At 37.4% G+C, this 113,595-nt stretch overlaps 7 protein-coding genes and 1 pseudogene across 12 annotated transcripts in view; 3 read left to right on the top strand and 5 right to left on the bottom strand.

The window, feature by feature from the left end:
- Positions 1-3,577, bottom strand: part of LOC107562375 (transcription elongation regulator 1-like) — a 32,756-nt gene extending 29,179 nt beyond the window's left edge. For 4 of the 5 annotated variants that reach the window (XM_016247001.1, XM_016247002.1, XM_016247003.1 and 1 more), the window contains exons 1-3: positions 1,904-2,111; positions 1,273-1,474; positions 997-1,146 (exon numbers count right to left, since the gene is read on the bottom strand). In XM_016247001.1, the coding sequence (XP_016102487.1) occupies positions 997-1,146; positions 1,273-1,474; positions 1,904-1,983 (432 nt within the window). In that variant the 5' untranslated portion in view covers positions 1,984-2,111. Of the gene's footprint in view, positions 1-996; positions 1,147-1,272; positions 1,475-1,635; positions 1,646-1,903; positions 2,112-2,735; positions 2,940-3,368 lie in introns of those variants that run through there. The other variant, XM_016247005.1, reaches the window with a different exon arrangement.
- Positions 3,578-3,866: 289 nt separating this feature from the next.
- Positions 3,867-6,358, top strand: LOC107562363 (exosome complex component RRP40-like; annotated as a pseudogene).
- A 4,596-nt stretch (positions 6,359-10,954) lies between these two features.
- LOC107562374 (beta-1,4-galactosyltransferase 1-like) lies at positions 10,955-43,946 on the bottom strand. Of its 2 annotated transcripts, none has more exons than XM_016246999.1 (7): positions 43,935-43,946; positions 27,903-28,199; positions 24,664-24,899; positions 18,641-18,828; positions 15,279-15,401; positions 13,194-13,298; positions 10,955-12,920 (listed from the first exon to the last, which is right to left on the bottom strand). In XM_016246999.1, the coding sequence occupies exons 2-7, from the start codon at positions 28,174-28,176 to the stop codon at positions 12,791-12,793; spliced, it is 1,056 nt and encodes a 351-aa protein (XP_016102485.1). In that variant the 5' UTR covers positions 28,177-28,199; positions 43,935-43,946; the 3' UTR covers positions 10,955-12,790. The 2 variants fall into 2 exon arrangements, with proteins under 2 accessions (XP_016102485.1, XP_016102486.1); XM_016247000.1 differs by lacking the exon at positions 43,935-43,946 and adding an exon at positions 28,403-28,829 and having other exon boundaries at positions 27,903-28,186.
- On the top strand, positions 32,005-39,620 carry LOC107562372 (RE1-silencing transcription factor). The gene is made up of 4 exons (XM_016246996.1): positions 32,005-32,134; positions 34,188-35,125; positions 35,256-35,339; positions 36,835-39,620. Exons 2-4 carry the CDS (start codon positions 34,198-34,200, stop codon positions 38,838-38,840), a joined length of 3,018 nt encoding a protein of 1,005 aa, XP_016102482.1. The 5' UTR covers positions 32,005-32,134; positions 34,188-34,197; the 3' UTR covers positions 38,841-39,620.
- On the bottom strand, positions 40,621-46,867 carry LOC107562373 (nitric oxide-associated protein 1-like). The gene is made up of 7 exons (XM_016246997.1): positions 45,522-46,867; positions 44,386-44,550; positions 42,652-42,863; positions 42,374-42,505; positions 42,167-42,283; positions 41,880-41,997; positions 40,621-41,048 (listed from the first exon to the last, which is right to left on the bottom strand). The coding sequence occupies exons 1-7, from the start codon at positions 46,762-46,764 to the stop codon at positions 40,816-40,818; spliced, it is 2,220 nt and encodes a 739-aa protein (XP_016102483.1). The 5' UTR covers positions 46,765-46,867; the 3' UTR covers positions 40,621-40,815.
- Positions 46,868-47,530: 663 nt separating this feature from the next.
- On the top strand, positions 47,531-59,641 carry LOC107562371 (DNA-directed RNA polymerase II subunit RPB2-like). Its single transcript, XM_016246995.1, is given in 27 exon segments — positions 47,531-47,685; positions 48,029-48,101; positions 48,277-48,427; positions 48,521-48,606; positions 48,608-48,628; positions 50,452-50,671; positions 50,810-50,968; positions 51,072-51,236; positions 51,366-51,562; positions 52,103-52,222; positions 52,633-52,819; positions 52,929-53,072; positions 53,154-53,293; positions 53,483-53,594; positions 53,682-53,836; positions 53,914-54,112; positions 54,892-55,060; positions 55,648-55,744; positions 55,854-55,948; positions 56,269-56,519; positions 56,610-56,699; positions 57,423-57,530; positions 57,692-57,805; positions 58,225-58,251; positions 58,253-58,392; positions 58,484-58,679; positions 58,909-59,641. Coding segments are annotated over 27 exon segments (3,525 nt in total). The 5' UTR covers positions 47,531-47,666; the 3' UTR covers positions 58,999-59,641.
- A 28-nt stretch (positions 59,642-59,669) lies between these two features.
- Positions 59,670-71,058, bottom strand: LOC107562369 (insulin-like growth factor-binding protein 7). The gene is made up of 5 exons (XM_016246994.1): positions 70,593-71,058; positions 64,566-64,675; positions 62,701-62,808; positions 62,323-62,449; positions 59,670-60,692 (listed from the first exon to the last, which is right to left on the bottom strand). Exons 1-5 carry the CDS (start codon positions 71,005-71,007, stop codon positions 60,673-60,675), a joined length of 780 nt encoding a protein of 259 aa, XP_016102480.1. The 5' UTR covers positions 71,008-71,058; the 3' UTR covers positions 59,670-60,672.
- A 575-nt stretch (positions 71,059-71,633) lies between these two features.
- LOC107562362 (uncharacterized) lies at positions 71,634-83,099 on the bottom strand. Its single transcript, XM_016246986.1, has 14 exons — positions 83,060-83,099; positions 81,901-82,041; positions 81,327-81,490; positions 80,892-81,168; positions 79,877-80,016; positions 79,679-79,781; positions 79,481-79,544; positions 77,430-77,463; positions 76,224-76,625; positions 74,535-74,635; positions 73,743-73,909; positions 73,499-73,614; positions 72,551-72,658; positions 71,634-71,993 (listed from the first exon to the last, which is right to left on the bottom strand). Exons 1-14 carry the CDS (start codon positions 83,097-83,099, stop codon positions 71,826-71,828), a joined length of 2,025 nt encoding a protein of 674 aa, XP_016102472.1. The 3' UTR covers positions 71,634-71,825.
- Between the last annotated feature and the right edge of the window lie 30,496 nt (positions 83,100-113,595).

Genomic DNA, 113,595 nt, shown 5'->3' with positions numbered 1-113,595 from the left:
TTAAGTTCCGTATCAGTTACAAAATATTATTACTTGCCTATAAGACCCTTAAAGGGTTAGTTCACCCAAAAATGAAAATTAGCCCATAAATTACTCACCCTCAAGTCATCCTAGGTGTATATGACTTTCTTCTTTCAGACGAATCCAGTCGGAGTTATATTAAAAATTGTCTTTGATCTTTCAAGCTGTTTCATGGCACTCAACGGTCCATAAAATGCATTGCTGTTCTGTTGTAAGTAATCTTAAAGATTCCTAAATGCATCTACTTTCGGAAGGCCAAATAAAGTGCTTTTGCTTTCGCCTAGAAACACACAGTGTCTCCCTGACATGGCTGCTTCAACACTAACTGCAGTTACTGAAACCACACCTTCTTTCTTTGCGTGCACATTTGGGCGGCATTATGCAAATATTTCCACATAGTGAGGTAGATATGTGGGGGCGTGTTATAACGAGGCGTTTTAGGGGGGCGTGGCAGAGTCTTAACTTTGATAAAGAATATCTCTTTGGTTTTGAGACTTTAGTCTTTGCAACTTCAGGGATCTTATCTATGCACAATCAGCTTGTAACACACACACAAAAAAAAGCTTGAAATCGCATCATATGACCCCTTTAAGAAAGATCCAATGAGTTATGCATTTATTTCTTAAAGTATACATTTTTATATGTTCTTAAGTGCGTGTATTTAGGATATTTATAAATACATAATATTATTTAATATGCACTAGCGTTCAAAAGGTAGTTTTTCTAAAGAAAATAGTACTTTTATTCAGCGGGGATTAATTAAATTGAAGGTAAGTGACAGTAAATACATGTGTAATGTTACAAAAGTTTTCCATTTAAAATAAAAAAGTGATTCATTTTAACGTTCTATTCATCAAAGAATTCTGAAAAACAAGAATACAACTCCCCATGTGAAGTGACTCGAATACAAGCCATAACGCCTTGCCATATGGAACCAACAATGTCTCGCACTCCATGAAGGATTAGAAGTCATACCTTTCCCTCAGGACTCTTATTCTCCACCCAGATTTCTTCTGTAGAAGGAGGAGCAGGAGCAGGAGAGGCTGTAGGTGGTATTCCTGGAGGGAAAATCATGCCAGGTGGAGGCGGCATGGATCCTCCAGGTGGAGGCATAAACGGGGGTCTCTTAAATTGAAAAATAAGTCATAGGTGTCAATGAAACCTTCCCAATTCCCAACCGTTTCTTTCCATTCCAATTAAAACAAATTTGGGGAATTACATAATAAATGGCCGCTGATATAATATTCACACCTGTAAAGGAGGAGCACCCATGGGAGGGGGCACACTGGGGTCAAAGGGAATCCGTCCGAAGGGCGGCCGGGCAGGAGGTGGAGGACCCCTCATCATAGGAAAGGGAGGCACAGGGGTGCTCAGTAAAGGCTGCCTGCGGGTGGAGAGGTTGGCAGGAGGAGGGGCAGTGGCAGGGAAACGGATTGCTGGCTGCTGAGCCATGCTGATGAGAGAAAACAAACTTATTAACAAACAGTATCTGTACAGTACACAACGACTGCTGCAGACTGACACTAAACAGCAAAACAACACATTATAACGCATTCTTACGAACCATAACGCCCATTAAATCTTCCTGAGGTGCCATAATAGACCTTATATGACGCAATTATGTCTAAATGCACGATCTATAACTTCTAAATGCACGATCTATAAAAAAAAAAAGTCAAGACATAACGATGTAAAAACACTGCCGTCTGCCGTTATGAAGCTTTCATTGTCCCCGGACCAACAGGCCAAACGAGGCTTAAAAGAGATTCGCTTTAGCCAACTGCGAAATGCTACACATTGTACTTTTAAGGAAAAAACTGAAGCTAACTATAACTGGTCGTTTGTTTTAGCAGGTGTATGAAATATAATGCAAAATCCGCACCTGTTAGCGGCCAGGCTAATGCCTTCTGCCTCTGTGTGCTCCGCCATAACGGAAATACAACAAAAGTCCCCTTGACGCATTTCCGCTGGAGTCTCAAGCACGGCTACCGAAAGGATTTCAAAAAGCTAATACATTTTCTTTTCACAACATTTTAAATTATCGTTATATCTGAATTGTTGGAAATTTCCACCTAAGCAGGTTTCATCAGGGCAATGTTTTATTTTAGATTTGTTAAGTCACGAGGGAACTGTACTCATAAGATTTTGTAGGAAAAAAATGTAAAGTAAAACAGGTTATAGGACTCCTTAACAATTATAAAACGCATCCTATCCGATTTACTTCTGTTAGTAAAATCATGGTTGTTATTTTTAGAGATATGTTAAATGACTTTCCCGTTTTGTTTTTGAAAGTATTTATTTATTTATACTTTTTTAAATGGTTGGGTGGATTAACTAATCAGTAAGTGATTTAAAATAACATTCTTTTTCATTTTATTTCTAAACTTTTATTTTGAAAATAATAAGAGCCTTTCTCGGTTCCGGAGGCACACAAACACAGGGCACGCGCGTTGCTTTTTTTTTTGCAATGGACACCGTACATGCTTGTTTCGAAGAGAAAATCGGTGAAGTGCTTTTACCCGGAGATGTGTTCTCATTCAGACTGTGGAGGCGGCATGGATCCTCCAGGTGGAGGCATAAACGGGGGTCTCTTAAATTGAAAAATAAGTCATAGGTGTCAATGAAACCTTCCCAATTCCCAACCGTTTCTTTCCATTCCAATTAAAACAAATTTGGGGAATTACATAATAAATGGCCGCTGATATAATATTCACACCTGTAAAGGAGGAGCACCCATGGGAGGGGGCACACTGGGGTCAAAGGGAATCCGTCCGAAGGGCGGCCGGGCAGGAGGTGGAGGACCCCTCATCATAGGAAAGGGAGGCACAGGGGTGCTCAGTAAAGGCTGCCTGCGGGTGGAGAGGTTGGCAGGAGGAGGGGCAGTGGCAGGGAAACGGATTGCTGGCTGCTGAGCCATGCTGATGAGAGAAAACAAACTTATTAACAAACAGTATCTGTACAGTACACAACGACTGCTGCAGACTGACACTAAACAGCAAAACAACACATTATAACGCATTCTTACGAACCATAACGCCCATTAAATCTTCCTGAGGTGCCATAATAGACCTTATATGACGCAATTATGTCTAAATGCACGATCTATAACTTCTAAATGCACGATCTATAAAAAAAAAAAGTCAAGACATAACGATGTAAAAACACTGCCGTCTGCCGTTATGAAGCTTTCATTGTCCCCGGACCAACAGGCCAAACGAGGCTTAAAAGAGATTCGCTTTAGCCAACTGCGAAATGCTACACATTGTACTTTTAAGGAAAAAACTGAAGCTAACTATAACTGGTCGTTTGTTTTAGCAGGTGTATGAAATATAATGCAAAATCCGCACCTGTTAGCGGCCAGGCTAATGCCTTCTGCCTCTGTGTGCTCCGCCATAACGGAAATACAACAAAAGTCCCCTTGACGCATTTCCGCTGGAGTCTCAAGCACGGCTACCGAAAGGATTTCAAAAAGCTAATACATTTTCTTTTCACAACATTTTAAATTATCGTTATATCTGAATTGTTGGAAATTTCCACCTAAGCAGGTTTCATCAGGGCAATGTTTTATTTTAGATTTGTTAAGTCACGAGGGAACTGTACTCATAAGATTTTGTAGGAAAAAAATGTAAAGTAAAACAGGTTATAGGACTCCTTAACAATTATAAAACGCATCCTATCCGATTTACTTCTGTTAGTAAAATCATGGTTGTTATTTTTAGAGATATGTTAAATGACTTTCCCGTTTTGTTTTTGAAAGTATTTATTTATTTATACTTTTTTAAATGGTTGGGTGGATTAACTAATCAGTAAGTGATTTAAAATAACATTCTTTTTCATTTTATTTCTAAACTTTTATTTTGAAAATAATAAGAGCCTTTCTCGGTTCCGGAGGCACACAAACACAGGGCACGCGCGTTGCTTTTTTTTTGCAATGGACACCGTACATGCTTGTTTCGAAGAGAAAATCGGTGAAGTGCTTTTACCAGGAGATGTGTTCTCATTCAGACTGCCTGAATCTGGAGATGGTAGTATCAAAACCGGTCCAGGGCTCCGGAGAAACGGGGAGGAAGTTCAAGTGTATAAAAGTGGAATTTTGCGCCATAAACAGCCAAACATGTACTGGATCGACTCTCAGCAGAGACGGGTGAGGGTACTGGACTCACACCAGTAGACCCAAAGTTTATGTGCACTTATTATTTTAGCTTGTTCTGTTGGAAATTAGGGCATTTTGTAGTTTAAGTATATCTATCTATCTATCTCTCTCTCTCTATAAAATTATTATTTTTTTTAAATAAATGGTTAATGCTCATTATCATTCTTTTTTTCTTCTTCAATAATACAGAATATTAAATGTTCTTAATATTCGTTTATACTTATTTTTGGTACTTTTCTAAATACTGTTTAATCAAAAAAAAAAAAGTAAACATTTTATAAAATAGAAAAAAATTAATACATTTGCCCCAAACAAGCTTATCACTCAGTAGGGGCTAAATCGTTCTGCTAATCGTTATTTCTTCCAGTATGTATGTTACCAGCCAAAGGTGAAAGTGTAATTGGCATTGTGACTGCAAAGTCTGGAGATATCTTCAAAGTGGACGTGGGAGGAAGTGAACAGGCATCTCTTTCTTATCTTGCATTTGAGGGAGCAACCAAGAGGAACAGACCTAATGTGCAGGTACTTTGCTCATATAAACACTCTCAGATCCTACATGTGTCATTTCTTTACGAGCACTGTTTGTGTTGTATTGTGAATGTACACAATGCTATTGTGTGGTTTTGTTCTGCAGGTTGGAGATCTGGTGTACGGCCAGTTCACAATTGCAAACAAAGATATGGAGCCCAAGCTGGTGTGTATAGACAGCTGTGGCAGGGCCAACGGGATGGGGGTGTTTGGAGCGGACGGGCTGCTCTTTAAACTATCACTGGGACTCATGCGCAGGTTTGTGATTTGTTATACAGCTTAGAAATCTATATACGTCCAAGCCTAACTCGGAAGGCAAGACACCCCAGGTGAATAGGGTAAAATAAAAATGTATTACCATACTTCCCTTGTTGATGTATTACAAGTTTTCTGATATTTGTTTAAATATACAAATAATGCAATATCTAATTAAATATGCACTGGTTTGCATATATTCCCAGAACAGACATTTGAATATTGGATAAAGCCAGGTTAAAATGTCATTTAAAGGGGTCATATGAGGCTATTTTAAAGGTCATTATTTGGTGTAACAGAATATGTTGACATGCTTTAATGTTCAAAAAACACATTATTTTTCAAATACTGTACATTATTGTAGGTCCTCTATGCCCCGCCTCTCTCAAACACTTCGTTTTCAACAAAGCCCCCTCCTTTGACAAGCTCAGTCTGCTCTGATTGGCCAGCTGACCCAGTGCATTGTGATTGGCCGAACACCACAAGCACGCGTCGGAAATGTAAGGCCCCTTACCATAATCGCGAGCGTCAGCTTTTAAAGTAAATCTCACGACAGTTAATAATGTCTTTAGTTTTACCATCAGTTCAAGCATCAACACTACTGCTGTTCCTGAAACCACGCCTTCTTTCTTTGCGTGCACATTTGGGCAGCATTATGCTAATATTTCCACATAGTGACGTAGATATGTGGGGACATGTTAGCACGAGCCGTTTTAGGTAGGCGTGGTTGACTCTTGACTTTTATAAAGAATATCTCTTTGGATTTGAGACTTTAGTCTTTGCAACTTTACAGATCTTCTTTATGCACCAAGAGCTTGTAACACTCCAAAGAGAAAGGAAAACTTGTAATCGCATCATATGACCCCTTTTAATCTCTTTTTATAACTACACAAATCAGAAAATACTGGCAACAATCAGATAAAATACATTTCACCATGTTTTCAGGAAGAAAAAATGTAATTGATAGTGATAAACTGTGAAAGTTTTTGTTAGTGCTACTGAAGTAGAGATTTGTGAGAGAGAAAAAAAACAGCCTTTAAAGATCTGTATTATAATCGAAATCTACATATGTAAATGGATAAAGTGCAATAATTTTGCATGTTTTCTTTCCAACACTTTATGAAAAGCCAAATAGCCCAATAATTGTATTTTTGCCTGTAGAACTTAAAAGCTAAAGTAAAGAATGTGGTGGTGTTCTTTCCATCAGACTTCTGGCTCCTCAGAGTGAGATAGCGAAGGACCTGGAGAAGATATTCCCCTTTGAGCTGGTTGTTGGGATGAATGGCAGAGTGTGGGTGAAATCAAAGACTGATCGTGACCAATCTTCTGGAGTCATGTGAGAACATGACTTCACAACAGAGACAGACACTATTTAAGAGAGTGGCAGAAGGCTCCCTCTAGAGGACATCTGAAAAACCACTTTCCCCACAATACAACTGGTGGTGGACATGCCAAAAGTGGCCATCATCAGTTTTCAGATGTTGAAAACACTCAAACGTATCTAATGCTTCATTTGTTAGGCTACAACTGAAATGTCACGTGTGGCATGCATGTGGGCATTCCTGTCTTTTAAATACAATAGGAGAAAGTGGCATGCAATGACAGTCAAACATACAAGACTGCTAACAGAAAGGTGAAATATTACCCTGAGATTTGCATAATAGGAAGAAATGTGCCACAGAAATTATGGAAACTCACTCTCAGTAGACTCCATAATACCTAATCTGATTTCAATATCCTTATTGTGGCCAATTTAAAGGGATGGATCACCAAAAATGAAAATTCTGTCTCTTCTTCATCATTCAAACCTGTGTAATTTTTCCTTTCCTCTATTAGTATTTCTGCTAATTATATGTCAAATGCTAATATTAAAACATACATTTTAATGTTTTTGTACTTGAAACTCATGGAAGAAACAATTAATATAATGACAGTCAACTTTAGTGTAACTCTAAAAGCTCTTATAGTCCCCAGAGTCGTCATGAATATACAGTATTGTGAATACTTTGAATAGAAAATGTGTTATGTATCTTTAGGTTTTGATATTCTTCTAAATAACTTTCATGGTCCATGAAAAATAAACTGTATTCAAGTTTCAAGTGATATGAGGGTAAGTACATGCAGAAAAAGAATATACAGTAAAAAACTAATACAAGTAAAAAAGAAATAAAGAAAAAAAGTATGAGATCATCATATGAATAGCGTAAAAGCTTCACACAGAAACCTAGTGCATTTTGCTCTACTATTTTTCAACCCAAGTAGGCACGAATGTTTCATATCTATCCTTTAGGTTTTCCTTTAGCCCATTTCTGTTTATGTATATGGAATTTCCCCATAATCAAACAAAGATTAACAACAGTCAACAACGTCACCTGACACTACGTTTACTTCTGTGATGTCATTCAGGCTTGCTAAACTTGTCAAGGTCTCTAAGTTAAAGGTTCTTCTATGGCATCGTGAAGCACCTTTATTTTTAAGAGTGTAAAATTACAGAAGGCTTAAAGTTGTATGAACCACAACCACTTTTATGTATCATTTGTGGTTCTTTTGCAAAACAGCTCCATTCATTGACATTGCACATAAAAGAGAACAGCAGACTCTGCAGATTTCTCATGTGACTTTCTACAGAACAAAGTCACAAAGGTTTGGAGCGACGCGACACGGCAGAGAGGAAATGACACAGAAATTTCAGTTTTAATGATTCCTTTAAAATCAGCAAACTTTCTTTCATTCTGCTATTCATGTCAATTATCCTGCACCCTGCTATTTTACTGTGTTTCTGTTGGATTTGACTGTGTTTAAAGGGGTCATATGATGCAATTTCAATTTTTCCTTTCTCTTTGGAGTGTTACAGGCTCTTGGTGCATAAAGAAGATCTGTAAAGTTGCAAAGACTAAAGTCTCAAATCCAAAGAGATATTCTTTATAAAAGTTAAGAGTCAGCCACACCTACCTAAAATGGCTCGTTCTAACACGGCCCCACATGTCTACATCACAATGTGGGAAGATTTGTATAACGGCGCCCAAATGTTCACGCAAAGAAAGAAGGCGTAACTTTTATTCTCGCTGTAGTATTGTTGCTGCCATGTGTTTCGTTGTGAAAGCGAAACTACTTTGTTTGGCCTTCCAAAAGAGGACGATATCCGCTTCGTCATGCCTGGAGCTGATGCATGCTCGTCAATGAGGAAATACATCAATTTCGCGCTGTAGATCGCCGGATCGGCTTTCATCGTAGACAAATCGGGAGTCCAGCCCGGGGTCGTCACATGTGCTTTAACAATGTGATTATGTTGATGCTTAAAAGTGTCCCTCGGGGTTGGGAAGGGTCTTATGTACATAAAACAGTATTACTGGTCTGGTTTGTCGGTTTCAGTGTTGACAGAGGTATGTTGACTTTCTCTTCCTGGTTCTCTCCAACTCGGGTCTTCGTGGCTAAAACTTCCCTGTTGAATTTTTGTTCCCTGAATCAAGACTCAGCCTGCCTGGAATTCAGACAGGGCATGTGGGTCTCAGAGGCCTCCGTATTTTAGGACATGACAACCAGGTGGGTCTTTGTTTCCAGCAGCAGATGCTCAAGGTCACCTCACTTCCACACAGGATAAAGAAATGCCTACTCATAGTCTGTTTATACCAGCATTAATATAGCTGACTTCATTATAAACACATTGTCAGATAACTTGATCATATTTGATCCTCTGTCATGCAACCATATACTTAATTTTCAGGTCGGCCGTTTGGAAGAAATAAGATGGAATCAATCATTAGACATTAAAAAAAAAAAAAGACTGGTGTCTGATGCCAGAGTAATAGTCTTTCATCTGACCCAACATAATTTTCATAGTCTGGACAAATTAAACTCACACATATTTAATAAAGACAATTATGTAAAGTATCACAGAACGTTTATGTTAGCGAGGCATCTGTGTTTTACCGGACACTGAGGAGAAGTGACTGCATCAAAACAGCTCTTGTGGCGGAAGAGGAAATGATTCCCTTTGGACCTGACCAATATACAAATTTAGTTGAAAGGCCCTGGCTTATTTAAAATTACTTATTTAAAGTACATGTGTTTATCACTTATTACAAAAAGAAAAGAAAACTTTGACTAAATATTTGGGGTTTCAAGTATGATATCACATTCTTTTAAATTATATACAAGTTACTTCATATCAGTCAAAATAAGGGTAAACTTATGTTTCCTGTGAATGTAAAACCCCACATTTTGTCTGTGTATGACTAAAAAAATTAAAAAAAATAATAAATAATTGCAGCAATCTGAGTGTGACATCTATTTGATATTGTAGCTGAATTTCCCAGGGATTATTCTGAAAAAAAAAAAAAAACATGCTAAATCAAATTTATATCCATCTAATTACAACTAAACACTGATGCAAAATAAGATGTTTAGATAAAATAAGAAGTTTGGATTTTATTTGGCAAATCTTCACAGCAAAAACATCAGGCGTTTACTGTAACAAGCAACAAACACCATAAATTATATTTTCTCTTCACACCAACACAGCTGCGTATAAAATACACAAGACCAGTCTGATTGGTGCAGAGGGAAAGACGTGTGTGTGAAGGTGAATCCTAAGTAAACTGGTTTCTGTCAGGCATTTAAGACACCTTAACAGGATAATGATCTAAAACAAATTTGAGTAAACTTAGAGATAAAAACACAAATAATAAGTCATTACTTTGCATGTACAAAGCTGTTTGCACTGCGCTCTTTTGTCACTTAATATCTGGTTGCGTCAATCTATTAAATTATTTGTATAAAACCATTATTCGCACTGAAAGCCGCGGATGAAAGCCTTCTTCAGTGTGTTAAACAGTTCAATCTCTTTTTTTTAAATCATGATTTGTCCTACTGGTGATTAATGTAAAATAAAACACAGAAAGACTTTTTTTTTGTTGTTGAGTGCGGATCATGGTTTTATAACTTTGCATGTAGAAAGGTGTCAACAGTATCATCCACACACACACACCTATATTTGAACTCTTGATGTATAATCATTATAAAACGGCCTATTTGATAATGTTACAAAAGAAAACCTAAATTAAAAGCAGAACAACAAACACCATCACGTAAAAATACTTAAATTTAAATATCTTTTTTTTTTTTTGCATAATAGTAATAAGACTTCATAATAGGAATTTGGGGAAATGTGCTTAATTGTCTTTTTGCAAAAAGTTATTTAAATTCGTTAGATTTTAGGGTGAAATATGAGTTGCATGTGTTCTCAACAGGTCAGCAGCAGCAGGCCATGCTGAGGTTGTTAAAAACATGGATCATTAATCTAGTCTTGCTGGTTTCTGTGCACTGAGGTGACCTGAGAGTCTCTGGCCAGTTTGTCCACCAGGAAACAGGTTTGTCTCTCCAGGGCGAGCCAGACTTTGTGCAAACAGTGTTCTAATTCCCACTTCATTCTCTTAAGCTTAAGAATCCCCCAGTTATTTCGCCTTGACTAGTTAGCCACATCAGTTGGGGATTTCATGAGGAATTGCACAGAAGTGTTCTACACCTGTGATCATCGTTTAGATGGAACAACCTGGAATTAAACACCCTAATGACAAGGGGTGACTTTTAACTTCAAATTCCCTGTTATAAAATACTATTATTGTAACAAACACCTAAAAGTTGCTACATGCAAAAAAACGTGTGTATAGTGCCTAGTGTTGCACATCATGCAAACAGCAGCGGAATCCCATGATACGCTCCACCCTGAACATTTACTACAGTGGCAGCTAATGACATTCTCATTTGTAATGGCTCATGTTCACATAAAGCCACCATGAGAAAACCAAAGCATGGCCTATTGTTTATGAGAACTTCCTGATAATGCTTTTTTTTGGCACTGCTTCATTGGCAGAAATAAACAGTATGTCTATACACGGCAATTTGCGTTATCTGATTCAGAGGAAAATTATAAATGTGTTTATTTTAAAGATAAGACAAAGTCTATCTATCCTTCCATTCATCCTTTTTATGTTATACATATAACTATAACTAGAGAAATAAACCATTAGCTCCGAGGTAAGATCGCATCGGTGGCAAGGCAAGATTTAATGGTTTGTGTGCGTGGAAAGTTACAATGTTTTCTGCTGAAAAGGCCATGATGGCTGCCTCTGGCCAAACGCATCACATGACTGCCTTTTATTACAATTCACAACACACACAGAGTAAAGTTAAATCAAACCCAATTTAATTATTTACTTTCCATAATTCCAAATTACGTTCATTGTTCACTGCATTACACTAAAGTAAGAGGAACATTAAAAATAGAAAACAAAAAAGTTGTTGGAAAGAAAGAAAGAAAGAAAGAATACAATTAATTATGTGCTGGCTCTCAAACAAAGACCATTGTCTAAACAGATTTAGACCTCGCTTTAACTGAGCTAAGAGGAAAAAAAGCCCAAGATTATTTGCCAAAGCATTTGGTTTGAGAGACAGCATTAGCTGCTAATCCCTTCTGCTTGCGAGTGGCGTGCCGTGTGGAGAGGTAGTTTTCTTTCCTGCTGCAAAGGACTTATTATAAGGCATTGGAGAGTTTTTTAGCTGGAAAGAAAATCTATGGGTCTTTTGGGGTGCTCGGCACAGAGGAAAAAATTTGGCTGCGCAACTTAAACATTCTGTACATTGTGTACGGGCTGTTAGTCGCCATCTTGAAAAGCACTTGAGCAAACAGCTGACATACATTCATTTGCTTCGTCTGCATTTCGTCCCCTGACAGAGTTGAAAGGCATTTTTGGTTTCCACAATGACAGGTTTTAACATAAAACACTGTTTTCTGCAGACCAGCACATGTGAGAGAAAAAAAAGATACAAGTATCAACAGGTCAATTCAGCAAAGTTCTCAATGGCTTCATGTTTTCATTACAGTAGAGAGCTTGAATATTCTTGTGCCCTTAATAACCAGCATGGATCTGAGAAATTCACAATGCAATAAAGGACCGAAAAGCATGAAAAGGAACAGAGCAAATCTGAAAGCTTGGCCTGATAATGCTGCATTTGATTGGATAGATTTGCAATCAAAAAGATAATGCACCAAACAGAAGGGAGGAAATTAATGTCTTTTAAGATGCAAGGCTGCCACTTTGGTGTTCCAGCAAACATAATAATGGTCAAATACGCATCAAAAACCATGCAGGCCAATACATTCAGACATCTCACTCCTAACAAAGAGAGATATCATTTAAAAGGCTCTGTAAAGTACAAATAACCTGGTACAGCAACGAGATAATGAGATGCAATTCGTAATAAAAGTAAACAAAAATGTGACAGCCCATAAATGCCAGTTTGCCAGTATCAACAACCCTTGATTGGTACATCTTCAATTTTTTTTTGTTGCATTGCTTAGGTTGCTGATTAACTAAATCGATCCTTTAAATATTCGCTTTCAAACACACAACTAAATAATCCCATACACAGCAACTCACATACTTTGTCCCACCACAAGGATATTTTCATCAGCAATTCAGTTCACTTTAATTTGCTGCTTTTATTGAATGGCTCAAAATATAGTCTTTTTCCTCAGCAGAAGTGTCTGAGACAGAACAAGTTTGGCCCGTCACCTCGAGGACAACCTGAAACCCTTGTGTGTCTCCTTTAGCAGCCGAACAGTTCTGATACACTGGGCAAAAGGAGTCCAGACCCCTGTGTTCACCATCACATGTGCAAAGATGGCAAAACAAAAATTTCTAAGTACTTGCGTGTCTTTTTAAAAATATAGAATCCACTTTGAAAATGATCCATTTGACTATCAAGGCACATCTGGTTTCGACAGCCAGCGCTGCGGTTTCTCTCAGTTTTATGTTGGTCTCTACGCAGGAATCATGGTTTTCCCACATCCACTGTGATTTTGGTGAATAGCTGGTCTTTCTCAATTGTAACAACCTTATATGTTAATGAATTGATCCCATCCCTTGCCATTGTTTGCCTTGTGTGAGCTATTCGGTCAAACCTGTGACAGGAAATGACAATTAACATTACCCAAAGCAGGGCTATTTATAACATTGTACATACATATATATATATATATATATATTTTTTTTTTTTTAAATCGCTAAACAAATCTGGCATCCAACTGATACGAGGGGTTATCACTTTCAATTAAGTGTATATAACAAAGTACTGTTTCACTCCCACACAATTTCATCTTTTAAATGTGGCAATGTATTTAACCAGTGAGATTATCAGAGTACGTAAGATTTACAGCTGTAATATGTTTAAGTACCTCTGTGGATTGGGGTCATTTTGTTTGTCCCGATCATGGCGGATCATTCTACATTTTCCAATGATCCCATCAGGCCTTGATATAGACATCCCTTTGGAGGCAACCCTGTGAAAACATGCAGCTCGTATCAGCCTCTTTCCAGTCCATAATTAATACATCTGATTTAAAGCGCATTGGTCTAGACACATTATAAGTGGAGGAGAACAACACTGGACCCCAATGAAAAAAAAAATTTCATTTTAGGTGAACGGTCTCTTTAAAAGAGTCAAAGAACATGATAGATACTGATCTTTCCTAATTCATGTAGATACAAGATGAACTTGTTTGATTGGAAATGGTCTTGCTTGACTTGTTAAGGTCTTCTGAGTTTTACAGAGTGCGTCAGTCAGGTTCTGGAAATGAAAACGTCATTAATTTTCTTTGAGACAGAGCTACTGCGAGTTCTGAGGTTGTTAATCGATGGTAAACGCTTTTGCTGAAGCCATCAGTTCACATTATTTCAATGAATGTTTTAAATAATCATATTTAACAGTACTGTAGAATCCCTGGTAAAACTACATTACCTATATGATGCTGTATAGAAAATTCCACCAATCAGAGAGTCGCAGCAAGCAAATCGTCCCAAGCGAGGCATAAACGAGTCAGTGTCACCATGCTCTCAAAGAACTTAAATATATATAAGTTTGTAATTCTCCTCATTACTGGTTGGCCTGGTTCATGGCTTATAGCGCTTTAACACTTAAACGAAGACTTTTTTTTATTCCTATTGGAAAAATGAATCAGAGTAACTGAAAAAGGGGGGCAGGCACCCTATTCACATTGTTCTGGAGTTGCCATGGTGCGCTGGGTGGTTACTAATGCTTTCCTTCACCGGTTGTTTTAACTGCCAGGCAGAAGACTTAAAGCAGTAGTGAGACTGCACTATCACCCAGTATTCTCAGGCTTTTCAAATATTAAAAGCAGTTTCCTGCTCTGCAAGTATTTTCCTTTTCCTGAATGCTCCACAGCAAAAACAAGGCTGTAGCTGAGCAGCTGACAAATGCAGGTGTTCATGCAGATGATGCAAGTTCACAATATTTCCCAGTCCAGTGTAACTCTCCACTACCCTTTAAACAGTGGTGAAACTCACAAAAAAAACACACACACACACACACACACACACACACACACACGAGAAACAAGACAGCTGTGGAAAATGACTCTGCGACATGCAAATAAGACGTTAAACAGCTATCGTCTTCCGTCTGCACCCTGACAAACTGATGATAAGAGTTTTTATCTGCCATGTCCTGCTGTTGGTAGAATGCTCTTTATCTCCCAAACTGTTATGAACATAGAACCAGGACATTTCAGTAATACTATGCTATTCATTTCAACTACATTACAGTTCAAATGTTTGAGGTCGTTAAGATTTTTGAAATGTATTTATTTATTTTTAAAGTCTTCTGCTCGTCAAGGCTGTATTTATTTAAGAATACATTAAAAACTGTAATATTTTGAAATTGATATATTTTAAAAGATATTTTAAAATGTAATTTAGTCCTTTGATGTTAAAGCTGAATTTTCAGCACCATTACTCCAGTCTTCAGAGTCACATGATCCTTCAGAAATCTAATAATTCTAATAATGGTGCTCAAGAAACATTGCTTATTTGTATGTGCTTTGTGATTTTGCAGTGCCATGCTGACAGTACAGCAACAGGATGTGTGAGGCTTAAAATGGAACCCTCAGCTGAATTTACGTTTCCGGTTTTTGCTGGATCAGGTTTCCTCTGTTAACTGCACTAAAAGAGGCGTTCACACTATACTTGCATCTCCATTCACAGACAGTATTTTAATGTGGGTGTGCACAAATGTAAATACAAGGGAGGACATTTCACAATGTGATTTTCTGCCATTGTTTTCTCACCCTCATGATGTTCCAAACTTGTTTACCATTATTTTCAGTAAGAGATTTTTTTTGTGCCACAGAAAGAAGAAGAAAAAAAAAACACTCAGTAGATGGGTCTGGAACGAGATGAGGGTGAGTAAATAAGTATAGAATTTTCATTTTTGGGTGGAGTATTTTTTTAAAGAGTTCTCTGACCTGTTAAATATGTCATCATCTTCTCCTCCCCAGCCCCAGTAGTTGTTTGGGAAGCCGTTGATCTTCAGATACTGTTCCTTGCTCAGGGATGACACGCCACCAAAGTACTGTACGTATGGCAACCTGTTGGAAACGGACCGAGAGAGATAGAAACACTGAGGAACAGTTGCGTGTTGGGTGGCAGTTGCTATATCAGGTGCAGAAGAAGTGCAGCATATAGCTTGATTTTTCTCTGCACGGAAATTAGTGTTTCAATGACGGTGCACTAATGAGAACTGGCAGGGGGCTGAATATGAGCCCTTAAACATCTGCTGCCTCTGTGTTTTGCTGTAAGCCAGTTGGTCTTGTAAATGATCAGGTGGTGCCACTCCTACTAACCCAAACGTGTGATGGTTGACAGTGATAACCATAGCAATAGTTGGCCATCAGGGAGCACGCAGTTTAACCAGTTTGGTGTGAGATACCTTTGACCAAACTAAGAGCACCAGAAATTGTTATCTATTATTATGTCTCTAGAAATTAAAAAATCAATTAATTTCTTAAATCAATTAAGAATTGATTCATTTATTAATAATAAAAATATTAATTAATAATACATTACAGTGTCTTGTGTTACATAATAAAATAAAATAAAAAAATACCAAAATGTATCTAATATTTGTACTTCTAAAAAAATATTTGTTAAACAGCAGGACCATTTCAAACGAAATAGGAAAAAAAATAGTAGTTAGCTAACTAATGGTTTAAATATATCTTAGACAATATTTTCTATTTATTTTGTATTATTTTATAGAGATCACACTCACAAAGAGTTGCTTCTAGTCAAATAACTGGAAACCTTGCCATCTGAGCACGGATTTAAAAAATGTTAGTAATCCTGAATGTCAGCATAATCACAAGATCACCACTTGAACCTTCTACTCAGAGTTGCTATTATTTGTTTCTCTAGCCCTCTAATAACACTAAAATGGATACACACCTTTGCTGTTAATACCTACTATAAATCACTACATCATTTCACTGAAAGAGCTGCAGAGGGTTTATGAATTGATGAAAATATCATATTTAATTAAATCATAAAAATGTCAAATTAAGATGAATACATTAAATAAAATGTCTACATTTGAAATAGTTAATTTGTTGACCTGCATGTGACCATTAACTGACATCAGAGAACTGTGAACATGCCAATGTGTTGTTAAATTATTTTAAATTAACATGGTATAACTGACTGAGAGGTGCTTTTGTCCCCAAATGGATTGCAAATTAATTTACATGAAAATGTACATAGCCATTCTATATTGTAAATATTCAAAGCTAAACACATTAGAATTTTTTAGAAAGGAAAATATAAAAAGAGGAATTAGGGAGAATCAGCAAATGATGAATAACTTACTACCATTGTGTGAATAATTAGTAATCACGTAATTTATAAAAAGTAACTATATGTATCTGATATGAGCATTTAAAATGTAATATAATCTAATTACAAGTACTACATTTTTTTTAATCTGATTACGTAATCCAGATTACATGTAATCATTAGTAACCCAGCACTGGTAAATTATAATATAACTTCATTTTTGGGTGGACTGTCCCTTTAGAAACTGCAAAATCACGGCCAGGTAAAGTGAACATGCATTCAAAATAACATTCAAAGTAACACAAAATGCATAGAGAGGGAAACAAGTACATTTAAATACATTAAAATTCAAACACAGGACAATTATAGAGTAAAGCATGCCAAAGCACACTTGTTTTTTTTTTTTAAGCCAAATGTCTGTCCAATCTTCACGGCATTCGTTATCATTTGACAGCTATTTTGCTTAGTTTCTACATGATTGTCTCTACACAAATGGGTCTCTGTTTGAAATTAATGAGCAAACACTATCCTACATCAGGTTCTGGCTCTCTCTCGTCTGACGTTCTTCCGCACGGTAACTCTTGAAAATTACAAATGATATCCAGATGCTTTTGAAGTTCTGTGGGGGGAAAAAAAAGCCGCCCAGCTCCTGCGGCCCATGCTAGCAGTGGTGAACGCTGTAAAGACCTTATAAAAGATTGCCGACATAGGTTACAAAAGAGCAACACAACTGATTCAGTGTGTGGGTGTTTAAAACCTAACCTTTATCATTTCCTCATTACACACTGTAAATACCAAAGGACACACGTGAGCACACACACGCCTTCACATACATCATACTCATGTTACACGGAACTTGTGCTGGAGGTCACTGGTACAAGCCGCTCCAACAAGCTACAGTTTCATTTCAGACAGACAGTTGAGCTCTCAATGGGCCCTAATGGGAATCATGTGTGACGTCGCTAGAATATTCCCATCCAAACACCACTACTTTATCATTTATCTGACGTTTTTATCTAAAGTGACTTACTTATTACAGGACAAAGTCCTGCTGGCGTAACCTAAGGTTAAAGGATATTCTGGATTAAATATGACCTGGTTAAATCAGCAGCATCTGTGGCCTGTTATGGATTACCAATGAAAATAAAGTCGACTCATCCCTCATAAAAATTTAATGAAAAACACATTTACAGCAAATTTAACCCAGAATATTCTTTTAAGAACACAAAGGTCATAGACCAACCATAGAGAGTCTGATCCTACAACATTTGTATTAGTATTGTATTAGATCAAAAGGGTGTTTCTACTAAATACTGAGCAAAGGGTCTGAATACTTAGGACTATGTGATATTTCAGTTTTTCTTTTTTAATAAATCTGCAAAAATGTCAACAATTCTGTGTTTTTCTGTCAATATGGGGTGCTGTGTGTACATTAATGAGGAAAACAAATTAACTTAAATGATTTTAGCAAATGGCTGCAATATAACAAAGAGTGAAAAATTTAAGGGGGTCTGAATACTTTCCATACCCACTGTAGGTGTAATTTGGTATATACCATGGAAATGAACGATTACCATATTTATATACAGTGGTATTTAGAAGAGAGAGTTGTTTTATATCTCTATGACTGTATATCCACTAAAAAACTTAAACTTTAAAAGTTTGAAGTCAGTAAGACATTTTCATGTTTTTGAATGAAATCTCTTATGCTCGAACTTTTAAACCATAGTGTAAGACAATAAAGTATTTTTTCCAGAAAAAGAAAATGATTATATATTAAAGTCTATGGCAATAAAAAAATACTGTAATGCAGTACTGTCTGCATATATTCATGTAAATATGTACACCGCAGTATATAAATTTGCACATACATATAGCCAACATGATACTCCAAAGTATTTCAGAGAATAACTTGTCCAAATACCATGTGCAAACAAACCATGTTTGTTCCATATTACCTGTGTATTGAAAATACACCATCAACAAAGACCAGAAATACCTGAATCCAAACTTGTCCATAGATACAGACAGATGCCTGGGCTGATTGAAGCACTTGTAGAAGTTGCGGTCATCCATTGGGATGAGGTCTACATCACTGAAGACAAAACAATCGTAGTCATACTCCTTCAAAGCCTCAGCGTAACCAACGTTGAGCAGTTTGGCGCGGTTGAACGTTTCCTCGCCGTCCTGTCATTAAAAGAGAGAGAGAGGGGTCAGAGGATGATACAAAGCTGAAAAATACACATTAAATACAAATGAAATCACATATGAGAGGGTGGTGGAAGAAATGTGTTACAATGTCTATAAAGCAGTGTGATTTATAGCTGACCTTTCGTGCCATAAAAATGAAATGAGTGTTTGCTAAAGCGGGTGTCTATGTTTAAACTAATAAAATCAGAACACTTGTGCTTGCTGTATGGGAGCACGTCACTGCTATCAGTTTAATCTTTCACAACATGGTTGGCAGGTGGCAAAAACAGAACACCCGTAATGCACACTATTCCAAAAAGCCTACATTTCCTTTTCTAAGTGAGCTTTTCAGTATAGGGCAAGATAAATGACCTGTAACAATCTGAATGGGCAGATACTGAAGCGAATAATCTCAGACAAAATTATTTATTTATTTATTACAATACACACTTCCTTATGCAGGTTTTGAAAGTTATCCATTATTTAAAAGTAGTAAAACAAGAAGTCATCCTTTCTACTGTAAATCAAATACAATCAAATTGGAATTTTCATGTGAATGATGATTAAAATAAAAATGACAACAATACAGTTTTAAAATTGGATTATTAAACAACATAATTGCCCATTATTAGTTATTGGCCAGAAAGTATTATATTGGTCTATTTTAATGGCATATAACAAAATTCCTACTAGTTCTACAAGGGTAAAAACGTTTTACTGGATAGAAACTACTTTTTTTAGCTTTTGTGTGGAAGTTGACATGAATTTCACACAATTCCTTGCAAAACAGAAAAGATTGCCATGTCTGACAACAGTAACTAATGAATTTTAGCTGTTTTTAACAAAAAAGGGACCATGGTAATCAGTGTCTGGCAAAATATGCTAGTTGCTGTTACTATGATAAAGCTAATATGGTATTATGTGGTATTTGCCACCACTGCTATTATAAAAAGAAAGAAAGAAAGAAAGAAAGAAAGAACGAACGATTTTGAAGGCTTCTTCCACTGTGGTTGTAGAAGATCTTATACCAATTAATTAAATATATAAATTTTACAGCCTGGCTTCCCAAAACTGGGGTTTGCAAATTTAATTAAATTGTAAAATTAAAAGAATTCAATATTTTATTAGTTTACCTGCATGTCATGTGACCATTACCCAACATTAGAGCTTTGGGAAGCCCCATTTTACAGTAATAAAATACGTTTCAATGTTTCTTTGTGTTTTCAATGGTGGAATCTATGGTTACCATGGTACATTTTTGTAAAGAAGATCTTGGAAAGCCAAAATATGACATTCCAAGGCGACTCATTTCCAACTGTCATTCAAATCTTTCTGCTGGCTTTGGGCCTTCGGCTCATGCACTTCCTTATGCAGGTTTTGAAAGTTATCCATTATTTAAAAGTAGTAAAACAAGAAGTCATCCTTTCTACTGTAAATCAAATACAATCAAATTGGAATTTTCATGTGAATGATGATTAAAATAAAAATGACAACAATACAGCTTTAAAATTGGATTATTAAACAACATAATTGCCCATTATTAGTTATTGGCCAGAAAGTATTATATTGGTCTATTTTAATGGCATATAACAAAATTCCTACTAGTTCTACAAGGGTAAAAACGTTTTACTGGATAGAAACTACTTTTTTTAGCTTTTGTGTGGAAGTTGACATGAATTTCACACAATTCCTTGCAAAACAGAAAAGATTGCCATGTCTGACAACAGTAACTAATGAATTTTAGCTGTTTTTAACAAAAAAGGGACCATGGTAATCAGTGTCTGGCAAAATATGCTAGTTGCTGTTACTATGATAAAGCTAATATGGTATTATGTGGTATTTGCCACCACTGCTATTATAAAAAGAAAGAAAGAAAGAAAGAAAGAAAGAAAGAAAGAAAGAACGAACGATTTTGAAGGCTTCTTCCACTGTGGTTGTAGAAGATCTTATACCAATTAATTAAATATATAAATTTTACAGCCGGGCTTCCCAAAACTGGGGTTTGCAAATTTAATTAAATTGTAAAATTAAAAGAATTCAATATTTTATTAGTTTACCTGCATGTCATGTGACCATTACCCAACATTAGAGCTTTGGGAAGCCCCATTTTACAGTAATAAAATACGTTTCAATGTTTCTTTGTGTTTTCAATGGTGGAATCTATGGTTACCATGGTACATTTTTGTAAAGAAGATCTTGGAAAGCCAAAATATGACATTCCAAGGTGACTCATTTCCAACTGTCATTCAAATCTTTCTGCTGGCTTTGGGCCTTCGGCTCATGATTTATAGATGCACTCTCTGTCTGGAGCCCACCTTTTCTTCCTCTGAAGAGCATCACGGCGGCACTTGAGCTTGTGTAATGAAATTTAATGACGGCGGAGCCTCAGGAGCCCAGAGCTATCTGTTAACCTCCTTGCACCCGACAGAGAGTAGCAATCCTCTCTTTTATAACACACAGCAAACTCAAACAAGCTGCCCTAAATGAACTGAGATACGCTTGTTCTAGTGGAGCAGACGACATCCACGATTGATTCAGAAGATGTGGCCTGTGCATTCAAAGCGAGACTTGGCTTTGAAGAACCAGATCGTCCTGTTCTATGGCCATCTTTTGAGTCGACATAATGTAGTGTTCTCACATGTCAACAACCAGATCTGATCGTCAACCTGCAATGTGTCACTGGAGGATTCATTTACATTTTAGGGAGTTAAAAAAAAAAAGCAGACAAAAGGATTAAAACCCTTGAGGAATCAAAACACAAAGAACTGAAAGTGAAGAAGAGCTTCATTGTTCATATAGCACAGATGTAAGTAGCACAAATAGATGCACACTTCAGAAAATAGGACAGCAGAGAAAATAAATACAGGCTAATCAATTAAAAAAAAGACAACTCTGTCATTATTTTCTCACCCTCATTACATTTAATTTAATTCAATTCATTTAACAGTGTTTAACAGAAAAAATAGCAACATATGGGATTGCGATGTCATAAGGATGAGTAAATAATTATAAAGCATGTTTGGATTAATATAACTTTTCACCAGTAAATAAATAGATAACCTTTAAAAAGTCACCAGTCTTTCAAAAAGATTAGATAAAGTGATTAAATTATGCTTTGGCAACACAAAACAGCTATTTTTGGCACAGAACTGCCATCCCTGGTAAAATGAGGAACTTAAGAGAGTGAGAGACAGAGGCCAGAGAAAATAAGGAAGGAAAAAGAAACCAACAAAGAGAAAACAGATAATCAAGAAGCCAACATTACCATTCGTTAGACGCAGCCAGGGAAGCGTAGTGTGATTGGCCAGATAAAGAGCAAGCAGACATCTCACCTTTTCCTGAGCGCAAGGGCCTCTGATGTGCATAAAAGGGGTTCGGTTTGAACAGGAAAAAGGGAAGGAATGTAGGATGAAAGGGTGAAAAAAAATAAATGCAAGGTGCAGAGAAAAGAAGGGGGTGGCAAAGAGAGCAAGAGAATAATTAGAAAGAACAATCAAGTAACACTTCAGAGAAGACACAATCAGAGAAGACCACAGACAAGTCCAAAACCTTCTTGGCGAGCACATTAGGATGTTTTTAGTGCTTTTAAAGCCGCACAGAATGATACACATTAGTCATTTTGTTTACTTGGAAAATTCCCAAACCACTGATAACTGATTGTTTGAAATGGATTCGATGAAGACATCTGTTCTCTGAGAGTCCCAAATAAAAGAGAGACAAGAACCGCAGCACTGTGTCTCACCTCGTTCCAGTCTGTAATGTCATGGGTATTTACTGAAAAACGACAACAGACCGCTCAACGTTGTTTTGAAAGGACGCCCAGCCCCAAACAGCAGCTGTCTCTATCACAGTCTGGGGAAACTACTGTGTAATGTACCTCGTTTTAGCACTGATTAGCTGTACTTTTTTATGATGGCGAGAAATAGCTGAAGAATTCCCTGGTGATTAAATGTAAATATTTGGGTCCATTGAAAAAAATGCTATTCACTAAATAATCCCCAATCTGAATATTGAGACTCCATCATCTTTTGTTCTTCTCTTACACATGAAGCTTGGCACTAGGGCTGTGACGGTATGGGATTTTTTTCTTACCGTGGTGAAGAAGCGCTTTTTCAAAGCGAATACGAAACGAAATAGCCTATTGCATCATCCCGTAAATAATTGGGCAAAACTTATGGATAATCAATCAATGCTCTGAATCACTGCTGTCCATTTACATGATCAAGATAAGATAGCCTAATATAAGACTTTATTGATCCCGAGCTGGAGAAATTTGCTTGTTACCGCAGTGCTGTGGTGATGACGGTGATGACCTCAACACCGCGGTCGGCATCTCATTACTGCGGTAATGCGGTTATCATCACAGCCCTACATGGCACTGTGTACTGCATAATGGCCTGCCATGTTGTTCCTCATTTGGAAGTTGCTTTGGATAAAAGCATCTGCTACAATACTAATTGTAAGCGTACGTAGCATGACCTCCTCAAAGTAGGGATGTCAAAAGTACTGGTACTTTTGCACAATATCAGTTAACCAATTTCGCATGCTTGTAATTGTCAAACTTACATAGCATCAAATCAGTATTCATGCATTCTATCAATTGTAACACTTTACTATGAGGTTCCATTTGTTAACATTAACGTAATGCGGTTATCATCACAGCCCTACATGGCACTGTGTACTGCATAATGGCCTGCCATGTTGTTCCTCATTTGGAAGTTGCTTTGGATAAAAGCATCTGCTACAATACTAATTGTAAACGTACGTAGCATGACCTCCTCAAAGTAGGGATGTCAAAAGTACTGGTACTTTTGCACAATATCAGTTAACCAATTTCGCATGCTTGTAATTGTCAAACTTACATAGCATCAAATCAGTATTCATGCATTCTATCAATTGTAACACTTTACTATGAGGTTCCATTTGTTAACATTAACAATGAACAATATATTTGCTACAGTATTTATTCATCTTTGTTAATGTTAACGAATAAAAAATACAGCTGTTCATTGTTAGTGCATGTTAGCTCAGGTCCATTAAATAACATTAATAGATAAAATGTTTAGTTTTAATTATGTATAAGTTCATGCTGGAATCAACATTAAGTAAGATTAAGAAATGCTTTAGAAGGATTATTCATTGTTAGTCCATGTAGTTAACTAATTTTAACAAATGGAACCTTATTGTAAAGTGTTACCATTTAAAATATATGAGTGACTTATTTTACACAATTAATTTTTTGTCAAAATAATGGAAGCTTACATGTAAATAAAATGTATTTGCTCAATTAAAAATGGCAAATATTTTCATCAAATAATGGAGGAAATAAGTGTTCAATAAGATATTAGTTTTTGCTGTAGGAGTTAAAATTAATCATCTGTGCAAATATCAGTTAAGCAGTATCAATTTTCATTACAAGCATGTATGTAATTGTGAACAGCCATGTTTGTGAGCTACATTACTCAAAATGGCCAATGAGAGAGAAATGTGGATTTTGAGAGAAGAGTTCACTTAGCAAAACACATGCCAAACTTCATGCCCCTGCACGCCCACGTAACAGAGAGTTTACATTCCAGATTACACAACAGAGTAGACCATGCAGATTAAAGAAGTAAAAGATATTACAAAACACAGCTTTAAGAGGAAGGAACTCATCATTAATGATAACAACCAGATTAAAACATTTGTCTATTTCAACAAACTAGCACAGAAATTTAACCTCTTGACTCCACTACCACAGGCCTTTGAACCCTTCTGCAATTGAAGATTATGCACTCGTGACTCGCAGGTCAAAGACTGCATAAGTTTTACTGCACTGGTTGAAAGACAAACCTGGTTGATGACGTAGACACCGTAGTCCAGTTGCTGGCGCTGGAGGATGGGGTGTAGATAATACAGCCAGTACTTCAGGTGTTCGTCGCGGTTCCTGAAGGGGATGATGATTGCCACCTTCTGCTGGGCAATGCAGTCTGTGGGTTTAAACCGTCCACCGGGCTTCAACGTTGGGTTCTCTGACATCACCAGGTCTAGGGAGACCGGGCCAGAAAACTCTACCCGCATTGGACCCACTAGAAGAACCAAGACACAAATTACATGCTTTATTATGGAGACATAAAACTTATTTTTTAAAAAGCATTACTGATATTGGATAATTCCGACCATTAAAAAAAACAACCAAGCGCTACCTTGTGTCTTAAAGTAAACCCAGTCTCTCCTCAGAGAACTCATTATTATTCATCGCACTATGGTGTATCCAATTACATTATCATGCTACTGTTGCTACAAGCAACAGTGTCAATGTTGTCTGACAAAAGAGAAAGATAGCTGAAACAAAATAACCGTGTAACAAAGCTTCTCGGCCAATTTTTCCATTACGACACAGGGCTTCAGTGAAGCCAATTAATCAGCATCAGTAGATAATGTAAAAACTACCATATAACACTCATGCAAGAAACATGAATTTGCTGTATTGTCAACAAAGCATTACACAAAGGGGTAAATATAACAACCAGAGTCACAGCAGCTGTAAAAACGTGCTTTTGTGTTTGGAATCTGGACAGAGGGAACACAAAGTGACAGGTCACATCATTTATTACGACCACAGATTTCTCAGAAATACTGCATTGTGCCGAATCATTATATACTGGCAAAATGTAAACTCGTATGTGGATTCGTTATACAAAGACTTTTTATTTAAAAACAACCAATCTAAAACAGCCTAGATGCACAAAAATGGGTGAATTTAAAACTGCCCAGAACATATCTACACTGTAAAAAAAAAAAATGTCTGTAGTTTTTACTAAATAATTTTGGCAGCTGTGGTTGCCAGAATAATTTTGTAAAAAATACAGAAAAACTGTAAACACATTTACGGCCAAAAACTGTAAATTTTACAGTACAAATACTGACAACCACCATAATAATGCAGGTGGTAAAAGAGAAAGCCACATGAAGAATCAAAGTGCATCACGAGTAGCTTCGCCACAAGCAGAAGTATATACTAATATATAGAAGGTGCACAGAGTCATTCATGCAAACACAAAACACCATCATGGTAACACACATGATACTTAAATAATGCATTAAACTTTCATTAAACAACAGAAGATGTAACAAAGTCCAAATATACATAACTAAATCACAAAAACTATTAAAAAACATGATTATTTAAACAAAATACTTTCAAATGTGGAGTGTCATGCAGGGAATTCTGGGAATATCAGTTTACAGTTTTTGACTGTAAATTATACATTGATTTGTTATTTTTACTTCTGAAAACTGTCAAATTAACAGCATTTTACTGTAAAATTACATGAAATGTCTGGTTAGATATTTTACAGTTTTTCCCTGTATATAGTACGGGAACTTACGGTTAACCTATTAACTGTTTTTTTCCGTAGCGTTTTTACTAAATGTTTCAGTTAAAATTACACTTATTTTTTACAGTGTAGGCATATTTAACCCCAAATTCAATTGGAAAAATATGTATATTTTGAATAAAGAAAGTAAAGCCTATTTTTCAGTTGTAGTTGTCATCTCAGTAAATTTAGATATGGCATGAAAATTTGTGCATGCCGGACAAAAGTTTGGGATCATTGAGATTTCTAAATGCATTTAAAAAGGGTATCTTATGCTTTATGCTATTTTCAGTGTTCTTTGATGAATCCAAAGCTCAAAAGAACAGCATTAATTTGAAAGGAAATGTATGGAACATTATAAAATATCTTTACCGTCACTTTTGATCAATTTAATGCACCCTTGTTGATTAAAAGTATTTTTAAATATTAAAAGGATTAAAAGTATTTCTACATTGATAATAATTTAAAAAAAAACTGTAATTTTGAAGTGTAAAAATATTTCAAAATATTACTGCGTATACTGTATTTTTGATCAAATAAATGCAGCCTTGGTTTAAAAAAAAAAAAAAAAACTTAATTATTCTAAACTTCTGACCAGTATATATTTTAGTTTTCTTACTGAGTATATATATTTTAAATAGAAAACAGCATATAACTGAAAATATATAATATAAATTCATATTGCATGTTATTATAAAGTTAAACAATGATTAAATTATATTTATTTTAGTGCTGTCAAACGATTAATTGTGATTAATCGCATCCAAAATAAAAGTTTTTGTTTACATAATATATGCGTGTATTATGGAAGCCCGTTTCCGCCACTGAATAAAAAATAAGAGGTAATTGCAACTTTTTTCTCGCAATTCTGACTTTTTTTTTTCTCAGAATTGCGTGGTATAAACTCGCAATTGCGAGTTAAAAGTCATAATTGTGAGATATAAACTCGCAATTCTGAGAAATAAAGTCATAACTGAGAGATAAAAACTCACAATTCGGACTTTTTTTTCTCGCAATAGCAAGTTTATATCTCGTAATTCTGATTTTTTTTCTCAGAATTGTGAGATATAAACTCGCAATTCTGAGAAAATATTTTTTATTCAGTGGCGGAAACAGGCTTCCATAGTGTATACTGTGTGTATATGTATTATGTATATAGAAATACAAACATGTGCATGTATATATTTAAGAAAATATGTTATGTTTATATACAAAAAAAAAAAAAAAACAAGAAGGGGGCAAACACTTTTTCACACCACTGTATATTTTATATATATATATATATATATATATATATATACACATACATGTAAATATTTACTGTATGGGTTTGTGTGTGTATAATATATACACACATAATTGTACACATACATATATTATGTACACAAAAACTTTTATTTTGAATGCGATTAACCGCTTGACAGCACTAATATATTTATATACAATTACACAAACACACACATGTCTGGTTTGCTATCCTCGTGGGGACTCTCCATAGGCGTAATGTATTTTCTACTGTACAGACCGTATGTTCTATTGCCCTACACCAACCCTACCCCTAAACCTACCCCTCACAGGAAACTTTGTGCATTTTTAGATTTTCAAAAAACTAGAAAAGAATAGAAAAACAGGTACACACACACACTCATTATCTCTCTCTCTCTTGAACAAGTTCCCAGAGATCAACTCTACACAAATGAAACAGCAGCTCACCCAATCGAGGTGGATTGTCGGGGCATGTTTCCAGCTTTCTCTCGGTCTCTGTGACATTAGACACAGGTGGCAGACTGCTCTCCTCTGTAGCGACTCTCTGTTCGGTCAGTTTCCTGTGGATCTGAGGGCTTTGCTGGTTTTGTACAAAGGTTTGCCTTGAATCTGAATTTCTCATATAATATATGAGAGTGACAGAGATGTGTAGGAAACATAGAAACACCACTAGAGAGCAAGTCTTGTGTAGAAGATTGAAATTCCCAGACGCATCCCGCATTGTTGAAATCCTGGAGATGGCAATTTTTTTTTTTTTTGGATTGGTTGTTATTTACAATCTAACACAATCGATCACTTACTATGTGCTTTCTACTTCCTGGGGTTTTTGGGTAACATCGAATATTTATATACAAATTTACAGGTTGCAAACTCTGTCAAATTCTGTTTTAATTATACAATTATATACAATTTTATATAAATATATATGTCTTATATAAACATCTCACACGATTCCACTAAATCTTGAATAATTCAAGAGCTCAGCTCACTTCTCCGCTAGCAACACGTTACATCTGGCTCGTTTCCTTTCCTACAGCGTTCTTACATCCCCGATCATGATGGACGTTTAAACCTGTATAAACTCACGAAAACAGAACTACAACTCTCCTTCAGATCCAGAAGTCAAAAGTCCGCCGAGAGAATATTAAAACCCCACATCTCAAAAATCCCGGATGTTTTACATGATAAACCTCCGTGCCAGAACGATCCGCTATAATGTTATCGGAAGGGAGATGGCGATAAGTTTCCGGACAAACTCCAAAGCGGTTTTTACTGTAACGCGTAGAGCTTTCAGATAGGTTCATAAGTTCTGGGGGAAGAGTTGAGCTCGGCTTGTCAAAGTCTCTGATCTCTAAACACTCAGCAGGCAAACGTGCTGTTGACTTATGACTTGTAGATAGGTTAATGAGCTAGTTGCGTCATCATGTGAAGCCAGCTACAGAGAGAGGAAGTCAGGAAGAGAGGAAGTCAGCTTCACAATAAAAGCCTTCTCCGCGCTTCTGTTTACTCCTCGGATGACTTAGTGAAAGGTGTCGTGACATGTGGCCAAGTACTTGGAATTAGTGGACAAAAGAGCATTTAACCAATCCAAAGTGAGCACACACCACACACCCGGAGCAGTGGGCAGCCATTTATGCAGTTGGGGTTCGGTGCCTTGCTCAAGGGCGCCTCAGTCGTGGTATTGAAGGTGGGAGAGAGTGCTGTACATTCACACCTACAATCCCTGCCGGTACAAGACTCGAACCCACAACCTTTGGGTTAAGAGACCGACTCTCTAACCATAAGACAAAAACTGCTTGGTTGGTCAAAAATACATTTAATTAATTATTCATAAATGAATATGTTTAGTTATACGTTGGTTGGTTTATTTAACAATACTTTAAATCTACTATTTTATAATGTGACCGCATAGTTTTAATTTTTATACTTTGTTTTTTTCTTTTTTTTTGATTAAATTTTACTTTCCGCTTTTGCTATTTTACATCAAATAAAAATTTGAGAGAGAATGATGCATAATAGGGTCTATTATAACTTAAATTTATATATATAATAACTAAAATTTCAGTTATAATAGACCCTATAAATTGTACATATACAGTACCAAATGCGCTTTCTTTGATGGAAACAGACATTATCTTTCAGAGACGAGTTTGAATTTAACAGCTCTAGTCATGTGACTATTTACGCCCAGCTACGAAAAAGTTAACTGAAAATAAAGTACACCCTGAACACAAAATGTAACTCTGTAAAACTTTTTCAAACTCAAAAATAAAATGGGCACTGGATTAAATTGTTTATTTAAAAAAATAAAAAATAATAATAAGAATGGAAATGGCCTAAAAATGATGTAGGCCTATAGATGGGTTGCTCATGTTTGAGTTAGAAATAAATTCTTAGAGTTTGTTACTTCCCAGATTCATTCTTTCGTGCAGAAGGGCCAATGCTTCACACGTAGATGTTCAGCGCACCCTTGTGGCCACAAACAATATAACAATATGTTTGTAAAATACAGCGGCATGTTAGGATGGAGCAAAACTAAATCACACAAACCGTTGTTATACCCCTGCTTAAGTGAGATTTAGCATGTTAAAAGCGTAACAGAACATTATTATTGCCTTGGTAGATCATTTGCTGCAAACACTCGACTGTGTAGTAACAGTTTTTATTTGATACACATTCATATACATAGGTGATATTGAAACTTTTAACCATTTGAGACCTTTAAAAAACTGTTGAAGACTCTCTTCTGCAAGCACCATAAACTTGCACCTTCTATTAACCCTAAACAACGAATTTCCATTCATTAATGACATTTGTTTAAAAGTTCAAATAAAAAAGCCATTGTGTTTGACAAAAACAATGACAACCTTTCACATTTGGTGTTTTTATACATCTATTATACATATATCAGCTAATTGCAGAATAATACACAAGTTATTACACAACACATAAGAAATTATGAAATGCCAAGTGACTGAACCAGGAAAAAGATACATTTTTGCCAAAGTTGTGTCCCAAAGTTTATTCATTTTATTTGATTATTTCTACTCAAACTGGTTCATCAATAGTCAAATATTTTTTTTCAGTCATAATTTTAGGACCTGATTAAAACACACTTTTCATTAGACCCATTTTAATTTAATTAGGAAGACGTGATTTTCAATACCAGATTTCAGTACCAGATGCCTCTTCTTAGGAAAAACTGGATTGTTAAAAGTGTGAAGAAAAACCCCCCAGACATAATGTAATGGAAAATAAATAGTATCCCCCACCATCTGTACAAGTTGTTTGCCAAGCGCCTGTGTTGATCCTGTGAGTTCAGCTGCCTAATATCGTCCTGTAAAAATATTCCTTTAAACTTAAAACATCACTGTTGCCTGTTCGCCACGTGTAGCTTTAGACGACAAACACGAAACAATGAGTAGAACTTGTACAAAGCTGGCTACTACTAAACTAACAGCGCCCGTTCAAATGTCGTCGCGGCATTCTTGTGTATTTGTTCAGACCATTCTGTCACTCGCGCGCTCTCCAGCAGTGCTGCCAGCTCACTTTCAGGGGAAGCTGCTAAAGGCAGATCGATTTGTTGCTGAAAGTTGCTAAATGATGTTGTCGTTGCGTGATGCCGTCATTGCATAACCATGACCCAAAACAGCGTTTTTATGTGGAGTACACGAGATTACTCAACTCTCAGCGAAACACATTTTTTCAATGTTATTTGTTCATAAAAATATTATTAACATAAAATATTTCAATTTGTAAAAGTAACACAAGTAGCACATCTTTATGATCTGATTTTTTTACAACATTGAATTATTGAACAGTTACACATTTCATGTATTTTCTTATTAACTAGTAAAACTGCACATTCTGAACAATTATAGTTTTAAGCAGTGCACTAGTTAATTAGTGTGCTACACAAAAGTCTATAAAAATAGGACACAATGTACTGTTTATATGAAGGGACAATACGTATAAATTTTTTTACGGGTGTTTCACCTGTGTTTTAAATTCCACATTGCATTTTGTGTTTTAAGGTTACAGGTTATAACTTAATGGATAACATCCTGGCAGAAAATGACTAGTTTTTCCACATATTTTTTCTTACGGTGTACCTAACTGAACAACAATTACAAGCTAATAACATGCTGTATCATAAATGTGCATTTATTATTGACCAATTGGAACTAGCAACTTAATGCACATTTGTTTGTACTATTTCTCTTGCTCTCTCCTGGTTGATGTGCTGCTTGGCTGGCTAGCTGTTCAATGGTTTCCTCTTTTTGTGTCATTTAGATGAAAATATGTCTTTTTTATCATTTGAGTCACTTTACAAAAGTTGCCCAAAACTTTTTAAAAATAGCTAAATTTGTTGCTAGGTGCTTTTTGAAAAAAAAAAGGTTGCTAGGGTAGTCTGAAAAGTTGCTAAATCTAGCAACAAAAGTGCTAAATTGGCAACTGCTCTCCACACACAGTAGAAAAACACACGCGAGTAAACTTGGAGAGCGCGAGAACGGCAGCGCGCTGACGTCACACCTCCCCCAGCGAGGGCGCGCGAGAGCGATGTGCTGGAATGCGCGTGAATGTCGCGTACTTCCTCGACCGATGTGAGAGTTTGGAAATAACTTCTCTCGAAACTTGTTTCTACGACAACGTCGCCAAACAACGAGCGAGCACCGCTGGTGAGTTCGTGCGTTTGGTTCCGTCGGGTTCGGAGCCGAGTAGGGTGTGGTGTTGTGTTGTGTTGTGTTGTTTTGTGTCGCGCACGAGCCCAACTAAGTTTGAGTAAGTGGAGTGAAAATGGAGGGTTGCATTGAAAGAGAGAGGCGCTGTCCAGGGCTGATTTCAGCACGGAGAGACAGCAGATCAGGACCACGGCTAACACACACGCGGACCAAATTAAAAGTGCAAAAAGTGCGTAACTTAACGAGAAATTACACCGAAAATCCTCCCCATGTTCTTCGATCGAATGTGTTGAATAAAAAGTGTAACTTTGTTGGGTTGTCGTGCGTAAGTGTGTGTTGTTGCATGCATGCAGTTTCCGGAAAAGTCGTTTTTCCATGTTGTTGAAGGTACGCAACGCAACTTTTGCGGTCAGATTGACTAGAATTGAGGTTTTATACGAATATTCAAGCTGGACAGCGACTTTCCTTTCGTTTTTAGAATAAATCACATCCTTTTTATGATGTCTTTTGAGCTTTTGTTTATTCGGAAATCACCCAGATTTCTGTGAGACGCCAAGTGGACGCCTTCATTTGTTTTTAGTCATGTTAAAACTCCATGTAGTGAAATTAAATGGAGTGGGGTTTTTTTGTTATGTTGTGTGTTTTAATATTTCGTGCAATGTGTAGCTCGCTCTTCGTCTGATTGAGATGGGTCGTGTTTGGAGCTGTCCAACAAGGTCAAAGTTTTTCACTCCTTATTTTGACAACTTTGATTTAACGCTGTCAGATTTTCACGCAAAGCCAGTTTGAGCTGGTTAGTGCTTTGCTGGTTGAATGAGTTAATTTAAATAAACGTTCATGTCATGCTGCTTCAGTTCACACATCGGCTATATTTTTTCTCCTCCACTGGTAGAAGTTGTTGGTGGTGCTGTTTTAAAATGGCCGAACACATTTCAGAGCATGCAAACTCGCAGGCATTACACACACACACGCGCGCGCGCGCGGCTCTGTTTGCCATGATCATACTTCTCCACACTAGAGCAGGTTTAATTAAACTTTAACTCAATACGAGACCTAGTTTTAAAACTTTGTCGGCAGTACAGTGTAGCATTTAGTGTTTCTATATCTATCTATCTGTAGTGTTCTACATGGTATTTAGAAATATTATACTATTGTATGATAATATCATTTAGTATTATATATCATATTCATATAGTATAACACTTTTAAACTATAATTATTTAGTGTCTCTAAATATTATAGATTATAGTATTCAGATAGAATATGGAATAACTTTATGGAATATGGATAGTACATAGTATTTATAGCAAAGTATTTTGGGCTGAAGTGCAAAAAAGTTTAATCTGAATTGCGTAGATTTCAATAAATTGTGTTGTACACCCATACAAAATAGAGTGAGATGATTATTGTTTACTCGGTGCACAGAGAAAAAAAAAAGTGCCCCACAAAGTTTTGGTTGAAATAATGCAACTCAGTAAACATTGTGTTGTGTTATTGTTGCTCTGAATATATTTCATGCTTGTCTTGGTTAGATTGCATCTTAAAAGTCATGCCTTAAGAATTGAATCATTACTTTTGAGGAGCATTGCCATACATGGTTGGGAGCTCTGAACTGTTGGAATATAGACACTTGTCTGCAGTAATTCCCTAAAATAACCCAGAGTTAAAGCTGCTTATTGCTTTAATGGACTTCATACAAGAAAGAACAGGGTAATTTATTGACTCTATAAAGAGGTGTTGGTTTAGGCTTTGCTTGTTTCTTTTTAAAAATGTGTTTGGGAGTGTGAAATTGAGCAATCTGCTTTAACCTTGTAGGGCTAATCAATCAGAGATTGGCTCAGCCAAGACTCCTTATCTCAGAAAATGATGTCTTTTGATTTAATCATTCATTTACATGAAAGTGCTTGTTTTGTCATAGTCAGATGACTTGCTCTGAGAAGATGTCACAGTTCACACATCCTTTCAGACTTCTGCTTTCATTTCACATACACATTTTTATGAAATTATATTTTAAATGGCACTGAAATCACTGTTTCTATTTGCATTTCAGCTGGTTGAGCATGTCTGCTCAGACTGTGTATCCAGCTACTGCTGGTATCTTCATGCCTGTTGGCATCCCATTACCAGAGGTCGGCCATGACCTTCCCGAGCTGCCTCGGAACGACGTGGTCGCCCCTCAGCTAGTGATGCTCGCTAATGTGGTGGTATCATCAGAGGCATCTTCCTCAGACTACAATGCAGAAGAGAAACAAATGGTCGAACTCAAGACCGTTGGATGCAACAACTACTCTGACAGCGAGGAAGAGGGTGTTATCAGATACAGCTTTGACAACTCTGAGATGTCTGAGGGCACGTACACTGAACTTGCCACTGGGGTTGAGCCAGAGGTGACAGAAAGAGTAATAGAGCAGATTGAAATGGAGCAAGTAGAAGACCTCTTGAACCCATCTGAAAAGACCCCGTTTGAATCTTCACCAGCGGAAAAACGTAAGCGCACCGCAGTCGTCATCTTTGAATCCAACAAAAAGAAGAAGAAGCCTTTCTTTTGTAAACCCTGCCAATACCAGGCTGAGAACGAGGAGGACTTCATTCACCATATTCGTGTTCACGGCGCCAAGAAAATGACAGTGGTAAATGGCACAGCTGACTCTGACGACGATCTGGCCAGTGAGTCAGGCCAATCTCAGACACCGAACACAGAGAATAATGAAAGTTTGAGTAACTCCAAAGGTGTGATCCGCTGTGAGCGCTGTGGATACAACACCAACCGTTACGACCACTACATGGCTCATCTTAAACATCATACTAAGGAGGGTGAAGATCAGAGAGTATTCAAGTGCACCATTTGTGCTTATACCACCATCAGTCAGTATCACTGGAAGAAACATCTGAGGAATCATTTTCCCAGCAAGCTTTTCACTTGCAACCAGTGCTCATATTTTTCTGACCGCAAAAATAATTACATACAGCACATCAGGACCCACACTGGTACGTCTAAAATTCTCCAATAAGTCTCAATTCATTTTAAAATCACGCCGATTAAAGTTTACTTTTAGTGTCCTTTTATATAAACGGAAATATTTGTGAAAAATAAAATTTTATTTGATTCGTCTTGTAGGTGAGCGTCCATTCCAGTGCATATACTGTGACTACTCCAGCTCCCAAAAAACTCATCTTACCAGACACATGCGAACTCATTCAGGTGAGTCTCTTGTCCGTCTATTGAAGCATTCTTATGCTGAAATTGATCTAGAGCAGCGGTTCTTAATCCTTATCCTCGCGACCCCCTGCTCTGCCTATTTTGCATGTCTCTCTTGTTTAACACACCTGATTCAGATCATCAGCTCGTTTGAAGAGAGCTCCGTGAATGAACTGTGTTCTGATTGACATGGTTCCTACACAGTGTTCACTGCTCTCTACTTCCTGCACATGGGAAATCGCCTGAAGTTTACTTCACTTAAAGCAGCACTATGTAACTTTTGGCGCTCTAGCGGATAATAAACAGAACTGCACACATCCTGTGGAAGAAGATAACAACCGGAGCTACTTCTCTAAGTTTATGTCTATGGCGATTCAAGCAGGTATGTGTTACTCCGCAGCGGTGATGACCCGACCAGGCTACAATAGTCCAAATATAAGTACTTATTATAAGTGTACCGTAGTGATTCGGAATAAGACAAAAACGCGGTTTGGAAGATGAATTCATGATGTACTCGCTCATTATATACATTTTGCAAATTTTGAACACAGAAAAAGTTACATAGTGCTGCTTTAAGAACACAGATTTGCACTACACTCACAGACAAAACTTACTACAGAAGTGTAAAGGGTTATTTAACCGTAAACATGGGATTTGCATAGTAGTCTTGTCTCGCGCACTTTAATGCCATTTGAATGGAACATATATACGCTTAGTTCTAATGGAACAAACCTCTGAAGTGATAAGAGAAACATACAAAATGTGCAGAGCGGGGGGTCACAAGGACCAGAATTAAGAACCACTGACCTGAGTATATATTGTTATATTTTAGGATTTATAATGTAGTTTGTTCAATTCCAGTCCAGGTTTTGATTTAATAAATCTGTTCCAAAACCTACTGAGCTACCTTGTCCCAAGACTTGCAAAATTTCATTAGATTAAGCCAATAACAGCTCAGCTAATGATACAATATTTTAAAAAGAATAAAAATACATAGCACACGATTCATTTTTTATTTATTATTAAACCTGTTGCAGTGTATTCTGGGATATATTCTCAGTAAAATACTTGTGATGCTGCATTCAGTTTTGAAGTAGTTTATTCTATGTTTGGAAGAAGTCATGGGAATTCATTAAATCTTGAAGTTATAAAAATGTATAAAGTGTGTGTACATTTTTCAAGGCGACTATTTTGCCTCTGTAAACGAGCTCTCTGGGTTTTGGGATGGAGCAAATGTGCTCAAGTCCTCCATTTTCATCTTGTCAATGACATTTCTCTCTTTTGTTGCACTCCGTGGAGCCAGATGGCTTTGGATAAAATGGTACACGGTTTGTGGTATACAAAGTGAATTAGAATGTGATTCTGTATTGTGATGTGTTTGCCTGTCTTTTATCTGTATCCCCCTGCATGAGACTTGTGTCTGTGTTTTTCTCAAAATGTTGAAATAAAAGATTAATTGTTCAGCCTTGACCTTCTCCTTATGGTCTGTCTGGAATAGGTGAGAGGCCTTTCAAATGTGACAATTGCAGCTACCTGGCAGCCAACCAGCACGAGGTGACCCGCCATGCCAGACAGGTCCACAATGGACCCAAGCCCCTAAGCTGCCCTTACTGCCAATACAAGACAGCTGACCGCAGCAACTTTAAAAAGCATGTTGAGCTCCATGTAAACCCTCGCCAGTTTCTTTGCCCGGTTTGCAAATATGCTGCATCCAAGAAGTGCAACTTGCAGTATCACATCAAGTCCAGACACCCAGGATGCACTGATATCTCGATGGACGTATCAAAGGTAAGGCTTCGTGTGAAGAGGACAGACACTGACGACATTTTGCCAAATAAGCTTGTGACAGACCAGTCTGGATCAAGGAGATGTGACAAGCAGTTGGGAGAATTGGATGATGTTGAATCAGGTCCAATCAACCTCTCCATTAAGAAACCCACTAAACCCACCCCTGCTGTGGAGAGGGAGCTGACTGACAAGACCGCAAAGAAAAACCCAGATGTCATTGTGAAAGAAAAATCTGGAAAGCCGACCCAGCAACTCAAAGAAAAAACTGCAGAGAAAAAGACCATGCCGAAAAATGAGGGGAAAGAGAAAAACAGTAAGAAGGTTAAAGGAAAGACTTTCGTGAAAGTTGTGGACATCGCCGTGGCAAAAACAGAGGGCTGGAATGACAAACAAGCTAATAAAAAGGTAAAGAAGAAGGTAGAGAAATCCCCTAAATCTGTGGAGAAAGTAACCAAAGGTCGTCTTAAGAAAGAGAAGCCATTGAAGGAGACCGCTAACGAAGTTATTGTGAAACATCAACCCATTGTTGAGGAGCAAAGGTTAGATTTAGATAAAGAAAGTGCAGAGAAAGACCTTCTAGATAAACAGCAACAGCAAAATGAGAAAGAGGATAGAGAGCGGCTAGAAAAGGAAAACAGATTGCTAAATGAGAAAGCGAAGGAGACTGAAGAGAAAGAAAGTGCTAAGGATTGCAAGAAATCTCAACCCAAGAAACCATGCAAGAGGCAGACAAAATGGTCAAAGGTCAACAGGGAAAAGGATGCCCAGAGTACAGAAGCAGTGCAAAAAGTTAGGAGTAAACCTGTCAAAAGAAAAGCAGAGAACATGAATGTACCAGCGACGGAGTCTTCAGAACCAAATTGTCCCTCAACGCAGGTCAAGCGTACAATGAAAAATACAGCCAAGCCATCAACTAATTCTGGAGCTCCAGAGAGAAATCGCACCATACCCGAGGTTCTACAGGCCATGAAGAGCAAAGCCAAGAATGCTGAGGCAAGTGCATGCAAACCTGAGACTTGTGTCGTTGAGCCTGAGAAGACCAATGAAGTCCCAGAGAAGCTAAGCACTCTAGAAGCTGAAAAACAGCCCATCACAGAAACACTGGAGGTTCTTGACCAACCTGATGAGCAGACACCTACAGTAGTGACCTGCCAAGATGAGAGAAATCACAAGGAGTCTGCTTCTGTTGTGGAGGAACTCACAGTTCCATGCCAACCCCAAGATCTAGACTCTGAACAACCTAAAGAAATTGAGAACAAGGTCTCGCATGAGAAAGAAACACCAAAAGAAATTCCAGATGTAGACAGTGGAAGTGAGATGCCATCACCTACTGACAGCGAGACCTCTCAGGGTTTCAGCCAACAGCAGCCTGTTTTCAGTCCAATTCTTGAACTTCCCGGTCGACCTGGTCACAAATCCACTGATGCAGAGGATGACGAAGGTATCCACAGTAACGATGGGGGAAGTGACATCAGCGATAGCGCCTCTGAAGGAAGCTACGACTCTGGTCTCAACGGACTGGCTGCTGCCACCGAGGGTGGAGAGAAACTTCCAGAGACTCCGACAGAAGAACTTCCGTCTCCAACCAAACTGCTCAGTCACACGTGTATCTTCTGTGACCGTACCTTCTCTTTGGAGATGGACTACCGTCGCCACTTGAACCGGCATTTAGTAAATGTTTATTACCTAGAGGGGGCGGCTCAGGGTGATAAGTGAGGGGTATCTCGTATGGAAAAGGGCAACTTTTTTGTGTTCAAAGCAGTTTATGAGGTTCTCCTAGACTTGGAACTGAACAAAGCTTGTTCACTTTGTAATAAAAATTAGGTTCTTGTTGTTCTTGATGGCTTTACAGCTCATGACAGATGTTCTAGTTTTTAGCTTGCCATGACGCAACATGAAGCATCAACTAATTGATTTCTTACCCCAGTATTCTTTCAATTCAGAAATGAAATCCATTGTCAACTTGTGGTCGTATCCTATTGTTGAACCCAGACTGACTGAATCTTTGCTTAGTCATGTGCTCCATGACGAAATGATCATCGGGTTTTTCCTGTTTATTGTTACACTACTCGGAAGCCACAAAAAGGAGAACTGCTCTGAAAGCAAGAACACTTTCTCCCTCCATCCCTGCAGAGAGTTCAGATTAGCCAGACCCAGGTGGTCCAGTGCTGAATAGCCCTGAAGATAATGGGACTTTCAGTGTCTTTGTGCTGTTCCACTCCACTGAAGCGCCTCCATCTCTGGTCAGCATTAGACGGAGTGTGTGTTTAAATCTGGCTAATGTCATTGTTTTCAACTGTTTCTTTGTTCCCTTTTACAGTTTAGAGAGCACTTGACAACTAACCATAATCTTACCTCTAAGGCTCTGTTTCTCTCACATAAGCTAAACATTTCATTTGAACAGAAAAAGATTTCTGTACACTTCCTAACGGTCTTTCTTTGATTACGCTTGCTCTGCCTTTTAAGGAAAGTAGCATGTAGTTAGCAGAATAGTAGGTTATTTTCTTTCATTGTAAATTTGCTTTCAACCTTTTTTTTTTTTTTTACACTTCCATTGTAACTCTCATTTGAGTTTGGAGGTTATTTTATCTGTCAATTTTCTGGTAATAATTCTATTTCATGCTTAGTCCAAAGATTTTGTTGCTTTCGTCTGTATATACACTGTACATATTTTTTCTTTATTATTTGCTCTTCAGTGCCTCAGACAATCAATTTGAGCATTTTAATTCATTTCTCAGATATTTAGATCTCATTTACCTTCAAATGAAAGAATGGCTTGTCTTTTCTGTGTATTTTACCCAAGCAACATTCCCTTCCACATATCAAATTGGTTATCGACATCAAAAATCTGTTCATCCAAAGTTGATCTAATCATATTGAACTGACGTTTTGTTTTGTTTTTTGTATAAGTGTGAATGTGTTGTTGCCACAACCCTTGTATGTCAGTAAATCTTGAAAAAAAAAATTACTGTAAAAGAAATAAAATACTGTTATATAAATAAACTGCCTTTAATGCATTAAGTGCAATATTAAACTTTTGGATATATCACCAAAGCAAGATGTAGTTGGTTGAGGTTGTAGGGGCAAAACCCCAGGCCTCCGATGGAAAATTAGAAAACTATCCACGGGTGCCCCAGTGCCCCTTAAAAACTGCACTCTTGGATGGTTGGATACTTTATTACTGTAAATATGTCCTTCATCACTCTTTTTATGTTAAGCACTGCTTTTTTTGCTTTTCTTCTTTAGAAAAGCATTTTGCCAATTAATAACTCGGATTGTGCCATTTATCAATCTTTGTAATCAAGTGTGTGACTTGTCTTTTTCCAATCCTTAGTAAAAGTAGTCAAATTATATTAGCGAAAATGTTATGTTGTCCCTTGATTTGACTTTTTATGAATTATCTGAAAAACAGTTTACTGTGTGACCTGTATGTTTAGCTGAAGAATTTTCAATAAAAAAAATCTTGCTACAGTTTTTTTTCTTTTTATTATTTGAAGGGCATTTTAAATGGCAGAATGTATCAACATTTAATTATCAAGTAAACTCATAATCATTTAGATATTTTAGTATAAAAAAACAATACATTATTAGAAACTGTAATTGTCACGTAAGCAGTACATTCAGTTCAATTCGAACAATATTTTGAAGAACAAAAGCTTGAGGGGATATCAAGAGAAACCGCAACAACACTTCATTTTTTATTTCTCACTTTGAGCCTCTCAGCAGCTTTCACAGACAGACCGGTGTCTACCAGCACCTGTAGCTTTCTCGTCTTATAGGCGGGAGTCTTGTTGATTCTCTGTCCTTTCAGATTCACGAGGTGGGGCAGTAAAGGTGGGGTGCGCAAACATAGTCCTGCTGCTTCAGGGGCTTGAGTCCTCAACAACAGCTGATCTCCTTCGGCTGCTGTCACGGCAACCCAGCCTGAAAAACAAGAAAAAACTACATCAATTTAAGTTTCTTTAAATATATATATATTTTTAAATTTTATTATAAAAACGTGGCCAGCCAGACCGTAAGACTTGACCTTGGATACCCCCCCCCCCCCCCCAACTAGCCTACAAGATCAAGATGGGAGGATAAAAAAAATATTTTTCAATACTTTCTCTCGCAATTATATCGTTGGGTAATTATTATACTGTATTTAAATTATGGCCATCAGGGAGCCGCTACTAATATGCAGGGCATTGAAACAGCTTTTGAATGCGCACTCTCATTATACTTTCACTTTCAAGATTCGCGATCACAGACTCTATACTACGGAGCAGCAGTACCTCTACCACACATTTTACAAGATTAGATATTTGTCAGTGGTGCTCAGTATCTGCAAATCATTCGCCATTGTCCTATCAGTCATCTCTCCTTACTCTGTGTATGTGGTAAGTGAACTTTCATGTACTGTAACGTAACAGTTTACCACTAGCAAGCGGCTAACCATGTCCCTTTAGTGGCTCCGTAGAACGCATTATTTGTTTTCAGTGCCTTTCTGCATACGGATTCAGCTTCTGGCACACCCCCTAACCCCGCCCCCCGATGTCATCGTCCATCACGATGTTTCACTGTAGACATCGCCCGATGCCAATTTGGTAGACATCGCCCAACCCTATTGACTTTAAAACCTTACAAACATTTTTACTATAAAAGCTTACAAAATCTAAACAGCTAATTAAATGTAGACAACTGGCAAAACCTAGAAAGGCAGCAGGTACCATGATCAAAAGGACTTTTCTGCTTGTAAGTCACCCCAAAAATTACCTGCTGATGAGATCTTGATGTCAGTAATTGCAGTGTTGCAGCCCTGCCCTTGGAGTTCAAAGTCTTGAGCAATAAGTGGTGGAAAAGTTTTCATGCGCTCCTCACCACCAGATGGGACCTTGTCACAAAACAATGTAGAACAACAGTATTCAACACTGATAAAAATAATATTAAGAAATGTTTCTTGAGCACCAAATCAGCATATTAGAATGATTTCCGAAGGGTCATGTGACACTGAAGACTGGCGTAATGGCTGCTGTTAAAAATACAAATGTATTTCTACATACTGCAAGAAGGACATTCCCAGCATGTTTCTGGTAGATTTCATCAGCCTTGTCCAAACTGGTGATATGAACCGGGATGCGATTTGAAGCAACAACTGTTAACCAGCATGAGCTTTCCCCCTAGGGAGAGTAAAAGTACATTAAAAGCCATCTTGGTGTGGGGCAGATACAGCAAAAGATTCAGTTTTCCTATGTCATATGGACTCTTACCTCCAAATAATCAATGCGTGCCAAAGCCCCCAAAAATAAAGCCATACCGGGCTTCATTATAAACGTTCTCGGCATAATGGCCTGTGTAGGAACCACCAGCTTCACTTCCTGCTCATTCAACAGGCTGAGAACCTGGAAAGTAACATTTTGATCAAAATCTTTTGTGGTGCATGATTCATAATGATAGACTTTTAAAAATATGGGTATACAGAAATGATTGTAATTATGAACATAATTATATCACATCATGTGAGTACAGTTTGAATAGGGAGACTCACGTCATGTTCTTTCATGATGCCTGGGGTGTCATAGAACCAGTGTGCATCTTTGATTTCATTGTAGGTGAGCTCTGCATCTGTGGAGGTGTCCAAGGATGGATCCTTTTTAACATCTTCCCCCAGGTCTTCTCCAAAGCTCAGACTGTCGGGATCAAATTCCACAAGTTTTCTCTTGGGTGTCTGATTTGCTTGGAATGTCCTCCCAATGTGACCTAAAAAAAATAAAACAAATTATAATAATAATAAAATTAAGAAAGTTGCCTCCAATTAAAAAAAAAGGAAAATTCAGTAATTGTAAAACATTATTAATGATTATTAATGTATTACAAATATTATTAATAATTTCTGGAAAATCATGGGACACTGAAGACTGGAGAAATGGCTTTTGAAAATTCAGCTTTGCCATCACAGACATAAAATACATTTGGAAACATTAAAATAGAAAACAGTTATTTGTAAATTGTAAAAAAATCATAATTATTGCTAACTTCTGACTGGTCCTTACATATAAGGAATAAATGAAAATTAGAGAAAATTGTATCATCAAGAATCATACACACACACACACACACACACACACATATATATATAAGACCGCCGCCACCACCCTTACAGTATTGGTTGTTACTGAAATCATTTTTTATGTTTTTGTAATGGTTAAGCATGTGTAAGCTCTTTAGTCACAGTAGTATTTGTAATGATAAAATATAATTGTTATCCATCAATTTTCTAATTTACTGTTTTACAAGAAAGCACTGTACATACTTAACATTTATTAGACCACCTGCCATAATAAAAAGAAAATACTAATATTTTAGGAATCTGTCAAAAACTAAAAATGTTATTGCCATTAATTAGGCAATAGTAAACTGAAACAACGAAATAGTCTTTAAATCACACATAATAACAAAAAAACATAATATTTTGTACGGCCTCCTTTGGCCTTGATGACAGCTAACATTCTTGCTGGCATTGTTTTTATGTACTTTTCCACAGTCTCTGTTGTTATTGACTGTAATTGGGCATCTGAATAAAATAAAAATAAAGTGCTTTACTATTTTTCTGCCTTTCTTGTAAAACAGTACATTTGAAAATTCATGGATAACAACAATAATTATATTTTAGCATTAGAAACACTAAAGAGCTCAGCTTACACATAATGGTGGATTGACCATTACATAAACATAAAAGCTATTTTGGTAATCACCAATACATTTAGTTTAGGGCAGCTGTGACACAAACCTTACATTGGGTGGTGGTGGTCGAATACATTTGTTAAGCACTGTATATATATATATATTACATTATCATTACAAACGATCCTTATATATACACACTTTTGCTTTCCTTCAGAACATAAAATGTACTCTATAATGACAAATAGACCATCTATAACATTATCTTGTCTAATATACATTTAACGCATTAAAACAAATTTTAAATCAATCATTTTAAATGCTACAAGTGCATTTAGGCATCAAAACATTATAATGTACAGTATGAAAAATAATTGAAAAAAAGACATCTAATGGCGTTATTGAATTAAGTTAACTTTAAGTGAGCATTAGAAGATGGCAAAGGAAATCTAAATGTAAAAATGTCATGAGCATGCACAGTTAAATATAATACAATATCAGCCGACACAGATAAATTAAAAATCTTTAATAGCAGCTGATAACCAATATGGAACAGATATATTGTGGATTCCTAAAAAATCAAAAACTGCAAACTCACCAACCAAGTATCCCTGCTTGCTGAACTGTATGATTCTCTTCATCTCTTCAGGATTCATGTCGTCCTCTGTCAAATGAGATGCCTGTTTCAGTCTCTCCGCCCGCCTGAACATCCGGTGGGGGGTGGGGTTGATGATGGGAAACTTCAGCAGATTTAATGTTGTTCCTAGATTTACAGTGGACAGATACATGTGTTTTTAACAGTTACCCTGGACATCAATATCATAGCTAAACAGCTTAATCGTTCAGGAATGCACAACACATTCCTAAATGACTAAAAGGGTCAAGCAGGCTAAATAAAAAGCTCTTTGTTCTCGTTTTAGTACTTGAAACATTCCTCTCTTACACACACACTACTAGTCAAAAGTTTGGAATAATTAATTTTATTCATGTTTTTGAAAGAAGACTATTAAGCTCACCAAGAATGTGTTTATTTGCTAAAAAAAATACAGTAATAATATTACAATTTAAAAGAATACATTTGCATTTGAATATATTGCAAAATATAATTAATTTCTGTGATGAAAAGCTGAATTTTCAGTGTCACATGATCCTTCAGAAATCATTCTAATTTGTTGATTTGCTGCTCAAGAAACATATTTTATCATCAATGTTGAATGCAGTTTTGCAGCTTAATGTTTTGCAAAATGTGACACTTTTTGCAGGATTCTTGATGAATAGACTTTTTAAAAGAACAGCATTTATTAAAAAAAAAAAATTGTAACATTATAAATGTTTTTATATTGATTCATTTTTGATCAATATAATGCATCCTTGCTGAATAAAAGTATTGCTTTTTATTTTTTAAACCCATCTACCCAAAACTTTTGAATGGTAGTGTATCATGGTTTCTACAATAATATTAATCCTCAAAAACGGTTTTTAACTTTGATAATGTTAATAAGAGATATTTGTTGAGCATCAAATCAGCACATTAGAATGATTTCAGAAGGGAATTAAAAACCTTTATTATTCCAGACTTTTGAGTGTTTTAGTGAAACTTAGTGTATTTGTGAAACAGGATTGTAAAAATGTTATCAATCTACATAATTAATAATAATTTATTTATCATATTTACTGATTATGGCCAACATTTAGCTTAATTCCTGACCAATTATCTTGAATGCAATATCTCACCAGGCCATGGAGATATAGTAGCTTTGTGGATTACATCTGAGGCTCTGGATTTGCAATAATCAGATTCCAGTAGAGTATTAAACAGCGTGGATTTGCCAGCATTGGCCATCCCGACCAAATACACATCTCCCTTGTACTTCCAGGTCGACTGCAGTCTCGTTATAAGGTTTTCTATACCATATCCTGTTTTGGCACTGATGAGGTGGATGTCTTTGTTATCACTGGTAGAAATGCCCATGCTGGCACAGTATGCCTTCAGCTGACGTTTGATACGCTGCAGGTAATTCTCAGCATCTCCGGGCAGCAAGTCTATTTTATTTCCTAAAATCACAATGTGCTTATTCTTCCCAACAAGCTCTGGAAGGTCTGGGATGATGGAGTCAGGGAGATCCAGAAGATCCACTATCAGCAGCACTAAAGCCTTCTCTGATTTAATTATCTTGACAATCGCTCTGTACTCCTCTTTAGACATGGTGACGTTCAAAGCTTTCTGGTGGTGATTGATTAAAAAGCATCTCTGACATATGGCCTTCTTCAGTTGGTCCTCTTCAACTAACACTCTGAATTTCTCACTTGGCAGGTAACCTGGGATTTCAGGGTCCGCACAATGCATGAGGGCCCCGCAGCCGGAGCAACAGGTATCACTGACTGCCACGTCCACATCAGGAGTGCCATAGATCTTTTGTTGCTTTTTAACCTTCTTTGATTTGGTGCATCTGTCCAGTGGGAATCCTTCATCATGGAACTCAATCAATGAGTTTTCCTCCACCTCAGACTTTGCAGAGCCCTTTAAATGTTTCATTTGCATTTCCAGTCCTCTAAGGTGCATGTGATTGCCATGCTTTTCATGCACCGGCTTTGCGTCTGCATTACTTGTAAGATCATGCAAAAGAAGATGATCTGGCATTTCATCATCTTTATAGTCCACTGGTTCATCAAAGTCGGGGAACACAAATTGTTCTTGTTTCTGTGGCTCCACTAAAGTGTATAATTCCCGAGGTTGGTTTGATGCTGGCTCTCTAACACCTTTTCGAGTGCTGTAACATCTCAGACGTCTGGATGATCTGCACCTCTGTTTTCTGCCCACATGGGTTGCCCAGTCCTTTGATATTAAGCTGGAAACAAATGACCGTCGAAGCAGCGACACCCCTTCATGTTCCCTTGACAGCTGCGGTCTTGAAACATGTTTTAAGCACGTACGAGTGTAGAATTGCAATACCGACGCTCCTAAAAACTTGTACATTATTATAGCAAATGGCAAAATGTGTTAAAAGAACAGTAACATCTCTACAGCTTATACAACCTTGAAAAACATCGAAGCCACGTGAGTGAATAAAAAGAGCCACTCGCCATTTGGCTGGTATAATGTACGTCACCGGAAACATTATTTTGGACAAAGAATAATAATTAAAAAACATTTCAGTTTTTACTTAACACATGTTATTTAACATCTAAACTATGATTTACTCAATCATAAATGCGCAAATACATGTGCATAAATATAATAATATAATTTGCGTCGGAAGTGACGTCCAGTTCCGTAGTCGTCTGTGTTGTTATGTGCGCTCAGACGGAAAGCGCCGAAGAGGGGTGCGCGGTAACCGCTTTTTAATTGAGTCAGAAATAAAGTTATTCACCAGACATTGTTTATTAAATAAAACACTCAAGTTAATAGGGAAACATGATACTGGATTGTGTGAGGTTTGCCAGGAAGAAGAGTCAGTGGAGCATGTGGTCTTGAGGTGCAGCAGGTATGAGGTTCAGAGAGAGTTGATGAGGAATAAGTTGAGAGAGATAGAGGTTCAGGACATGACATTAAAAGAGCTGTTGAGCACACAACACAGGGCACAGACTAGAATTCTTATGGATTTCTTAAGGGACACAGGGGTTTTTAATAGAGTACGAAGAGTTATAGGAGTATTGAGGAAGGTTAAAATCATTATTATTATTATATAGTAGAATGAGGATGAAGTGTGTGGGTTTGTATGCTTGGGGGAGCAGGAGGGAATTTGGGTGTATTAGTCTGTGAACCTGTTGTCTGATCCACACTCCGGAGCAGATGGTGGCGGTAATGCACCAATTACGCTGGATGCCAACCGCCGTTAAACATTAAGAAGAAGAAGAAGTTATTCACCAGCAAATATCATGTATGATCAAGACGAAGGTATGTGTGGGGAAATATAAGCTTCATTTGTGTTTCTTTATTGTTTTATTACAGTGAAATGTGTAGTTGATTTAGTTTCAAGCGTTAACACAACGTAACTGGCTAAAGCTAGCTTTGTCGTAAAATGGACAAGTTAAGCAAAACTAACTAACTTTTAATATTATAAGTCTAGGTTGTATATCTAGTACAAGCATTTAATGTGTGGTTTCCATTTTAGACTGATTGAGAGAAAGAATGAGGCACTGAATTTGTAAGCATGATTTGTCAGCTACTGTGTTACACTCTTTGCATTAGATCAACTATTTGTGTTATTAAATGACTTTAAGTTCTGTAATTATTGTAGATATCCAGTATGATGAAGATGATGATGAAATCACCCCTGATTTGTGGCAGGAGGCCTGTTGGATTGTTATCAGGTAATTGTGTAAAAAAAAATAATAATAATTGTCATTGCATTTGTGCAGGAATTTGTGTAACTTTAATTACAGTTGTTAATTATATATGTGTATATATATATATATAATCTTTAAGAGGAATCTTAAACTTTTTTGACACTGCTTTGCTTGTTTCTTGTCATGCTTCTCTTTCCAGCTCATACTTTGACGAAAAGGGTTTGGTGCGACAGCAGCTGGACTCATTCGATGAGTTCATCCAGATGTCTGTGCAGAGGATTGTGGAGGATGCTCCACCCATTGACCTGCAGGCTGAGGCCCAGCACACATCTGGAGAGGTGGAGGAACCGGTCAGTGGCTGGATTCAGTGCCCTTCTATCATATGTGGTTATGGTCCTTTCAAAAATAGATTGACTTTGTCATTTTATTTTATTTTTCTGCAGCCTCGGTACCTCCTGAAGTTTGAGCAAATCTACCTGTCCAAACCTACTCACTGGGAAAGAGATGGCGCTCCCTCGCCTATGATGCCAAGCCAGACTCCGAAATCTCACGTGAGTGATGCCCATCAGTGTTCGAGGGGAGTTTAACCCGGTCACGTGAAATAATAAAAAATATGAATTTTTAAAAATGGAGCAGTTTATTGAACCTTTAGACAAAAAAAAAAGCTTTTTTTTTAGTATCATATTTCAGCCCATCATATTTATGGCTCATAGAGTATTATATAGGAGAAATAGTCCCCCCCCCCCTAATATTTAACCATTGACTAGTCATTCAGCATTACAGTATAATTGAGAGCTATCAATTGTAACATTTATTAGCCTTTAAAAAATTACTTCTAATTTAAGTAAACTTAAAACAATCTTCATATAAACCCATTATAATAAATGTCCTTCAGCAAGTAGGAAATATACAGAAATTGAATAAAGTTATCACTAAATTCTAAATTAAATATAGATGAATCCTTAAAGCTACAAAAGTTATTGATTTCCTTTTTTTTTTTGTTCTTTTGTTCTTTGATTAACAGCCATCACAGCAGCTGGGTTATTTTGGCTGCTTTAAGAGCTGCCGCTGCTGAACATGACGCGGCTCTGATACACATCGTATTTTCTCACAACTCTACCGTTTCTGAATACACTTCAGGTCTTAAAGTCTCTACTAATGAGCTGAAGAGTTGAACTGGGTGTGTTAGATGAGAGACAGTGCTGTGCTGCTCCTGGACAGTTTTGAAAACCACTGCATTTCAGAGACATGTTCTTAAATCTGACTCGTGTATATAACAAATGCTTACATGCATGCACAGTTTTAAGGGAGCTTTTTTTTTGTTAACAATGACTTAACTGAAGACATAACTACGACATTGCATGCTCGTTTCTTTTGTGCTTTAATATGAAATGATATAGGCTACAGTGCACATCGCCACATTTGCACGTGCTACAAGCACAGTAAAACGGCTGACAGGACAGGAAAATTCATTTTTACTGACATATGGCCTGACAACATCGCATCTGACCGAAGTTCACTGTTGTTCTACTGAAGCTCCCTCGTCACCTGTACATTTTCTGTGCTTGTTTGACTAGCACCTGGTGCTGAGGTGAAGTTGGAGTGCGTGTCTGAAAATTTCTGCGTCTAAATAAATGCAATTCTTGTCAAGAAAAAAGAGGCAGAAGCAGCAATTGTGAGTGGGGTGGCCAACCCTAGCTCCGCCCCTGCGTTAATTGCATTATGTATTTTTAACGCGTCAAACTGAAAAAAATGATCACATGCGTTAATCACAAAATGTGTTAATTTTTACAGCACTAATTTAAGTGCTTAGTTTTATGATCAAAGCTCTGTGGTTTTTATTTTGGGGGATAAAACATATTATGTAAAGTTGTACAAATAAACATTACTTAAAAGCCTGATGTGTCATGTTTGATTTTTGATAATCCCATTTTAACATAATTTTTCTAAAAAGGATGTATGTATAATAAAGTAATCCTAAATTAATTTAGTCTAGAATGTATTCATCGTAAAATATTACTAATAAAAGTTATTCTTACGTTTATTATTAAAATCAGTATTCAGCAGTAGATTTCAGTTTTTGGAATTATACTAAAAGGCCTTTTACTTGCTAAAAAAGTATACACTGTCAAACAGACGACAGACTTTAGAGCAAAGTTTTGATCATGTTGATAATTTAGAGATGTTAAAAATGTGCTTAGTCTTTCAAAGGTTAAAGAGGTATTAAAGCATAATGAAGTTACATGGTGTTGTGTGAACTTTAAAGGACTTTTAAAGTTCACACAACACCATGTAACTTCAGTTTGGCAAATTTGACAGAGGCAGGCTGAGCTTTTATTACATGTTGTATCTGAATGCACGTTGTGACTTGCAGGTATTCTGCCCCTCTGTATGTGGACATCACAAAGACCATCATAAAGGATGGGGAAGAGCAACAGCAGACACAGCATCAGAAAACCTTCATTGGCAAAATTCCCATCATGCTCCGTTCCACGTACTGTCTCCTGAGCGGCCTGACGGATCGTGATCTTTGTGAGTTGAACGAGTGCCCACTGGACCCTGGAGGCTACTTCATCATCAATGGTTCAGAGAAGGTCAGTTTTGTTTCAAAACACAGAATTACAGACATAACCAGAATTATTTTGTTAGTGAAATCATATCATTTGTTGTCGTTTTGCATCATTTGTTTCAAAAGTCTGATTTAGGTTAAATGTGTTCTGTCATTTCTCCAGGTCCTGATTGCTCAAGAGAAGATGGCCACTAACACAGTATATGTGTTTGCCAAGAAAGACTCCAAGTATGCTTACACAGGAGAGTGCAGGTCGTGTCTGGAGAACTCCTCCAGACCCACCAGTACCATCTGGGTCAGCATGATGGCCCGTGGAGGGCAGGTCAGTATCAAGTATTCTGCTTGCAGATTGAGCAAAGTTGTATGGTTTTTGGATTCATTAACCCTTTGTGCACTTCCTACGCAAATATTTCTTCTGTGTCCAGGGAGTAAAGAAAAGTGCCATCGGCCAGAGGATTGTTTCCACTCTGTCGTATATCCGGCAGGAAGTACCCATCATCATTGTATTCCGTGCTTTGGGATTTGTGTCAGATAGAGACATCCTGGAACACATCATCTATGACTTTGACGATCCTGAGATGATGGAAATGGTATGTCCCCTTTTGTGAAAAATTAAGCAATCCTTTGATTAGTAGAGATTTATTTGAGAAGTACCAATAAATTAGTGATTCAGCTCAAGACTAATAACGACATACTCGTATCCCCCCCCGCCCGCCCAGGTGAAGCCATCTTTGGACGAGGCCTTTGTGATTCAGGAAGAGAATGTGGCTCTGAACTTCATTGGCTCCAGAGGGGCCAAACCTGGTGTCACTAAAGAAAGAAGAATCAAATATGCTAAAGAGGTTTTGCAGAAGGAGGTGCTGCCACATGTTGGTGTATCAGATTTCTGCGAAACCAAGAAAGCATATTTTCTAGGGTAAAATAGCATTATGATTTTATCGCGTTGGCTGTAGCTTACACTACCATAAAAAAGTTTTTGGTCTGTAAGATTTTGATCAAAAATACAATAACATTTTTTATTTTGAAGTATTATTACAATTTGTTTTAATATTTTAAAAAGTAATTTATTCCTGTGATGGCAAAGCTGAATTTTCAGCAGCCATTACTCTAGTCTTTGTCACATGATCCTGCATGTTCATTCTAATATCTAATATAATTTGTGGAAGCAAGGATAAAAAAATTTTCAGGATTCTTTGACTGGAAGTTTAAATTTCATTATTTTAAATAGAATATAGAATATTTTTCAGATCATGTAAAAGTCTTAACTGTCACTTTGATCAGTTTAGTCTGTCTTGCTAAATAGAAGTTTACATTTATTAAAAAAAATTATTGACCTCATACCTTTGAACAGTAGTGTGTATATATAAACACATTTGTTTATTATAAAAAAAAAAATGACTTAAAGATTTTTATATTTGTGTAATATAAATACAATCTGATTGCTTTCTCTTTTTAGTTATATGGTTCACAGACTGCTGTTGGCCGCTCTGGGCAGACGAGAGCTGGATGACAGAGATCACTATGGCAACAAGAGACTTGATCTCGCTGGACCCCTGCTTGCTTTCCTTTTCAGAGGATCTGCAAGGAGGAATGGCAGAGGATCCCCAAATCCAGGTGTGAAAAACTTGTTGCATCTTTCCCAAAAAGACTCATGGCTGTATTAGATCAAAAGGGTGCTTCTACTAAATACTGAGCAAAGGGTCTGAATACTTAGGACCATCTGATATTTCAGTTTTTCTTTTTTAATAACTCTGCAAAAATGTCAACAATTCTGTGTTTTTCTGTCAATATGGGGTGCTGTGTGTACATTGAGGAAAAAAATTAACTTAAATGATTTTAGCAAATGGCTGCAATATAACAAAGAGTGAAAAATTTAAGGGGGTCTGAATACTTTCCGTACCCACTGTACATTAAATAATGCTTGTGGAAGTTTCCAGATGAAAATTACCTCCAGAGTTGAAATCTTTGTTTATCTGTTTTTCCCAGAATGTTCAAGAACCTACTAAAGGAGATCAGAATTTATGCACAGAAGATTATTGACCGGGGGAAGGACTTTAATCTCGAGCTGGCCATTAAGACTCGCATCATTTCTGATGGACTTAAGTACTCTCTGGCCACGGGTAACTGGGGGGATGTGAAGAAAGCCCATCAGGCCAGAGCTGGAGTATCTCAGGTGAGCTCAAATATGCTTTATTTTCCATTTACAAACGTTTCTTCCATTGCTCTACCATTTTTGCTAACTGTTCACTCACGTATCTTCATTGTCTTTTTTATATACAAAGGTGTTGAACAGGTTGACCTTCGCTTCCACTCTTTCCCACCTGCGCCGTGTAAACTCGCCTATAGGACGAGATGGCAAGCTGGCCAAACCCAGGCAGCTTCATAACACATTGTGGGGTATGGTGTGCCCTGCTGAGACCCCAGAGGTAGTACCCTTTAAAACTAGTATGCATGTGACCTTCAACCCCAACTCAAGTTTTCAATGTAGGGGAATTATTTTGTTGCAGGGCCATGCTGTAGGTTTGGTGAAGAATCTAGCGCTCATGGCCTACATTTCTGTGGGATCTCAGCCATCCCCCATCCTGGAGTTCTTGGAAGAGTGGAGCATGGAGAACCTGGAGGAAATCTCACCCGCTGCCATTGCAGAGTGAGTGTCATCCTGTTCTATGGGGGCAGCAGCATTCCGCTGAAATCAACAAGCTTCACAAGCTTTTTGATTTCACAGTTCTATTCATAGTTTTTTTTTTTTATTGGCTTTCTTTGTTTATAAATTCATAGTCAATAGTCAAAAAAGATTTTTTACTGAATCATACAATATAATTGTTTCTTCCTTCAGTGCAACTAAGATTTTTGTGAATGGTTGCTGGGTGGGTATTCATAAAGACCCCGAGCAGCTGATGAACACACTGCGGAAACTGAGGAGACAGATGGACATCATCGTGTCTGAGGTGTGACAACACTTGAGCACCACTCCAGTTTAACGTTTTATTCAGTATACAGCACCTAACTGTGATCTTGTTTTCATCGTGGTCCAGGTGTCAATGATCCGAGATATTCGTGAGAGGGAGATCAGGATCTACACAGATGCTGGCAGGATCTGCCGTCCACTGCTTATTGTAGAAAAACAGAAACTTCTTCTGAAGAGACGACATATTGACCAGCTCAAAGAGAGAGAGTACAACAATTACAGGTACATACATTTGGGAAGAATACCTGGTTTCAGAATCCGACTGTTCCTCAATAATAGAGTATCTGTCTGTTGTGTAGTTGGCAGGACCTGGTAGCCAGTGGTGTGGTTGAATATATTGACACACTAGAGGAGGAGACTGTGATGTTGGCCATGACCCCTGATGACCTTCAGGAGAAGGGCGTGGCTTATTGCTCCACCTATACACATTGTGAGATTCACCCGTCCATGATTTTGGGTGTCTGTGCATCTATTATTCCCTTCCCTGATCACAACCAGGTACCGCCCCACATATTACCTCTATGATACCTGTATGATATTGTGGATTTATTAAAGGGGTCATGAACTTTTTTTTTAGTACTGTTTTCTAAGCTCCACATATAATGTTATCAAGATTTTTACATCAAAAAAACGTCAGAATTTTGAAGTAATAGGCTATTTTCTGTCCTGTTTTGACCCCCCTCATCTAAACGCTCTGTTTGAATAGGCGTGGCGGATTGTAGACTCAAGGACGTAAATGCCCACTGCTATGATTGGCTAACAGTTGTGTATGTTTGACACCCTACGTACTTCTAGACGGATGCTGCTGTTATTTTAGTTAAAAACGCATAAATACTCGGTGCATATCAACGATCTGTACTAACAGACAAAGCAATAGTGACCACGTAATAAAAACAGTTACTCACACTTGTGTGGAGCAACATTACTGTCGGATCCAATATAGTCGCACAGCATCGTCTTTTAGTTTCAATCTTTCTGAAAATCCTGCGTCGAATTGTGCTTTGTTTGTATATGGATCTGTGGTGAAATTAAGTGAACTGATGCGATCTGGAATAAAGTTAATCCACTCTTTACTAGTGTTAGGATCAGAAGGAAGGCGATGCAAAAGATCAAGTGTTTTTTGATTGATCATTTCATGACCCCTTTAACATTTTAGAGGATTTTAACATCTGCAAACCCAAATATGATATCTAATTGGAATATTCTCTAGTATAACCATTTGTAGCTGAAGAACTTGCATAATATAGCATCTAAATGATACAGTCTCCTGTCTACAGTCTCCCAGAAACGCGTACCAGTCTGCTATGGGTAAACAAGCCATGGGAGTTTACATCACCAACTTCCATGTGCGTATGGATACCCTGGCACATGTGCTCTACTACCCCCAGAAACCCCTAGTCACAACTCGTTCCATGGAGTACCTGCGCTTTAGAGAGCTGCCGGCACGTAATCTATTTCTTATGTTGAACAGTAGTACTGCAACTTTATACTCTGCCGTTCAAAGGTTTGGGCTCAGTGAGATTTTTTTTAAATGAAGTTAATACTTTACTTCAGCAAGGATTCATTAAATTGATCAATAGTGCTAGTAAAGACATTTATAATTTTACAAAATGTATTTTAAATAAATGCTGTTCTGTTCATCAAAGAATCTTGAAAAAGTGTCACAGTTTCCACAATGTTAAGCACAACTGTTTTCAACACTGATGATAATAAGAAATGTTTCTTGATCATTGCATCATATTAAAATGATTTCTCAAGGTTCATGTGACACTGAAGAGTAATGGCTGCTGAAAATTCAGTTTTGCCATTCTACCATAAATTGCTTTAAAATGTAATACAATTTAAAACACTTATTTTAAATTGTATTGTAATATTTCATAATACTACTGTTTACTATATTTTTGATCAAATAAATACAGCCTTGGGCACATAAAAAAAAAAAAAATCTCACCAAACTGTAAATGATTCAGACATCATTCAAAACAAAATGAGGAAAAATTCGTAATTCCAAAAATATATATTTTTCTTAAAAGGTATCAATTCTATTGTGGCTATTGCATCATATACTGGATACAACCAGGAAGATTCTGTCATCATGAACCGTTCGGCTGTGGATCGTGGATTCTTCAGGTATTGGATTCTAGGTTTTTTTAGCTGGGGAAATTGTAATGTGAAACATAACTTAAAATTCTCCTTTTTCACAAAGTTCCTGTTGTGATTAAAATGTGTGTCATCTCAGGTCTGTGTTCTACCGCTCATACAAGGAACAGGAATCCAAGAAAGGCTTTGACCAGGAAGAGATCTTTGAGAAACCCACCCGAGAGACCTGTCAAGGTGCAATTCTAGTGTTTTTACTCTTCTTTTCATCCTTACTAGCCTCAAGCAGCATGTTTGCAGCATCATATAATTATTCTGTTCTGACTACTGCATGAAGCAAAAAAATCAAGTCAGAAAATATTTGTTAAATATTTGTCTACATGTGTGGACCAGTGAGTTTTTAGTTTGAATATTCTTGTTGACATTCGCTGTAAACCTTAAGATAAACCCTGAGATGGGGTGCATTGCTTGATGTTTTATCACATCACGTTTAGCTAGAACATGGTGAGGCATTCTGCATAAGGTGCATTATCATTTCTTTTTCTTTTTCTCTAAAGGTATGCGACATGCGATCTATGACAAGTTGGATGATGATGGTTTGATTGCTCCTGGTGTACGTGTGTCTGGCGAGGATGTTATCATTGGCAAAACCGTAACGCTTCCAGAGAATGACGATGAACTGGAAAGCACCAACCGTCGCTACACTAAGAGAGACTGCAGCACATTCCTGCGCACCAGCGAAACCGGAATTGTTGACCAAGTCATGGTCACGCTAAACCAAGAGGGCTACAAGTTCTGCAAAATTAGGGTGTGCATTGAGATTTATTTTGCCATTCTTTAAACACCGTTTGTGCCAAATGCATGAATGTAAATTTAGCATTTTACAAACTTTGTGCAGGTCCGTTCAGTTCGTATACCACAAATTGGAGACAAGTTTGCCAGTCGTCACGGTCAGAAGGGTACCTGCGGTATCCAGTACAGACAAGAGGTAAATGTGCACTATCATAGAGAAGTTTAAAGGCCGATACGATTATTTTATGTTTTTGAAAGAAGTCTCTTATGCTCACCAAGGCTGCATTTATTTGGGGAAAAATAGTTAAACAAGAATTGTGAAATAATATATTAGTTTAAAATAGCTGTTTTCTGTTTTTGTAAATTATTTTTGTAAATTATTTCTGTGATGACAAAGCTGAATTTTCATCAGTGTCACATGATCCTTCAGAAATCATTCTAATATGCTGATTTGCTGCTTAAAAAAACATTTCTTATCAGCGTTGAACACGCTTGTGCTAATTAATATTTTTGTGAAAACCAAATTTTTGTTGCAGGCTTCTTTGATGAATAAAGTTCAGAAGAACAGCATTTATTTTTAAATAAACTGTCACCTTTTAATCAATGTAATGAGTCTTTGTTGAATAGAAGTATTATTTTAACAGAAAAAAAAAAAAAAACCTTTACTGAACTTCTGAACGGAAGTGTATAATGGAGGATGTAATGTTGTAGTGCTCATTTTTTATGTCAGTGTGACTAAATGTGTATGCCAGCTTTGTTTAGACTAGCCTGTAGTTGAAGGTCTGTTCACAGGATGTGGCTCTTAAACAGTTCCTGATAGCAGAGAGACTCACAGCTGAAGGCCTTGTAAACAGTCACCCGAAAACCCAAATGCAGCTGAGGTGCGCGTCTGACCTGCGCTGTGAATTTCTTTCATTAGGACATGCCGTTCACATGTGAAGGAATCACTCCAGATATCATCATCAACCCTCACGCCATCCCCTCCAGAATGACAGTCGGCCATTTGATCGAGTGCCTGCAGGGGAAGGTACTTTGGTTCTCTTCTCCTAATCCTGCATATCGGGCTTGACTTTCAACTCGTTGTCTACATTAGCGACAGATGTTTATTCTGGGAACATGTGTTTGCACACGTGCACCACAAAGATTCTCCAGCGAAGTCATGTTGACATGTTTGGTACTTCCGTTCAGGTGTCTGCTAACAAAGGGGAGATCGGTGATGCCACGCCATTCAACGATGCTGTGAATGTACAAAAGGTCTCCAACCTGCTGTCAGAATACGGTTACCATCTGAGAGGCAATGAGGTGAAGAGCTTCTACCTGCCAGTGTGGCAGCACTATTAAAGGGATAGTCCACCCAAAAATGAAAATTGTTCTAATTTATGCATCCTGAAGTTGTTCCAAATTAGTTGACCTATTACTTATTAGGTCTTTCTTCCGAGGAACATAAAAGAAGATATTTTGAAGAATGTTGATAACCAAACAGCTTTGGTTCCCATTGACTTCTGTTGGACAAAAATTCAGTGGATGTCAATGGGAGCTGAAACAGTTTGGTAATCAAAAATATTCTAAATATTTTCTTTTGTGTTCCGCAGAAGAAGGTCATACAGGTTTGGAACGCTGTGAAGATGAGTAAATAACCATTTAAATTTTTGAGTGGACTGTCCCTTTAAGAATGCATTAAATATGTTGAAACATGTTTCTAATGATAGTGTTTTTTGCAGGTTCTGTATAATGGCTTCACTATATGAAGCAAGCAAGCTCACCTCTCAGATCTTCATCGGACCCACATACTACCAGCGTCTGAAGCACATGGTGGATGATAAGATCCACTCCAGAGCCCGTGGTCCAGTCCAGATCCTCAACAGACAGCCCATGGAGGGTAGATCACGGTGAGACATCATGATCATACTTGCAATTTTTCCATGCATAATTTATAAAATCACCTATCAGATCTTATGTTTTTTTTTTTTTCTTCTTCAGTGATGGTGGGCTGCGTTTTGGAGAGATGGAACGTGACTGTCAGATCGCTCACGGTGCCGCTCCGTTCCTAAAAGAGAGACTTTTCGAGGCCTCTGACCCATACCAGGTCCACGTCTGCAATCTATGCGGCCTCATGGCCATAGCAAACACCCGCACGCACACTTATGAGTGCAGGGGCTGCCGCAACAAGACACAGGTGAGCAAGCACTGATATCCTGTCTGACTGAGTCAGGTGGACATGAAACTTCACGCTGTATGCTATTGATCTTATTATGATCAATTCATCCAGTGCATGGATGCAATACAGGATAAGGAGCAAGCAATGAGCTATTACCTGAGCACATTATAGAACTTGTTTTGGATTATTTAAGATGTTAACACAGGCTCTTTCGTGACTCTTTCCATCCTCTGCTTTGCTCTTTCAGATCTCTCTGGTGAGGATGCCGTACGCCTGTAAGCTGTTATTCCAGGAGCTGATGTCTATGAGCATTGCCCCACGGATGATGACCAGCTAAACAAAACACAGATGAATGACGGAAAACAGGATATACAGAATAATGGAAAAAATCATAGGGAAAATTATTTTGAATGGATCCCAACAGCACTTCCTGTGGAAACTGCTGGGCTTGTGAACTTCTACATTTTTTGTTGTTGTTGTTTATCATGTTATTGTTCTGAAACAGATGTTTTGGCTGTTCAACTTAGAATAAAATAAAGCTTTTAAAAAAATAAAAATAAAAAGTTGTGATCATGAAGACATGATTGCTTAGTTTTTCCACACAGACAACACACTGTATGCCTCTTCAAGTACATCTTTATTCATTAGTGTTATACAAATATCAAAACATATAAACAGATGCATTAGATGCTCAGACTTTTATAGGACAACACTTAATTCTACTGTAATTTAGGAACCACTGTAAACTATTAATTCTTAACGTCCTCTGAACTACAGTATTTGTGACTTGTTTAGCGAAATTGTCATGGCATTAACTAAAAGAAAATAATTTTTTTGTTGGCTTTCCCATGAAAATATTCTCTTTATTTAGCTCAGAGATGTTCAAACCAGGGCCTGCAGGCCAAAGTTGCTCTCGAATAGGTAAAAAATAAAAAACATACCATTGATGTATATCTTAATTAGTAATTTTTTTATTATTTTTTAAAAAAATCAGATTTTTTTTCCCCCCTTTAAAATTGTAATAAAACCTAGTTGGATATAATGCAACATTTACTTACGGCCCATGGTTCTCAATTAAGTATGATTTTTGGCCCATTATAGTAAAACATTTGAGAAACCCTGATTTAGATGAAGTAGTCTTAAAGCTTTTTGTTTTGACTGAACCTGGGAGGAACAGCTAAAAGTCTAAAAACACAAATTGTGCACAAATAGTTGACGCTCAAAATATCTGTTTTTCAGCACCATAAACATCCACCATAAGAAAAAAAACAACAAAAGGGATGAGTACAATTTGTATCATCAAAAACATCTTGAAAAATGAAGTGAAGCGAAACATGCATATGATGAGTGGAGACGAGATATTTGAGTGCCTTCATATGCATGTGAGTGTGAATATGAAGTGTGCACGCCTGAATGTTTGTGTTCTTGTGTACAAGTGCGTGTATCTCTTTAAAAAAATCAATCTGAAGGTCATCCCTGTTGGCGCTTTACAGTATCGAAGTTATGTGGGCAGACACATTGTAGAGTGAGATAAAGTGTATATTTGGATTTTTGTGAGTGTCTCTGAACACAGGGATTAAAGTTCTCCTTCGCTACGACGGATTTCCGTTAATTGCAGCGAGTCTACGATGGATTTTCATCAATTGGAAAAAATGAGGGGAAAAGAAACATTTAGTGCTTTAATCATAAAATTAGAGGGTACAGGTTCCCCTCAAAATTTAGACGGAGTCATGCCCTGTTAATATGGGGTTTTCATTGAATTCTTAAACATTTATGTTTGATCTCCACCTTGTATGTATATAGAAGTATTTTGATATAAGCTATATTAAAGAAGTCTCTTTTTTCACATAAAGCAAGTTTTCTCCATAGAGCAACTTCTACAGAATAAAGTGCCCATGTGGGAGCCGCTGTTCGTGGTTCAGGTGGTGTGAGAGAGCAGTGATTGTGCTAAATGCTTGTCTTCAGTGCACAGGTGTAGTGTTTCAACATCTCAGTCAGAGGCCACGTCCTCTTACAGCTCAGCATCCTTCCCTGCATACAAACAGACAAGAGGCAAAAAGGAATATTGTGTTATACAGCCAAACAAAGGTAGGTATTTGGCATTAGATAAATAACACCTAAAAACTAAAATTCTGCTCCAAAATCATCATAAAAGTAGTTCATATAACTTGTGTGCTATATTCCAAATCATATGTGAGGAACAAATGGAGATTTAAAGGGATAGTTCACCCAATAATTAATATTCTGTCATCATTTACTCACCCTCAAGTTGTTGAGTGCAAAAGAAGATATTTTGAATAATGTTGGTAAGCAAACAGTTGATGGTAGCCATTCACTTCCATAGCATTTTTATTTATTTATTTTTTCATGGAAGTCAATGGCTACCGTCAACTGTTTGATGGAAGATAGATTTCTGTTGAAAGATACAGGTTTGGAACAACTTAAGCCTGAGTGAATGATGACAGAATTGTTATTTTTGGGTAAACGATCCCTTTAAACAGTGTCAATTTTGTATTATTTATATATTAAAGTATTTATTCATATTTTGAATTAGCTATGATTTTTAAAATATTTTCAGTTTTCATATTAGTTTTAGTCGTTTTTATGTGCTTTTATCATTTTTATTATTATTATTTAATATTTCTGTTTAGATTTTTTCAGTTCCTAAAAGAACTGACATTTTCTTTTTTTCTTGCGTTTTCTTTTAGTTTGTCATTGCTTTACTTAAACTTATTTTACTTCAGTTAGTTCCCAAAGAAATTGTTTTTTATTTTTAAAAAATTGCTTCTACTTAGCCTTTCCTGTCCCTAAAAGAACTGACATTTTTAAAATCTTTTTCAGTACTAGTTTTTGCATCTTATTACATCTTCACCTTGTTTTATTTCAGTTAGTTCCCAAGGAATATAAGTTCCCTTATATTTTATTTTTTATCATATATATCATATATTTTATTTATTATAATTGTATTTTTATTATATTTTAAATTTCATTTTAGTTTTAGTTAACAGTAACACTGGACTTAAATCATTTTACACTTTAAAGCTTTAAATGTTATTTGCTTCTCCATTCAGATTAAAAGGCAGATGTGACATTTGTGCAGCAATCAAATCCATGCTGATTGTATGACTTCAGTCATATGGTACTTTTTTGATGCTTTTTGTAATTTTGGAAGCACTGTCATCACAGAATGATTCCAATGTATGGAAAACAGCAGCTTGGACATTCTGCTCTACACAGAAAAAAAGAAAGTCATATGGGTTAGGAACAACACAATGGTGAGTAAATGACAATTAGCTAGCAAGCTTTTTCAGAAATCATTCAATCTCATCTAAGCTGGAATTTTCGAGCATGCCTTAGTGAAGCAAAATTTTGATGATGGACTGAAACCAGGGTATGTTCCTCATAAAGTTGTTTTATGGGCTGAACATGCAACAGTAGAAACTCTTGTCACTGCAAAAATCTTGCTCACAGGGAACTGGCAGGTGATGATGGCCAAGAAAACAGCTTGGCATGATGGGACACGTTCTATACAGCCATGTGATGCACACATTAAGTTTCTACTACTAATGCAGGTCTTTTATGTATCCTGAAGCATGAAGTAGGTGCAAATGGACTGATTTATTGTACATCAGTCAACCACGGTTCAACTGCTCTCACTCACCCTTCTTGGAAGGAATGTCATTGATGGAATCCACCACGTGAATGGAGCCCACAGCCGATGCTTCGCCCTGGATGTTGCTAGCGTGACACTCGTAGGAGCAGTCCTCATCCTTGGTAAGTGGAGATATCTACAACAGATGGCCATCAACCTTAGTTTTCACTCAATCTGTTCTCAATGTCTTGATAGGTGCAGAGAATTCCAAACTAATGTAACCTGAGATAAGCCTAGAGCGCCTTCAGAGCTGCGCTGTCAACAAAACAATGTTGTAACGGTTTTGTTGCGCAATAAATAACACACACTTGCAGCAGAAACTTGTAGTAGTTATGTGCGGAGAGATGCATAATCGAAAGAGTTTATATTTAGTTAAAACACACTTACTAGCACCCAGCCAGTAACCTCATGCTTTTCCGGGCCTCCGCGGGTCTGGACGGCCAGGTTGTCTTTGTCTCCAGGGAGTGGAGGAGTCTTTTCTTTGCTATTAGATACCTATGAGAATCACAATACTCATAAAGATCTTTTACTTTTACACTGCATGGGTTCATTCAAAACAAATTTCAACATATAAATCCCTAGCACATGATTTTGCAGCACATTAAAGCTTGTTTGTTCTGTGGTGACTTTGGTTGTGCGTGATTAAGTTTCACCAGACTCTACTGAAAGAACTGTTTCATTCGCACAGATTATCAAAGATATTTTTTGAGCTTTTCTCTAAACTATAACCACATGTGGAACCAGACAAAATAGATCTTAAACTAGTAAATAATGTATTGCATTGTATTGTGTAGTTTGATAAACAACAGCCATCTGAAGTCCTTTGAGTTTATGAGCATTTATGGAAATGCTAAATGCTAAACTAAAAATTGTCTGTAAACACGGGGTTAATATGTCCATGTTGATTTTTCACAGGTATTTCCCTGTATTCTGATACGCATTGCATTTATTCTGTGTTTTAGGGTTAAAAGAACTGTCCATAAAATGTCCTGGTTTTGTTTTTCTATGTATTTTTCCATATAGTGTGAGGTGAACGGTGAGGTAAACATAAGCATATTACTGAAGTTACAGTAAGGCTATAGAAATGCTTATATTTTGCATTTTTCTAAGCAAATACACATTTTCCTTGAATATTATATTATCTGCATATCAATTTGAGAAACACTTAATGTCTGATGAAGGCTTTGAATTTGGCAGAACCTTATTGTTTTTAAATAAAAGTTACATTTATGTTTGTAGAGTGAGTGTTGCATTTTTTTCTAGAGTTGAGTATCAATTTGAGAGAAACATTTTTATTTGAATCAATTATAATAAATTATATGAACAATATATATATATTTTTATTTATTTATTAATTATATTTATAATTGTTCTTATTTTCATTGTTGTCGCTGTTGCTATTATTATTATTTAATGTAATGGCAGTATTAACTTATAAGCGAAAGAAATTAAAGATTATGCAAATTTCTCTAACTTTTCAAAATACTCCCCTCACTCTTTCTTCCAGACTTTGCTTTTTATTGCTTAAACTTTTGAATCTCCTTCTCTGATCTCAAGAGACGTTTTAAGTAGTTATTGAGTGACTCTGCGTCTGCATCGCTGTAATAAAAATATCCCAGGGCCCCTCAATCTGAAGCAAGGGTGAAATTCTGCATCCAGGACATAATCTAGTTTCCACCATTTATGAAGCATGACTAACCTGATTAGCAGAAACTGCATAAGAAAATACAACCCATATTACCTCATGTTTAAAGTCTTAAACTAATTTACAGACACAAAAATGAGTTAGAGCACAAACATAGTTTTAAAGACTAATATTTCCCAGGGTTTCAGATTTCCTGAGAGAGGTTAATAAGGAGGTTTTGTTTTTGATCATGGGAAATCACCATTAGTCATTTGTCTATCCGGTCATACGCTGTGGCATTTCATATTAGTGACCTACTCTAAAACCAGTACAAAGCAGTGCCCAGTCCCATGGAATTCTTCGATTCTATCTTTAAGGAGAAAGCATATCTCCTTTAGTTCTAGAAAGTCCTTGTTTGTGGTGCTATTGTTTCTGTGCTGTTATTCATAGCAGTGGACATCCTTTGACATAGCTGGAGCTGTACTGTACGCACAAGCACATCCTTCCCTCTTTTCCATATGGGTTTTGTGTCTGTGCTTTAGGATCTGATACATGAAAAATGTATCAGCTCAAACGTTAACTACTTGCAAAAGCAATATCGATAGAGTAACTGAAATCTGTTCTTTACCTTTCTCCAGGTGAGCACAGGTGTGGGTATCCCGGTGGCTTCACAACTTAGGAAGACCTGTGAGCCAGTCACGTTCCAGACCTCTCCTGGAGCTGTTACAATAACTGGTGCTGTTCAGGACACAAAAGAAACAAAATGATTTAGAAGATGCATTCTAGTTGCATATTATAATATAAGCATGCCATGCTGATGTTATCAGCATGTGGGTTTCCCTCGTGCCTGGTTGAGTAAGGAATTCTGGGACAGAGTTTGCACACTGCACTGATGGGCAGATTGTAATACAGAGAACAGCTGCTTCATTGCTTCTAGTGTTAAGTGTGTAGTCACATAAAGGAATAGTTCAATCAAAATTGAAAAGGTTATTTCCAAAAATGACACGAGGGTCCGCGTGACTTTTTCTTCTATTAAACACATACAATTATGAATTATTAATTAATTCAATGTCCTAGCAGTTTTCTATAAAATTAAGGTGAATGGTGACTGGCTTCAAAAAAGATATATCGTCATCGTCTGCATCTCGTAACACAATGGAAACGGCACCATGGGGGCCTCTATACATTTGCTGAGTTACAGCGCCTGCTGTGACTGTACAGTCCAATTCTTGATGAGCATGCTTTATTGCAATTGCTGCAAGTAAAGATCATGCCGGTCTGTGTAGATGTTCGGTCTGCTCTCTGCCGTCTCCGTTCTCTTTTCTCTTCCCACTGTGGTGCTCTCTCCTCCTCTCGCTAACTTCGATGCCTGATTGAATGGCACGCCTCCATCTGTTACGACCTACAGCTACTTTTTCTAGGTTGTCTGTATTGATGCTACTTGCTTTCAGGTCTTGTTTGCATACACCTTTGTAGCGAAGTACAGGCCTTCCTGCCGGCCTGGAGCCAGTGACATGTTCACCGTATAGCAGATCTCTGGGGATTCGGCCAGCATACATGTGGCTGACATGACAGAGCCAGCGCAGATGCCTCTGGGTGAGCAGGGCAAACATACTAGGTAATTTATTAGAGATGAGGTCCTACCAGGAAATGCCCAGAATCCTTCTTAGACTGCGAAGATGGAAGGCATTGAGTCTGCGTTCTTGGTGGGAATATACAGTCCATGCTTCGCTGCTATAAAGCAGCGTATTCAGTACGCAGGCTTGATACACCTTAATTTTGGTGTGGATTGTCAGCATGGAGTTATCCCAGACCCACTTTGCCAGGTGGGCCATTGCTGCTGTTGCCTTTCCAATCCTTGCGTTCAGGCAGACATGGTTTTATGTTTACGTGGCGCGATGCAATGCGTAAAAAGACAGTATAAGTCATTATAATCCGTAATTATGTCTCCACTGGATGTAACAAATGCCTCGTTTGTAATGGGTTTTATTGGTTTTGTCTCATCGCTCCAGCCGGACAGAGCATCACAGTATGGTAAGGGGCGTAACATTTCCATCACAAGCTTGAGGTTTTCGGCCAATCACAACGCACTGGATAGCTGGCCAATCAGAGCACACCTCGCTTTTCAGACCGATGAGCTTTATAAAAATTGACACGTTTCAGAAAGGCGGGGCATAGAGGAGAAACAATAATGTACAGTATGTGGAAAATAATGTGTTTTTTGAACCTTAAACCACAGTCTGTTCTGTTCTCGTGCTCCATTTAGGCGTGCTGCATTCTGATTGGTTCGGATAGCATACTGCAGGAGGTCAGGGCACGGAAATCCGTGCTATAAAGTGATTTAGAAATCGTGCAAACTCAAATCGCGATTTTATGATGATTTCGATTAATCACACAGCCCTAGAATAGGCCCAGCCTGTATCTGGAGAAATTATATTTTTATGAATTTTAGGTATTTTAGATTATATTTATGTATATTTATATGTATGTTTGATACACCAGAACATCAAGCTACATGTTTTAGAACAGGGGTTCTCAACCAATAGGAGCCTCTGCAAACATAAGGGAGATATAAGTCTTAGGATTGTGGAATAAATCTTCCGTTTGAACAGTGTTTCTTTTGACTGTCTTTGTGATTTAATATTGCAACAGGTGGTTTCTTCTTTTTGCTATCCTGGGTTAATCTAAATTTTGTCAGGATTAAACCTGACTGGTGTCCGAACATTTTCTTTAATAGAGCTTATCTATGCTAGGGTGGCCACCACCGTTACAACTGTACAGTCCAATTCTTGAAGAGCAATTGGTGAGTCAAAGTGTCAATGAGTGACAGTCATTGCAATTGCTGCAAGTAAAGATCATGCTGTGTAGATGTTCGGTCTGCTCTCTTCCGTCTCCATTCTCTTTTGTCTTCCCACTGGTGCTCTCTCCTCCTCTCGTTAACTTTGATGCCTGATTGAATGGCACGCCTCCATCTGTTACGACCTACAGCTACTTTTTCTAGGTTGTCTGTATTGATGCTACTTGCTTTCAGGTCTTGTTTGCATACACCTTTGTAGCGAAGTACAGGCCTTCCTGCCGGCCTGGAGCCAGTGACATGTTCACCGTATAGCAGATCTCTGGGGATTCGGCCAGCATACATGTGGCTGACATGACAGAGCCAGAGCAGATGCCTCTGGGTGAGCAGGGCAAACATACTAGGTAATTTATTAGAGATGAGGTCCTACCAGGAAATGCCCAGAATCCTTCTTAGACTGCGAAGATGGAAGGCATTGAGTCTGCGTTCTTGGTGGGAATATACAGTCCATGCTTCGCTGCTATAAAGCAGCGTATTCAGTACGCAGGCTTGATACACCTTAATTTTGGTGTGGATTGTCAGCATGGAGTTATCCCAGACCCACTTTGCCAGGTGGGCCATTGCTGCTGTTGCCTTTCCAATCCTTGCGTTCAGCTCAACATCAAGGGAAAGATTATTGGAGATGGCAGAGCCAAGATAGATATAATTCTCTACCACCTCAATGGTATGATCCTAAATAAAAATACTAGGGGCACAGCTGACATCTTGTCCCATTATGTTGGTTTTGAGAGGGTTGATAACCAGTCCAAAATCTCTGCTAGCATGTGAAAAGCAATTGATCAGACTTTGTAACTCCTTTGTACCATGAGGTTTAACAGATTACTATCACTTCTGGTGTGAATGTATATGCCCTCGTCTGACTGGTTGAAGGCACAATATAACACCAGAGAGCAGAATATACCAAAGAGTGTTGGTGCTAGAACACATCCTTGTTTGACACCACTTCGAATTGGGAAGGGGTCAGAATATGAGCCATCATATTGGACAGTACCCTGCATCTCTTCATGACAGGATACAATCATCCTCAGGAGCTTGAGTGGGCACCCAATCCTCTGAAGTACTGCAAAAAGGCCATGCCTGCTAACCGAATCAAAAGCCTTTGTCAAATCAATGAAGGCAATGTAGAGTGGTCTCCTCTGCTCACGGCACTTCTCCTGCAGTTGCCTTAATGAGAAGATCATATAAAAAAAAACATACTGTGCTTCAGGATACACACATTCTGCAAGTGATTGCAACCTGTTGTGAACTACCCAGGCAAAGTCCTTCCCAACAGTACTCTGAAGGGATATCCCCCAATAGTTATTGCAATCCCGATAATTCTCTGGCCATCTTTTCAACTGCTCCCCACGATTGGTTATGATGTCGCCCGAAATGGACTTTAGGGGTGATACCTTAATGATGCTTGGACAGAAAGCCTTCTTCATTCCCTCATACATTGAGTGGATGCTGCCACAGTCAGCAGAGTTGAATGCTCTCGCAGATATTCAGCCAGAAATCATTGGCACATTTACGAGCTATTCGTTTGGTGTCATTTCTAGCCTTCCTAAATGCTGTAAGAGCTTTCACTGAAGCCTCTTTCTTATAATAAAGCAACACTGCTCGTTTTGCTCTGATAGCCAGCTTGAGAACAGTAACTCCCACCTGGAACCAGTCTTGGCTCTTTCTTTCCCTTTCCAAAGATGTCCAAGGTGGACACGTAGATGACTTCACGAATATGCTTCCACCTTAAGGGCTTCTTCAATAGCATTGACAAATTCCTCACAATGAGCTGGAACTGATGTCACAGCTGTATTGATACGCGGGCGTCCTCTCTGCTTTGAGCTGTAGCATATAAAAGATATAAAAGCATCATAAATGCACCTTAAAAATAGTCCATACAATGTGTGTGGTATATTCAAAGTTGCATTGAATGGTAAACTTTGAGGATTAGATAAAAAATTCACTCAACTATTACAACCGAGTTGTTAAACTCAAAAATCGATTTAGTCCAAAGGGATCATTAAGAGACAATTTAGTCGTGATAATGAGAAAACTTTCGCTATGTCGACATCACAAGAAAATATGTAGTCGGTTTAAAAAAAACATTTTAATGTCGCGATCACAAGATAATTAAGCTGTGATAATGTGAAAACTTTTGTTATGTCGAGATCACAAGATAATTAAGTCGTGATAACCAGAAAACTTTCACTATGTCGAGATCACAAGGTAATTAAGTCGTGATAACGAGCTAAGTCGACATCACACATAAATGAGTCGTGTTAATGAGAAATGTTTTATGTCGAGATCACGAGTTAAGTCTTGGTAACAAGAAAACAACTTTTGTCATGTCAAGATCACAAGATAATTAAGTCGCAATAACAAGAAAACTTTTGTTATGTCGAGATCACAAGATAATTAAGCCGTAATAACAAGAAAACTTTTGTTATGTCACGATCACAAGATAATTAAGTCGTGATAACAAGAAAACTGTTACAGTTTACCTGAATTCACCCCTATATTGTTGAAGCCCACATACACTGAAGTTACTTTAGTAAAGATAACAAAAGGTAGTAAAGGTAACAAAATATGTTTCAACCTGTGAACTGTTGAGGAGTATTTCAACTCTGACTCCTGCTGAGTTCTGTCATTTTGCAGAAGCCAGAGGTCAGAGAAAGCTCTACTGGAGAGGCATACAGATTCCTCTGGCTCTTTTAATCCCATGCCAAAATGCTGTTGTAATGAATTATACACAGGTTCACTGATTCATGCGGTCTGACTTTGCTTTAAAACAACAGTCTGTCTGTGTGTTTTGCTAAATGAGACATTGCTATTTGATCAGGCCTGATCTCCCTTTTCAGAATTGAAAATCCACCGGAGAGGCTGGAATTTCAGATATGTCTATTCAGGAATAGCGGAACGTTACCACCCTGTATGAAAACAACGGCCTCTGGCCTGTTCCGTTGTTGCCTTGACACATTGTCAATGTATCTGTGTGTGAACAATTCATTTGTCCCAGGGACAAAGTACAGGACGGGTCAGTGTATGAGCGCTCTGGGAGAAAAGAAACCCAAACACAAGCACATGACAGCTGAATCATGTAAGTGATTGCATGACGTAGGGCATTAACAAGCAAAAAATGATCGAAAGTAGAAAAGTAGTTGTTGACACAGCTGTGCATACAAGTCAGCATTTCATTTCTTTGCACATACACTCTGATCCTAATGAAATTCTACATTGGATGAAATAAAAAAAACTGACCTTTAAATGGCTTAGGAATAGCCTACTTCAAAACATGAAATGTTCTTGCAACATAAACAGTCAATCTAAATTAAAACAGTGAGCCATTATAAATATTAAAATGGCAGGCACATGATGTTTTGCACCTGGTTTGGGGATCTTTAGGTACAGAACTAAAATTATTTTTTAAATTTGTCAAAGATGAAGCTACATATTGTACTTACAATATTAATACATTGGCCCCAAACTTAAATAACACTCAAAAATGTCTGAATTCCATTGCATTATATAAATACAAAATACCTACAATTGAATGCCTAGTGACAGGTTCCATTGTGACAATTTACCCTTTAGTATGCTAGCTACTTTTATTCACCGGAATATTACACACACACACACACACACACACCTATGCATGTGTGTGTGTAATATTCTGTTTAATATATACATTAAACGTTCATTACATATTGTAGCCTACATGCACTATTAATAATCATTATTTAATCTAAATAGCTTACTTATTAATGAAAGTTAAGTGTTGACTGCTAAATACAGAGAGGTTCTTACTGTGTTGAGGCATCTCACCTTGAGCGCATTTGCCCTTGTTCCGAATCTTGATCTCAGGTTTTTTCTCCTTCACTGCCTTCACACTTGCTTCTTTCAGCTCACAGCCGCTTTTATAGTTCACGCCGTCAGTGCCGCACACGGGATAGTTGCTCTTGCACACGCAGACCCCTGATTTACTCTTTTCGTTTTTGTCGCTCTTGACGCACTCGAGTCCGGACGCACAGCGCTTGGCTGAGGCTCTGCGTCCGCCGCACGGCTCTCCCACCCCAGACGCGCAGAGCTCGCAGCAGCCGCACGCGTCTAGCAGCGTCCCGGAGGAGCAGCCCTCGGCCGGCAGCGGCGCGCATTTACTCGGGTCGCAGGTACCGCAGCTGCGGGGCAGCCGGTCCGCTGACACCACAGCGAACAGAGTTAATAGTAGAAAGCAGATCATAGTGAGGTGTTTAGGGTCTCAGGCTGGTTCAGAGTCTGCTGCTCCTTTCTGCTTTGGGATGGAGATACTAGACCCCGCCCAGCAGGACTATAAACATACAATAGCACAAGTAAACATATTCTCCGTTTTTGGCATAGTTCTTTTTTTGTTGGCATAATTTATGGATACCATGGAAAGTATTTTTTTAATTTTTTTTTTAATTTGTGCAAATGTAGTTTTTCGTGGTTGGGAGGGTTTTCTAAATAGTTGCAGCAAGGGTGTCCCAAGTCAAAAGAGACCAGGGCTGCATTTCCCAAAAGCAAAGGTGATCCTAGAGATATTACCGTTTTCACTGTATTTTTGATTAAATAAAGGCTGCATTGTTGAGCATAAGTGACTTCTTTCAAAAACATCTAAAAAAACAAAACAACTTTTGAAAGGTAGTGTATACATTGCAAAACTACACAAAGATTTAAAAAAAATAATTTTATAATAACCCCTACACTTTTTTCCTCTAAAAAAATTTGTCATTTGTTTCTACCAGGCCAGAATCGTAAGCCAAAGTGTGAACAAGTAATGCTGGCCTTAGCAACAATTGGAGACCTGTTCCTTTTTTCACTATTAACTTTTATTTTAGCATCATCCTAACATTTTACTACCCATTAGAGTTTCTTTCCAAAAGCAGATTTTAATAAACATATCTGACTTGCATTTGTTCTGCCATATTCCTCTGGTTATAGTGTCATGTTGGATGAATTCCCCACTATATACACAGGCATCCACATGTTCCGCTCACATTTTCAGTAGCTGATGCTCTAATTTGCCACGTCCACATCCATCTATTTGATGTATTTGGCTACAAATGCAGCTGCAATGTCCTTGTATGGCGTTTCAGAGTCTGAACGTGTTGGAGGGATCCGACAGATGCCCCGGAAGTGAGAGGATCTCAGGAGCAGGTTATGTGCCAGGCCAACACAACTTGAGCTGAGCCAGTACAGAGACATGGACTACGAATTAAGGAAAAAGAAAGAATAAAAATCACCAGGAGTCATTTAAATTTCTAATTTCTAATATGAATGATTATGACCAGTAATATGATTTTTTTAATTCAGAGTACTGTTTTTGTGAAACATTCTCAACTTATCTACTGCTCCTACATAAGAAGGACTGGAGACACAACACAAATACGTCAAGGACGGCAAGATAAGCACAAGGCATCGATTTGTACATCTGCTGAAGATACTACAGAAAAGCTGTACAACATCTCATCCCTTTGTAACTATTCTTAGGTGGGCTTCAAAAACACAACCCTCTGTATGCCCCCTTTTGTCACAAGATCAAAAGAGTCAGAGCTATGTACAATAAGGGGCATATCTGTGTAGGTACAGAAAACATCATGTACCACTGAGGTCTTTTGAAAAACAACATCACTTGAAAACGTGAGTGATATTTATTCATGTCATACAACTTAAAACCTGTCCAGACCCTCACTTAACGTAAAGTTACTGTACACAGATACAGCAGATAATGTTTGAATGGAGTTGCTGAGGGCTGGGACACTTACTGACGGGACTGTGGCAGCTATAGGAATCATCACCAGAGATATTCCTCTGATGAAGTTAGTCACATACTTTTGGAACTTTGAAGGATCTAGCTGTCTGAGGGCGAATATCTGGAAAAACAAATTGAAAAAATAAAAAATAAAAAATGTAATTGGTGAATAATAAGATCTCATATAACCTGTCAAGGACAAGTAATATTTTACCCCAATTTTAAAACAAAAATATATAAACATAACATTATAATAGATTAGAGTTAGACAAATAATATTATATTATATTAATAATATTAAAGGGGTCATATGACGTTGCTAAAAAGAACATTATGTTGTGTATTTGGTGTACTGCAATGTGTTTATGCGGTTTAAGGTTAAAAAAACACATTATTTTCCATATAATGTACATTATTGTTTCTCCTCTATGCCCCGCCTTTCTGAAACGCGTCGATTTTTACAAAGCTCATCATTCTGAAAAACGAGGTGTGCTCTGATTGGCCAGCTATCCAGTGCGTTGTGATTGGCTGAATGTAAAAATCGAAGCGTTTCAGAAAGGTGGGGCATAGAGGAGAAACAATAATGTACATTTTGTGGAAAATAATGTGTTTTTGAACCTTAAACCTCATAAACACATTGCATTACACCAAATACACAACATAATGTTCTTTTTAGCAACATCATATGAGCCCTTTAATTAATTAAAAATTTAAATAGAATTGTAGGGGTCTCTACATTTGACTACATTTGGACATTTGAACCCCACTGTATGCATATCATCTCTACATTTGACTACATTTGGACATTTGAACCCCACTGTATGCATATCATTGTTTTGACTATAAAGAGTGCATTGCCATCATAGTCAAGTTTCAAGTGCTAGGAGAAATCAAACTTAATGTTAGATTGATTTTAAATTATATACGATGTAGCAAGTCCAAATCTGGAGAACTGCCTCACCTCTGTGATGAGCAAATTGATGAGGCCAAGAGAAACTGGCATGATCCAGGTAGAGTCTGGGAGAGTGAGGTCAGGGAACCACAGAGCGCCACCTGTTGCCAAACCTGCTTCTGATGCTGATGAATGTACAGAAATATGTTTTGTAGTTCATTAAAAGCCTCCATGCAGGTGATTATAGGGTGGCATTGCTAAATACAAACAACAAAAGAACATGTGGAACAATTGACTGATGAATGCAACTCACCAAGGGGAACATGTCCCATTCCCAGGCTGAGATTACGCAAGGCCAGGGAGAAACAAACCCACATGGGCAGCTGGACCCAGATCAGCAAGCTGGCCTTGAATGGGTGGCAATTATCTCGAACATAAAGCTCAGACACGATTCGTTTCAGGTTCTTCTTAAAATGGAACCTGTGAATGCAATTATTGTAATTAAGCGGCTGCCATAATGAATCCTTCAAAGTTTTAGTGTAGTTGACAAACTGCATATTGTACTGTTTTTTTCAGACCATGTCTGTGTGAGGAAAATTGATCTTGTTCAGTAAAAATATCTAAACATCTAAAAAAAAATGTACTGGAGAAGCACAATTGCACAATTAGATATTAGAACTTTTTTTATATTGCATATACGTTTAATATCTATCTATATAATTAATTATACTTAAGTTTAAAAATAAAGTTTTACAATAAATATTTAATATTTAAAAAAAATATCACATTTAAAAATATTTGAAAATTTCTTATCCCAATGGCAAATAAAGTTTACTTGTTTTAATCAAAAATCTTGATTACTCGTAAAACTTGTCAAGAAAAAAAAAGCTAAAAAAAAAACATTCCTTTAATAAAGATCTAAACCGATTTTCTAAAAACAAGTCTTAATATTTTATGCAATTTTGCTTCAAGTAAATTAAAACAATGTTGTTGTTTTTTTTTGCAGATAAATTAAATTACTTATATTTTCTGAGACCTTTATTATGGGCTTTTTAAGACTTTAACCCAAGACATTGCAGATGACATGAAAACAATCCTTTCCTACCTGCATGCTTTCTCTGACCAGCCCTTCTCTTTGGCTCTTATAGAGATCTCAAAGCGTAACTGGCGGGCCAACACAGCTATCTCCTTCTGCAGAGCTTCAACCTAGCTGGGGAAAAAGGGCACAAGGGTTACTCTTTTCCAGCCAGAAGTCCTTTTCAGGTCTTTCCAAAAGATACAAAGTCCTTGGCCTAAAGCAGTAACCCACTGCCACTGGGACTCAAAGCCTAAATACAGCCTGGATGGACCAGTGTTTTCACTCAGTTTAACAAATTACAAAATTCTTCAGATACAGACAACCACATACATATTTTCAGTGGCTACAAATGAGAAACTCCAATTAAAAAGGACAATTGATTTGGCCACATCTCTGTTTGTGTTTCGATTTCAAAACATTGGTTTAAAGAGATGGTCTGACACACTACAGCTAATGTTCTCACACTGTGGGACATCGGTAGGGGAGGAAAAAGGAGGGGAGGCACATTCTTTTTCTGTTTCAATCCTCCTTCTTGGCAAGAGAAACATCCCACAGCTGGGAGAGAGTGGGTGAGAGAGAGACTCTTAATGAGGCACATAATCTCTAGTGTTTACTCTGTGATATCTGCTGACCTCCAAGATGTGCCTTACATACTGTACTAAGTGCAGATAAACAAACAAATTCACACGAGAAGGGGCTTTTTCCTCGCATTAAGCCTAGTCAGAAACTAACACTCTCATGTTGCAACCTTATTGAAAGGGACAAATCGTGACAAATTTTTTCTTGTACTTTTGAAACCTTTTGAGTTTGATGTATCAGCCATTTAAAAGGCAAAGCTCCATTCCTGACCCACCAAGACCATTTATGAAAATTAAAATGTTCATAAATTAAAAACACAATAATGTGATGCATAGACGCTTTGTCACTTGTTATAGCTAATTAATACACAAAAACTCAACAAAACATGGAAAAAATTCAAATAACACTGAAGAGATGTAAATCGTAGGAATAATGGGAAATCAAAAATTAAAACAAAAAGGGAAATAATGATATTCTAAAAAGAATATCTTCTTTAAGAAAAGACAAAAATGGGCCTGTGAACTAGCAGAAATAGGTGAAAATTACTTGTTGACAATACAATCGTCACAACAGCAACTACCTTTCAGAAGTTTGTGGTCAGTAAATTAATATTTTTATTCAGCGAGGATGCATTAGATGTAAATATAAAATGAATGTAAATGCATTAAATTGATTGAAAGTGACAGTGAAAACAGTGAAATCTCTAAAGATTTCTATTTCAGATAAATGCTGCTCTTTTGAACTTTTTATCTATCAAAGAACCTTGAAAAATGTATTCACAAAAATATCAACACTGATAATAAGATAATAAGAAATGTCTCTTGAGCAGCAAGGATCGTGTGACACTGAAGCCTGGCGTTAGTGATGCTGAAAATGTAGCTTTGTCATCACAGGAATAAATTACATTTTAAAATATATCCAACTAGAAATTTTTTTATTTTTTTAATTGTAATAATATTTAACAATATTACTGTTGTACTGTGTTTTTGATTGAATAAATGCTGCCTTACTGACCCCGAACTTTTGAATGGTTGTATATAGTATATAGCTAAAACAACAACAACAACACCAAAGCAAACAATTTACACAACTAAAGATCCATGCATGTACAATAATTACAACAGCTTCTAGCAAGACCTTTGCAATGATGATGGACTGATAGATTCCCAGGGGGAGAGTGATGGCGGTACGCAGGGCGAGTGTCGTGCACATGATGCTGGCCCACCACGGCAGACCCGTCATCTGTTGAGTGGACACAAGGAGCTGCTCCGTGAGGAATACGGGGGTAGAGTCTGCAACACTCTCATACCAGCTGGGTCGGTCTGTGGTTATAGTTCTTCTGGGCTGAAGCCCCAGGGTAAGTGTGATGGAGGTATTGCCAGCTAAGAGGGGTGACCTGCAGCAGAGAGGCCGGATGCTGTGAGTCCTAGTGTCCAGGTAGCAGGAGCCCTGAGAGACGCTTCTGATGTGAGGTCTCAGTGTTGTTAGGTTGCCATAGTGACATGTCCGTAGATTCACAATGGTTGTCAACCTGGTAAACTTCGGCCACATCATTATGGGTGAACCTCTGAAAAACAACAACAACAAAAAAACCATCGAGGTCTCACCTTTTTTCCAGTTTTGAAGATATTAGCGATCCAGCTTTTCTGAACTACATATCCTGTTTTTGTAGTTTTTTTGTTGTTGTAGAAAACATCCTGCTTTTGTTTTTGCACGTGTCAAACTAAAGCAATTGTTGTAAGCATGGTATATACATATACGCAGTATACATATATATATATATATATATATATATAAAGGGAATACACATACTGGTAAAAAATGTATAGCCTGAATTCACTGTAAGTCGCTTTGGATAGAAGTGTCTGCTAAATGCATAAATTATTATTATTATTATTATATACACAGCATGGCATAAAGATTTTAACATGCAAGTTTGGTTCATTGCTCATTGGTTGTTTATGATTTAAGATTCGTTTTTTGTGTCCTTTATAATTTTTATTGGATGATATACAAAATAACCTGCTATGTATTACACACTTTACCTCTTTCTTCCTCTTGACACACAATGAATATGTCATTTATGTTATATTTCACCTTTTTATGTTCTGCATATTCTGCAAATCTCTTTAAAATAATACGTAGATTATTAGTATTATAATAAAACACAAAAATATGGATAATATTGTTCGAAAATATCAATTTAAAACCATCAAAACGCCTATAGACCACTAATCAATAGTAATAAAAAAAAATCTAAAATATATAAAAATAACACCTTAACCTGGCCAGAGTGTTACAGTAAAGTTAACTGAAAGAAACGTAAAAAAAAAAAACCTTTACCTTCGTTTGCGGTTCAAAACGTAAGATAAGCAAGCTTTATGTCAAATAATTTGAGCGTTAAATGTGTACTGAAACATTTAATTTTCCCAGAACGAACCACAACTATTACAAACTACAGAGTAGATTCGATGTATTCTAAAAGCGCATTTATTTATTTTTCTATAATTCTGTACATTGTTGATATCTCCCAAAGCACCACAGCGCCATCTGTTGACAGCCACAGGCCAAACAGAGACAGTGGCGTATACAGGAACAACGCCGGGCCAAGCTCATTCATCATGTTATTGCAAAAGTTGAAACGATTCGCGTTTCATCTGGATCTCTGTAACTACTCGTATTTAGATCATTCGAGTGCTTGTCATACCGAGGTATGTTGATCTTTGTATTGTTTATCTTGATACATGTGCTGCTAGTTTTGTGACAGTTTCCTTCAAAAACAAACAAATCCATGTTTGGTCAGGTTCGATCTCGATTCAGTGTCTATTCATACTGTACATATAATATAGGGGATCAAAAACGTTTGTTGAAGGCATTTTTAAGCGCCATTAAAAAAAATGATTGGGTTAAATTCAGTATTTGCTTGCATTCATTAATATTCACTTATGTATTTATACGAGTATCATAAAATAAACTAGACCAATAGATACATGTATATTTATTAAAGAGCCATACAGGTACCTAGTGGGTAAACCATGGCTTTACAAATGAAAATGATTTTTTTTCTGACCACAAGATGACTCTAATTTGCCTCTTTGCATTGGAATTTAAAGCCCTTTCTCTATTTTAACCTTAAATACTACACTAATTGTACTATAAGTAATAGAAATATTAGGAAAAATATATTTTAAGTGGTCATTAATGGACCATAATTACTGCACAAATAGTATTTAGTACCAGAAGATCTCCTCAAAATATTAAATAAATATTATTGAAATATAGAACATTTATTTAACTTGAAAAAAATAGTTAAGGTGTATGGTCACATTATAAGTAAAGAATACCTGAGGGTTCAAATACAAGAAAAACATATTAATGTCGCCTCTCCCATCACTCTCCAGATTAAAAATGATACTGTAAATGTCATCGACGTAATAACCAATGCATAATATGCTGTAATGTTTACCAAAAGTTGCTGCAAATACCTGTATAATGAAGCTGTCGTCTATCCTGCTTAAACCCATTCAAATGTATTGACAGCGCTGGTTTGAACCACGTGACCGCATGGCGGCGACAGTAGCGAGGTTAAAGCAGCATGTCGTGAACCGAGGCGCTACAACGAATTGCGCCAAAACGGTATTTATTGTTTGAATTAAGTATTTAAAAAAACGTAAAAAAATTGAAAGCTGAGACTTTGTTTCATATCACAAAGCAGGGTTGCCACGTTGGCGTGAGATTTACATGGGCAGAGTAAGAGCGTGAGACCATAGCAGACAAAATATAAACAATTAATGAAACCATTTGACGAAACATCAGTTCCAGACTGAGATGTTGTATTAGCTCTTTTCAGTGCACAAATATGAGCACATATTAGCACGAAAATCAAACTTTACAACAATGGCTAATTTTAATTGCCCGTTTTATCAATAACTGTTTAGTATAAAAGTAACATTTTGAAACATTTTTGTGTGAAATTTACACTGCATAATGTGTAATCTTCTCTAAATGAATGATACCCAATTTTACCACAGGAAAGGGCAACTTACAGGCCCTCTAAATTTCATTTGCCTGTGACATTGATAGTTTACTCCTGTACTTGGCCGGCAAAACAGGTCGAAGGTTAAAGGTCAGTCTAGTTGTGGGCCCCCCTAGCCCTGCGCTGCTGTGACGCCCTGCGTCGATTAATACGCTTAGTGCTGGCACGCAGTTTCTGTATGCGCAGCTCCGTATGTGTAGCTGTCTACAGTCAGAGCTGTAGGTCTTTGGGAATCTTGCCTCCCTTGACCAGGATCTCTCTCAGACGCTGTTTTGGTGTCTTGGTGAGGTGGAAGTCGCATATAGTGTTGTAATGCTCGTACCCGACCCTGCTACTTTGTGTAGCTGGGAAATATCACTCTGAAGTCACTGTGATATCATAGTCACCTGGGTTCAACAGATGCCCGAAGTCCCCATCAAAAGCTGAAATAGGATAGGATAACATATTTAGTTTCAGACATTTGAGTTTTGTTTGTTTTCATTAAAGTAATTTTATAGTTGCCTGAATGTATTTGGATGAATATTCTGAATATTCTATTCATTCTGAATAGAGTTACCTGATCTTATATGGTGGTCGATGTCATCTACTTTGATGATGGCATCAGCGATACCGGCTTCAGTGTCTCTGGCCTTAACCACTCCTTTGATCCCTCTGTGCACCTGTCATATGGACAAATCAGTGTTTGCACTGCTTTTTCTGACACATTCATGTGTCTAGACGTGGTTGCTGGTATTTTGTATGTAATATGTTGTACCTGCTCCATGTAGACAAGGAGAGATTCCTTATTGTTCTCCCATTCTATGGGCAGCGCACTGGCATGAGGGAACTTATCACAGGACAGCTCCACCGTCACCTCAAAACAGTTTGTGTGCAGGTAACTAAAGTCATTCATACCTACAGATGAAGAGTCAGGCAGAGTGATGGAATCAGGGTTAATATTCTCACACACTACCATTCAAAAGTTTGGTGTCGGTAAGTTGTTTTTGAAAGAAGTCTCTATGCTCTATGCTGCATTAATTTGATCAAAATACAGTGAAAATGGTAATAATGTGAAATATTATTACAATTTAAAGTAACTTTTTTATATTTTAATACATTTTAAAATGCAGTTTATTCCTGTGATGCAAAGCTGAATTTTCAGCAGCCATTACTCCAGTCTTTAGTGTCACGTGATTCTTCAGAAATCATTCTAATATGCTGATTTTGACCTCAAGAAACATTTCTTATTTTTATCAATGTTGAAAAAGGGTGTGGAACAGCATTTATTTAAAACCATTAATATTTTGTAATGTTATAAATGTCTTTGCTGTCACTTTTGATGCAATGTAATGCATTTTTGCTGAAAAAGGTATTAATTACTATAAGAAACCTTACTGAATCTAAAGTTTTGGTAGTGTATATTGGTAAAAAGTACATTTTGAACCCTGAAAGTAATGGTAAAGAAAAAAAAATGAAGAGGTGACAAAATGAGGGAATGCAGGTAGCTTGAGTAGATACTACCGTATAACATTACATACATACATACATACATACAGACTGCAATAACTTGGCCTGTATATATATATATATATATGATACGAAATGATTATCTAGGGCAGTAGATATATGAAAAAATATATTTGTCTTTTTTTTGTGGCTAGGCCTTATGCAGTGGGTGTAACCCTCTCATAACAGAAAACCTTTAGGACAGACTTTTTTTTACATATTATATATATATTTTATCAGCAAATATTGAGTTCCTTTATGATCTCAAAAGCAGCGGCACTCACTGCTTGGAACCGAATGCCAGTTTGCTCCATTGATAATGTTATTGTAACGAGGGAAGTCCTCATTGTGACAGGACCATCGGTCTGGGTTGGACATCACATGGTTGGTGCTCGCATAAACCGTGGCCAGCCAGCGGAAGCAGCTTTCATCAGGGGTTGGAGTGTGCTCACTGGAAGCCCAGTCTTTGGTCATGTCAAATGGGTATGTGACCACCAGCTCTCCTCCATGGAGGATAGCGCTGAGAACAAATGGTATAGTTTGCATCGTTTCTGAAGCCACCTTGAATGTAAGACCAAAATAATGTGATTTATTTAAAATCTTATGGCAAGATTATATGTATGGATAGGAGATTTATCATTTGAAGTCATTTAAAGATGGGAGGGGTGCTTGTTTTAATCAGTATGACCTCATATGTGGTCATTACAGGCCTACTTTACCATAGCGTCTTCTGAAGTGTAGTGCTCTGGAATGGGAAAGTAGTGATTGATTAGTTTAGATTTGTCTATTTCCAGCTTGATGGCATCCCACATCACTGTGTTCAGATCTGCAAAGTTGTGATTCATGTCAATACCCTCATTGACCACCCGGCTAGCTCTGAACCCTGTAAAACAAAGCACAAAATACAGGCATTATGAAGACACTGACTAAATGAGCTTGTTTGTGCTTGGGATAAAATATAAAACACACAGAGAGTATTTATAAAGGTTATTTAGTATGCAATGAATGGATTGATGGTGAAATGATTTGAATCATGATATGAACATGTACATTATTGTTCAAACTTTGGGGTCAGTAAGATTTTTTAAAGATCGATTAAATGCAGCCTTGGTGGTGAGAATTGGAGATTTCTTTCAGAAACATAAAAAAAATCTTACCGACCACAAACCTTTGAACGGTATGTTGATGGAGAATAATTTTGTAAACAGCAGAATATCCATTGCTTTCCCCATTCTACCTTCTTGTAAGCCATTTCATAGCCATCAGGGTTCATCGAGGGCAGGAGATGGATGCTTGTCTCTTTAACCAGGTGAACTATGCACTGATTTCCACATTTGTACTCTTGGCATATGTACTCCATCAGGTTGAGCAGTAGTTCCCTCCCGAGCACTTCATTCCCATGCATACCAGCCACATAGCGAAACTCAGGTTCACCTGCAGGGGGAGCCAAAATGTCTTTAGATTGTCATGCTCTTTCAAAGAAAATAGATTTGGTGTATGCAGCTATTAGGATTGTTATGGTACATAGATGTACAGATGTAGGGCTCTGTTTTGAAAAGTAACTCCATGCTTTGCACAGATTACTCTCCACCTCCCCTATAGAGTGTGCTAACAGAGGGGTCTGAAATCTGGCACCCTTTCTGTAGCAGTTTAGAAATCTCTGCTTGCCTGTTCAATGTTTTGTTTTGAAGTTCAAAGTTCTTTATCATAATTTGTCAGGCAGGCATAATGTGTGTGGCCAATATTTTTTTTAATCGGTGCTCTCTGGTGGAAAGAACAAAATAGGCACAATGAAGTGTGTCTTAAATGTTAGGAAAGTGACAGGCTTTTATATATACCCTTTACATAAGTGTAACTGTCATGAACCACTCCGAGACACGCAGGCTGAGGATCCAAATGCAGTGTTTATTCAGAGGGTAATCCACAATCGTGATCCAAACAAGGCAAAAGTCGTATACCAGCAAAACAGTCCAAACAAAAACAAGAAATACAAACAAAGAGTAATCCAGAATAATGGACAAAATAAACCAAGACACAGGAAATAACGGCTCAGCAATTCAGTACATAACACATGCAAGACTTCACAATGAATGACTGAATGAACCAGGCTATATATATGGTGAGCAGACAGAGGTAACAAGACACAGGTGCAAACAATGAGTGCTGATGAGTCCGGGCAAAGGATTATGGGAAATTAAGTCCAAGACTAAGTGACAGAGGTATGGGATGGAGTGCCCTCTGGTGGTTATCAAGGGCACTCCAGCTGGTGGTCGTGACATAGCCCCCCTCCTAAAGAGCGGCTTCCAGACACTCCTAAACAAGAAAAGACTTAAGTCCAGGAGGAAGGTGGAGCGGACACAGAACAGGGGGAGGAATGGAGGGCCAGGTCCATGGACAGAAAGAGGAACTGGAGCAAGCACAGAGAGGTTAGAAACGGCCCCTGTGGCCGTACCAGGACATTCAGAGAATTCAGGAACGACTTTCATGGCCATGACAGGATATGGTAGAGAGTTCAGATAAAGCCTCCCTGGCCATGACAGGACAGGCCGGGCTCAAGGGCGGACTTTGTGGTTGAGACAGGACACGCAGGGAACTCACAGGCTGACACAAACACAGGACTGGGCTCTAAGGCTTGAATAAGCTCTGGAGTGGACTTAAGGACTGAAGCAGGCTCTGGAGCAGATTCATGGACGGGAGCGGACTCATGGACTGGAGAGGGCTCTGGAGCGAACTCATGGACTAGAGAGGGCGCTGGAGCAGATTCATGGACGGGAGCAGGCTCTGGAGCAGACTCATAGACTGGAGAGAGCTCTGGAGTGGACTCATGGACTGGAGAGGGGGCGCTGGACCGGATTCAATGACTGGAGCGGACTCATAGACTGGAGAGGGCACTGGAGCGGACTCACAGACTGGAGAGGGGGCGCTGGAATGGATTCATGGACTAGAGCAGACTCTGGAGCGGACTCATGGACTGGAGAGGGCTCTGGAGCAGACACACAGACTAGAGAGGGAGCTGGAGCGGACTCATGGACTGGAGAGGGGGGTGCTGGAGTGGATTCATGGACTGGAGCAGGCTCTGGAGCGGACTCATGGACTAGAGAGATTGCTGGATCGGACTCATGGACTGGAGAGGGGGCGCTGGAGCGGACTCATGGACTGGAGAGGGGGTGCTGGTGTGGATTCAAGGATTCAAAGCGTTTATTGTCATATGCCCAGTGAGGAAAACAAGTTTCCTTGAGCAATGAAATTCTTACTTTGCTGTCCACAATGAATGCCAAGACAGTGCAATGCTATACACACACATACACAAACTATACACATATATATATATACATAACTATACACTATACACATACATGCATACATACAATGTAAGAAACATAATAATAAAAACTATGCTGCAGTAGTAGGAATAAAGACTATGAAAAAATTTGAAATATAGACTATGTGTATCTATATATGCGAGTATAGAGTAGAAATATAGAATGTGAAAATAGAAATATAGACTATGTATATGGTATCTACATATGCGAATGTACAGTATTAACTTATGTGCAAAAAAACAATAGTGCAGTAACATGCAAATTGAGTGCAAGTACATGATAACAATAGCAGCAGTAACAGATGTGCAAATTGAGATGAGGCTACATGAGTAATATTAATAAATATACAATGGTAGTAATAACAGCAATAACATTACAAATGATCAAGTGAGATGAAACAATTTGGTCCGACTGTTCTCTGAGATAGATAAGTCCACTAGCTAGCTACCTGTTTAAGAGTCTAATAGCTGAGGGGAAGAAGGAGTTCCTTAATCTGGAAGTCCTGCAATTTACACTCCTGTACCTCTGTCCTGAGGGTAGGAGTGTGAACAGTCTGTGTTGGGGGTGGGTGGGGTCTTTAATGATGGATGCGGACTCGTGGACTGGAGTGGACGCCGCTGCCTCAGAAGTGGCCATCTTGTGGAGAGGTTCTGGGCTGGCAGTCATGATGGATTAAGGCTCTGGAGTGGAAGACACTACAAATACTGGGCTCGTGATGCTCAGTGTAGGGCATGCTGGAATCTGCAGTCTATCAAGCTCCATGGCCACCGGAGCTCCTATCTCTTTTAGCTTGTGATTGAAGGTGCACTATTGTTTTTTCTTTATTGGCAGTAGTCTTGGACTTTTGTCCAGTTGGTGTGGATGATTACAGTTTCTGATCATATTGTAGAAATACCCTTCTTGCAACTGTATTTTCTACTAATTATTAATATATTTTGAGCTGGGATGTTGAGATGAGTAGTGAACCGTTTCTGTCTCAGAAAAGCCATTCTTACATTATATAAAATAATAAAGAGGGATTGAGGCGGTCATGGCCTTTTTCCATTACAATATCATTAATCATTAATTGAGAGCACAATGATTTATTCCCCCTAAAAACAGGTACATTTAATATTGGCTATGAATTTTTAAGCAAAAACAGGAAATATGTACAACTGAGCAGCATCTATGCATATCTTACCAAGCCTGGCTGATTTATTTCAACAAATATTGATTCGGCTTGCAGCTTGTTGCCTCTTTGTAAGCCAAGTTGAGTCTTTTTTGAGAGTGAAACTAGGCGTCATTAGGTTCAGGTCCTCTGCAAGGTTAAATTCCTCCTTCCCACTCTCCGCACTATTTGGCTAACAGTTGACCCATTCAGTCTCAGCAATCTGGCTCTTGTTAGACTTGCTGAGAAAACATCATCCACCCCGCCACAGAGGAGGAATTTCCAGAGGATCAACTAACTGAACTTTGACCCCCACATGCAGATCACATCATTGATATGCCATTGATTTAAATGCAGACAGGAAATGCATGTATCTGGAAAACCCCTGGAAAATTAAGGGTCCAAAAAGGTGGTTTTTGCAGCGATGAACCATTTTTGGTTCCCCAAAGAACCTTTCAGTAAACCTTTTTCAAAAGAACCACTTTTGTTTCTTAGTGTGAAGACTATTTAATTATCTAAATATCATGTTTCCACTATAAAAAAACCTTTTGAGCAATAAAAAGGTTCTGTGGATATTAAAGGTTAATAGATGTCAATATAGAATTTATTTTTAAGAGACAAGGATCTGATTTGCATGAAGTGTACAACCAGAAATGATGATATACCCATTGGACAGGCTAGGAAATTCTCTCCTGTATAGAGCGCAGCAGTTAAAGGTTTTAGTAAAAACTCAATATGAAAGGACTGTTAAGAAAAAGTAGTTAAGCCAATAATGATGTTTGGGTTTGTTATTTGGCCTCAGACATGATGCATGTGGTTTGTAACACTAGAGCACATAAATGCACTTTCATACTGTTCTCATTTCATAAACACAGCCGACATAAAGGCAATTTTTTTCCAAAGAGGCCATAACTTGTGGAGTCTTGTAGGTTGGCATTTCTCCACTGTGCCTGGTATTTTTTCACATTAATTGGGTCAAATTTCTTCCTAAACAGAATTGCCACATGCTTTGATCCACTTGTGAAATGCTCTATGATATTCTAACACAACGGGTGGGGTTATTTCTTCCCACTTTCATTCTCTAGACACTTTCTGAGGTCTGCCGCCATGGCTTTCTGCGATTGCATCCCTGGCTCCAGCCTGCATTTTGAGTGCTGGCAGGAGATGAGAAAACCACTGCCAGAGCTGGCAACCTCTCTCACTGAGAAACCAATCTCTAACCCACAGGCCAATGTAAACACTAGAGTTGCCCAGTGTAAACGGACAGGGCAAAGCAGAGTGAATGAAAGCGAGTGAGAGAGAGGGGCAAAGGGTTTTTGGGCTACGTTCCAGTTTCTCTCATGCAGCATAAAAACTGATAACTGCACTCACATGGAATTTGTGCCAGAAAACGCCACAGAAACGCCTAAGAATTTGAACTCCTGTTATTTACAAAATTCTACATACCCTTGGTCCTTATATGTTTGTTTAGTTTAACACATTTTACCTGCTTGAAACAGTTCCACAGATTTTCTCTCTAAAATCTGCATTGAAAATTCAAAGGTCTGCATGTTCTCCCTGGTTATCTTTAGGCACAGAGATTTGTCACATCAAATTTCTATAGCTTGAAAAGGGGGTTAATGGCCTTAAATTTACTCACAAAACAGGGTTACTAAGTTTTTATATATCAGTAAGGCTTGTAGCATCTCGACCAATCTGACACAATAATTTTTTATTTGATTTAACAAATCAATTATTCATTAGATTAACAAATCGTCACAGTCCCCTCATTCAATAAACTGGATGCCAGGATTTCTGCTGAACACCAGGCCCCCCTTGGTCACCATGACAACTAATCATGATATCACTGGTTTTATGACCCCCCCAGGAATGGGAGTAGGATAACCCACTCTTTGTCTTCATAGGAGAGGCAGAGCAGAAATGGACTTTTCTACTAATTAATTCATAGGAAAGTTTATGTGTTTATGTAGTTAATAAAACCTTACTTGTATCACACTTGACGTGTTCATTGTTTGCTCATAACCGGAGTCACTAATCATGCAGATTTACGCTACAAGCTTTGTAGAATTGTACAGTAAGAAAGTTATTTCCCTTAACCAGGAAATTAACGTTCTTAGAATTGACAAGACAGTTGACCCTGAGAGGTCAGCTAAATATCTACAGCGGATCTAAAATATGAATAGTTAATTATAACTAGTTATGGTTAGTTATTCATATTTCACATGAGCTGATTCGCTACAGGCTCTGCGTACTAAAACACATGTTGAAAGTGAGATAAAGAAACACTTTATGGGCTAAAATTCAGATTTTATCCCATAAAATATGTATTATTTACAAAAAAATTTATATATATATTTTTTAAAGCAGACGATAACTTTAAATTTCTCTGATTTATAGTAAATGTTTGCATACATTTATATTAGCCAGGTTTAAGCATGATTACACAGAATATAGTTAGTGGTAGATTAACTTGTTGAGACTCAAACTCAACCCAGCTCATGTTTGCCTGGATTGTCTGAGATTTCTATCACATACAGTTTAAGGCCCATGTAGCTTTTGCCAATGCTGTAAATGCGGGTGATATCAGGACACATCTCATTCACAGACTTCATGAGCTGAAAGACAAATCATTTTTTTACTGCTTTTTCTTACATAATGTACTCTAAGGACACATCACATTACATCAAACATGGTTTCCTCAAAAAAAAAAAAAAGAAATGAAGCAACAACTGTTTTATAATAATAATAATAAATGTTTCATGAGCAGCATATCAGAATGATAATTTACATTTTAAAATCAATTAAAATAGAAAACAATTACTTTAAATTGTAATAATATCTCACAATATTACTGTTTTTCACTGTATTTTTGATTAAATGAATGCAGCCTTGGTGAACTTAAGAAACTTCTTTTTAAAAAACATTTAAAAAATCATACCGATCCCAAATATTTGAACAGTATGACAGCTGTACCTGAAGCAAACTATCAACTATGGGTGGCAAGCACTGTCAAAAAATCTCCGGGATAAAGTTGTAGACAGGCACAAGTCAGGAGATGGAACATTTTCAAAGGCTTTATCAATGCCTAGAAGCACAGTGAAGTCTATTATTGAGAAGTGGAAGGTATTGGGTACAACACAGACCTTCCCTGGATCAGGACGTCGCTCCAAACTGGATGAAAGTGCCAGGAGGAAACTGGTCAAAGAGGCTACTAAGAGGCCTACAGCAACTCTGAAGCAGTTGCAGGTATTTATGACGAAGAGTGGTCATTGTGTGCATGTGACAACAATATCACAAATTCTCCACAAATGTGGCTTGGGTGGGAGGATTGCAAGAAAAAAGCCACTCCTCAAGAAAGGCCACATGCAGTCACGACTGAGCTTTGCCAAAACACACCTTGAAGATTCTGAGGCAGATGAGACTAAAATTGAATTATCTGGCCTCGACACGAAACAATATTTCTGGCGGAAATCCAATACAGCTCACCGTCCAAATAACAGCATTACTACAGTAAAGCATGGAGGTGGTAATATCCTGTTATGGGGTGTTTCTCTGCAGCAGGGACTGGGGCACTTGTCAGGATGGAAGGAAAAATGGATGGGGCAAAATACCGTCAAATTCTTGAAGAAAGTCTGCTACCCTCTGCCAGAAAGTTGTCAATGGGATGAAGGTTTACCTTCCAACATGACAATGACCCAAAGCACACAGCAAAACTGACCACACAGTGGTTGAAAGAGAAAAAAAGGTGAATGTCCTTGCATGGCCTAGTCAGAGCCCAGACTTAAACCCCATTTAAAATCTGAGGAATGACTTGAAGACGGCAGTCCACAAACGCTCGCCATCAAATTTAACTGAACTTGAACAGTTCTGCAAAGAAGAACGGGCAAATATTGCAACGTCTAGATGTGCAAAGATAGAGACAGAGACAAATCTTAACAGACTAAAGGCTGTAATTAAAGCAAAAGGTGGCTCAACAAAATACTGACACAAAATACTTTCCAACTCAGTGATTCTGGTTTTTATTTTTTTTTCTGACATGTTCGTGTTATATCTTTCACTTGGATGTTATAAGCTGCACTGAGTAAATACAGCTGGATAAAACAAAAACGGTGTCCGTCTTCATTTCAGGCTGCAAAGCAACAAAATGTGATTATTTTAAAGGGGGTGATTCTTTTCTAAACCCACTGTATATGTGGTTTTTGTTACCTGCCCACAGGGTTGCGTTAATGTAGACACTGTTGCATTATAGCTGTCAGACTGACCACAAGTGATCCGCAAGGCAGTGCTCACATCCTGATGTGACAATTTATTTTTCTAGCCAGGACTGGTTATTAGATCATGCGGCCTGACTGAAAGACCATCTCTCTCAATCTGTAGTGCACTGTTCTAGCATGTAGGGCTGCTGGCTTTAAGTAGCAATTGTTTTATATAATCCACAATAATTATTTATCTTTAATAAGCAAAACAATATACTTCGTGTCAGTGATTGTCTTCTGGACAACTGTCAGATCAGCAGTCTTCCCCATGATTGTGTAGCCTAGTGAACCAAACTGAGAGACCATTTTGAAGGCTCAGGAAACCTTTGCAGGTGTTTTGAGTTGATTAGCTGATTGGCATGTCACCATATTCTAATTTGTTGAGATAGTGAATTGGTGGGTTTTTGTTAAATGTGAGCCAAAATCATCACAATTAAAAGAACTAAAGACTTAAACTACTTCAGTTTGTGTGCATTGAATTTATTTAATACACGAGTTTCACAATTTGAGTTGAATTACTGAAATAAATGAACTTTTCTACGACATTCTAATTTATTGAGATGCACCTGTATGTAGGAATTTTTTTAATGAGTCTGATATATCATTTATTTTAATCTGCACTATATCAATGGGTTTCACCATTTCATAGTGACTAAGCAACAACAAAACAAGGCAAGAAAATGTTCTGTCTTCCATCTATTGTTACTTTTGTACTTAATTTGATCAATTTGAACAATGCATTGTTTTCCTTAGACCTGGGATCTGCATGATGTCAAAGAAAGATCTTCCATATGTGAGATGAATGAAAGGTTTGTGTTTGGCATACCTGGCAGCTCACAGCCCATAATTTCAGCTCTCAGACAGATGGTCCCATTCTTAAACGAGGTCTGAGGGTTAATGCGCATGTATTGTGCTACCGCCGGCTAGGGCAAAGTGGCCAAGACTGGTATTTCGCTGTCCCTGTTTCCCTCAAACACCTGTTGGCATACAAGATCACTTCTGGTGAGTGATCTTACTGATACGATCCAAATGACATTTGCCAGTGGCAGCTGGCACTGCACCTCATTCTATGCCCAAGGAGGGCACACGAGAGGCTGGCACAGTGGGCAGGCTATTCTTTTCAAAAGAGCCGCTTAACCCTGCCAACTACTGCCAGCGCCTGCCTCCAACCTCTGTTAGTACAAACCACCCTGTGCCAGCTGGAAACACTGAATGGATATAATGATGTCACAAAGATACTGAGGCTAATATACACCAGCAGCAGTGAATGACACAACCTACTGTCTGGAAAACAGGGCTTATTTTAGATTATCTCTGTTAAATGAAAGGAAAACTGTAATTCAGCCTAAAAATTATGCCTAAAAGGGTCATATAATGAGAAATACTGTTGTTCTTAAATGGTGGGGGGTGGCGGGGGTTCTACAAAAGAGAGCTGTTTTCTGCATTGTAAAAAGTGGCAACCTGCAATTGTTACCTTAAAAAGCTATTTCTACATAATTTTACTTATGAAAATTAATTTTGTTGGTATAAAATATTGTATTTAGGTTGACTCAGTGATATTAAATAATATATTTGACTTGAATAAAATTTACTTGAATATAATTTAGATGTTACTATTTTTTCACTGTATGAAAATACTGTAAGTCTCAGAACTCAAAACTTTGCAACTTTTTTTTATTGAAACTAAGTTGCAAAAAAAATTCTGACATCATATTTATGTAAACGAACTGTAAAAGTTTTTTTTTTTACCGGTAAAATGTTTGAAATAACAATGATTTTTAAATGTTTTTAAAAGACGAATATTTGAATGATTTCTAAAGTATGTGACACTGAAGACTGGAGTAATGACTGTTGACAATTCAGCTTTGCATTACATTAATAATTTACTTCTTAAAATATATTAAAATAGAAATCAGTTAAAATAGGATTCAATTGGAATATTTCACAATATTACTATTTTACTGTATTTTTCATCATATAAATAAAGCCTTGGTGAGCATAAGAGATTCCTTTCAAAAACATTAAAAAATCGTATAATCTTATCTTAAAATATTATTATTATCTATCTGTAACCATTGGTTCTGATCTTTATTTTTGGCGCACCAAGCTCCGTCATAGATAACGCCATCCTCCACACCAGACTGCAAAAAACAAACAATGTAACAGTGTTTTTTTTCTGTTGAAAAGAACAGCATTTATTTTAAATATAAATCTTAACATTACAAATGTATTTACTGTCACTTTTGATAAATGTAATGTTTTCCTGACACACTGCTAAATACATTTATGAATTTCTTCTTTTTTTTTAATTTTTTTTAATAAATACTGACTTACTGACCCTAAACTTTAGGATGTTAGTGAGCATGTATATATTTAAGGTTTATTCTGTGGTGTGGCCCACCTATATGTTGAGTCGGCCCCTATGTGGCCCCAGGCCCATACGCTTGTAAGAAGAGGCCTGAATCTGTGAGTCTTTAACTTTCAGAGACTCCAGACCCAAAGGAGGACATTCTGAGAAAGCAAAGAGATTATTTAAAGTGTAGGGGAATAGAGGAAAAGAAACATTGTGTGCTCCTTAGATTTTTGAGCGAAGTGAATTTTGAATGCAATTTCTAAAAACAAAAACAAAAAACTGTTTAGTAATCAGTGCATAAGATTTTACATTCAGTGCAGCTGCAGGACAAGACAAGATTTCAGCTTGGCCCATCTGCTTTTCAAATACTTTCTCCCTTCTCTACCAGGCTGTTTTGTAGTGTCACTTTAATAGTGTTACTATCTGTTTTTGAAGCCTTTAGGATCCATGCTGGAAACACTGATACCCCTATGTTTAAAAACTCCTATTCACTATTGCAGGAATACCCAAACGTTTTCTGGGTCAGCTGATTTAATTATTAGCTTTTCATCAGCTTAGCAACCTATTGCAGTTCCCTCGCAAACCCACAAACCCCAGTCTCATAGAAGCCGCACAACTGGGAAACTCGTATTTTCGAGTTTGGAGTTTATTATAACAACAAGAATGTCACACAATCAAGTTGGAAAAATAACATGAAAGTAGCCTAAACAAATCAAATATTGTATTATATTTTGAACAATAAACCTAAATAATTACATCTGAATTCAAAATGATGAAAAATCTTTCTGTCACTTACTAATACATGATATCACGACTAAATGAGATGCATACTGTAAAAGTTAAGTGATTAACACCTTTAGCTATGGACTTGCTTTCCGTTCACTGATCTACATAGATTATAGATGTGTTATATATAGATCAGTGTTTCTGCCATATTTCACGCCCCTTACATCATCACAACTGGGCAACATGTGTATCATGTAGAATTCTGAGTTCCCCACTTCCCCCAATTTACTGTTATGTACTTCATTTTTTATATAGTATGTCGTAACATATAATTTTTATTCTTGCAATAATTCTTTTTTAATTTATAATTTTATAATTTTAATTATAATTTAATTTTTGCTCTAATTAACTGAAACCCTTTTCCTTCCTTAAGTCTATACAAGCTTTATTATGCTAACAATAAACAATTTGACTAGTTCATAATAACTGTCTGGTAAACAAAAGCATGTTCAAAAGCAATACAGACTCAATGCATGTGATGCAAAACATCCTGCAAGGATATTATAAATGTGTCTTAACACACAGATAAAATCAGTTACAGTATGCATGGTATAATCTTTCATACTCCAAATCCTGCTCACATTGTATATAAATATTTTCCACAAATCCACATGCATTAACTGCTGCTATGGGGGCTTCATGCTCTTTTTATGCAAGTATAAGTAGTTTAAAGATCTCTTTACTTACTTTACTACTGCCCTCCCAGTTAACCTTGTGAACTTCTCAATGAGCAAAAAGCTTGGATAATATTTCCAGAAATGTCTTGTTAGTTACTGGTTAGCATTATTGTAGTTGATTGAGCCTGTTGCATATGAACTTTTGTATCTGGACATCATGTAAAAGTGATCAGACTTTCAGTGAGAAACAAGCACATCTGGTTCTTGTGGGTGAGTCATTCTGATGGTTTGTGGAGTCAGCATTCTTCACTAGTTCATCTGAAAGTGGGGAGATTTCCTGGCACTGGTGATGTTTAGATGACCCAGTTACTTTGATCTGGACTATTGTCTTGCTGTCCTTTAAACTGTTTTATGCTTCAAGTTGATAGACAGCAGGGTTGTGAGATGCCGCTGGGCATATCTTTAAGAAGTGTTTGGAGAGGTCTGGATGTAATTGGGCTTGTTACACAACCACCTCTCCCATAAATCTGCTAAAACACCCCAATTTCTGAGATTAACTGAGAAGTTGAAAAAAACAAGAGCTGTTGCTTGAGAAGTTTCATTCCGACGACTGCTTTGTTAAAAAAGTGGGTTCTTGAATGGGTTCGCTGTCTCTGTCCTCATCATAATAAAGACTTAAAGGGGTCATATGATGCGATTTCAATTTTTCCTTTCTCTTTGGAGTGTTACAAGCTTTTGGTGCATAAAGAAGATCTGTAAAGTTTGTAAGATAAACAGGTCAATAATTTAGCTCAAAGGGAATCATTTAAGATTTTAAAGGGAACTCCACCATTAATATGTAAGGGAATTAGGACAGAATCACTGTTTTACGGCGGATCACTGAGACGGCCTGCGATTCAGTGAACGAGCCGTATGACATCAATTCTGCAATGGATATCTATATCCAAAATATAGTGAAAACACTATTAATTAGCATAGTAACAAGATCGGCAGTTTAAGACATTAACTTGTGAGCACAAAACACAAGATACTTCTCTTTTCCATATAAATAAGCAATGCGTAAAAAGACAGTATAAGTCATTATATTCCATAATTATGTCTCCACTGGATGCAACGAATGCCTCGTTTATAATGGGTTTTCATGTTTTAAAATCATCACTCCGGCCTGACAGGGCATCATCACAATATGGTAAGGGGCGTAACATTTCCGTCACATGCTTGAGGTATTCGGCCAATCACTGGATACCTGGCCAATCACAGCACACCTCGGTTTTTTAGACTGATGGGCTTTGTAAAAATCAACGCGTTTCAGAAAGGCGGGGCATAGAGGAGAAACAATAATGTACAGTATGTGGAAAATAATGTGTTTTTTTAACCTTATAAACCTTGAAACCGCATAAACACATTTCATTACACCACATACACAAAATAATGTTCTTTTTAGCAGCATCATATGACCCCTTTACACAAGCTTTATAATCCTAGCATATGTTCTGTACATGTCCACATTTTAGTTAACCTTATACAAGATACATGATGGAATCTAAGATTTTCCCATACATTTTGTCCATAGAATTCCTGCAGTTGAATATAATCTATGGAAAACCTTGCTTTTCAGCTCTGTGGTTTGTTTGGTTATGGAGAGAGCTAGTTCCCTACTTTGTGACCCAATTGGCTTTGGAAACATGAAGAGGACTATTAGTACAGTGTTTGAATATGGCTGGAATTATGTAACAAGGCTGGCCTGCATATTTATGAACTGATAATCTGGGAGGGTTTTTTTTTTGCATGAAAGGATGGATGGGTGGATGGACAGATGATGCATAGATGTATAAATATATCTGGATGGATGGAAGTATGGATAGATATGTATGTATGTATGAATAGATAGTAGGGCTGTCAAAATGGCAGAAAAACTAAATTCGAATTTTGTACTTAAATATGATCAAAATTCGAATTATATTCGAATTTAAAATGCAAAATTTCAGTTAGGGTGAAGAAAAGCTTTTGGCTTCTCTCCTGAGGCCACAAGAGAGAGCATTCAAAGTTTAAGATAACAGACTATCTGCGGGGAAAAAGTGCATAATGTTTAAAATAATGTTTACAAACCACTTATAATTAATTTGCTTAAACAACTATAAACAAAACAGCACCATGCATGTATGCATAGTTTAATACAAAGGGCGGAAAGCCAATCACACAGAGTACATTTATCATTTAAAACCATGAGATGCAGTGGGATGGGGAAAAACCTGCCATAAAGTCTAGATATATGTTTTTTTCTAAGTTAAACTTGCATTAATTTTACATGGCTTTCTAAACATGCGGCTCTTTTGTGCGAGACGCGAGTGCAACAGTAATAGATGTCCGTCTAGAAAATGCGTGAAATATGCGTTCTGTGTGAACGGCTTGGTTTTGGTTTTAATGTAAACAAGACCTTCTCCGCATTGCTGTTCTCTTTTCCCGCTATATCTTTAATGAACAACGCCGCATCTAGGGGCTTCAACTGGATAGGCTAACAAAAACATTATAACGCAAGGACACTTACATCATCATCGCATCTCGTGCGCCGCTGATAAGCCTCCTTAACGCACACCTAAAATTCGAATGCAACGTTTTTGCATTCGAATGTGGATTTTTATTTTAAATTCGACGAATATTCGAAATTCTATTTTTTTGACAACCCTAATAGATAGATAACGTTAGATGTTATATTAGTAATGCAATTATATATTATATTATTAGCATCATTACCAAAACTGATTGTTCTTCACTTTCTCTTGTTTTCCAAACTCCCCATTCCATTTGAAAAAAGTATGTATTTGTTTACTGAAAGAATTCTAATTGCACATTTTATTGCAGTAATTTTAAAATTACAATTGCATTAATTGTATAAATGTTATAATTATAAAACAAACGTTTATGTTTTATAATATTTTATTACAAATATAATTGTATCAGTGCCTATACATTCATTTCCAAAATGGGAAAGGAGAGCGTCACATTTACTTACCAAATAGGCTACAGTGTTCACTTTCTTTTGTGTTCCACGTTTTTATCGATGTTCTCATTAAGGTCCTCTGTGTTGAAGCGTACTGGGGTGGTAGTCGTTTTTGTGGCTGGTAGTGTTGGCTTCACTGTTGTTGGTTTCAAGACTTTCGTGCTCACCTCAGTCCATTTCACTGTGGGCTTCAGAGTTTTCGTGGTTCCCTTAGTTAGTTGACTCGAATGGCTTCACTGTCGTGTGTTTGGTGGCCGGAGTGGGTTTAAATGGCGTGCCTCTCAGAGGTTTGGTGCTTCCCTCAGTGGGTTTCAGAGCTCTGGTGGTCGCCTCAGTGGGTTTGACCGTCTTGGTCAATCTGCAACCAGGTGAGATGTTTCCATAAGTGCTGGTGGTCCTGGGTTTAATACGGGCTCTCACGCTTCCAGTTGCAGATGATGGCTGAGTGTAATTGAAATGATACGATGCAGTTGTAGCTGATTGTTTAACCCTTTCAATGGTGAGTTTAAAATATTCTAGCGGTCCCCTCAGAGTGAGTTTTTTTTAAGGTGACCTAATTAAATGGGAATGGATTGTTATTGTTGCTTCCATAGACATATGTGTGTATTTTACAAACCCTAAATGTATTGTTTTACTAGTACTCGTGTGTATTTAAATGTCTGAAACCTAAAATAAACATTAGGTGGTTAAAAACACTGCATAGTTGTGATACTATGACAAGCCCAGTGCACGTGCCTCTCTGGCCCAGAGCCAGTTAAAGCGGGAAAGCACAGTTTGAATTTGGCAGTTATGTGACGTCACCGAACGTTCTAAATCAGGGGCACGGAAATAAGAGAAGGTGAAGTGGTTACTCCTCCAACTAAAACAATAATACTAGTTAGCAACGATAAAAGTTTAACGGTTGGTGCCATGGTTCCCTATTTAGTCCCTACTGTAAAATCTCAGCCCAGATATGTTGCTCTATCTGAACACAGCACGCGCCACTAGTGTTGGAAAGCAAAGGTGAGGCCATATTACTGTGAACAGAGGGAGAGAGAGTTTTGTATTTGCTGGCTTCGCTTTTTTCTCGTTAGGTTTTCTCTCCCTATGTTTTCGTTCAAATATAATATTTTGAGAATCAATCCAGATATTGTATATCGTTTTAACGGTGTCTTTCGTAGTGTTTTTTTCCACTCAAAATAGAAGTTGAATGCTTCTAGTCCCAATTAATGGGAGCAGCGCGCCATCTCGTGGCGATCACAGACCAGACTGCTTTTAAAAAAAATAAATAATTTGACTGGAATAGTTGATTAAAAATGGGAAAACACACGCGTTTTGTTGTTTGAGACATATTAGGCGCTATTGTCTAACATAAAATGAACCCAGTGTGATTTAGAAACAAAAATGTCTGTTTAAATGTCTGCACAAATGTCTTTCTTGGCTGTAACAAACAAAATCACACTGACAAAATGTATGACATAATCTGTTGGATTAAAATTCAGTCTATTCTAGTAACTATTTTTAATCAGCTGATTTTAATTACTAGCAACGTAGTATTTGGCTGTGTCCAACATTTTGCATGCCACCCTGTTAAAGAGTAATTTTACATCATTTTGAAAAATGTAAAATTCCTTTTGTGACATCGAAGAAGTAACATGACTTCTGCAGCATGGAGGAAACGAAAGGACTTTGTTACACATTTAGTGTAGAATTCATTTTGATATGTTTTTGCTGCAAACCTCCATATGGAAACTTCCGTATGGAAAATGTCAAGCATTTAATTGTCAGGAATGAGAACAATGTCGTCGTGTGTATGTGTGTGTGTTTATCATGAGCATGTATAACAACGAAAAGCCAATCGAAATCCACAACAATCCTTATTTTGTTAAGAAGATAATTGCCTAAAACATTCCACTAGGTGGCGACAAAACACTGTGTATTTTTTTTTAATATGACAATTTGATCGCATATAGAAGTTTGAACGTTCAAAACACGAGGACTCATATTATGAGTTATAATAATAATAATAATAATAATTATTATTATTAGTAGTAGTAGTAATAGTTTTTTTGGCAAAACTAAATAAAACGTTCAGACAGTCCTGATCATTTAAATAAAATAAGACAATATTTATGCGTGGGAAAATGGACTTAAAATGTTGGTTATTTGCACTTCTGTCTGTCTTTCATGTCCAATATAAGCTCCTGCTGAGCTTTACTATAGTAAGGAGGTTAGAGACCACATCACCATCAATTATTAACGCATTACGCGCTTCAATAAAATTCATACAACTATTTCAGAAATGCGTAAAACAGACAAACAATTCTGAGCATTTAAAATAGGTTTATCATTTTATGTTCTATCAATTATTGAGTGGTGTTTTCTTCTTTTCGTTCTTAAGTAAAGCTTGGTCTAGTTTCCCTTTCTCATATAAATATTTCAGATTGTCTTTTGACATCATAAATTAATGTAGTGCCATTATGCGCTGAATGTTAATACAGGTAAGCCTCAGATGATGGAAATGTATTTATTATTTGATTAGTTGTATGATATAGGTGTTTTTAATTTTGAAAACATTTATTAGTGTCTGCATAAGAACCAAGCCAAGAAAAATAAACTTAATATTTGAGATCTTTGTGCTGGAGGGTGTAGTTTCCTAAAAAATTCAATTTACTCCTTTCTCTCTCCCCCCTCTCTTTCTCTCTCTCTAACACACCGGATGCAAGAAACACATGGAGTTTGCATGGAAATTTCTTTCCTCAACCTGTCAGTTTCCCCCAGTACCACCTACAGTGAGGAGTGAAATGTCAATGCTTAATAGGAAACGTAACGCTGCAAAATATTCATAGCCTGCTCTACTTAAATGCATATGTGCTATATAGAGTCTGTTGTGCTGTTATGTTGTCTGTATAGGTGTTAACATAACTTTATTGTACAGTGTCTGGGGTCATCTTTACTTGTGTAAAAACTGGAGTACTAAGTGAACTATGCATGTCAAACCATAAGTGAATAATTTGTCAGCTGGCTGATGCTGTCATGTGGTATATGAAATTGGTGGAACTGGTGCAACTGCAATGAAACTAGAAGAAAACATGCTTTATTGCTCCCAGCGGTCTGCTTGAACGTAATAGTTGTTGTGAATATAGCTCTATAATTGAGTTACTAATTAGACTTCGATTGTACAGATCAATTAAATATAGCCTCCTGATTTTAATATCAGAGTGTAAACAAGTTTAGGGTAAGCAATTGTTCAGAGCTCCCTTTCTCTATATTTAAACAAATTGTAAAATATTGTATACATATATTCTTACAAATGTATATATAGCAAGGAGGACATCAGGTGCTAAAATGATTTATTATTGAATATTTAAAAAAATATATGTATAGAGAAATAAATATATGCATAGAGAAATATATGTATAGATATAGATACGTACATAGTACTTTCATACTTTTAAAATTACTTAATTAAAAAATTACTTAAAAAAATAACAATAATTAAATTAATAGAATACACAAAGCACATACATATACATTTAATTTAAAATTATTTAATATATCAGTTTAAAAATTATGTAAAAGACATACATTTGTGTGTATGTATGTTTACAATGTGTTACTTAATATATTTAATAGAAATAGATCTTTCTGTCATTCACTACACAGTAAAGCTTGGTCTAGTTTCCCTTTCTCATATAAATATTTCAGATTGTCTTTTGACATCATAAATTAATGTAGTGCCATTATGCGCTGAATGTTAATACAGGTAAGCCTCAGATGATGGAAATGTATTTATTATTTGATTAGTTGTATGATATAGGTGTTTTTAATTTTGAAAACATTTATTAGTGTCTGCATAAGAACCAAGCCAAGAAAAATAAACTTAATATTTGAGATCTTTGTGCTGGAGGGTGTAGTTTCCTAAAAAATTCAATTTACTCCTTTCTCTCTCCCCCCTCTCTTTCTCTCTCTCTAACACACCGGATGCAAGAAACACATGGAGTTTGCATGGAAATTTCTTTCCTCAACCTGTCAGTTTCCCCCAGTACCACCTACAGTGAGGAGTGAAATGTCAATGCTTAATAGGAAACGTAACGCTGCAAAATATTCATAGCCTGCTCTACTTAAATGCATATGTGCTATATAGAGTCTGTTGTGCTGTTATGTTGTCTGTATAGGTGTTAACATAACTTTATTGTACAGTGTCTGGGGTCATCTTTACTTGTGTAAAAACTGGAGTACTAAGTGAACTATGCATGTCAAACCATAAGTGAATAATTTGTCAGCTGGCTGATGCTGTCATGTGGTATATGAAATTGGTGGAACTGGTGCAACTGCAATGAAACTAGAAGAAAACATGCTTTATTGCTCCCAGCGGTCTGCTTGAACGTAATAGTTGTTGTGAATATAGCTCTATAATTGAGTTACTAATTAGACTTCGATTGTACAGATCAATTAAATATAGCCTCCTGATTTTAATATCAGAGTGTAAACAAGTTTAGGGTAAGCAATTGTTCAGAGCTCCCTTTCTCTATATTTAAACAAATTGTAAAATATTGTATACATATATTCTTACAAATGTATATATAGCAAGGAGGACATCAGGTGCTAAAATGATTTATTATTGAATATTTAAAAAAATATATGTATAGAGAAATAAATATATGCATAGAGAAATATATGTATAGATATAGATACGTACATAGTACTTTCATACTTTTAAAATTACTTAATTAAAAAATTACTTAAAAAAATAACAATAATTAAATTAATAGAATACACAAAGCACATACATATACATTTAATTTAAAATTATTTAATATATCAGTTTAAAAATTATGTAAAAGACATACATTTGTGTGTATGTATGTTTACAATGTGTTACTTAATATATTTAATAGAAATAGATCTTTCTGTCATTCACTACACACACACACACACACACACACACACACACATACACATATATATATAAGTTTCAAAATAATGTCTGGTTCCCTGCATTCTTCAGCTGGTCTGTTTTGTAAGTTCTGAAGTCATGAGAGTTTCATTAGGAGCAGGTCTAAGTAGTGTAGTGTGTATGTGTATGTGTGTGTCCTGTACAGTGACCCAGCAGCAGTGCTATGAGAGCTAGCAGCATGCCGCTCCGTTAATGACCTTTGAGAGCTGTGGACCCAGGCCATACACTGGGAACCTGAGAACCTGCTGAGCAACTTCTGTTGATCTAAGCCAGGTGAGGGGCCCACACTTCTGCGTGACAGAGAGAGAGAGCTGGGGACAAGACTTTGAGTGTGTGTGTATGGGGAGTTTTATGGCACGATTGTTGTTTGAATTATTGATAGCTTGGTATGCTATTCTCTTATCAGTTCCTGTACATTTTATGATTCACTATATGTGGGGTTTGTTTCCCAAAGACGTCCAATTAATTTCAGTGTGCATAATGTTTCTAAACATAGTTATGTGTGAATGGAAAATTCAGTTTTGTCTAATAATACTACGCACAGCAATAAAGCGAGAGAGATTTTGAGGTAACGTACCGACTCTGTGCTCTCGTTTTAAGCTCACGGTACCATTCAAATAAACCACAATATCGCTCATACAGCAGGTGAGCTGCATCAATTCACAGGAGTCCGTCATAGACCTCCACAGCCTGAGAAATTTAACCTCCTGATGAAAACCGCAATGTCCTGACCTAAAACCAGAGATGTGAACAACAGCAAATAAAACACAGGATATACTCGGTGAGTGAAGTGCGTTCAGATGTTTCTTTCATGTTCTTGTACAGCTTGATTTTTTTTTCGAGCTCCACTTGGTGTGTCCTCTCATTACCACGGTGTTCTACCTGAATGCTACAGGAATTCAGAATTATAAATATTCATTCTTCCCCTTCACCTGAAAACCTAACAGCATGCTATACTTCACTGCTCAATTATTGATTTCCAGCAGGCTTATAAAAGTATCGAAACTCTGGATTGTTCAGAAGAATTTGGAGAACAACTGGTGAGTAAATTCTGGACAAAGTTGAATTAAAATATATTTATTCATTGTGAATTTCATAATTTACAGAAGTTATTCAAAATGTTTTATATCACAGCAATACTATAATATTAATAATATAATATAAATGTATATAAAATTTTATATTTTACATAATAATGCAGGATTGTGCATGCATGGATTTATGCTAATTTGGTATTTGTAAAAGCATTTGAAGTAGAGTCTTGCTAGATTTTGCATTGCATCATCAAGATTAATAGGGGAAATACATCTGGTGTGTTTTAGTGAAATGGAAACTGTGATCAGCAGGTGGCAAAAGCTTCCCAAGACATCCCATTATAGCATCAACATGCTGCAGTTTATACTTTGAGAATTAAAAAGTTGTATTCTTATATCTAGCAGAGCTGTTCTGCTAAATGTCAGGTCGACCAGCCATGTATATGTACAAATCCACAAGAAAAAAGTTTATCCTTCCATAAAACTTCCCTCCCTTGACTTCCACTGATTCATCCGAAAATAATACATGGGTGAACCCCCCTCCCAAGACATTCCCTCTTCCATGAACAATAAATGTGGAAGTGTCATGTAATATTGATGGGCTCAGCTGATGATCTCCTGACGAACCCAGTTTGGTCCCTCTCATGTTCTATAAAATAATTCATGATCCTTGTCCCCTTCCTGCACCCACCCCCTCTGCATCCCATAATGCATGTGTGATGTTCTGCTGGGCCGATTGCACAAAAACACACACCTGGCTACAGGAGCAAAGAGTGAAGGGATATATAAGCATGATCTCCTATGGTGAAACCAGCTTTGAGTTTTCTAAACTTAAAAAAGAGCACAGGTTTTCCCTTATTACATTTCCAAGTCTGGAAATTTGTCCTCCATTGTACACCTGACGTTCCCCACCCCTGCACTTTGAGTAATCTCACAACTATCGTTAATGTCATTCAACTTTTCCTCTTCTACTCCTCCTTCTCTCTCTCTACCTGTGCACCTGCATCTGTTCTTTTGTCATTTTTATCAATGTGTCCTTCTTCTGTTCTTCTCCTCCCTCCCTCGTGTTCCTCCTTCCATCGTTCTCATTAACACCCCGGCCCTGATAGATGTAGAGAGGTGGCCTGCTGCTCCTTGAGAGGCTCTCCTGGGTGTTCCGTGCAGCCCTGGCACCCTGTGTTCCTCTCTTAAGATCCGGGCCTGTGCCATCTGCCTCTGCTGGGCACTGGGAGTCAGTGTGCATGAGGCAGCCCTCTTCTGCTGCACGAAGTCAACACACGCTGTGGCCGCTGCAGCTTTTCAGCCAGTAGATATACTGAAAGTTTACTTTTTTGTGACAAAAAGTTTATTAAAAAAATATTAAGTTTAAATGGTATAGGCATAAATTATACTTTTTTTTATTTTAATCAGTTTGTTGTCTCTATAATGTCTTTTTGTGCAATTTAGTACATACTGTATTGTGATTTTTTTTCAAACTATACTGATTGTTTCATTTGCAAATATATATATAAATATACACTAGTGTTTAAAAGTTTTTATAAAAATAAATTAATACATTTATTCAGCAATGATGCATTAAATTGACCTAAAGTGACACTAAAGTCTTTTTCATTGTTATAAAAGATTTGTATCAAATAAATGAAATAATCAAATAATTCTGAAAAAATTATCACTGTTTACACTAAAATATTAAGCAGCTAAACTTTTTTCAGCATTAATAAAATTAAGTGTTTCTTGAGCAGCAAATCAGCATAATAGAATGATCACATTTTACAATATATTAACGTACAAAATGGTTATTTTAAATAGTTCATAATATTACTGTTTTACTGTATTTTTCATCATATAAATGCAGCCTTGGTGAGCAACTTGTTTCAAAAACATTAAAATATCTTACCGCCCCCAAAATTAAAAATAAGAAGAGTACATTTTAATATATTTAAATAATTTTTCATTTTCTAAAGTGAATCTACCATTGGTCGGTTGTACAGATAGCCATGCCCCCAACCCACTCCATTGTTTCTATGTTGTGCTGGTTGGGATGCTCAAGCAAACATGTTTTCACAGCACCACAAATACTTTTCAGGTAAAACAACCTACAGATGGCTTACTTTTAGTCTTTGCATATTAAACTAGGATATTAGGAAGTATTTTAACATTTAGCAGTCATAAATGTTTAAAAAACAGCTGTCGTGATACAAGAATATTTGTTTTTGTTCACAAATCGTACACAAAATGTGCGCCTTACTTTGAATGTTTGTCTGGCATGGAAAATGTAATTAACAAACCATGTTTGTGCCAACTTGAGCAAGCAATATGCTGTTTACCTAAACCACTATCTGAGCAGAGAAAACAAATATTTCTAGTTGAGAGAGGCGCTGAAAGTCCCACGGGGGCAGACTGGAGCTGTATTCTCTCCAGCACCATACCTCTGCACCTACCTCTGCTCGAGAGCGTTGGCAAAAGCAGTCACCCAAGAAGGCGGGATACTTTTCCGTGTGGACGACAGGAGAATGTGCGTTACCCGCCAGTGACTGTCACGTAGCCAAAAGACAAAACCAGGGTGGGGCAAATTAGACACATGCATGCAAGCAAACGCGCACACTTGTGCCCACCCCGTTCCCAGCTTTCCCTACTTGCTGGCTGAGTCTAATTCAGTGTCATGTTCCGGGGAAGCCCATATTGTGAACTAGCTCCTTCACGGTGTGTTATTTATTGGGTGGGCAGTGAGTTGCTGTCTCCTTATTTACACCAGATTGCTTCTCCAGATGTTTTTTTTGGGAAGAAATCCCCCACCCCTCCCAATGCCTCCCTCCCACCGCCCTCCACCTCTCTTTGTCCAGATGGAAATGATTTTTTTTTGTAAGGCTTTCTAATCCCTTTCTTTCCTGGGCTATTTTCCACTGCATTGTGATGGGAAACTTACGACGAGCCGAAGAGAAAAGCACAGGGTTACGGCCAAGTCTTGTCATCGGTAAACAATCCCTTCCTCTGGTTGTTAAATAAAACTTACATGCATCTTTTTTTTTTTTTTACTTAGTGTGTGACCCAGCGAAAGCTGCTCGGCCTGGTATAGATTTATAATGAGCTTTTGTGCTCAATGGTTCTCCCTCACTTTCACATTAGTTTCTCTCAGCCAGTGTTGTGGAGAGCGCATCACGGGGAAATGGACTGTGAGAACGCTAACCAGATGGCTTAGATCCCAAAACCCCAGGGGAGCGAGGCATAGTTCCGGACTAAGCTAAATCAGTGTACCTAGACTTCAACAGCAGATACACGTAATAAGGAATCTGTCTGAGCAAAATAATAAGGGATTGTGGTGGTTTAAGAGAATGTGTTTGGATTAAACAAATTGAGTTCAAGTACTCTGTGAAATGCAGTAACTAGGACTTTTTGAGTAATGACCGAACTCAGTTCTCTTAGACAAGGGATTTTCAAACTTTCTGATGATACAGACCTCAAAATATGATCCTTCTTTTGTGAGGTTCCCCTTTCTACAATATAAAGGCATTTATAAAGATCCTATTTATATTGTTAAAAATGCTGATTTTTATAAATGTGTAAAATATATATCTTTTTCTGTTTACTATTTACATTTTTTACTTTCTATTACGGTAGCTGTTTTTTATGCACTATTAGAATAAAATAATTTTAATTATTGTAAAAAGTTAGATTTTTCATTAATTTCATTATTTTCATTATTTTATTATTTTTCATGATTTCTGACCAGTGTTTAAAATCTAAATGAACATCAATAATGTAAATTCAGTGAATTTTAACAATTTTATTTATTTATATGCAATACAAATATTATTATGTAAAACAGTAATAGAATAACATTACTGTTATTATAAAATAGTTATGTGTGTATATATATATATATATATATATATATACAGTGTGTGTGTACATTAATGAGGAAAAAAAATTAACTTAAATTATTTTAGCAAATGGCTGCAATATAACAAAGAGTGAAAAATGTAAGGGGGTCTGAATACTTTCCGTACCCACTGTATATATATATATATATAAATAATTGTAAATATATTTATATACTTGCATATATAAATTGAAGTTATAAATAACAATTATCTGAAATTTTCCACAGCCTCTCTAGCACCTACTTGTGGACCCTCTTGAAAACCCAATTTAGTCTATGATCTTGACAAACGGGTTTTGCTTGACTATGCTCAGATTTGGAGGAAACCAAGTTATTGAAAATATCAAAACAGAAAGAACATTTGTATAGTCAAAATACTCCAAAGACATTTTTTTTCTGCTTCAGTGGGGGTTAATTTACTGTGTTTTGACTTTGTAGGGCAGTATAAAAAATGAGATGATCTGTTTTCATGCTCTCATATGCTCATTTATTTGGTTGCCCACTTTGCATTTTGTGCCACCTTTGAAAAATACAGTAACACCCTGCACATCTAAAATTAAAACAGTGGGTTTTGTTTGATGGAAACATCAATCAAACTCCCAAAATCGTAGTCTTTTTGAAATCAGTGAGATATTCTTTTTCTCTTTCTTCAAGAGTAGTCAATTGGCACTAAAACTTTCCAATTTTATACCGCAGATGAAAGATCATTTACTTCTCCTGAAATCAAATAGGACATTTCTCTGGTGAGCAGTAAAGAGCATTGTTCTAAAACGATAAGGCACAGATTTGTCTGTAGATCTCCGGCGAGGTCCGTGGGAGTGGGAGGAGGATGGGAAGGGGGGACGGCAGATTGATGAAGAGCTGAAGTGGGTCCCTGGGTGACACACGCTCCACTCCACAATATTAAAAACTCCCACACGTTTTTGGGGAGGCAAAATTGCCCTTGCTGGAACGCTGGTGTATTTTTTTTCTTCCCAGTAATGAGCAGCATTTGTTTTATCTTGATAGATGGGACGTTGAGGAGAATTCATATCATCGCAAAACTCTGAAACTGCCTTCCATTTATGCCTGGGTGCCCCATTGATCGCTGCTGAAGGACATCTTGACAATTACACAAGGGACGCCTTCAAGAGAACAGTTCAAAGCCAACTGCGACACAATGAGGATCTTGCGTGTTTTTTGGGGGCGGCTACAAAGAAAATTTCAGAGTTTAGTCTTGCAACCTGTTACTTTTGCCACTGCTTTTTCATTGGCGTCTCACGCAGCCAGATTTTTGGCTTCCAATGGTCTTCTGTGCAAGGAAAGGCAGGTGCTAATGAATATTCAGAAGGAGTAGCTTTATGAAAAATGTTTTTTAGTTTGTGCTCCTCACACTTATGCCACTTTTGATCATTGTTTAAGTTTTCCAGGTGCAGTCCACTTCACGATTCATCCTGAGACCATTATCAGACAAACTGGACCTGGCCCAATGCGTCAAAGTGACCCTATTACAATGACAGTGAGACTAGATCCCTCTCGTGGCCTGCACTTGCACCCGCTTCCCTCTCCACAGGATGTAAATGGCCGTTTAAATGAATTAATGTAAGGTTTCTTTCATACATGCCTCAGTAATATTGAAGCCATTACGGTCCTCTCCGGAGTTGGCATGGTCAGCGCTTAGTGCTTAATGTCTTCCACGTTGAGTTTATTAATCTAAACAGTGTGGCCCAGCTGCTGAACAGCTGCCATATGTGGCTGTGGAAAAGCTAACTGGCTTGTGTCATTTTCTACACTTAATTCTGACCACTCCTGGTGAGTAGGTTGGTCTTCATTGAGACCACTTCCAACTGTAAAGCCACACGTGGATATGCCATTCCTCCCTGAGATCTCGCCAAAAAGAATAAACCACAGAGCCACTGATTTACATAGCTGTGACTCCCACTACCAACCACCTCAAACTGCTTTTGGCTGTAGAGCTGAGCCGAACCGTTTAAAGTATTACCATAAATGTGTTCGTGTATTACAGGGAGAAGATTAATCAGAAATTACTTGTTTGAAATGGAGTGTATGATAATGTGTTGATTTTCAGCACAGTCATGACATGTGGCAAACATCAGCGCTGCTTTTCTCTGACAAGAAGACCGTGTGAGTTGGAAAGATCATATTATTTACGAGAATGGACTGAAATTATGGTTTGGCTGCTCTTGTGACTTATCTGAACTCATTTTAATTGTCAAATTAAAAACATTGATACATTTGAATATGGTTTAATTCAAGCAGGGATGAGTTTGTTTGTCAATGAGATTGGAAAGCAGATTTCTCCACAACCTAAACCTTTCATATTTCTTCTTATTTTTAATGAACAGGTGAGAGCTTGGTGGGAACTTGGTCTGGAAATGCCACAAACATCAATGTGCACTAACTGCCAGGCCACTGCACCGTCTCTTTCTCTCTACAGTTGCATTCTCTCAACAAAAAAACTTGACACTCTGGATTCACCCAAAACTTGCTAAAACGTTTTGTTCACAATAACAGCACACCTGTAAAAGAAAAGTAAGTAAAACTTTATATAGCAAGTGAGGCCTGCAGTTCTTTGGATGTTGTTGTGGGGTCTTTTGTGACCTCTTGGATGAGTCGTTGCTGTGCTCTTGGGGTAATTTTGGTCGGCCGGCCACTCCTGGGAAGGTTCTCCACTGTTCCATGTTTTTGCCATTTGTGAATAATGGCTCTCACTGTGGTTCGCTGGAGTCCCAAAGCTTTAGAAATGGCTTTATAACTTTTTCCCGACTGATAGATCTCAATTACTTTCTTTCTCATTTGTTTCTGAATTTCTTTGGATCTCGGCATGATGTCTAGCTTTTGAGGATCTTTTGGTCTACTTCACTTTGTCAGGCAGGTCCTATTTAAGAGATTTCTTGATTGCGAACAGGTGTGGCAGTAATCAGGCCTGGGTGTGGCTAGAGAAATTGAACTCAGGTGTGATAAACCACAGTTTTAACAGGGGGGCAAACACTTCTTCACACAGGGCCATGTAGATTTGGATTTTGTTTTCCCTTAATAATAAAAACCTTAATTTAAAAACTGCATGTTGTGTTTACTTATGTTATCTTTGACTAATATTTAAATTTGTTTGATGATCTGAAACATTAAAGTGTGACAAACATGCAAAAAAATAAGAAATCAGGAAGGGGGCCAACACTTTTTCACACCACTGTATATATATAGCACATTTTAACGTTTACAATGTGCTTTTCAATAGACACAATCCTAAAGATTCATATATGTATATATATTGTGCCTTTATTTCCAGTAATTGCAACTTAATATTTAATAATCGGACTTCATAGCTCACAATTACAACTGTCTCAGAGTTGCGATGTCAGAGTTACAATGTCAGTTGACGTATATAAGTCCATTTCAACCTAAGAGTTAAAAATAAATGTTGGCTTCATAGCTCTCAATAGTTAATGTTTCACAGTTGTGAATTTATTTCTCATAGCTGCAACTTTTGGTAACACTTTATTTTAAGGTGTCATTACACGTTACATGTATTTACTATTATAATAACAATTAATTATGCAGAATTACATGTAAGTAACCCTAAGCCAAACCCAAATCCTAATCATGTAGTAAGTACATGTAGTTAATTAATATTACTCAGTACTTATATTTATAATTGCACTGTAACAAGGACACCTTAAAATAAAGTGTAACCCAACTTTTTTATATCTCCAAGTTTGTATGTAACTATTTGCATATTTTATAAAATTAATTTGTATTCATTTTTAATTTGAGGTGGAAATTGACTTCATAAATGAGTACATACACTACTGTTCAAATGCTTGAAATCAGTGAGTTATTTAATGTTTTTGAGTCTCATTTATTTTATGAAGAGATCCACAGCTTGGAAACAGTGACTAAAGGCTGATTTACCAATTTTGACGTTTTAAGGTCAACCATGCAGATTGCAGTTGGATGATGTGAGTGGAGTATATTTTATAATGCATATTATAGGGGAAACATGAAGACATAGTACACTCTTCATTTTATAGCTGTTTGTCTGTTGCCATGAAAAGTTTCCTTTAATACAGCTAGAAATCATAATTTAGGAGCTTGTCTGGACACTTGTGAACAGCCTGTCGCTACATTCCCATATTCACTTCAGTTTATCCTGTCAGACTGAGACAAAAGAGCTGAGAGGCATTAACAGAGTCTCTTTCCCTGTCACGGTAAGGTTACTAACAGGTCGATGTACTAGTGCAGAAAAGTAATGAAACAGGGTTCACCTCGGCGCTCTCACCTGGGAGGGTCCTCTTCACCTGCTGTCTGCACAGATGAGAGCTTTAGGCTAAATCTCTGTTCTGGAGGGTGACACCCTTCAGCTCTTTGCCACCATAATGGCAGGACTCAAGCCAGATAATGATGCTGACAGTCCAACTGTCAGTCTGCCTCTTCCTGCAGCAGCCCCTTAAGAGCTCAACGTGGGACACTGGCCATGAATCCATGAGACTGCTGCATTTTCAAAAGTCATTAATCTAAACAAAGGCACTCCGAGTCTTCCGTGACTCCCTCCGCTCGGCCTTGTCCTCTGCTCAGGATGGAGGAGACGAAGAGTGAGTGCAAACGAGGCAGCTCAAAGTTCTGCAGTGCTGTAACGGCCTGACATGGAGTCAGTGGGCCTCGCAGGTAAAAGGAAGTGGCTTTTTCAGCACCTTGGAGAGCTCTTGAAACCAATGCAGTGAGGGCAGCTTTGATGAAGACGATGAGTGATGGTTATGCTGGACACGTCAGAGTTAGCAGTGCCACATTCAGAATTCAGTTGAAAATGCATTGTACATTCCATGTGAGTTCCTGAATTTAATTTACAGTTTGAATTAACATGCAGAATTGTGATTCAAATTTGAGTTTTAAGTAGAATTTTCAGAATGCACTAACTTTCAAGTTAGTACATTTCTAGAAACATTATATGATATGAATAATATCTGCAGAATTAGAGCATTCTGGGAAATGAAATATTCATTAAGAATCATCACTTAATATTTCACAATTGTGAATTTCTTTCTCACAATTGTTATATATATATATATATATATCTATCTCACAGTTTGTCTGTATAGGTAACAGTTTGACTTTGACTTTGTTTTAAAAATTGATGTTTTAATTTACTTTGAGCTAAAAATGGACTTCATAAATACACTAACATTCAAAAGTTTTTCAAAAAGTGTTCAAAGTAAGTCTCTAACGCTCACCAAGTCTGCATTTAATTAAAGGGTTAGTTCACCCAAAAATGAAAATTGGCTTGTGTTTTACTCACCCTCGAAGCATCCTAGGTGTATATGCCTTTCTTCTTTCAGACGAATCCAGTCGGAGTTATATTAAAAATGGTCCTGGCTATTCCAAGATTGGCTGCGACTTGACTTGACTCATGAAGATCGGCTGTGACTTGACTTATGAAGGTCAACTGTGACTTGACTTGACTCATGAAGGTCAACTGTGACTTGACTGGACTCATGAAGGTCAACTGTGACTTGACTGGACTCATGAAGATCAACTGTGACTTGACTGGACTCATGAAGATCAGCCGTGACTTGACTTGACTCATGAAGATCAGCCGTGACTTGACTCATGAAGATCAGCTGTGACTTGACTTGACTCATGAAGATCAGCCGTGAGTTGACTGGACTCATGAAGATCAACCGTGACTTGACTTGACCCAGGAAGATCAGCCGTGACTTGACTTGACCCATGATGATCAGCCGTGACTTGACTTGACTCATGAAGATGAACTGTGACTTGACTAGACTCAGGAAGATCAGCTGTGACTTGACTTGACTCAGGAAGAGCATTCGTGACTTGACTTGGCTCAGGAAGAGCATTCGTGACTTGACTCGATTCAGGAAGAGCATTAGTGACTTGACTCGATTCAGGAAGAGCATTCTTGACTTGACTCGATTCAGGATTGGCAGCTGTGACATAACGGAGTGTTGTTGTCGCTGCCATTTTGCGAACAGCCACGGTGTCGCATTCCTCCTCCGCGACACCCACAGTGAATGAAGAGCCAACACACAACAAAGCATAGTCCATAAACTGACTTAGAGATGAACGCGGACCCTCGTGAATGAGTTTAGACTTTAGTGGTTGATTAATGCCCTCACAGAAAAAGTCTATCAAAACACAGTCCGGTAGATCTGAATAATGAGCGATGGCTAAATACTCTTGAACATAACCCTCCAGCAATCGTGTGCCCTGTCTAAGGGCTAACAATATTCTTGCTGTATCCATACCTGGCCAATGTCCATCCGAGAAGCTGCTGGATCCTTGTGGGGCTGAGTATTCTGTTACGAGGCGAACGAAACGTGAGACGTGCGGATCAATGTGTAAGTCTTTATTTACAAAGGCGTGGTCAATAAACAGGCAAGGGTCAGATAACACAGGTATATCACAGGCAAGACAAAGAATATTCCTAGGGCTAGTGTGGGTCTTCGATCGGCGAACATTATTCAGAGGGCTTGACAAGAGGGGTAATCCAATAACACGAGCAGTAGTCCAGGCGAGGGGCAAACACAGTCCGAAACAGGGTTAGACAAAGGGTTGATCCAAGAAAAACAGGCAGAAGTTCAGGAAACAGACAACAAGGCAACACGAAGTGGCTAGACTAAGACTAGAACTAGAACTGGGAACTAGGAATGGCTCCGTAATGCAGCTATCGCTAGAAGAGTGATATGCGCTAAACAATACTCGGCGTTGAATGGTGGTGTGAGACTGATTTATATTGTGTGTGTTATTGGTAGCAGCTGTGTCACTGGTTACAGGTGAGTTTGTGATTAGTGCAATGGAGCATGGGAAATGTAGTCCAGGGTGATGTGTAACCATCTGTGTGGTGTGAGAGTCAATATAATGGGAGGGCGACCTCTGGTGGCAAATGGAAGGAAGTTCATGGACAGGATTCGTGACAGTAATAAACACTTTTATATCACTTCCATCAACTGTCATATGGGGAAGCCGTTCCGGCGGATGTCGTAGCACGTCGGCGTTGCGTGATAAGTGACGAACGCAGAGAGACAACAAAACAAAACGCCGGTCACGAATGAGAAGTACAAACCGAAGATTTGCAAAGAAAAATGTCAGAGGATTTCCAAGAGGAGACTGGTTTTCCTTTGCTAAAGTAAGGAAACTTTGCTTCCTTTGTTCTTATAAACAAACTCGTGAGACTAGCATATCTCAGAGGCACGCGCGTTCCCACTGGAACGCCTTTTCCGTATGACAGATAACGGAAGTGAGAGAAAAGTATTTATTACGTTTGAAATTTGGATATTTTTCTTACAAAAACGGATGGTTTCACTATAGAAGGCCTTTATTCACCCCCCGGAGCCATGTGAGGCACATTTTAGTATGGATGACCGCACTTTATTTGACGACTTGTGGACTGTTTGGAATAGCCAGGACAATTTTTTATATAACTCCGACTGGATTCGTCTGAAAGAAGAAAGTCATGTACACCTAGGATGCTTCGAGGGTGAGTAAAACACAAGCCAATTAAAATTTTTGGGTGAACTAACCCTTTAATCAAAAGTACTGTACCCATAAAATTAAAGGTAATATATATATATATATATATATATATATATATATATATATATATATATATATATATATATATATATATATATATA

This window comes from Sinocyclocheilus grahami, unplaced genomic scaffold (genome assembly GCF_001515645.1).
Source record: "Sinocyclocheilus grahami isolate Dianchi unplaced genomic scaffold, SAMN03320097.WGS_v1.1 scaffold820.1, whole genome shotgun sequence".
Classification (NCBI taxonomy): Eukaryota; Metazoa; Chordata; class Actinopteri; order Cypriniformes; family Cyprinidae; genus Sinocyclocheilus; species Sinocyclocheilus grahami.
This window is presented reverse-complemented; position numbering and strand designations above follow the sequence as displayed.

What these genes read in the sequence shown, in the direction of transcription:
- LOC107562374 (XM_016246999.1), bottom strand. Translation starts at nt 28,176, where the DNA reads ATGCGGGATGCGTCTGGGAATTTCAATCTTCTACACAAGACTTGCTCT. An exon ending in CGACAATCCACCTCGATTGG is followed by an intron (nt 24,900 to 27,902) that starts GTGAGCTGCTGT and finishes TGGTTCTTCTAG; the next exon opens with TGGGTCCAATGCGGGTAGAG. An exon ending in AATGACCCCAATCCACAGAG is followed by an intron (nt 12,921 to 13,193) that starts GTACTTAAACAT and finishes TTCCTGTCACAG; the next exon opens with GTTTGACCGAATAGCTCACA.
- LOC107562372 (XM_016246996.1), top strand. Translation starts at nt 34,198, where the DNA reads ATGTCTGCTCAGACTGTGTATCCAGCTACTGCTGGTATCTTCATGCCT. An exon ending in GCACATCAGGACCCACACTG is followed by an intron (nt 35,126 to 35,255) that starts GTACGTCTAAAA and finishes TTCGTCTTGTAG; the next exon opens with GTGAGCGTCCATTCCAGTGC. An exon ending in ACACATGCGAACTCATTCAG is followed by an intron (nt 35,340 to 36,834) that starts GTGAGTCTCTTG and finishes TGTCTGGAATAG; the next exon opens with GTGAGAGGCCTTTCAAATGT.
- LOC107562369 (XM_016246994.1), bottom strand. Translation starts at nt 71,007, where the DNA reads ATGATCTGCTTTCTACTATTAACTCTGTTCGCTGTGGTGTCAGCGGAC. An exon ending in CTGTGCTCACCTGGAGAAAG is followed by an intron (nt 62,809 to 64,565) that starts GTAAAGAACAGA and finishes TGATTCTCATAG; the next exon opens with GTATCTAATAGCAAAGAAAA. An exon ending in AGGTTACTGGCTGGGTGCTA is followed by an intron (nt 62,450 to 62,700) that starts GTAAGTGTGTTT and finishes CATCTGTTGTAG; the next exon opens with ATATCTCCACTTACCAAGGA.
- LOC107562362 (XM_016246986.1), bottom strand. Translation starts at nt 83,099, where the DNA reads ATGGCCATGAAAGTCGTTCCTGAATTCTCTGAATGTCCTG. An exon ending in TGAATTCTCTGAATGTCCTG is followed by an intron (nt 82,042 to 83,059) that starts GTACGGCCACAG and finishes CTCCCCCTGCAG; the next exon opens with GTGAACCTGAGTTTCGCTAT. An exon ending in TGGTCAGAGAAAGCATGCAG is followed by an intron (nt 73,910 to 74,534) that starts GTAGGAAAGGAT and finishes TTGCATTCACAG; the next exon opens with GTTCCATTTTAAGAAGAACC.
- LOC107562373 (XM_016246997.1), bottom strand. Translation starts at nt 46,764, where the DNA reads ATGTACAAGTTTTTAGGAGCGTCGGTATTGCAATTCTACACTCGTACG. An exon ending in CAAGCAGGGATACTTGGTTG is followed by an intron (nt 42,864 to 44,385) that starts GTGAGTTTGCAG and finishes TATTTTTTTTAG; the next exon opens with GTCACATTGGGAGGACATTC. An exon ending in GCATCATGAAAGAACATGAC is followed by an intron (nt 42,506 to 42,651) that starts GTGAGTCTCCCT and finishes GTTACTTTCCAG; the next exon opens with GTTCTCAGCCTGTTGAATGA.